The 144,179-nt window shown below is 43.1% G+C and overlaps 2 protein-coding genes across 2 annotated transcripts; both read left to right on the forward strand.

Annotated features, from left to right (window-relative positions):
* The first annotated feature begins 13,945 nt into the window (after positions 1 to 13,945).
* LOC106583179 (prostacyclin synthase) lies at positions 13,946 to 26,555 on the forward strand. Its single transcript, XM_014167075.2, has 10 exons — positions 13,946 to 14,122; positions 14,796 to 14,919; positions 15,107 to 15,282; positions 16,149 to 16,298; positions 19,414 to 19,541; positions 21,516 to 21,697; positions 24,220 to 24,373; positions 24,963 to 25,144; positions 25,674 to 25,825; positions 26,200 to 26,555. Exons 1-10 carry the CDS (start codon positions 14,052 to 14,054, stop codon positions 26,348 to 26,350), a joined length of 1,470 nt encoding a protein of 489 aa, XP_014022550.1. The 5' UTR covers positions 13,946 to 14,051; the 3' UTR covers positions 26,351 to 26,555.
* Positions 26,556 to 34,733: 8,178 nt separating this feature from the next.
* Positions 34,734 to 121,251, forward strand: LOC106583178 (potassium voltage-gated channel subfamily B member 1). Its single transcript, XM_014167072.2, has 3 exons — positions 34,734 to 35,036; positions 35,131 to 35,798; positions 116,791 to 121,251. The coding sequence occupies exons 2-3, from the start codon at positions 35,238 to 35,240 to the stop codon at positions 118,672 to 118,674; spliced, it is 2,445 nt and encodes an 814-aa protein (XP_014022547.1). The 5' UTR covers positions 34,734 to 35,036; positions 35,131 to 35,237; the 3' UTR covers positions 118,675 to 121,251.
* Positions 121,252 to 144,179: the final 22,928 nt, after the last annotated feature.

The following is a 144,179-nucleotide window of genomic DNA, read 5'->3' on the forward strand; positions in this document are numbered from 1 at the left end:
TTACAAGCAAAAACAAAAGCAGTACCAGTGACTCACTCAATACGGAAGTGGTACAACGCTACAGGACTGTTTTGCTAGCACAGACTGGAATGTGTTCTATGATTCATCCAATGGCATTGACGAGTATACCACCTCAGTCACCAGCTTCATCAATAAGTGCATTGAGGACGTCGTCCCCACAGTGACCGTACGTACATATCCCAACCAGAAGCCATGGATTACAGGCAACATCCACACCAAGCTAAAGGCTAGAGCTGCTGCTTTCAAGGAGTGGGAGACTAATCCGGATGCTTATAAGAAATCCCGCTATGCCCTCAGACGAACCATCAAACAGGCAAATCAATAGATGACTAAGATTGAATCCTATTTCACTGTGGCAAGGCTTGCAAACTATTACGGACTACAAAGGAAAACCCAGCCACGAGCCTATCAAACAAGCTAAATGCCTTTTTATGCTTGCTTCGAGGCAAGCAACACTAAAGCATGCATGAGAGCACCAGCTGTTCCGGATGACTGTGAACACTCTCTCCGTAGCCGATGTGAGCAAGACCTTTAAACAGGTCAATATTCAACATTCACAAGGCAGTAGGGCCAGACGAATTACCAGGGCGTGTTCTCAGAGCATGTGCAGACCAGGTGTCTTCACTTACATTTTCAACCTCTCCCCGACTGAGTCTGTAATACCCACATGGTTCAAGCAGACCACCATAGTCTCTATGCCCAAGAATGTGAAGGTGACCTGCCTAAATGAATACCACCACGTAGCACTCACGTCGGTAGCCATGAAGTGCTTTGAAAGGCTGGTCATGGCTCACATCAATACCATCATCCCGGAAACCCTAGACCCACTCCAATTCGCATACCGCCCAACAGATCCACAGATGACGCAATCTCAATCGCACTCCCTACTGCCCTTTCCCACCTGGACAAAAGGAACACCTATGTGAGAATGCTGTTCAGTTACTACAGCTCAGCGTTCAACACCATAGTGCCCACAAAGCTCATCACTAAGCTAAGGACCCTGGGACTAAACACCTCCCTCTGCAACTGGATACTGACGGGCCGCCCCCAGGTGGTAAGGGTAGGCAACAATACATCTGCCACGCTGATCCTCAACACCGGTTTCCCTCAGGGGTACGTGCTTAGTCCCCTCCTGTACTCCCTGTTCACCCACAACTGCGTGGCCAAGCACAACTCCAACACCATCATTATGTTTGCTGATGACACAACAGTGGTAAGCCAGATTACCGACAACGATAACACGGCCTATAGGGAGAAGGTCTTTGACCTATCAGTGTGGTGCCAAGCCAGCAACCTCTCCCTCAATGTGAGCAAGACAAAAGAGATGATCGTGGACTACAGGAAATTAAGGCCCGAACAGGCCCCCATTGACATCGACGGAGCTGGAGTGGAGCGGGTCGAGAGTTTCATGTTCCTTGGTGTCCACATCCCCAACAAACTGTCATGGTCTAAACACACTAAGACAGTTGTGAAGAGAGCACGACAACACCTTTTCATCCTCATGAGACTGAAACGATTTGGCATGGGTCCCCAGATCCTCAAAGGTTCTACAGCTGCACCATAGAGAGAATCCTGACGGGTTGCATCACTGCCTGGTATGGAAACTGCTTGGTATCTGACCGTATGGTGCTACAGAGGGTAGTGCATAAGGCCCAACTCATCACTGGGCCAAGCTTTCTACCATCCAGGACCTAATATACCAGGCGGTGTCAGAGGAAGGCCCAAAAAATTGTCAGACTCCAGTCATCCAAGTCAAAGACTGTTCTCTCTGCTACCGCACGGCAAGCGGTACCGGAGCGCCAAGTCTAGGTCCGAAAGTCTCCTTAACTGCTTCTATCCCCAAGCTATAAGACTGCCAAACAATTAATCAAATGGCCACCCATACTATTTACATTATCAGTGGTTGTGGCTGCAGACACACTGCAGACACACGTAGACACTTCAGAGGTATTCACCATATGTGTCTTCAACAGTTCCAAAAGGTTCCTTTACAGCTTCTACCCCCAAGCTATAAGACTGCTGAACAATCAAATGGCCATCCGCACTATTTCAATTGACCCCCCCCCCTTTGTTTTTACATTGCTGCTACTCGTTGTTTTATCATCAATGCATAGTCACGTTACAAACACTTTACATGTACAAATTACCTTGCCTAACCTGTGCCCCCGCACATTTACTCGGTACCCTGCCCCTGTATATAGCCTCGTTATTGTTATGTAATTCTACTGTTACTTTTTATTTTTCCTTTATTTATTACTTTTTTTTAACTGCACTGTTGGTTAAGGGCTTGTAAGTAAGCATTTCACGGTAAAGTCTACACCTGTTGTATTCGGCGCATGTGACAAATATAATTGGATTTGAAGTCTTGATAAAACCATGTGTATACAGAATTATACTTCAGAAACAACAGATGATACGGTTTCCCGTAAAGCGGAATAGGAACCTTCTAAAGGACACAATCCCAGGTCCCCTCACTTGTAATTGTAATCTTTTTTGACCTGTTGCATTGACATACAGTTCTGTACTAACTGTCCCTGAGACATAAAGTAGTCAAAATATGAAACCTGTGACATTACCTTACTTAAATAATTTGTGCTACCCAAACTAGAACTATAAAAGTATAAAACTATTACATTGAATAATAATTGGATCTTGTCAAAAATGTCTTATTCATACCTCTGTCCTAAATTTCCCCACTGTGTCCCTTACAGCCTGTTTGAGTTCAGTTAGTACTGGCTGCAATCTATTGTTCCACAGGAAACTTATCTCTAACCCAAACACCAAATGGTGGCCTCTAATTTAATATCAGTCCCAATGCTCAATCCCTCTGTTCATCATGTGACCTTATATTGAAACATATTAAATGTATATTATTTTAAGATTAACATGTAATGCGCTGAATTTATAAAATACATCCGCCAATTCAGAAGGAAAGAGAAACTTTGGAGGGAGCTTCCTTAAGGTAGCACTCGAGACTAGAGACTCTTTCTGGGATCAACTTTCACAATTCCCGAGCTGGCGCTGTCGATCAGTCCCCTATCGATGTCCCCTACTAAGTCTCTACCTAACTAGTTAAACTCTAGTAACCCATTATAATTTCATACATTGTTACTTTATCAAATCTAGTTAATCATTATACTATTCATTTATCTTAATGCTTTTTAAACCACTTAGGTACGTCTACGTGTGGGTGTGCAAGTTGTACATAATTATTACTATTTTTCTCCATTGTGACTTTATCAAATCTCTAGTAACCGAGTATACTTCACCAATTTCTCCTTTAGACTTTTTTTCACCTCTATTTAACCAGGTAGGCCAGTTGAGAACATGTTCTATTCATATAGGGTTTAGATATTTACACTAGTTGTTATATTTAACAGCATATTTGGGAATAGTACTTTCTCCTTTCATATCTCTCACATTCACATACACAGATTCCCTACATAACGTTACAGATCATGAATGCCTACAGACATCCACACCACTCATGTGCATCAACAACTCGAAATGCCTACAATAACACCTCTTGCTATTATCAGTGGTTTTCAGACCATGTAGACTATCATTACACATGTGAGTAGTGACTGCAGACACATGTAGACACTTCTGAGGTATTCACCATATGTATCTTCAACAGTTCCAGTGGTTCTCCGACCACGTAGACACTTCTCACTTCTCTTATAAATCTCTACAGACAATTGTCAGTGGGGCCTCCTGCCCTCACTCTAGCCTTCTCCTAAGACTAGCTTACCGCTACTTCCTAAACATATATAATAACCATAGTTAAAACATTATGAATTGAAAAACTCTGCTCATAGAACTGGTTGGGGTATCCATTCAGACACACACTCAGTAATCTCCCATATTACCTCTTTCACACCGGAGCATGTCCCCTGACAGCTCTCATTCACTCAGTACTTAATAGTAACAATATATGTGATTGTTCTACATCTCTATTATCCAAATTTCAATCAGCTTAATATCCATATTTCTATCAGCTTAACACATCCTTTTCACACTCACACAACTCACATCCAAATTCACTATTCGCAAACACACTCAGCAATCTCCCTTATTACCCCATGTGCATCTCTGCACCATATATATCTTTCACAAACATATATAATAACACTGTGCTATTAGTAGTGGCTGCAGGCCACATAGACACATCCCTTATAAATGCCTATAGACAGCTGTCTGCGGGGCTTTCCATGGTACCGTTACTTGCTCTAGTCTTTTCTATAAGACTAGCTCTAGCCTTCTTACGTCATATGTATCACTACCATGGTTCCAATAAAGTCTAAAGTTAACCATAGTCTCTACAGTAGCTATAGTCTGAGCATCCGTAGTCCCTATAGCATCACAGTCCCTATAGCATCCATTGTATCTATGGTCCCTATAGTATCATATTCCCTACAGCATATATAGTCCCTGAGCATCCATAATATCAATAGTTTATATAGTCATAAATGCTATGGTCTCTATAGACTCTATAGTCTTGCCGCATACATATAGAATAATACACATACTTTCATACATTCACTCAGTACCTATTATCCACATTTCAATCAGCTTAATAGCCAAATTGAAATCCTGTTATTATCCCAATTTCAATCAGCTTAACCTCTCTGGGCTAGCTTGCGTCCCACCTTCTCAACAGCCAGTGTAATCCCGTGGCGCGATATTCAAATACCTCAAAAATGCAAAAACTTCAATTTTTCAAACATATGACTATTTTACGCCATTTTAAAGACAAGACTCTCGTTAATCTAACCACACTGTCCGATTTCAAAAAGGCTTTACAACGAAAGCAAAACATTAGATTATGTCAGCAGAGTACCCAGCCAGAAATAATCAGACACCCATTTTTCAAGCTAGCATATAATGTCACATAAACCCAAACCACAGCTAAATGCAGCACTAACCTTTGATCTTCATCAGATGACAACCCTAGGACATTATGTTATACAATACATGCATGTTTTGTTCAATCAAGTTCATATTTATATCAAAAACCAGCTTTTTACATTAGCATGTGACTAGCATGTGACTAGCATTCCCACCGAACACTGCCGGTGAATTTACTAAATTACTCACGATAAACGTTCACAAAAAACATAACAATTATTTTAAGAATTATAGATACAGAACTCCTCTATGCACTCGCTATGTCCGATTTTTAAAATAGCTTTCGGTGAAAGCACATTTTGCAATATTCTCAGTAGATAGCCCGGCATCACAGGGCTAGCTATTTAGACACCCAGCAAGTTTAGCACTCACCAAAGTCAGATTTACTATAAGAAAAATGTTATTACCTTTGCTGTTCTTCGTCAGAATGCACTCCCAGGTCTTCTACTTCAATAACAAATGTTGGTTTGGTCCCAAATAATCCATTGTTATATCCAAATAGCGCCGTTTTGTTCGTGCGTTCAAGACACTATCCGAAAGGGTAAATAAGGGTGACGAGCACGGCGCATTTCGTGACAAAAAATGTCTTAAAAATATTAAAAATATTCCATTACCGTACTTCGAAGCATGTCAACCGCTGTTTAAAATCTATTTTTATGCCATTTTTCTCGTAAAAAAGCGATAATGTTCCGACCGAGAAAGTGTGTATACGTACAAAGAGAGAAAATAAAAACATCTCGTGCACGAGCCTGAGTCTGAGTACTCTGACCGGCCACTATCCAAACGCGATAATGTGTTTCAGCCTGGGGCTGCCTCGATATCATTCAGCTTTTTCCCGGGCTCTGAGAGCCTATGGAGCCGTAGGAAGTGTCACGTTACAGCAAAGATCCTCAGTCTTCAATAAACAGAGACAAGAAGAACAAGATCTTGTCAGAGAGGGCACTTCCTGTAAGGAATCTTCTCAGGTTTTTGCCTGCCATATGAGTTCTGTTATACTCACAGACACCATTCAAACAGTTTTAGAAACTTTAGGGTATTTTCTATCCAAAGCCAATAATTATATGGATATTCTAGTTACTGGGCAGGAGTAGTAACCAGATTAAATCGGGTACGTTTTTTTATCCGGCCGTGTCAATACTGCCCCCTAGCCCTAACAGGTTAATACTTTCCACACTCACACAACTCACATCCACATTCACTTGCTATTACTTGACTTAGGACTAGTGGTAGCCTCCTCCATTTTTATGTTTAGTTTAATTGATTTTTTTTTATTATAATTTTTTTATTCAAATTCATTTAAATTGACTTACTCAAATCAGAAGACGTCCCTCAATTGTTTGCAAATGTTGTCTCCTCATGAGCAGCTCACAGTAAGGGTCTGGTCTTTTGGTCAGATGGGAATTTCCCTCACGTTTCATTTTATGTGCCACCGGTCATAAAATGTGCCACCGGTTTTCCTCGCATCATCCTGTTCGTTGATGCCAAATTGTCGGGGAAATTCTACACATGGGACACTCAAAGTCAATCTTAAATGAATCATTGTTTATTATCAGCGCGCTGGAGAGGTTCCAACCAACTCAATGCTCCAAGTACACATCAAATCGAATTTATTTATATAGCCCTTCTTACATCAGCTGATATTACAAAGTGCTGTACAGAAACACAGCCTAAAACCCCAAACAGCAAGCAATGCAGGTGTAGAAGCACGGTGGCTAGGAAAAACTCCCTAGAAAGGCCAAAACCTAGGAAGAAACCTAGAGAGGAACCAGGCTATGAGGGGTGGCCAGTCCTCTTCTGGCTGTGCCGGGTGGAGATTATAACAGCACATGGCATAGATGTTCAAATGTTCATAAATGACCAGTATTGTCAAATAAAGATAATCATAGTAGTTGTCGAGGGTGCAACAAGTCAGTAACACAAGAGTAAGTGTCAGTTGGCTTTTTATAGCCGATCTTTGAGAGTATCTCTACCGCTCCTGCTGTCTCTAGAGAGTTGAAAACAGCAGGTCTGGGACAGGTAGCACGTCCGGTGAATAGGTCAGGGTTCCAGCAGGTCTGGGACAACAGGTCTGGGACAGGTAGCACGTCCGGTGAACAGGTCAGGGTTCCATAGCTGCAGGCAGAACAGTTGGAACTGGAGCAGCAGCACGGCCAGGTGAACTGGGGACAGCAAGGAGTCATCAACCCAGGTAGTCCGGAGGCATGGTCCTAGGGCTCAGGTCCTCCGAGAGAGAGAAAGAAAAAAAGAGAAAGAGAATTAGAGAGAGCATACTTAAATTCACACAGGACACCGGAAAAGACAAGAGAAATACTCCAGATGTGACAGACTGACCCTAGCCCCCCAACACATAAACTACTGCAGCATAAATACTGGAGGCTGAGACAGGAGGGGTCAGGAGACACTGTGGCCCCATCCGATGAAACCCCCGGACAGGGCCAAACAGGTAGGATATAACCCCACCCACTTTGCCAAAGCACAGCCTCCGCACCACTGGAGGGATATCTCCAACCACCAACATACCATCCCGGGACAAGGCCGAGTATAGCCCACAAAGATCTCCGGCACAGCCCAAGGGGGGGGGGGGCGACAACCCAGACAGGAAGACCACGTCAGTGACTCAACCCACTCAAGTGACGCACCCCTCCCAGGGACGGCATGGAAGAACACCAGAAAGCCAGTGACTCAGCCCCCGTAATAGGGGTAGAGGCAGAGAATCCCAGTGGAAAGAGGGGAAACCGGCCAGGCAGAGACAGCAAGGGCGGTTCGTTGCTCCAGCCTTTCCGTTCACCTTCACACCCCTGGGCCAGACTACACTTAATCATAGGACCTACTGAATAGATGTCTTCAGTAAAGACTTAAAGGTTGAGACTGTGTCTGCGTCTCTCACATGGGTAGGCAGACTATTCCATAAAAATGGAGCTCTATAGGAGAAAGCCCTGCCTCCAGCTGTTTGCTTAGAAATTCTAGGAACAATTAGGAGGCCCGCGTCTTGTGACCAGGTATGTACGGCAGGACCAAATCGGAAAGATAGGTAGGAGAAAGCCCATGTAATGCTTTGTAGGTTAGCAGTAAAACCTTGAAATCAGCCCTTGCCTTAACAGGAAGCCAGTGTAGGGAGGCTAGCACTGGAGTAATATGATCACATTTTTTGGTTCTAGTCAGGATTCTAGCAGCCGTATTTAGCACTAACTGAAGTTTATTTAGTGCTTTATCTGGGTAGCCAGAAAGTAGAGCATTGCAGTAGTCCAACCTAGAAGTAACAAAGGCATGGATTAATTTTTCTGCGTCATTTTTGGACAGAACATTTCTGATTTTTGCAATGTTACGTAGATGTAAAAAAGCTGTCCTTGAAACAGTCTTGATATGTTCTTCAAAAGAGAGATCAGGGTCCAGAGTAACGCCGAGGTCCTTCACAGTTTTATTTGAGACGACTGTACAACCATCCAGATTAATTGTCAGATTCAACAGAAGATCTTTTTTTTTTTGGGGCCATAGAACATGCATCTCTGTTTTGTCCGAGTTTAAGAGTAGAAAGTTTGCAGCCATCCACTTCCTTATGTCTGAGACACAGGCTTCTAGCGAGGGCAATTTTGGGGCTTCACCATGTTTCATTGAAATGTACAGCTGTGTGTCATCCGCATAGCAGTGACATTTAACATTATGTTTTCAAATGACATCCCCAAGAGGTAAAATATATAGTGAAAACAATAGTGGTCCTAAAACGGAACCTTGGGGAACACCGAAATTTACAGTTGATTTGTCAGAGGACAAACCATTCACAGAGACAAACTGATATCTTTCTGACAGATAAGACCTAAACCAGGCCAGAACTTGTCCACGTAGACCAATTTGGATTTCCAATCTCTCCAAAAGAATGTGGTGATCGATGGTATCAAAAGCAGCACTAAGATCTAGGAGCACGAGGACAGACGCAGAACCTCGGTCTGACGTCATTAAAAGGTCATTTACCACCTTCACAAGTGCAGTCTCAGTGCTATGATGGGGTCTAAAACCAGACTGAAGCGTTTCGTGTACATTGTTTGTCTTCAGGAAGGCAGTGAGTTGCTGCGCAACAGCTTTTTCAATTTTTTTTGAGAGGAATGGAAGATTCGATATAGGCCGATAGTTTTTTATAATTTCTGTGTCAAGATTTGGCTTTTTCAAGAGAGGCTTTATTACTGCCACTTTTAGTGAGTTTGGTACACATCCGGTGGATAGAGAGCCGTTTATTATGTTCAACATAGGAGGGCCAAGCACAGAAAGCAGCTCTTTCAGTAGTTTCGTTGGAATAGGGTCCAGTATGCAGCTTGAAGTATGCAGCATGTCGATCAGTCCCATTACATCTCTTATATACTGGTTACAGACACGTTACATAGGCATAGTTCATTGGGTTGGTTCTGTCATGTGTCTGGAACCGTCTCCTATTTTTATAGAACATATTCTTAGATAGTCCTAAGGAGGGGGTCATGTCGCCCCCCCACCCACATATCTTTACCAAGCACAGGTAGAAACCAAGGATTATTTATGACACTAAAACGAGATTACCATCATTTTCAAGGCTGTCTCTTCACAAGATAACATTTCTATCACAGACCTCTCCAGCTTGCTGTTAATAGTGTCCCATGTGTAGAATTTCCACGACACTAGCTAGGTAGGTAGTTACCAAATGTAGCTTCACACAGTAATACCAAAAAGACAATATCCGCATGTAAAGTAGCTAGTTGGCTGTAAAATCTCCTAAACAATCTGCACTATCAATTTTGGAGTCTACAATCTCACCATGTTCAACCTATAGATCGATGGACCTCACAGAGTTGAGTCTGACATTCGCAACGGTAAATATACTTTTGAGGAGATGGTAAACGTTTCCCATGCTACGTGGGCCGCGCGGTGCATTCTGGGCGATTCTGGGACAAGGAACGCTCTCTTTCAAGGACCAAAGAGGCAGACATATAGGAAAGATTGCTAGACCCTCCATTAAATTACACATTTTCTTGAGGTAGGAATATTACAAAATTTTTATCAATGGCTCATTCCAGAGAAGATATCCTCTGAAGTTATGACATCTGCCAGTGTTGAAATTTGACATGTATGATAGACATTTTCGTGATCTAAAAGTCTTATTCCTATTAGCTTCCAGTGTGGTGAGTCTTTATCACGGTGCTACATCATATCCAAGCCAGATTTCCGCCTGCTTGAATTCCAATAACTCAGAAACACGTGAAAACATTTACATTTGAGTCATTTAGTAGATGCTCTTATCCAGAGCGACTTACAGTAGTGAATGCATACATTTCATTTCATGCATTTTTTTGCGACCAAGCTTTAACTTCCTGACTGATGTCTTGAGATGTTGCTTCAATATATACACATAATTTTCCTTCCACTTGATGCCATCTATTTTGTGAAGCACCCCCACAACATGATGCTGCCACCCCCGTGCTTCACAGTTGGGATGGTGTTCTTTGGCCTCCCCCTTTTTCCTCTAAACATAACGATGGTCATTATGGCCAAACAGTTCTATTTTTTTTTCATCAGACCAGAGGACATTTCTCCAAAAAGTATGATCTTTGTACCCATGTGCAGTTGCAAACCATAGTCTGGCTTTTTTATGGCGGTTTTGGAGCAGTGGCTTCTTCCTTGCTGAGCGGCCTTTCAGGTTATGTCGATATAGGACTTGTTTTACTGTGGCTATAGATACTTTTGTACCTGTTTCCTCCAGCATCTTCACAAGGTCCTTTGCTGTGTTCTGGGATTGATTTGCACATTTCGCACCAAAGTATGTTCTCTAGGACTCCTTCCTGAGCGGTATGACGGCTGCGTGGTCCCATGGTGTTTATACTTGAGTACTATTGTTTGTACAGATGAACGTGGTACCTTCACGCGTTTTGAAATTGCTCCCAAGGATGAACCAGACTTGTGGAGATCTACAAATTTTTTTCTGATGTCTTGGCTGATTTCTTTTGATTTTCCCATGATGTCAAGCAAAGAGGCACTGAGTTTGAAGGTAGGCCTTGAAATACATCCACAGGTACACCTCCACTTGACTCAAATTATGTAAATCAGCCTATCAGAAGCTTCTAATGCCATGACATAATTTTCTGGAATTTTCCAAGCTGTTTAAAGGCACAGTCAACTTAGTGTATGTAAACTTCTGGCCCACTGGAATTGTGATTAAGTGAATTATATGTGAAATAATCTGTCTGTAAACAGTTGTTGGAAAAGTGACTTGTGTCATGCACAAAGTAGATGGCCTAACCGACTTGCCAAAACTATAGTTTGTTAACAAGAAATGTATTTGTGGAGTGGTTGAAAAACGAGTTTTAATGACTCCAACCTAAGTGTATGTAAACTTCTGACTTCAACTGTAAGTGGGATATTTATGTTTTTCATTTTTTTATTAATTTGCAAAAATGTCTAAACCTGTTTTTGCTATGTCATTATGGGGTATTGTGTGTAGGTTGAAGAAGGAGAAAAAAACTATTAAACCCATTTTAGTATAAGTCTGTAACCAAACAAAATGTGAAAAAAGTCAAGGGGTCTGAATACTTTCCGAATTCACTGTATATACTCCCCACCTCTGCAGTACACCAGGGCTGCCCATAGACACGGTGCAGTGGGAGACCTGTGTCATCTAACCATGAGAACCAGCTCAGTGGACATCATTATCACTGACATGCCCTTTGGGAAGAGGTAGATACCACTGTACTGTTTCAATTAGGTCACTCAACATTGACAGAACCTACCAACAAGTCTTCAATGGAGTAATTTATTAATTGAATGTATTCATATTGTTTACATGGCTGATGTGTATGTTGTGTGGTTTTCTTATAGAATGGGCTCCAGAAAGAAGAACTGGGACCTGTATCCGTCCCGTGTAAGAGAGATGGCCCAGGTGTCCAGACCAGGCTCAGGGAAGGCTGTCATCCTGACCCAGGATAAGAAATGCTTTCAAAAGGTAATGTACCACACATACATACAGTAAGACTGTGTAATTCATGGTGGAGTGGGGTGGACAGACAAGTCCTAACCTGTCTGTTCTGAAAGGCATCTGGAAAATTCCAGGGTTTCCAAAAAATGAGTAGTTGAGGAAGTTGGATCATATTGATTTCATTAATCCACAACAATATTATCTGTGTGAACAAACCTCTATTGTGAGAGTATAGTATGGACTGAGTCTACTCTGTTTCTGGTGTCGATGGGCCCTTGGCCAGATGGCTTTTCTTCAAGCAATACTGTGGTGTTTTAGCGTTAATGATTTGTGCAATGAGTGTTTTGTGACGGGGTGTATCTGTCTTCCTCATGCCATATTGAGGATGGGAGGACACTGGCGGAAGCATCACACTGTCTGGGTCAATGTAGGTGGCCTACACGCAGGGGCGTTCCTCCTCAAACAGACAGCAGGGATCTTTGGCCAAACCCCAGAAAACGTCCGGGTCCCACTAGAAGAAAAAGCAGCAAAGGAAAAGGAGGATAAGTGGCCAAGTTAACCTGTCTGGGCTAGGGGGCAGTATTTTCACGGCCGGATGAAAAACGTACTCAATTTAAACAGGTTACTACTCTGGCCCAGAAACTAGAATATGCATATTATTAGTAGATTTGGATAGAAAACAGTCTGAGGTTTCTAAAACTGTTTGAATGGTGTCTGTGAATATAACAGAACTCATATGGCAGGCAAAAACCAGCTGTCTAAAGGCTTCAGAAAGTGGTTTGAGCATTCTCCTGTCACTGGGCAGATAATAGGAGCTCAGTTTCTGAGTGGACTGCCTGGCAACAAAGGGATTGGATATGCTCAATCCTGCGATATGCTCAATTGACGACTTGTAGGTAGGCAGGTAGGTTCTGTACGATGACTCTTATGGTCACTAAAACTTGTATCCAAACATGCCTAGATCAGTTGATGTTGATGTAATGGACTTTTTTATGACACTTAGACTGTACACTCATTCTCATGCATCACCCAGCTGCATATTCAATGACAACAGTGTCTCATTCAATGACAACAGTGTCTCATCCTTACATCAGTTATGTCTGATGCTGTTGTGAAACAGATACACCATTGATGTGACCTCCATCGACCTCTTTTTACATTTGTGAGTTTGACACATTACCATAATCACCACATCATCAACTGAAATAGAAGTGGCTATGCAAGCTTTGTTTAAATATGACAGACTAGGTACATTTCAGCTTATTTTATTGAAATATCCGTTTTAAAATGTTGACCTGAATAACATGTAAGTAAGTGTGTAATTTATTGAGGTAGGCAACCCATGATGTAGCCAAGTAAATACACACCTTTGTTTTCTGAAATCCATACTTTTTCAATAAAACGTCAATCAAATATAACCACTGACTGTTTCCTCATTGTTGTTGCTTTAAGATGGCAACTCAGCGCAAATGTGAATGTGCCAGTTGAATATCAATGAGGAAACAGTCGGTGTTTGTTTTTGATTAACGTTTTATTAAAAAGTAGGATTTTAGTAAACAAAGAAAAAGGCACGCAACAACGGGACAAACTTAGGTACATGGTAAGAGTTTAAGAATTTACATTTTTGAAGTATCGACTGCATAGTGAGTCAAAGGTACATTTCTTTCAAATAGTCTGCGCTCAACTCTATGGAGGCCACCATGAAGACACGATATCAGTGGAATATCATTATTTGGGATATTATCAAATCTAATCTGATTTAAATTCAGACACATGGGTGGGTTTGTTTTGTTTAGCCTTGGATGTATCTGGAAATGGATCTACGGCTACATTAAATTCCTAGCCCTGAGTATCAGCTTTATAGCACCGTTGACAATTAAAGGCAATGTTCCCGCGGTCGCGGAGACTACATTCACGGTAAACGCTGCATATGTTGGTGAAATTACCTTGACCTTTTAACACGGATCTCCCGCGAGACGGATGAATCCACTCCCTAGTCGTAGGTACTACGTGAACTCGTGCAAATAGGAAGATGGATGAGGTAATATGACGTCAGGGAACACCCTGCAACGCCGTCATCGGATGACAAAATAAATAGCACTACAACTGATCAAGCCTGCAGTCTTAAATTATTCACATATATTCACTGCTGCGCACCAACGTGCAGGTACATCTTTCTACAAATTGCGCTATGATTTGGACGATACTTTTGCTTGTCCAGGGCATGCTTCTCTTATTCGTACTTGTTTCGAAACGCTCCAGGTGAGTGCCCTTTTCTAAAATGAATGTTCTATTGGGCTAATTTCTATGCTTGCACTGCATACATTGAATAAGGCATGCTTGCGTTCTGTATTATATTGTGGACATTTCGAACTTGTTTTTACCTGTGCACATATTTGTTTAGCCTACTTATCTAATAGGTGTATTGCCTACCTAGTATAAACAAACCCAGCATAAAGTTGTATTTACCATAAACCTAAAGTAATCCAAATACATCTTAATAATATCATAGTTGTATTGAGCAGTAGATGAGTTACATGAGTTGTCACCTGTCAATCCTTTTTGAGAGGGAAGGTTGAAATAATCCAGAGATTAACTATAAAACCAAGTGCTATTAAGGACTATTTTCGCTGGCCAGTCTTAAATGTAAACTTGTGTGTCTCAAAGATCATAAAGTCACATCTGTTTTCATCCTTGCTTACTGCTATATCGCTGGATAAATTGATGGGCTCATTCTATTATAAATGTTATTGGGAGAGTTTCTGCTTTAAAACTTGATTAGAGCCAGGCATGTGAATATTGAATAGTCAATTGATTTCGGATACAGTTACTACATCAACAGACAACATCTGTGTAATCAGTAACTTTGGTATGAACAAATATATAGGTTTGAATATTAGCTGTTCAAAATTACATGGGTTTTCTTTCTATACAGGTCAGAGAAAGAGCCCCCTTTAGACAAAGGAGTTATTCCATGGTTAGGCCACGCCCTTGAGTTTGGAAGAGATGCTGCCAAGTTTCTAAACCGTATGAAGGTGAAGCATGGCGATATCTTCACGGTAAGAATGGTGATATGAAACACTCCTCAACATCATCTACCTAATATGTATGTACCTGAACCTGGTCATCTGTTCTTGCCTAAATCCCTGAATACACCTATAGCAGATGTAAATTCCTCACCATTCATGATGAGTGTGAGTGTGTTGGTGTGTTCCACTTTTTGATTTTGTGTGTGTGTGTGTGTAGGTGCGTGTGGCTGGGCGCTATGTGACAGTGCTACTGGACCCCAGCTCTTATGATGCTGTGATAGAGGACTCTGTGTCCCTAGACTTCACACGCTACGCACAGGTTCTCATGGACAGAATATTCAGCCTGCGGATCCCCCATCACAACCCTGCTGTAGAGAAGGCCCTAACAAAACAGTACGTCCCTATCCTTATCACACACTTCTTTCTGTGTGGTCAGCCCAAAAACAGCTGTACATGCCCATTGATACGGTCAGAGAATGACAAATTAAACTTTTGACATATAAACGATTAAGGACAGCATTGTCCAGCCAATAACTGGATCCTTACACAGGTATAATATGCTACTCTGTGTGTGTGTGATTTTGCTTCCTGGCTCCACCGTAGTCTAGCTCAAAAGTTTCACTTCCTGAGACAGAGAGGTGCCTGGGACCAGGGATTACCACATCAACCATCACAGATATCACTACCATCACCATGGCCTGATTAGCCTCATGTTATGGTTTATAAATGCATACTGTGTCAGAGTGCGGAGCAAATGCACTCACCTCCCACCATTCTGTTGATTGGCACTCTTGTGGAACGATCTCAATCTCTCACAGTCATATTGTCTTGCAGAATATCTAGGCCATTGTGTAGGTCACAGTGCTATAGTGCTTTTCTTCTGGCTTTATAGAGCATAGATGTCAACTTCTCTGTAATGGATGTTGAATCTACAGAGCAGCATTTTGTACCCTGCCACACAGGTGTACTGCATTGACATATCCTCCAGCCCCCAGTTTATAGTTCAAACTGATCAGTTACAGTATTTCCACCTATGTTTTATGGTGTTATTCCATAGAGGCTTGATACTACACCTGTCTTCACAGTGCCATTACTTAAGTAAATAAGCATTGTCCGAGCCAAAGCGACCCATAGTAAACCCCTGGACAGAATGCTAGTCTAGGACACAATTAGGTAAAAGTGAATTACAGGTTTGGCCTTGGTGACATCATATATGACGAGCATTCCTTTCTCTTGACCTTAAACCTTTGTACCCTCAGGCACTTCGAGGGCGGGAGCCTATCCTGCCTGAGTAGCACCATGCACCGCCACCTCCAGTCCCTGCTGCTGCAAGCCCAGAGGCCCTGTCACAACCAGACCGACTGGAACACGGACGGGCTCTTCAGCTTCTGTTACAGTCTTCTCTTCAGGTACGAACGGAAGAGTTCCTATACCTCCTTCCCTCACTCATTCACCCACGCTTCCCCAAGGGCCTACATCAAACGCCTGGGATAAACAGCTTACTTACCAGCCCGTTCCACAAGCCACTTGTTTGTAAATACACCAGTAAGTGTCACGTTCTTGAAAATGAGTGGACCAAGGCGCAGTGTGAGTATAGTTCCACATATTTATTTAAGTGAAACAAAACAAAATAACAAAACTTACAAAGACCGTGAGGACGTAGTGCCTAACAAACAATCAATATCCCACAAAACACAGGTGGGGAAATAGCTACCTAAATATGATCCCCAATGAGAGGCAACGATAAACAGCTGCCTTCAATTGGGAACCATTTTAGCACCAACATAGAAATAGACATACTAGATCACCCCCTAGTCACGTCCTGACCTACTACACCATAGAGAACCAAGGGCTCGCTATGGTCAGGGCGTGACAGTACCCCCTCCCCCCCAAAGGGGCGGACTCCGGCCGCAAAACCTGAAACCAAATGGGGAGGGTAGGGGGGGTGATTAGTGTCGGTGGCGGCTCCGGTGCAGGTCGTAGCCCCCGCCCAGACCCCAGATCCGGCCTGAACGCCGTGCCTGGACTGGGCACCAGCGCAAAGGAGGACTCCGGCCCTGGAGCTGGGTTGGACGCCATGGGTACCGGCACAGAGGAAGGCTCCCGCCCTGGAGCTGGACTGGACGCCGTGCCTGGACTGAGCACCGGCGCAGAAGAAGGCTCCGGCCATGGAGCAGGACTGGACACCGTGCATGGACTAGGCATCGGCGCAGAGGAAGGCTCCGGCCTTGGAGCTGGACTGGACACCGTGCCTGGAAGGTTCGGACCCATGGACCGTGGCCGGAGGTTCCGGGGCCCGGGGCCCGTGGCCGGAGGTTCCCAGACCGTCGCCGGAAGCTCTGGACTGGGAATGCGCACTGGAGGCCTAGTGCGTGGAGCCGGTACAGGTGGCACCGGACTGGTGACACGCACTTCAGGGCGAGTGCGGGGAGCAGGCACAGGACGTACCAAACTGGGGAGGCGCACTGGAGGCCTGATGCGTGGAGCCGGCACAGGTTTCACCAGACTGCCGGATCTTCTGGTCGAATGTTGAGCAGAACACACTTGCACAACATCTCTCTCCCAACTTCTCCATTGCCTCCCTGACGGTCTCTGGCTCTCTCCTCGGCTCGACCGGCCACCCCTTGTGCCCCCCCCCCCCCAAAAAAAAAAACCTTGGGGTTGTCCTTGGGCTTACTGTGGCCGCGAACCCTGGCGTTGTCGCTGTCCTCCATTATTACCTTCCGTCTGCCGCCATGGAAGGGTTTCGCATCGACCCATAACTTCTTCCCATGTCCAAAACTCCTTTACCTGGTGAACACGCTGCTTGGTCCTGGTTTGGTGGGATATTCTGTCACGTTCTTGAAAATGAGCGGACCAAGGCGTAGCGTGAGTATAGTTCCACATATTTATTTAAGTGAAACTAACAAAACAAAATAACAAAACTTACAAAGACCGTGAGGATGTAGTGCCGAAACACACTAACAAACAATCAATATCCCACAAAACGCAGGTGGGGAAATAGCTACCTAAATATGATCCCCAATCAGAGGCAACGATAAACAGCTGCCTCTAATTGGGAACCATATTAGCACCAACATAGAAATAGACATACTAGATCACCCCCTAGTCACGCCCTGACCTACTACAGGTCGTGACAGTAAGAATGTTTAGTGACACATAAGAGGCATCTAATGAAAAGAAAGAGCAGTGCCACTCATGAAATTCCTCTTTCATGCTGTCCTTCCTGTAGAACTCCCCTAGCTACACACTTTAAAAGGGTTTTTATTTATAGTGTTGCCAGAGATGTTTGAGATGGTCATTTAAACATTCAGCATCCTAATGGGGACCAGATGATTTAGTCATTACTTCTGTTAGCATTAGTCAACATCATTGCTTAATAGGTCAGACACCGTGAAGCAGGGGTTCTCAAAGTGGGGTCTGCGGCCGTACTGCATGGGGTCCACAGGCAGATCTCAAAGTATAACATGAATTAAGTTGTATTTTTTATTAATATTACTAACAACAACAGATTAATATATCCCTTGGCCAAAATAATTGTAATCTACAAGTTATAGTATGTTCTTATGCCTGGGCAACATGGGCCTGTGAGGCTCACAGGGATATTGGTATTCACAGTACTCCACCAATTATACATTTTTCAACTGGATACTTCTTGTATTTCCCCCAAAAAAATTGTTAACATAAATGCACTGTAATGTAAGCTTTAAAAAAATGGCATTCTGTGTATAATTGCAGAATATTACCTTGAAAACTGCTTCATTTTCTCTCCAATGCCAAGAGGCGTGCCTTTATAATGTTCCTTCCCAGGGACCGAGACTTGGTAGAAGTCCTTGTATGCTATTATTATGTCACTCGAGCTGTGTTCTAATTATGTCGGGGTCCCTGATGAATTTACTAACACAAAAGGGGTCCCTGGCCCCAAAACATTTGAAAACCCCTGCTGTGAAGTAATCTAGGATGAAGAAGATTTATACTAAATAGGAAGTTTATACTAGTAGTACCCCACACAGTTTAGGTGGGTGGGCAGTGGCCGGTGTGACACAGGAAGTGTTCCTGTTGACCTTCAGTGGGAGGATGCCACTGTGGGTAAGGTATTCCTCCATCGATTGGAAACGGTTCTTAACAATCACTTAAAACTGAAATGCTTAATGGTGAAACTGCCATGCCTGTTTTAAATACAAAGAACAAAGAAGTTACTGCAAACAACGAACACAGTTTTTTCCCCTCGGACATAATTGCACGCGAGATAGATGAGCACACTATTATGTACTGCAATTTTTTCTACCATGCTACGCGACATCTCCTCAGATGGGCAACAAAAAACAATAACAACGGTGGTGGCAGAGCCATGGCGCTGTTTCCGCCTACTGCGGATTCCATCTTTAAGGCAACATCTTCAATCAATTTAATGATCACTCAATGACATGTTTTCCTAAGCTTAACTGCTACTAGCAACCAAATGTTTTTTTCAACATGCCACTCTACAACCACATACTCACCATCCCACTCTCTCTCTCTCAGGGCAGGGTACCTCACACTTTTTGGAGGGGAGCTGAACAACAACAGAACAGACCCCACTAACGTCTATGAGGAGTACCGGAAGTTTGACAACCTCCTGACCAAAATGGCCAGGACCACACTGAAACCAGGTGACTACATGAAACATGGTCTCTGAAAGAAACATTATGAGCCGCAAGGATTTACATTTGTGGAAAGGTACAGTGGTAGCTGGGTGTGGGAGTTGATTAACAAAATTGGTGTGTCCGATCTTAGGGCTTAATTCAGTTTGGATGTGGTATTATAGTTTGATTGTTTTACCCTAATGTAAACTCAGCAAAAAAAGAAATGTCCCTTTTTCAGGACCCTGTCTTTCAAAGATAATTCGTAAAAATTCAAATAACTTCACAGATCTTCATTGTAAAGGGTTTAAACACTGTTTCCCATGCTTGTTCAATGAACCATAAACAATGAATGAACATGCACCTGTGGAACGGTCGTTAAGACACTAACAGCTTACAGACGATAGGCAATTAAGGTCACAGTTATGAAAACTTAAGACACTAAAGAGGCCTTTCTACTGACTCTGGAAAAACACCAAAAGAAAGATGCCTAGGGTCCCTGCTCATCTGCGTGAACGTGCCTTAGTCATGCTGCAAGGAGGCATGAGGACTGCAGATGTGGCCAGGGCAATAAATTGCGATGTCCATGCTGTAAGATGCCTAAGACAGCGTTACAGGGAGACAGGATGGACAGCTGATCATCCTCGCAGTGGCAGACCACGTGTAACAACACCTGCACAGGATCGGTACATCCGAACATCACACCTGCGGGACAGGTACAGGATGGCAACAACAACTGCCCGAGTTAAACCAGGAACGCACAATCCCTCCATCAGTGCTCAGACTGTCCGCAATAGGCTGAGAGAGGCTGGACTAAGGGCTTGTTGGCCTGTTGTAAGGCAGGTCCTCACCAGGCATCACCGGCATCAACGTCGCTTATGGGCACAAGCACACCGTCGCTGGACCAGACAGGACTGGCAAAAAGTGCTCTTCACTGACGAGTCGCGGTTTCGTCTCACCAGGGGTGATGGTCGGATTTGCGTATATCGTCGAAGGAATGAGCATTACACCAAGGCCTATACTCTGGAGCGGGATCGATTTTGGAGGTGGAGGGTCCGTCATTAATCTGTCTTAATCCCCCTTTGTTCAGGGACACATTATTACATTTCTGTTAGTCACATGTCAGTGGAACTTGTTCAGTTTATGTCTCAGTTGTTGAATCTTGTTATGCTCATACAAATATTTACACATGTTGAGTTTGCTGAAAATAAACGCAGTTGACAGTGAGAGGACGTTTCATTTTTTGCTGAGTTTATTATAAAGACTGAATAGAGGAATAATTCAATCTGTGTTATCTCCGATCACTTTATGACTCAGATTTTTATTCATATCATTGAGTCGGCTGGCTGTTTGTGATTTGTCATATTTGTCATTGTACTGTGGTGACCTCATCAGTAAAAGGGTTTTAGTTTGTTTCTTGCTTGCCATGGTGCGGTCACTGCAGTGAATGACTTTATCTAAGCGGGTCATATGTTTGAATCTCATTTCCGACTCCAATTGGCTTAATTACTCATGGTCCCTATGTCATTTCTTCTCAGTCATACACCTGCTTCATCTACAGGCTCTATCTGATGTCACCTGACACACCTGTCTGTCCTCTCACCCTCTCACTGTCACCTGTCCTTTTCACCTCCTTATATCTGATCTTACTGTTCTCTAACTATACATACTATATTTGTTTGTACCTCCTGGCTTACTCCCACATATCTCCTGTTTCTGCCCCACCCGTGTCACTGTCACTCACCTCTTTCTATTCAAATGGCATATTTGTTAATCTGTCTTATCTTGCATGTCACACCTATAACTCACTCTTCATGTTTCCCATGTTCATGTTACACACCTCTCCCACCCGTCTCTGTTTTCAGGATTATGTCACCTGTATCTCTCTATCGACACTTGACTCACTAATCAAATTAGCTCAGTCTGATCTCATCTGTTTTACCAATGTGTGTCTGTGTTTACTCTTGACTCACCTGCCTGCGTGTTCTTGTCTGTGTGTGTCAGAGGAGAAGCGGACCGCCCAGAGTGTGAGGGGGCGTCTGTGGGAGTTGTTGGCCCCGGCGGGGCTGGGAGAGGGCTCCGGGTCCAGCCCCTGGCTGAGAGACTACAGGCACCTTCTGCAGGAAGAGGGAGTTGACGAGGAAACTCAGAGGAAAGCCCTGCTGCTGCAGCTGTGGGCCACACAGGTGAGTCATAGACACTCCCCCATCTCACCTCACCTCTCTAAGAGGAGTAGTGGCCTGTCATTGTCACAAAGCAACGGCTGCCCAGCTATTTAAAGCTGTTCTGAATAGGTCTTGTGAACGATTGGTGAAAATCCCTGTTGTTCCATTGCACCCATAGAAAAATTCCTTTCTATTCAATAGCTTTTTGGAGGTGGGCCAACAATGATACCTAGTAATACAGCAGCATGCTAGCAGCCATCTTAAACATGAACATTTTCCAATACAAAGACACTCGCATGCCAATGTCAGATGCTAGACTCGACTGATTAAGGATGTTACCCTTTGTGAAATTCAGCTACCCACGCGGTGTGCCTCTCAAATTCTGATTATACTGTACCTGTTTGTCAACCACACCTTACGCTTTGTCCAACCACTGTAGAATACTTTTGTGATTAGTGATTATTTTTGAAAGACTAGAAATAAATACTAGCACATTCAGTTCTTTAAGATGAATACTAATGCTGTATTCTCAACCACTGGAGTGTATGGAAAAACCCTAGAACTGTTAGACCTTATTTTAGTGTTATTTACATTTACATTTTAGTCATTTAGCAGACGCTCTTATCCAGAGCGACTTACAGTAGTGAATGCATAAATTTCATACATTTTTTTCCATACTGGTCCCCTGTGGGAATCGAACCCACAACCCTGGTGTTGCAAACACCATGCTCTACCAACTGAGCCACACGGGAGGGGACAGACATCCTGTCCCTATGTTAGACTACTGCAAGTCCCAGTGGGCTCCAACTTAACATGGCCTCAGTGGGATGTTCTCAAGCTCTCTTTGCTGCTAGAATTGTTGTTACAGAGCTACTGTTGTCTGCTCCTCCTGCTCTGACAAGGACTTCCCTAATTAAAGATGGTAATGAGTGTAATACGCATCTTTACCACAAGAGTGCACTAGTAGCCTGTTTATGTCCTTTAGATAAAAGGGTCTGATGCCAGCTAAACAGATACTTTTTGGGGGAATCCCAAGATGGCAAAAGTACACACTATGATACCAAAAACATTCTGAGTACACTCTGAGTACTCAGCTCCTGCTTAGCATGGTTTGGGTTAATTCCATTTAAATTTAAATTCCAATCAGTTCAAAAGGTACACTGAAATTCCAATTGTCTTCAATGCTTTTCAATGAAGAACATTCAGAATTGGAATTTGGTTTACTTTCTGAATTGATTGGAATTCAAATGGAATTACCCCAACCCTGCTGCTTAGACGTATTACTTCACCCATTGAGCACTGATAACTGCATCTACAATGTCACACAGCCACATGATCTACCATCATCATGCAACTCTTGATTGTAATTTTTCAGTTCCCCTAAGAATGTAGTGAAGAACATAAGGTGTTACCACAAAAAATTATGTGTGTATTATATTGTATGTAATTCCTGGATAGTGTATAGTGCAGCATATTACATGGCTAATGCTGAGAGATTAACCAAAATTTATTTTCTAAATATTGTTTTTTACAAATAATTGACCGACGTCGGTTCAATTATTTGAATTCCATTTCCTTCGTTTTTTTCTGTGAGCTCGATGTACAGTTTCTGTAGGGATAAATCAGATCAAGCTTGGACTGTGCGATGGAGTTGTAGTGGTAAAAAACTACATTGACCATAATCCATTACGCACCTGCTTAAACTTGTCCGGTCTGTGCAGAGCAAGACACAGAGACTGAGAATGTACTATCTAGAGGGATAGCAAGTGGAGTGCTAAGTGATTGATAGTTGGCATTCAGCAGTCCTAAAAGTATGCCTTATTTCCTTTTGAAGAATTACAAAAATAGTGATTTTGTCAGACCGCGTAGGCAGCCGCTCTATATGAGAAGATGACGTGGAATGAAATAATCAAATAAAAAATGATAGTTAATTAGTGATAAGCAATAATGGGCAGTCACCACCATCATGGGACTTTTATTATTTCATTCTGTGTTACAGCTTTCAACCCACATAATGCATAGTGCATGTAATGTCAAAACAAAATAGCGAAAAAAATACGATTTTTTTTTTCATGATCGAACCGACCTCAAAAAGCACTAATCGCTCAACACCATACATGGCAAACATTGTTTAATCTGGAGTCGATGTAAATTCAGTGGTCTTTCCACTCATGTACAAACACAGACAGATGGCCAGGACAGCCCAGTGTGCCCTCGAACACTCCATATTTAGTCTCTTTGGTATCTAATGGCTTTGCTTTTATAGTAACCATTACAGCACTTACTCTCTGACAGTAGCCATAACATGGTTCTCTGTCATAGACACAGGAAAGGAACCAGTCTAATTCATTAGGCCTTGTGATTTAACTATATTAACAAGTGATGGTTTCCCCTATGAGAGAAAATAGTAAGAGCTGACATGTGGTGTGTAATGCTCTCTTCTCCGGTTATATAATTGCTACCTGCACAGTCTCACTGTGAGAACCATCGGAAAGGGAACTCGCTGTGTCATTGCCTTCATGTCAACCTTCATTTGTTGCCAGGGTAACGTTGGACCTGCTGCATTCTGGCTGTTAGGTTTCCTGTTGACAAACCCTGAGGCCATGAGGGCGGTGAGAAGAGAGTTCAGCAGCATCTCCGAGCAGGACTCGGCACAGTGTCCCCTACTGGACAGGCTGCAGCACACACCTGTGTTTGGTGAGTGTTTCTTGTTTACTGGGTATAAGCACAAAGACAAGGAGCTTCATCCCTATGGGCAAATGTACCCAAATGAACAGAGTAGAGAGAAAAGAGGGTGGGGGGGAGAGGTGAGAGGGCAGTTGAAGAGAAAAACACATATATATATATATATATATATATATATATACACACACTGTTCCCAGGCGAGTGGCCACACATACAGTAGTCTCTGCCTGAGACCCTAATGAGCTCAATGACTAAAGGACCAGGGCAGATCCACCTGCTCAGGCCCTGAAAGTTGCTCTCAATGATCCAATGGCTCCCATGTCACCATCAACAGGTGCTCTAACCTCTGGTGCAAATAATGAGCACATAAGGAAAGTGCCACCTACCTGAAGATAGAAACCTGCCTTTAGCCCTTTTTAAAGTTTAAAAATGTATTTAACCTTTATTTAACTAGGCAAGTCTATTCATAACTATTCTTAAGGGACTCCTTAAATGAGAATGACCTTAGCGAATCTATTACGAGGACATAACATCTCTATGCTTAATGAGTCTGTGTACATTAGTGTTCATCGTCTTCTTTTCTTTGTCTACTCTATCCCAGACAGTGCCTTAGAGGAGACTCTGAGGCTCAGTGCTGCCCCGTTCATCACCAGAGAGGTAGTGCAGGAAAAGACCCTGCAAATGGCCAATGGGCATAAGTACCAGCTCAGGAGGGGGGACAGAGTGTGTCTGTTCCCCTTCATTAGCCCTCAGATGGATCCTGAGATCCACCAGGAACCACAGGTATGGATGTTAGTTGCCTCTCACACATGAACAAATAATAGCTCCCTAATAATGGACAATAAAGTTTAGTTTCAAATCCATCTGCGCATGTTCTGTCTATCCAACAACCCTAGTTGTATTAATTGTGTAACACAGGTTAAAGATAAGTTACAGTAATAAGCATTGACGTTTGTTTACGTAAGGAGGAAGCACACCTACACAGTTTCTAAAGTGCCCCTGGCTTACCCAAGATACAGAGAGAGGGGTTAAACCTAGGACATTGTAAGGCACTTGAACACAAACAGAAATAGGAGTGGGAAGGTTGTTACACAGCTGAATCATTGCTTTGTCCTTCACCCTACAGTACCAGCCAGTTAGTGGAATACACACGGAAATTGTAGTAAATGATTAGGTAGTAACAGGCTATTATTGCCATCTGATATGATATGGTTGTGTGCAGCAGGAAGCGTGGGAGAACAGTCATGTGTGATCATCATTTGTCAGTATGAGCTGGGTTCACTGCTTTACCTCCCTGCGTTTCCTGTCATAGAGATTCAAGTATGAACGCTTCCTCAACCAGGACGGATCTGTGAAGAATGACTTCTTTAAAGGAGGGAGACGGCTCAAATACTACACCATGCCATGGGGTGCAGGCACCAACGGCTGTGTGGGCAAACGCTTTGCCATCAGCTCCATCAGACAGTGAGTATCTCTGAGTGTTCCTTGTGGGTCTTAGGGGGAGGGCAGAGGTCAGAGAGAGTCAGAGGTCCCCATTTCACCAGAATCAAGGACAGACTTCATTCTGGGATTGATTAGCTCACCTCACAGCAAATGCCATTATAGGAAGAGGGAAGGCTTAGCAGCTGTCTTTTACTGCGCAGGCTTCTCCAGGTGTCTATGCAAGATTGGGTTACAGTGACATGAATTTCACTGCTATGCAAATAGAACATGCCAAAATAAAATACAAAAGGATTCTGCAAAAACTGGTGTGTGCAATGGTCAATGTTACAGTTTAGGCACATTTATAATGTATTATGCCAACAACTCACCTGCTGTGTCTTTATCTGTGTGTTCAGGTTTGTGTACCTGGTCCTGTCTCATCTGGAACTGGAGCTGTGTGACTCAGAGGCTCAGATGCCAGAGGTGAACACCAGTCGCTTTGGGTTTGGAATGTTGCAGCCTGAAGGAGACCTGGCCATCAGATATAAACCTAGACATTCACATTGAAGACATGGTGTTGAGATCTCTCAAACCAGACTTCACTTTAGGCTAATTTCAAAAAATGTATGACATATGTCAATATAATGTATTGTATCTATTTTTGTATCAGCACAAATGTACAGTGTAATGTGTTATTTATCTTTAATTATAATGTATATATTTCACTTTAAAATAGTCACTTCATAACAATAAAATAGTTTTTTGTTCTAGACTATTTTGTTTGTAAAATAAGTTGTATCAATGATTAACCTGGCTCCATAAAACCAGCTTCAAGTGTTTAAAGTGCGTTATGTATAAACTATTGCACCACCCTAATTAGAATTATTTGTAAAAACATTTTCACAACAAAACACCAATTTGGAGCTTATCCCAGTGATGAAAGTATCCTAAATCCCCTTTAGTCCCATGATGGTTGTGTCCATTGCATCAGGGAACTCACTGTTCCCGGGGCACCGAAGACGTGGATGTCAATTAAGGCAGCCCCTGCACCTCTCTGATTCAGATGCAGAAGATACATTTCAGTTGAAGGCATTCAGTTGTACAACTGACTAAGTATCCCCCTTTCCCTTTATTTATTTGGTGGAGTAATTGGGCGGCTGGCGCTCTTTAAACAGATCAAACCATACATTTGTCACACTAACCATATTTCCATACGCAGAGAGTAAAATCATACATTTTAAAACAAATCTAATTATCGGTTTTAAAATGCAAACGGATAATTTGTTCGTTTGACATGGTGGGATCTTTTTGTGACAAATTATGCGATAAATGGCGGTGGTAACGCCTTTATGCTTCAAATATTGATAGAACTGTCATATCGAAGTAAACTTGGAGTCGCACGATAGGGTGTGTGGTCCTCCCACTACGACCCGGGAAAACATACAGTTTATTAGGCTACGGATTGAATAACTTGAACTTCACAGGGTGATGGGAGTGCATGGTGATATTGATGCTGCTTTTCAATAAATATCAAGGGTCTTATTCTAGTGACATGATAATAGATGCTTGACTGCCATTTGACAAATACAAATATTCTTGCTTTTAGACTATCCATAATAATCTCATGTAGACTAGCCTACCTGCACTGTATCTGCAAACTGTTGGCTAGAGCGCATGTGCCAAGACCATATTAGGCACACATTTACTATTTAGCACAACAGTTTTTGTGACCAAATGATCCGTAAAGATGAAAATGCGATGGAAACGCATTTAACTTTAGGTTTTTCTTCGCTACGTGAAAACTTAAGCGAAGAAGTACATTTTGTGTGCACTACATCACCACGCAGTGATTTTTATCAAGTCCATTTGGTGGAAGTACACCACTTGTAGGGGAAATGTGCATATTTTCTTTATGCAGTTTTTTTAATATTCCCATGAAAATTGGCCGCCAAAAAATGTAATAAGGGAGTGAACGTTATTTATAATAAGGGTTACATGGAGAAAATCAGACCTCTGAAATGAAAATGGCTGGCCATCCCTTCAGCAAAATACACAGTGTTCAAACATTAAACACCTTCCTACTGTAATATTGAGTTGCAACGAAACTGTCCCTGTTTGCAAATAATTACATCTAAGATGTCATTAGGAATCTAAGCATGGTACTTTCAAAAGCTAGGCCTACCTTTCCACCCCAGGCAGAGTAGGCCTACCGACACAGAATGTAAGCTTTAACTGCTGGTTACATGGCTTAACCCAATGAGAGGTCACACGTGTTTCCCTAAAATCTGTCTGGGTTTAACATCTTTTATTGTACAGAAAGTGAATATCTTAATTAATAGATAGGGACAGAATTAGATTACTTCCCAAGCAAAGTCTATTTTTTGTCTAGCCTTTGATATCCCCATATCGGAGTCACGTCTTTCCTGGGTATTTTACTGTTTGTTTCTAGCGTAAAGCATCTCGGACCAAAGCGCTTTATGTAATCGGATCCGTTTTATCTTATTCAAAATCATAAACTAACAAGGGGTACGCCTGTGCTTTTTGCCATTTTCTTTAATAAAAGGTAGGCCTATAGTACAATTATACTGTAGTAGTAGAAAGCTAGGCCTATAGTACAATTATACTGTAGTAGTAGAAAGCTATCAAAGTTGACCTCTGGTCTTCCTCATCTCCACACTCTCCTTCTAAAACTGAACATAACATAGGCTATTGGCTGGTCTGTGCGCAAGATAGGCTTAGTCCAAAAAACGCGCTAATAAACAAAACATTTTCTGAAAAAGCCTTTGACTCTCCTGAACTGCCACCATAGCCCTACACAGCACAGCCATTGGTTAGACAGGACACACTTTTTTACCATCAGCAAGAGCAGAGCAGGCCGGGTCACAGGGTTGGAATATCCATTGCTGTGTGTAATGCAGCCTGGTTTTATGTAAACTGTTGGGATAGTGATCTTAGAAATATAACTTTGCTCTGTGCTTCGCCTATATGCAGTTCGTAGACTATAAGCTATGGATCATTTGATTGAGACCACACTAAATGGCTTATAGGCCAACTTGATATTGCGCGCACATAGGAGAATCAGAGATGAGGGGCAGCATCAGGCACACATCGATATATAGCCCAGTGGCGACCCGTCATTAAAGGCAGGTGGGTCAGGGCCCCACCGTTTTTGAGCCCCACCTGTTGAGTAAAAAAAAAAAAATGCAGTACCAGTCAAAAGTTTGGACAAACCTACTCATTCAAGGGTTTTTCTTTATTTTTACCATTTTCTACATTGTAGAATAATAGTAAAGACATCAACGCTATGAAATAACACATTCATATATTCATGTAAAAAACAAAAAGTATTAGATTCTTCAATGTAGCTGTCATTGTCGTGTGTGTAGGTGGCAGGGAAGTCGGGCGCAGGAGAAACCAACTTGGTATAACTGGAGTTGTTTAATAAATAATAAACAACACAAACTCCAAAACCAATGTACATAAAAAAATAACATGGGGAAAAAATACCCCGTCGCCCACCAATACAAAAATACACTAAAACAATAACAACCAAACAATCTCGGACAAGGACATGAGGGGAAACAGAGGGTTAAATACACAACTATTAATGAATGGGATTGGAACCAGGTGTGTAGGAAAACAAGACAAAACCAATGGAAAATGAAAAATGGATCAATGATGGCTAAAAGACCGGTGACGTCGACCGCCGAGCACCACCCGAACAAGGAGGGGCATCGACTTCGGCAGAAGTCTTGACAGTAGCCACCCTTTGCCTTGACAGCTTTGGACAATCTTGGCATTCTCTCAACCAGCTTCATTAGGTAGTCACCTTGAATGTATTTCTATTAACAGATGTGCCTTGTTAAAAGTACATTTGTGGAATTTCTTTCCTTTTAAAAATGGGTTTGAGCCTATCAGTTGTGTTGTGACAAGGTAGGGTGGTATACAGAAGATAGCCCTATTTGGTAAAAGACCAAGTCCATATTATGGCAAGAACAGCTCAAATAAGCAAAGAGAAACGACAGTCCATCATTACTTTAAGACATGAAGGTTAGTCAATCCAGAAAATTTCAGGAACTTCAAAAGTTTCTTCAAGTGCAGTCGCAAAAACCATCAAGCACTATGATGAAACTGGCTCTCATGAGGACCGCCACGGGAAAGGAAGTCCCAGAGTTACCTCTGCCACAGAGGATAAGTTCTTTAGAGTTACCAGCCTCAGAAATTGCAGCCCAAATAAATGCTTCACAGAATTCAAGTAAGAGACACATCTCAACATCAACTGTTCAGAGGAGACCTCATGAATCAGGCCTTCATGGTCAAATTGCTGGAAAGAAACCACTACTAAAGGACACCAATAAGATGAAGAGACTTGCTTGGGCCAAGAAACACAAGCAATGGACTAGACCCGTTGAAATCTGTCCTTTGGTCTGATGAGTCCAAATTTGAGATTTTTGGTTCCAACCGCTGTGTCTTTGTGAAACGCGGAGTAGGTGAACGGATGATCTCTGCATGTGTGGTTCCCACCGTGAAGCATGGAGGAGGAGGTGGGATGGTGTCGGCATGCTTTGCTGGTGACACTGTGTGTGATTTTTTTTCTCGAATTTAACGAAACACTTAACCAGCATGGCAACCACAGCATTCTGCAGCGATACGCCATCCCATCTGGTTTGTGCTTACCTCAGGCAATGTAAGGGCTATTTGACCACGAAGGAGAGTGATGGAATGCTGCATCAGATGACTTGGCCTCCACAATCACTCGACATCAACCCAATCAGTTTGCAAACAATGTAAAAAAAATAATTGTTGAGTTAATAAAGCTGCATACAAACATGGTCTCTTTTTTGCTTTCTTGAGTAAGGCAAGCTCCAAAATGCAGGTGTTTGGACCTAGCTCAGTGTTTTCTATGGTGGTTGGGCAGCCAGCGGAATATACGGAGTGTAGGGGTTGGTAATGTTGTCTAGTTGTGCTGTGATTGGCTCAGTGTTCTGTCACTCATGGCGACACTACGTCACCGCAAAATCTACGGGGAGAGCTCAGAAATTCAAGCCCCTTGGGTGCTGCCATAGAGTTACATTAGAAGTGCCCATCCTGGCCTCCCGAGTGGCGCAGAGGTCTAAGGCACTGCATCGCAGTGCTTGAGGCATCACTACAGACCCGGGTCCCATCCCAAGCTGTGTCACAATTGGCCAGGGGTCCCATAGGGTGGCGCACAATTGGCCCAGTATCGTCTGGGTTAGGGGAAGGTTTGGTCGGGGGGGTCTTTACTTGGCTCATTGCACTCTAGCGACTCCTTGTGGCAGGCTGGGCGCCTGCAGGCTGACTTCAGTCGTCAGTTGAACAGTGTTTCCTCTGACACATTGGTGCAGCTGACTTCCAGGTTAAGCGGGCGGGTGTTAAGAAGCGTGGTTTGGCGGGTCATGTTTTGGAGGACGCATGACTCGACCTTCGCCTCTCCCGAGCCCATTGTGGAGTTGCAGCGATGAAACAAGATCGAAATTGGGGAGAAAAATAAAGAAGTGCCCATCCAAGAAGGCTCAAGATCATTGGCCACACATAAAATGATCAAATCATGTTATATCTACCGTAGCTTTGATTGGACTGATCATGTCAACATCATACTTTCAAAATCTTAGCTAGCAGTCATCATCATGAATCAAGTCGACAATCTACTGGCAAATCCTTTTCGATCCTTGTCATATGAAGAAAAATTATAGATAAAACATATTGGTGATGATCGGCCATTGGACATAAACATTACACAACAAGTCGGAAATTTCAAATTCCAAAATGAGTGGCTTGGAAGGAATCAGTGGCTAACTGCAAGCATTTCAAAGCAATGCAAACCAATGCTACTCAGTGGAGTGGGTGTGTGGTCCAAGTCTGGGTTTAAGGGTCTCTTTTCCAAGCTTAAAAGGATAAACATTCAACATTGGCCATGCTGTCAATCCAGCATGACTTCTGCCACGTTCAAAACAACTGGAAATTCAGAGCTGGGAAATCTCAGACTTCAGTGAGTTCAAGCAAGCTGGAACTCGTAAAAAAACGAGCTCCGACTGGGAAAATACATTTTGAATGGTCATCCCAACTCGAAATACCAAGTCAGGAACTCAGGCCTCTTTCTAGAGCTCTGACCTGAAGATTACTGACGTCATGATTCAACCTTGTTTTTTTTCAGAGTTCCCAGTTGTCTTGAAAGCACCATAAATCCAGAGAATGCCAGACTTTGATGACAAAATGTGCCCACCACATCACATCAAGGTGAGTCCAAAAATGTATTGTATGCTGCTGCATAAATTATGTAATATGCCAGGGAGATATGTATACTGTAGCTAGGAAAGTAATACTATGTGTATGTTGTGTAGTAAATTGTTAGAAGCCCATGCGCCTCACCCTCATAATTTAGGCTGCTGTTCTGACTTAGTGGTGCACATTTAGCCTATAGCCCTGTTTTAGAGAAATGTCATCATTGAATATTGAGCTTTCATTGTCTGCTTATATGCCCCCTTTATTTATCCTATGGTTCTGTTTTGGTGTACAGGGAGAATACTGTAAGAAGTGTCCATGTTCTGAATTCTATCCTGTACATTTCAAAAGTGCTAAACAAACAGTTATATTGACTAGTCTGTCCTAGCTCGCTCATTAATGTCTTAATCAAAATTAAGGATGGCCTCTTATTCGCTTGTCTTCCCCTTATGCCATAGTTTGTACATCTCAATTGTCAGTAGAAACCACATTTGTTGAAGCAAGTCAGCCATATCAGCTGTGTTTTTTTAAGGCAGTAAATGAGGCTGAATGAACTGTTTCACTGCCAGACAAGGCTCTGCTGATAGCCAGGTGTAGCAGTGGTAAGGTGTTGGGACTCTGATGTTGGGACAGATTTATATAAGCTCTAACAGTTTGTGGGCCTCCGTTATAGTGCAATTAATGTTGTGTTGTGTAGTGGCTTTGCTGGCGTGCATCTAAAACAAATGTTTTATGTTTGCGCCACCAATATTCAAATGCTAAAATCGCCACTGATATAGCCTAATTAAACAACTAATTCTAAAACATTAAGAAATATTGAAATTTCATCAATTACAAGTTATATGACCCTCCCCTGGACTAGATTTTAAAAATACGAAACCATCCCCTTGACTGAAAATCAAAAAGCATGACACTCCCCCATTTTCTTCCATGTGACCATTCTGTAAATTTCGATCCATCCTGAATAATCTCATCATGTAGGTTATATCCGCAATGTATCTGCAAGATGTGGGCTAGAGCGCACTTTCCAATACCAGAGTGGGTACATATAACGCAACCTTTTTTTTGTGGCAAAACCATCAGTAGAGTTGAAAGTGCGATCGAAACAGACTTAACTTGTATTATTTATTCGGTACATGGGACTGTAACCACAAAAAAATTAAAATATTCGGAACAAGTGAATTTGAAGGAAACACACCTTTGGTGAAAAAAGCGCATACTGTTTTTATGCGCATTTTAGAATATTAGCATGAAAATCATTTGTCAATTGGATGGAAACTTACAAACACCTGTCCTCTATTGCGCACAATAGTGCTGAACCCAGTGATTGCTGCTTGATTTGTAGTCTTTATGGTTTTGTGTCATTGTGTATATGTTGGCCATTGATCATGCCCACTGCAGGGGAGACCAAAACAACTGTGCCCTGTCAAGACTGTAAACATCTTTTTTTTTTTATTATACTCTAGTGCACACTGTTGCTCCATGTCGCAAAGAGTCGGGCACAAAGAGAGAGCAACTGCGTAATTTCTCATCACCCTATAGCCCTAGCTGCGCTTTACAAGAAATCATTGCAGCTGAAGCCTGAAGGTTACCTATTTATGTAGTAAATTTATTACCTCATGATTGTTTTGTGTTTACTGGCTTTTGGAAGACTCTGGGTTGTAGATGGTGTGCAAGCGCAGCCCCTTTGATACCGAATGGGTTAAAGCTGTATCCCCCGGCAGTACATCTTCTGGTTGGAGGAGCGCAGCCTCGGCGAAATTAGCCCCTGCAGAACCCCGCTGGACCGTAGCCCGTCACGCACTGTACAGGCACACAACTCAGCAACCAGGTATAGAGGAATCGGTGCATTCACATCATACTTGTTGATCCGTTCCGTAAGGGAAGAGCAGGACATTGGTTCGACCTGAGATTTTACAGCGCGTGTAACCCCATTTTAAACATGTCTGTTGCGGGGGTGATGTCTCTAAAAACAGCCTCCAATAGACAGGCGGTGAGCAGAGCAACAATTCAGCGCAATGTTTTTTTAAGATGTTGAAATGTTTCTTCTTACATTCTCAGGCTAAACGTAACATGTGTAAGTATCATGACAATAATATCTGACATTATTTTCGTCTTCATCTGTTGCACTTTGACTACCATAATGTTGTAGCTAACCCATCTATAGGCCTATCATGGTTATGATCAGACCATCGATTGGAGGAATTCAAATTGTGATTGGAAATTGTGTAATTTCTTTCGCTTTTGTGAACCATTTTACTTTTTAGAATTGCATGCACTTTTGGGCACACTATTTGACTGGTCCAAATGTTTTAGCCAAAGCCTAACCGAGCAATGCTTAGAATACTCTTCATTAAAACTCAGATATTTTCTCACAAATCACTGGTTAATTATCACACTAATGTCGAGTCTGTTTTGTGCCAATTATTGTAGGTTATGTAAGCTACATGGAAGTTGCGCTAAATACATTTCAAAACTTTGGTGTGATTTAAATGGTGTGAAATTTACAAAATATACATCATGTATTATTTGTTTATGATAACCTTCGTTATTTGCTCAAATTAAATAGAAAACTTGGTCAAGATAATAATTTGCATTGTTTGCAAAGAGTAGGCCTAATTTAGTTTTCGCTGAGTCTGAACTCCCCTGCTTATCTGTGTTAGTAGGGCTAATACTGTATCTATTTAGTGAGATGAGTTCAAGAACACCTTCAAATGTCAGGTCGCAGCTTCCTCGCTCTCGTGAAACCCCGCTCTTTTATGTGGTGCTGAAGATAAATGATTTCAGCGCCGAAGTTTAGGGACAGCGCACAGCGGGGAAATTTGATGGTTTTCTGTATTGACAGTTTTAGGTGTTTTCAGCACTAGACAGCGCTCGCGAGTAGAGCCGATTTAATCATTGCCTTCCCTCACTCTGCTCACTCATCAGCGAGGAAATCGGCTGTGCATCTTAAAGCTGATTACATTGTCTGTTTGGTTCTCTAATGAATGGATAAACCACCTGACATTGTGTGAGAAACGTTCTCTATCAGGTCTGTAGGTTATCATATTCGATGGTAATTTGATATAGTGACCACTGATTTTCCTCTTTTCCTCTTTTCGCAGCCACAGGAATGGGGGAGAACAGACCTTAATGTAGGATCGTGTCTTCTGGACCTGTCTGACCCTATAGTTTTGGACATTATTCAATTTCAAGTGGCCGAACGTCTTGAATGAGAATGAATAAAGGGGGCTCTCGGTCGACCACATCGCTTCCACCGGAGCCGGTGGAAATCATCCGTAGCAAGTCGCACTCCCGCCGGGTGACACTCAATGTTGGTGGTCTTCTCCACGAAGTTCTATGGAGAACGCTGGACAGGTTGCCCCGAACAAGGCTGGGCAAACTACGAGACTGTAACACCCACGAGTCTCTCATGGAGATATGCGATGACTACAGGTTGGATGATAATGAGTATTTTTTCGACAGACACCCTGGGGCTTTCACGTCCATTCTGAATTTCTCCCGCACGGGAAAGTTGCACATGATGGAGGAGATGTGTGCTCTGTCGTTCAGTCAGGAGCTGGACTACTGGGGTATAGATGAGATCTACCTGGAGTCCTGCTGCCAGGCCAGGTACCACCAGAAGAAGGAACAGATGAATGAGGAGCTCAAACGAGAGGCTGAGTCTATGAAGACCAGGGAAGGCGAGGATTTTGATACCACATGTTGTTCTGAGAAGCAAAAGAAACTTTGGGATCTCCTGGAGAAGCCTAGCTCATCGTTAGCTGCTAAGGTAAGCACTAAGACAGGTAGGCTACCTCTTCAAGTTTATCTGAACGTTGTCCTGCATGGGCTTATTGCTCTGCTATGCATTGCGTGTCATCTCACTTTAAGTGGATCAGCAATGAATAAGCGAATGTAACTTGACCTAGGTCCTCCTAGGTAAACATTATTGGTGGCTTACTGCCAGTCTACACAATTCAATTTAGTATTTTGTATTACATTCAACATTTTGTTGACAAATAATTTGCTTATTACATTGTTAATCTTTCAACAATGACATGGCCTGTCCTTGAGGGTGAGAGTTGTTCTGAAGAGGAAAGTCATAACTAACAAATGTTGACTTTGATTTATCTATTTAATCAACAAGCAATAAGAACAGTGTTGCATTGAATACTTTAAGTTTCTAGACTTGTAAGTGCTACAGTAGGCATCATACTATGAGTGTGTTTGTGAGGTAGCAGGTCATTGCAGGTTGACTTCATGAGGTTGACATAAAGCCTTTTGTGGTCTCTGATGCATGGGTGGCTCCCATCACCTCGAAGCCACCAATCAATACCAATTAAACGGAGCATTAGGTCCATCATGACAGACTGATCTGATGTTATGCATATAGCTGATGTTGCCCTCATATTTAAAACTTAGAATACTGATTTTTGTCTGGAGACAAGTGGGCAGTAGCCTACTAGGAAGTGGGAAGCACAGGTACAAGGACCAGTTGGTGATCAGTGTGTGATTGAATGCATGCAGTTCTAATGATCTTGTCCCTCTCTGTCGGTTTCAGACTCCAACGGTCTCTTTGATTTCAAACCCAGTGTGATTCTTATAAAGGTCTCTTGAACTGAAGAGGCAACCTGTTTCAGGATGTTAGTTCATATTTTTATTGGCAAATTGAAAGAGGAAGGAGAGAGAAATATATCTTATTACTGCATCTCAGGGGACAGGAGAAAATCGATGCATGATTCAAAACCAATACATAAATGAAACTCTTCAACGGATTATCGTCAGTTTAATCGAGTATACAAACTTATTCTTGTTTTTGGATGTCATAATGAATGTATGTAGTTGGGAAATTATTCCTGGTAAAATTATCCTTGATGAAATTTATCGGCTCATAGCTCACGCTGCAGCCGTAAAGCAAAGCAACACATTTACTGGGCTGGACCAATGGACACAGTCGTGTTAAGATAACTACTGTTTTATTATATCAATATTCAGTTTACATTAATAATAATAATGCAATAACATGTTCTGAACACAACAACTGTAAATAGATTAATAATTTGGAAAGTGGGGATCAATATTGTACAGGTATCATTATATAGCTGGCGTGGCAAATGTGAGTGTTGCTTTGTTTTTCTATACCTTTTTCCGCTTACTTGTTACCAATGCAGCATTAACTTTTTATGAAGACTTTGTAGAGTTTATGGATCATTCCCTTCCTGATTTGTACTGGCAATGGACTTCACCTGCTCTGCCTGTGTATTAGATGTTATTTTAGTTTCTGAGAAGACCCTCCCAAGGGACTTATACACACATACAATAGGGCTGAAAAAAGAAGCTAAGGGCCATGTCCTCTGTCAGGTATTTGCCCATCCTGGTCTCATAGACTAGACATAACATGGTAAATGTACATCTGGAAAGTATGGTGGGGTTGATGGGTAAGCGTATAACGCAAATGTCCAGAAACCCAAAGGTTGCGTGTTTGAATCTCATCACGGACAACTTCAGCATTTTAGCTTATCAGCAACTTTGCAACTACTTACTACTGTTTATCTACTTTGCAACTACTTAGCATGTTTCCCTAACCTCAACACTTTAATCTAACTCTTAACCCTAACCTTAACTCCTAACCCCTAGCCTAGCTAATGTTAGCCACCTAGCTAACGTTAGCCACAACAAATTGGAATTCGTAACGTATCATTCGTTTTGCAAATTTGTAACATATATTGTACAAATTGCAATTTGTAACATACACTACATGACAGACCATTATTACTCCACCATCAAACTTTACAGTTGGCACTATGCATTGGGGCAGGTAGCGTTCTCCTGGCATCCGCCAAATCCAGATTTGTCTGTCGGACTGCCAGATGGTGAAGCGTGATTCATCACTCCAGAGTCCAATGGTGGCGAACTTCACACCACTCCAGTCGATGCTTGGCATTGCGCATGGTGATCTTAGGCTTGTGTGCTACTGCTCGGCCATGGAAACCCATTTCATGAAGCTCCCGATGAACAGTTCTTGTGCTGACGTTACTTCCAGAGCCAGTTTGGGCCCCTGCCCTAGCAGATCTATTCAACTTGTCTTTACTGACTTGTGAAATACTTTTTGTGTGTAAATGTGCCTGAGTGACCCCTCTTCATAAAGCTGGAAACTCCTTAGACTCAAATAACTATAGTCCTATATCAGTAATATGTTGAATTGCAATAATCTTTGAGAAATTAATTCATTCCCAAATGTGTCAGTACCTAGATAGATTTCATTTAATTTCACCCTTTCAGTCTGGATTTAGACCCAACCATTATACCACTACAGCATTAGTGAAACTTACTAATGATATACATTCTTCATCTGACCAAGGCAAACTAACTGGTACCATCTTTATTGATTTATCAAAAGGATCATTCTATCTTACTAGCAAAACTTCAAAACATTGGTTTCACTAACAGATCACTAAACTGGTTTCATGCATATCTTAGCAATCGAAAACAATGTGTTTACATAGAAGGACACAAATCACATCTTCTTGGACTCAGTAGAGAAGTACCTCAAGGTTCAGTATTGGCCCCCCCTCTTTTCTCTATAATCAGAAATGAATTGCCTCTAATTTGTCAGAATACACATAATCCCTTATATGCTGATGATCGTGCGCTATATATCAGGTTCAAATATTTTGTAGATACAAGCAACTCTCCATGATGATTTTAACACTTTGCAAAAATGGTTTCTAGCAAATAATTTGGTTTTAAATCAAACAAAGTCCTATATCATGCAGTAGCGATGCATGGGTAAAATCACTGGGGAAGCCAAGCCAGGGGAAAAAAGCCATATTACAACTAATGTGTTGTGATAATTGTGTTGTTTGCTCTATAACCTCTTAATTCATATGCCTTAACACAGTGATACATAGAACTAAGGCCAAGACAATAAGAAGACACAGTGGCAGAATACCACACCTTTGTTTCATCACAAAACCGTAGAGCAACATCTGTCTGGTGTCAGAGTCCACAAAGCATATTGCATGTCAAAAACATTTACATGACTTACAGCATGGTCAATCAAGTTAATATTACCGACATTTTCGGACAACTAAACAACTATTGATTTAGAACACAGAATAATATGCAAATATTGTAAACTCCAGGTGTGCAAAGCTCTACCCAGAAACTATTGCAGTTTGGACCCAGAATGGGACTTGAGCTATGAAAAAGGATGCTCAGTGTTTTTGCCCAGCCAGTACTGACTCAGTAGGACTAATTACATAACAGCCTCCTCTCCCTTCAGCTGTAGACAGCCTGCATCATGTCACATTCATTTAGCAAATGCTCATATCCAGAGTGTCTAGGGTTAAGGGCCTTGCTCAAGGGCACAACAACGCGTTTTTCACCTGGTCAGTTCATGGATTTGAACCAGCGACCTTTCGGTTACTGGCCCAAAGCTCTTAACCGCTAGGTTAACTGCCGTCCACAGGAAGACCTGGCTGGTGCTGCACTAAAGCATGTCTCAGCATGTTTCTGCCTTATAGACCACAGTTCACGCTCTGGTGCATAAGAACCTTGGCTATGCAATAAGACAGGCTTACGGTGTATCAGATGGTTGTAGCCTGTACATCTTACCTTACATTAGAACCCCTGACCTGCTCACATCTGACCATAAACCTCACTTTGAGACGATATTGCTTCATGGTGAGCAGCCAGCTTGTGAGTGAGGAGTTAACTGAGCATCCGTCTGGGCTGAGGTTGACAGCTCTATGTGCCCTGTCAGGGTGAAGCCATCAACAGTGTTCTTCAGCTCCCGCCAGGTCCCATATATTTTCATCCAGTATGGGCTGACAAACTAATTGTTTTAAGCCGGGGAAGGAAATCAATGACAATTGCATTAAGATAAAAGGTAAGTCGGGTTGGGTGAGGACAGGACACACCCTGGACAGGCAGGCAGGGGAGAGAGAGGCTCAGAGGCAGAGTAGCGTGTGTGGACCGCTGGACCGCTGGCCGAGGAGATTTCTTTCTCTGCAGGAGGGCGTGTGGCTTCACATGCTAACTTCCAGGCCAACCTGTCTCTCTCTCACACTGAGCCCAGCATGACTTGAGGATGGATGGTCACACTACAAGAGTAGTACAGTAGCATGGTGGGGTTTATGTTATTTAAGTGATTCATGTCGCAGTAGCTTTATGACTACTAGGACCTAAGATTAGACTAGGGATGGATGGTTTTGGATGTGTGTGTGTGTGCGTGTACGTGTGTGAGAGAGAGAGTAAAAGTGTGTTTGCTGTGTGCTGACAGGATGTGTGAGAGACTGTCCTATGAAGTGTGTTGAAGGGGATGTTTTTGAGGGTTCGATGGTGTCTGGTAGTCTTACTGTGCTTTCTGAATGCCTATAAATCCATGGCACACAACCTTTCTGTTGCCTGACTGATTCAATCACCATATATCTCTTACCAGCCTGACGCAGGGGGCCGGTTGGCACACAGACAGACAGACAGAGAGCACTGAGGGCCAAGCTACATTCCCCAGGCTCTCTCTCTCTATCTCACCTCTCTGCCTCGTCTCTCCATCTCACCCCTTTCTCCTCTTCACTCTCCATCACTCGTTTCTTTCCTCTCTCTTAAAAGCTTACTCTTGTCTCTCGTGCAGTCCCTATTTCTCATTCTCTCCTCTCTGCTCTGATTATTCAGATCAGAATAACTTCATCAGCATTTCAGCACTCTTTAGCAGAGATAGTGATATAACATATCAACTAGCAACTAACAGAGATGAAAGGATACAATAAATACAATACAGTAATTAATACAAACCCTTACACAGATATGAGGTAAACATACAAACATGCCTAATCATGTAAAATCACCATAACACTGGATCTATTAAGAGTCTTCTTCGTCAGTCGTTTTGTTTTGCTCCGATGTCGATGTCACGTTTAATTATTCATGTAATTTCTTATGTCTCACTTTCAGTGCTCTCCCTGAACAGAATTTGGGTACAGATTTATAATTCACCTTCTCATGCAACACCATTCCCCACACTTAAAGCCAAGCCTCCTGCACCTGGGTATGCTTCATAGATGAGGTCTGAGACATGACTTTCATATTGACCCACCATAGCATTTGAGCTTTATTTGTGATGGTTGCCCCTGAGATCATTCCCTTGCAATGTACATGTAAGAACAAGTGTGCATTGATTATTGATGCAGCCTAACCTCGCAAATGTTTTCTCCAGGTAGCAAAGATGGTGTTGGAAGAATTTGAATGAATCTCTTTTCTGACGGCTGAAAGCCAAAGCAAATCAATTTACATATTTTGTCTGCTATTAGACCTGTCCCAAATTCCTAGAGGAATGTGCAGCCTTGGTGAAAATGCTTTGTGGTTCTCGTAGGTTACTCTCATTGTGTCAATAAATCCCTATGTGCCCCTAAAGCATAGCTTAATCTTTGAGATTCTTAACCTTTCGATTCTGCTTGTTACTGACATATCTTTAACCTGTGTCTTTTTATTGTTTACATTTTAAATCCATGACCACAAGGGCACAGCCTTCAGAGATGCTCCTCTTCACCACGACTTGTACACAAACCAACATTTACATTATAGATTTTTGACATGTCTTTGATAGCATTTGATCAATGTGTAGCAGCACATGGATGGAGGAGATAGGCCAAAGAAACTAAAAAGCCCTAGCAGAGGAGAAAATCTCTCCCATCAGTAAGCTGCTGAGAAGGGGATTTAATTGTTTGTGTTGTTGCCAATGTCTGTTTCGTATGTCTCATTTTCAAATCAATTCAAATGTTATCTTTGAAGATCTTCTTCTGTTGGCACTCCAAAAAGTCCCAGCTACATCACAAATGGTCCTTTTGTTCGATAAAGTCCTTATTTATAACCCCAAAAACTCAATTTAGCTGGTGCGCTTCATTCAATAATCCACCGGTTTCCCTCCTTCAAAATGCATACAAAATGAATCCCAAATGTTACCAATAAACTTCTCCAAACAAGTCAAACAACATTTATAATCAAACCTCAGCTACCCTAATATGTAAATAAACGATAAAATTTAAGACGGAGAATCGTTATTGTCTTTACCGGAGATAAACAACAAAGAACGCGTTCTCATCCACGCGCATAAAAACACTACAGCCAAAATGGGAGCCACTTAGAAAAACTACAAATTCTAGCTAATTTTTCCAGAAACAAGCCTGAAACTCTTTCTAAAGACTGTTGACATCTAGTGGAAGCCCTAGGAACTGCAATCTGGGAGGATTTTGCCTCATAATAAACATGACAGCCATTGGAAACAGTGGTAGGCTGAACATTGTTTTGGGGGGATGGTTTGTCCTCGGGGTTTTGCCTGCCATATCAGTTCTGTTATACTCACAGACATTATTTTAACAGTTTTAGAAACTTTACAGTGTTTTCTATCCAACTCTGCCAATTATATGCATATCCTAGCTTCTGGGCCTGAGTAACAGGCAGTTTACTTTGGGCACGCTTTTCATCCGGACGTCAAAATACTGCCCCCTAGCCCAAAGAGGTTAACAAAGAGTTGCAGTCAGTTTTGGAATGGGTGGCCAGTAATAAACTGGTCCTGAACATCTCTAAAACTAAGAGCATTGTATTTGGTACAAATCATTCCTTAAGTGCTAGACCTCAGCTGAATCTGGTAATGAATGGCTGTTGAACAAGTTGAGGAGACTAAATTACTTGGCGTTACCTTAGATTGTAAACTGTCATGGTCAAAACATATAGATTCAATGGTGGTAAAGATGGGGAGAGGTCTGGCCGTAATAAAGAGACGCTCTGCTTTTTGACACCACACTCCAAAAAGCAAGTTATGCAGACTCTAGTTTTGTCTAATCTTGATTATTGTCCAGTCGTGTGGTCCAGTGCTGCAAGGAAAGACCTAGTTAAGCTGCAGCTGGCCCAGAAAACAGCAGAACATTTTGCTCTTCATTGTAATCAGAGGGCTGATATAAATACTATGCATGCCAGTTTCTCTTGGCTAAGAGTTGAGGAGAGACTGACTGCATCACTTCTTCTTTTTATAAGAAACATTAACCTCTCTAGGGTCGGCGGGACGAAATCGTCCCACCTACTCAACAGCCAGATGAATCCCGTGGCGCGTTATTCAAATACCTTAGAAATGCTATTACTTCAATTTCTCAAACATATGACTATTTTACACCATTTTAACCTCTATGGGCTAGGTGGGACGCAAGCGTCCCACCCGTGGTGCACTCCATCAACAGCAGGTGCATTTCAAGAGCGGCAAATTTGAATCCAAATAAATGTCAAAATTCAAATTTTTCAAACATACAACTATTTTACACCCTTTGAAAGATAAACATCTCCTTAATCTAACCACGTTTTACGATTTCAAAAAGGTTTTACGGCGAAAGCATAAATTTAGAGTATGTTAGGACAGTACATTTACAAGAGTTGTGTGTAATGTTTTGTCAATTCAAAGACAGGGTCACCAAAACCATAAAACCAGCTAAAATGATGCACTAACCTTTTACAATCTCCATCAGATGACACTCCTAGGACATTATGTTAGACAATGCATGCATTTTTAGTTCTATCAAGTTCATATTTATATCCAAAAACAGCGTTTTACTATGGCATTGATGTTGAGGAAATCGTTTCCCTCCAATAACCGGCAGTCAAGTCAGCACCACAAATTAAATAATTAAAATTAGAAAACATTGGTAAAATATTATATTGTCATTTAAAGAATTATAGATTTACATCTCTTGAACGCAATCAACTTGCCAGATTTAAAAATAACCTTACTGGGAAATCACACTTTGCAATAATCTGAGCACTGCGCCCAGAAAAATACGCGTTGCGATACAGACTAGCCGTAATGTTGGGGAGATCTAAAATCGAAAATACTATGTAAATAATCCATTACCTTTGATTCTCTTCATCAGATGTCACTTCCAGGTATCACAGGTCCATAACGAATGTAGTTTTGTTCAAAAAAGCTCATCATTTATGTCCGAAAATCTCCGTCTTGTTAGCACATGATCTAAGCCCGCCGGACTTCACTTCATGAACGAGGGGAAAAAATATATTTACGTTCGTTCAAACATGTCAAACGTTGTATAGCATAAATCATTAGGGCCTTTTTTAACCAGAACATGAATAATATTCAAGGTGGACGAATGCATTCTCTTTTATAACGTATTGGAACGAGGGTACCCAACATGAACTTGCGCGCCAGGTGTCTAATGGGCCATCATCGTTCCATAGCTCTTGTTCGGTCAGATCTCCCTCCAGAAGACTCAAAACACTTTGTAAAGGCTGGTGACATCTAGTGGAAGCAATAGGAAGTGCCAAAATATTCCTCAGCCCCTGTGTTTTTCAATGGCATGGGTTTAAAGGTAATACAACACATCAGGTATCCACTTCCTGTCAGAAAATGTCTCAGGGTTTTGCCTGCCAAATGAGTTCTGTTATACTCACAGACACCATTCAAACAGTTTTAGAAACTTTAGAGTGTTTTCTATCCATATATAATAAGTATATGCATATTCTAGTTACTGGGTAGGATTAGTAACCAGATTAAATCGGGTACATTTTTTTATCCAGCCATGCAAATACTGCCCCCTAGCCCTAACAGGTTAAAGACAAGACTCTCGTTAATCTAACCACACTGTCCGATTTCAAAAAGGCTTTACAACGAAAGCAAAACATTAGATTATGTCAGCAGAGTACCCAGCCAGAAATAATCAGACACCCATTTTTCAAGCTAGCATATAATGTCACATAAACCCAAACCACAGCTAAATGCAGCACTAACCTTTGATGATCTTCATCAGATGACAACCCTAGGACATTATGTTATACAATACATGCATGTTTTGTTCAATCAAGTTCATATTTATATCAAAAAACAGCTTTTTACATTAGCATGTGACGTTCAGAACTAGCATACCCCCCGCAAACTTCCGGTGAATTTACTAAATTACTCACGATAAACGTTCACAAAAAACATAACAATTATTTTAAGAATTATAGATACAGAACTCCTCTATGCACTCGCTATGTCCGATTTTAAAATAGCTTTTCGGTGAAAGCACATTTTGCAATATTCTAAGTAGATAGCCCGGCATCACATGGCTAGCTATTTAGACACCCACCAAGTTTAGCCCTCACCAAAGTCAGATTTACTATAAGAAAAATGTTATTACCTTTGTTGTTCTTCGTCAGAATGCACTCCCAGGACTTCTACTTCAATAACAAATGTTGGTTTGGTTCAAAATAATCCATAGTTATGTTCAAATATCCTCTGTTTTGTTCGTGCGTTCAAGACACTATCCGAATGGTAAAGAAGGGTGACGCGCACGACACATTTCGTGACAAATAAATTCTAAATATTCCATTACCGTACTTCGAAGCATGTCAACCGCTGTTTAAAATCAATTTTTATGCAATTTTTCTTGTAAAAAAGCGATAATATTCCGACCCAGGAAAGCGTGTTTAGGTTCAAAGAGAGAGAAAATAAAAACATGGGGTCGACTCGTGCACGCGCCTCAGTCCCATTGTCCTCTGATAGAGCACTTACCAAAACCGCTAATGTTTTTCAGCCAGTGGCTGGAATTACATCATTCAGCTTTTTCCCGCCTTCTGAGAGCCTATGGGAGCCGTAGGAAGTGTCATGTTACAGCAAAGATCCTCAGTTTTCATTAAAGAGAGCCAAGAAGAACAAGAACTTGTCAGACAGGTCACTTCCTGTAAGGAATCTTCTCAGGTTTTTGCCTGCCATATGAGTTCTGTTATACTCACAGACACCATTCAAACAGTTTTAGAAACTTTAGGGTGTTTTCTATCCAAAGCCAATCATTATATGCATATTCTAGTTTCTGGGCAGTAGTAATAACCAGATTAAATTGGGTACGTTTTTTATCCGGCCGTGCAAATACTGCCCCCTACCCCCAACAGGTTAAAGTGTTGAAAATCCCAAATTGTTTGCATAGTCAACTTACACACAACTCTGACACACACACTTATCCCACCAGACATGCCACCAGGGGTCTTTTCACAGTCCCCAAATCCAGAACAAATTCAAGAAAGTGTACAGTATTATACAGAGCCCTTACTGCATGGAACTTCCTTCCATCTCATATGGCTCAAATAAACAGCAAACCTGGTTTCAAAAAACAGATGCAGCAACACCTCACGGCACAACGCCTCTCCCCTATTTGACCTAGATAGTTTGTGTGTATGCATTGATATGTAGGCTACGTGTGCCTTTTCAAAAATGTATGTAGTTCTGTCCTTGAGCTGTTCTTGTCTATTGATGTTCTGTATTATGTCATTCTGTATTATGTTTAATGTTTTGTGTGGACCCCAGGAAGAGTAGCTGCTGCTTTTGCAACAGCTAGTGGGGATCCTAATAAAATACCAAATACCAAACTTTGAAGAATCTCAAATATAAAATATATTTAGATTTGTTTAAAACTTTTTTGGTTACTACATGATTCCATATTGTCACGTCCTGACCAGCAGATGGAGCTGTTGTTGTAGTTTTGGGGTCAGGACGTGGCAGTCTTGTGTGTGTGATTGTTCTGTGTTGGTCTTGTGACTCCTGATCAGGAACAGCTGGGGATCGTTGTTCCTGATTGGGAGTCATATATGTAGGAGTATGTTTGTCACTTGGTTTTGTGGGTAGTTGTTTTTGCACTGCGTGTTGTGTGCCTGCAAAACTGTTCCTGTCTTATATATTGTTTGAATTGTTAAGTGGATGCTCTACTCCTTTATTTTAATTAAAGATGAGTATTCACATACCTGCTGCGCCTTGGTCCATTTTTACAGAAGACAGCCGTTACAGAACTACCCACCAAAGGACCAAGCAGCAGAAGAGGAGGAAGCCACAGGAGAAGAAAATGGAAGAATGGACCTGGCAGGACGAAAGAAAATTCTGGGCGGACAAGTTAAGGGAGCTAAGGGAACCCGAGAGGCAGCCCCAAGATTTTTTTGGGGGGGGGCACACGGGTAGTTTGGCCAGGCCAGGGAAGAGCCGTAAGCCAGCTACCCGTGACTACAGGGAGGTGCGTACGAGGTGGAGGGCGTCATGTTACGCTGAGGTGCGCACCATCTCGCCTATACGGACGCACAGCCCACTTCGCCCAGTACCAGCGCCCGCAGGTGCCAGGGCAAGGGGAGCATCGAGCCGGAGGCGGTGATGCCAACCCTTCACTCAAGACCGCCAGTGCGCCCTTTCGGTCCGGTGTTTCCCGCTAGACACACTAGCATGGAGGTGCGTGTCTCCAGGCTGGTACGTCCAATACCTGCCCCACGCATCAGGAGTCAACAGTCGTCATCAGAGCTGCCCGCCAGTCAACAGTCACCAGAGCTGCCCGCCAGTCAACAGTCACCAGAGTTGCCCGCCAGTCAACAGTCGTCAGAGCTGCCCGCCAGTCAACAGTCGTCGGAGCTGCCCGCCAGTCAACAGTCGTCGGAGCTGCCCGCCAGTCAACAGTCGTCGGAGCTGCCCGCCAGTCAACAGTCGTCGGAGCTGCCCGGACTGCGCTGAACTGCCGGAGTGGCCGGACTGCGCTGAACTGCCGGAGTGGCCGGACTGCGCTGAACTGCCGGAGTGGCCGGACTGCGCTGAACTGCCGGAGTGGCCGGACTGCGCTGAACTGCCGGAGTGGCCGGACTGCCCTGAACTGCCGGAGTGGCCGGACTGCCCTGAACTGCCGGAGTGGCCGGACTGCCCTGAACTGCCGGAGTGGCCGGACTGCCCTGAACTGCCGGAGTGGCCGGACTGCCCTGAACTGCCGGAGTGGCCGGACTGCCCTGTTCTGCCGGAGTGGCCGGACTGCCCTGTTCTGCCGGAGTGGCCGGACTGCCCTGTTCTGCCGGAGTGGCCGGACTGCCCTGTTCTGCCAGAGTGGCCGGACTGCCCTGTTCTGCCAGAGTGGCCGGACTGCCCTGTTCTGCCAGAGTGGCCGGACTGCCCTGTTCTGCCAGAGTGGCCGGACTGCCCTGTTCTGCCAGAGTGGCCGGACTGCCCGGTTCTGCCAGAGGTGCCCGCCTGCCCTGATCTGCCAGGGTGCCCGGCCTGTCAGGATCAGCCCGAGTGGTCCTCCTGCCCTCCGGTCCAGCCCGAGTGGTCCTCCTGCCCTCCGGTCCAGCCCGAGTGGTCCTCCTGCCCTCCGGTCCAGCCCGAGTGGCCCGCATGCCTTCCGGCCCAGCCCGAGTGGCCCGCATGCCTTCCGGCCCAGCCCGAGTGGCCCGCATGCCTTCCGGCCCAGCCCGAGTGGCCCGCATGCCTTCCGGCCCAGCCCGAGTGGCCCGCATGCCTTCCGGCCCAGCCCGAGTGGCCCGCATGCCTTCCGGCCCAGCCCGAGTGGCCCGCATGCCTTCCGGCCCAGCCCGAGTGGCCCGCATGCCTTCCGGCCCAGCCCGAGGGGCCCGCATGCTCTCCGGCCCAGCCCGAGGGGCCCTCCTGTCCCCCGGCCCAGCCCGAGGGGCCTTCCTGTCCCCCGGCCCAGCCCGAGGGGCCTTCCTGTCCCCCGGCCCAGCCCGAGGGGCCCTCCTGTCCCCCGGCCCAGCCCGAGGGGCCCTCCTGTCCTCCGGCCCGGCTCGAGGGGTCCGTCTGCCTGGCGCAGCTATCGGCTCCACCGAAGTGGGCGACGCCGAGGGTGGAGCAGGGTCCACGTCCTGCACCGGAGCCACCTCCAGGATAGGTGGGTTGGGGAGGGAGGGTGTAGCACAGTGCCGTCGTTGACGGCAGCCACCCTCCCTTCCCTCCCTTATTGTTTAGGGGTTATTGTTTATGGGTTTTGTTGGGGATTTTGTTTGTTGGTGTTTTTTTCGTTGTTAGGTGCATTCCGGGGTCTGCACCTTGAGGGGGGGTACTGTCACGTCCTGACCAGCAGATGGAGCTGTTGTTGTAGTTTTGGGGTCAGGACGTGGCAGTCTTGTGTGTGTGATTGTTCTGTGTTGGTCTTGTGACTCCTGATCAGGAACAGCTGGGGATCGTTGTTCCTGATTGGGAGTCATATATGTAGGAGTATGTTTGTCACTTGGTTTTGTGGGTAGTTGTTTTTGCACTGCGTGTTGTGTGCCTGCAAAACTGTTCCTGTCTTATATATTGTTTGAATTGTTAAGTGGATGCTCTACTCCTTTATTTTAATTAAAGATGAGTATTCACATACCTGCTGCGCCTTGGTCCATTTTTACAGAAGACAGCCGTTACACATATGTGTTATTTCATAGTTTTGATGTCTTCACTATTATTCTACAAAGTAGAAAATAGTAAAAATAAAGAAAAACCCTTGAATGAGTAGGTGTGTCCAAACTTTTGACTAGTACTGTCGCTGGTAAATTCGCTTTGGCTATCTACTCCGATTTCAGACCACTCTCATCTGAGTTTACCTGAGCACAGAATAACTGACAAACCGCTCAACACCTGTTGAATATGGCCGGTGTCAGTAAATGGATTTGCAGAGAAGAATGGGAGAAACTACAGGTGTGCCAAGCTTGTTACAGACTCGAGGCTATAATCGCTGCCAAAGGTGCTTCAACAGAGTACATAGCAAAGGGTCTGAATACTTATGTAAATGTGATATTTCAGTTTTGTATTTTTTTATAAATTAGCAAACAGTTCTAAAAACCTGTTTTTGCTTTGTCATTATGGGGTAGTGTGTGTAGATAGATTGATGAGACATTTTTAAAAAATTTAATACATTTTAGAATAAGGCTATAACATAATTTTTTTGGGCAAAACTCAAGGGGTCTGAATACTTTCCAAATGCACTGTATAGCGTTTTGCTAAGCATCTAAAATATATTAATAAACAATCTGACAACTGTAATAGTTTACACACACATGAAGGTATCCACAGAAATAATTTCTGATGAAAAAACACAAAATGTGAAAAAATTGTGGATATAGCGTTTTGGAAATAATGTCATATTCTGCTGTACATTTGTCAAGCAGACATTCAGATGCATACAATATGAGATACTCCCTTATTTAAAAAAAAGCGTGTGGCTATTTGGCAGAGTGGGGTCCTGGAGAAATGTGTTGTTAATGTGTTGAAATTGAGGTCATACCTTTGGGCTACGGTTTCCTCTCCATCGAGATTATGAGTGGTGAAGAAAGCAGTTCCCTGGGACACGACTCAATGTCTGTAATCTATAAATTACTTCCTCTATTGATGGAGGTGCTCTATTACCAGTATGGACAGCAGCTACTGCATGGCTCACTGTGATCCTTAGGGCAGGCTTTGTGTTGTATGACTAATCACACAAAGATGTTTTATTTGTTTGTCCACCCTTTTGTGATGTATTGATTGGCTGTTGATTGATGTTATTTGAGATGGGGGTTTTTTTATCTCACAGACACTGTTGCCCGAGGACAATGTGGTTCTTGGTGGAAACAGACAAACATTTACATAGAGAACCATACAAACAACACACAGAGGAAAGAGATAACATGTATCTTATCACTATGGAAATGGGAATATAACTGCTCACTAGTATAGTTTATTATTAGTTAATTACATATAATTTATTACTATCCTAAATGCACTTTCTGATAATGACCCAAAAGTTATTCCTGATGTGGACTGAGATCAGAAGAGGAAAGGACTAATTGACAATTAGGCTAGAATGTACCTTGTATCCGCAGGATGTAGGCTGATGTTCTGATGGTAATACCTTTTGAATGGGAAGGCTTTCCTTACAAATGTGGAGGTCCACCTTCTAATTAGGACATCAGGATTGGCCTTCAACAGCTGACTGACTGTAGATACCTGCCATCACGGCTGGATTTAGTAGGCTAATCTTTGAGTTTGAACTGTGTTACTGTATTATACTGTATTATATGGAATGGAATTACGCACATCGTACAAACCATGATAAAGCAGAAGAGACGGTGCAATTCTAGTGCAGCACATGCGGCCTACAAAATTACAAGTATAGGCTAGCGAGTTTGATTTTGAAATATAATATGGCCTATTTATATAATTAGTAGGCTGACGCATATATATCTTTCATAATATTTCCCCTAATGTTATTGGCCGACTTCCTATTTCTCTCTATTGTTGCTTCATTCCTTCCTCGCTTTCAACAGTTAAATTAAATAAGTTCCATTGTCCTTATCTTCCTCATTCTGATGACATCCTTGAATAATATACTGTAGGACTAGAATTAGATGCAGAAGGCCTTAACTTCTCTTTATGAAGATTGAAGGGTTATGGGGCTGAGTTAACTGCTATAGCCTACCGCCATCACGCGTTTGCTCTTCTTTCAAACTACCCATTCCATTGATTGTTGCATTTAACATTCAGCAAAAAAGAGCTTGCGTCCCTCTTTGATATAAAAAATTATGTAAAAAAATATGTCCAGCAAGCTATTCTAGTCTAGCTTTTCCTGCATGGGACTCAAAACGCTAAGGAGGGTTTTCTAAGGAGAGGCCGGCGGTGCACAGGTGCATGCGTATTGCGCAAAAGACAGAGGCTATAAATTAGAAGCTTATTAGGCATAACCCATCATTAATTAGATAAATATATAAGGCTAATACTGTAATTAATTTATTACCTGTAAGAGATCGGCAAGGACATACATATACAGTAACAGTCAAAAGTTTGGTCACACGTACTCATTCAAGGTTAATCTTTATTTTTACTATTTTCTACGTTGTAGAATAATAGTGGACATTAAAACTATGAAATAACACGTATGGAATCATGGGGTAACCAAAAAAGTGTGAAACAAATCAAAATATATTTGAGATTTGAGATTCTTCAGTATCTTCAGTATCCACCCTTTGCCTTGATGAAATCTTTGCACACTCTTGGCATTCTCTCAACCAGCTTCATGAGGTAGTAACCTGGAATACATTTCAATTAACAGGTGTGCCTTGTTAAAAGTACATTTGTGGAATTTCTTTCCTTCTTAATGCGTTTGAGCCAATCAGTTGTGTTGTGACAAGGTAGGGGTGGTATACAGAAGATAGCCCTATTTGGTAAAAGACCAAGTCCATATTATGGCAAGAACAGCTCAAATAAGGAAAGAGAAATGACAGTCCATCATTATTTTAAGACATGAAGGTCAGTCAATCCGGAACATTTCAAGAACTTTGAAAGTATCTTCAGGTGCAGTCGCAAAAAAAAAAAAAAAAACGCTGCGATGAAACTGGCTCTCACGTGGACCTCCACAGGAAAAGAAGACCCAGAGTTACCTCTGCTGCAGAGGATAAGTTCATTAGAGTTACCAGCCTCAGAAATTGCAGCTCAAGTAAATGCTTCTTAGAATTCAAGTAAGAGACACATCTGAACATCAACTGTTCAGAGGAGACCTCATGAATCAGGCCTTCATGGTCGAATTGCTGGAAAGAAACCACTACTAAAGGACACCAATAAGATGAAGAGACTTGCTTGGGCCAAGAAACACAAGCAATGAACATTAGATCAGTTGCAATCTGTCCTTTGGTCTAATGAGTTCAAATGTGAGATTTTTGGTTCCAACTGCCATGTCTTTGTGAGACGCAGAGTAGGTGAACTGTCACGGGTGTCGTAGGGATTGGACCAAAACGCAGCGGGAACGTGTAAACTCATCTTCTTATTTTATTAAAGAAGGAAAACAAAAGAAACACGTATACAAAAACAACAAACAACACTAAACAGTCCCGTCAGGTGCACGAACACAAAACAGGAAACAACTACCCACAAATCCCATAGAAAAAACACCCCTACTAAATAGGACCTTCAATTAGAGGCAACGAGGAACAGCTGCCTCCAATTGAAGGTCAAAACAATAAACTAGACATAGAAATAGAAAAAATAGAAAATAGAAAATAGAACATAGAACACAACCCAAAAACCCAGACAACACAAAACAAACACCCCTGCCACGTCATGACCAAACTACAATAACAAATAACCTATTTTACTGGTCAGGACGTGACATGAACGAATGATCTCCACATGTGTGGTTCCCACCGTGAAGCATGGAGGAGGAGGTGTGATGGTGGGGGTGCTTTTCTGGTGACACTGTCTGCGATTTATTTAGAATTCAAGGCACACTTAACCAGCATTGCTACCACAGCATTCTGCAGCAATAGGCCATCCCATCTGGTTTGCATTTAGTGGGACTATCATTTGTTTTTCAACAGGACAATGACCCAACACACCTCCAGGCTGTGTAAGGGCTATTTTACCAAGAAGCAGAGTGATGGAGTGCTGCATCAGATGACCTGGCCTCCACAATCACCCGACATCAATCCAATTGAGATGGTTTGGGATGAGTTGAATCGCAGAGTGAAGGAAAAGCAGCCAACAAGTGCTCAGCATTTGTGGGAAGTCCTTCAAGGCTGTTGGAAAAGCATTCTAGGTGAAGCTGGTTGAGAGAATGTCAAGAATCTGCAAAGCTCTCATCAAGAAAAAGGGTGGCTACTTTGAAGAATCTAAAATATATTTTGATTTGTTTAACACTTTTTTGGTTACTACATGATTCCATATGTGTTATTTCATAGTTTTGATGTCTTCACTATTATTCTACAATGTACAATCATGGCCAAAAATATTGGTATCCTTGCAATTTTTTCAAGTAACTCGCAATTTTCCCTAAGAATAAGTTGAAATTGACCTAAGTATTTGGTCTCCACAATTCATTAATTCACTGTTAATATCACATAACCTTTGTTTTTGATTCACAACTTAATATACTGCTCAAAAAAATAAAGGGAACACTAAAATAACACATCCTAGATCTGAATGAATGAAATAATCTTATTAAATACGTTTTTTCTTTACATAGTTGAATGTGCTGACAACAAAATCACACAAAAATAATCTATGGAAATCCAATTTATCAACCCATGGAGGTCTGGATTTGGAGTCACACTCAAAATTAAAGTGGAAAACCACACTACAGGCTGATCCAACTTTGATGTAATGTCCTTAAAACAAGTCAAAATGAGGCTCAGTAGTGTGTGTGGCCTCCATGTGCCTGTATGACCTCCCTACAACGCCTGGGCATGCTCCTGATGAGGTGGCGGATGGTCTCCTGAGGGATCTCCTCCCAGACCTGGACTAAAGCATCCGCCGACTCCTGGACAGTCTGTGGTGCAACGTGGCGTTGGTGGATGGAGCGAGACATGATGTCCCAGATGTGCTCAATTGGATTCAGGTCTGGGGAACGGGCGGGCCAGTCCATAGCATCAATGCCTTCCTCTTGCAGGAACTGCTGACACACTCCAGCCACATGAGGTCTAGCATTGTCTTGCATTAGGAGGAACCAGGGCCAACCGCACCAGCATATGGTATCACAAGGGGTCTGAGGATCTCATCTCGGTACCTAATAGCAGTCAGGCTACCTCTGGCGAGCACATGGAGGGCTGTGCGGCCCCCCAAAGAAATGCCACCCCACACCATGACTGACCCACCGCCAAAACGGTCATGCTGGAGGATGTTGCAGGCACCAGAACGTTCTCCATGGCGTCTCCAGACTCTGTCACGTCTGTCACATGTGCTCAGTGTGAACCTGCTTCATCTGTGAAGAGCACAGGGCGCCAGTGGCGAATTTGACAATCTTGGATTTCTCTGGCAAATGCCAAACGTCCTGCACGGTGTAGGGCTGTAAGCACAACCCCCACCTGTGGACGTCGGGCCCTCATATCACCCTCATGGAGTCTGTTTCTGACCGTTTGAGCAGACACATGCACATTTTTGGCCTGCAGGAGGTCATTTTGCAGGGCTCTGGCAGTGCTCCTCCTGCTCCTCCTTGCACAAAGGCGGAGGTAGCGGTCCTGCTGCTGGGTTGTTGCCCTCCTACGGCCTCCTCCACGTCTCCTGATGTACTGGCCTGTCTCCTGGTAGCGCCTCCATGCTCTGGACACTACGCTGGCAGACACAGCAAACCTTCTTGCCACAGCTCGCATTGATGTGCCATCCTGGATGAGCTGCACTACCTGAGCCACTTGTGTGGGTTGTAGACTCCGTCTCATGCTACCACTAGAGTGAAAGCACCGCCAGCATTCAAAAGTGACTAAAACATCAGCCAGGAAGCATAGGAACTGAGAAGTGGTCTGTCGTCACCACTGCAGAACCACTCCTTTATTGGGGGTGTCTTGCTAATTGCCTATAATTTCCACCTGTTGTCTATTCCATTTGCACAACAGCATGTGACATTTATTGTCAATCAGTGTTGCTTCCTAAGTGGACAGTTTGATTTCACAGAAGTGTGATTGACTTGGAGTTACATTGTGTTGTTTAAGTGTTCCCTTTATTTTTTGAGCAGTGTATATTAATTTAAATCAGAAAATAAACAGAAACAGCATTGACAAAATTATGGACACCTTAGACTTAATATTTTGTAGCACAGTCTTTGGTCAAAATAACTGCAATCAAGTTCTTCCTATAGCCATTGATGAACATCCTGCACCTCTGTACTGGCAATTTGGCCCACTCCTGTTGTACAAACTGCTCCAGTTCTCCCAGATTTGAAGGGTGCCTTCTCCCAACTGCTGTTTTCAGATCTCTCCATAGTTTTCAATGGGATTTAGATCTGGACTCAGTGCTGGCCACTTCAGAACAGTCCAGCGATTTGTCTTGAACCATTCCTGGATGCTTTTTGAAGTGTGTTTGGGTCATTGTCCTGCTGGAAGACTCATGACCTTCAACGGAGACCCAGCTTTCTGACACTGGGTCCGACATTGCACTCTAAAATGCCTTGGTATTCTCCTGATTTCATGATGCCATGCGACACGTTCAAACCCCGTGTCAGAGGCAGCAAAGCAACCCCAAAACTGAACCACTGAACCACCTCCATGTTTGACTGTAGGGAAGGTTATTTTCTTTGAAGGCTTCATTTTGTTTTTTGTAAACATAGAGATGGTGTGCATTACCAAAAAGCTCTAATTTGGTCTCATCGGTCCACAGGGCATTCTCCCAGAAGGATTTTGGCATGTTCAGCATGTCTGGAAAATTGCAGTTAGGATTTCTTATATCTCTCTATCAGCAGTGGGGTCCTCCTGGGTCTCCTACCATATAACCCCCTTTCATTGATTTGGCGATGGTACAAGTTGAAACTATTGTACCTTGTGTTTGAAGGTCAGCTTGAATCTGTGTGGCAGTTGACTGAGATGCTTTCTCCACCATTCGAACAATCCTTCGCTGCAATCTTCCATCAAGTTTTCTCTTGCGGCCATTGTGGTACACACAGTGACACAAAACAGGATAATTTGTTATTTTCTCTATTCAAACTGATTGAATGAGTGATTTTTATATTGCAAGCACCTGCAACTTACCACAGGTGAGTTAAATTCCAAAGTAAATGAGAATCACCTGCTTGAAATGTAATTCTTTCAAACTATTTCTAGAAGGTGACATTAATATTGTCTGGGCCATTTTAGGATTTAGTAAATTATTGAGATGTTTTCGTTTTGTTCAACTGCAAACCAAAGACATACATATGTGGATACCAAAATAGTTTTTAATTTCAACAGTTTTCTGGAATAAATGGTGCATTATTTGACAAAAGTGCAAGGGTGCCAATACTTTTGGCCACGACTGTAGAAAATAGTAAAAATAAAGAAAAACCCTTGAATGAGTACGTGTGTCCAAACTTTTGGCTGGTACTGTATACAGTGCCTTGCAAAAGTATTTATCCCTGTAAGGGGTGCGTAACCGGTGGCAGGGAAGTCAGACGCAGTAGAGCAGAACTAAGTAATAGCCGAGCTTTACAGCTGGGCTTTACAGAAGTGTGTCCAGAAAAAAGCCATTGCTTAAAGAAAAAAATAAGCAAACATGTTTGGTGTTCACCAAAAGGTATGTGGGAGACTCGCCAAACATATGGAAGAAGGTACTCTGGTTAGATGAGACTAAACTTGAGCTTTTTGGCCATCAAGGAAAACGCTATGTCTGTCGCAAACCCAACACCTCCCATCACCCCGAGAACACCATCCCCACAGTGAAGCATGGTGGTGGCAGCATCATGCTGTGGGATGTTTTTATTGGCAGGGACTGGGAAACTGGTCAGAATTGAAGGAATGATGGATGATGCTAAATACAGGGAAATTCTTGAGGGAAACCTGTTTCAGTCTTCTAGAGATTTGAGACTTGGACAGAGGTTCACCTTCCAGCAGGACAATGACCCTAAGCATACTGCTAAAGCAACACTCGAGTGGTTTAAGGGGAAACCTTTAAATGTCTTGGAATGACCTAGTCAAAGCCCAGACCTCAATCCAATTGAGACTTAAAGATTTCTGTACACCAGCGGAACCCATCCAACTTGAAGGAGCTGGAGCAGTTTTGCATTGAAGAATGGGAAAAATTCCCAGTGGCTAGATGTGCCAAGCTTATAGCGACATACACCAAGAGATTTGCAACTGTAATTACTGCAAAAGTTGGCTCTACAAAGTATTGACTTTGGGGGGGTGAAAATTATGCACGCTCAAGTTTTTTTTTGTACGTTTTTTTTTTAGGGCTATATATCAATCTAGAACAGGATGATCTATTTTGGATGCAATTTGAAGGGAGTTGATGGAGAGATAGAAAGACTGCGAGAGAGTGGTCGCGCGTGCACTGATTTAAAGCAACGATATTCGAGTGATAGGCTGTGTAAAAAATCTGCAGCTGCAATAAAAGTAAAACATCTGTACAATTAAAAAACAAGGTGACCTGAAAAAGCCAGATGGACATGTGTAAATTAGAAGCTAATTCGGTCTTTATATCACTGTAACATATGCTATTCTGCATCAAATGTTGGCCTACCAGTCACAATAAAAAAAGTTACTATGGTGAGATGATAGGTCTACATGTATTGTATAGTGCGCTCCATACTGAGATGGGCTGTCTGTCCCCACCCTGAGAGTTGATTCATCATGCAGAGGCCGTAGAGATGCCAGATTTAGACATCAAATATATTTTAACAGTTCCATTTCACGCCATGCTGTTCATATGATGTATTATAATTTACCGGTTTCTCACAGTTATTTATCCCGGGAAAATTGAGTGGTTTTGGGCGGTAAATCCCGGTAAATCTCGGAAACTGGGTTCTTGCCATTCAACCGTAATACATACACACACACACTGACCAACCCACCTATTAATGCAGAGAGTGTATTCTAAGACTGCCTAAATACCTTACGGTATGTAGGGGCACCTAGCTGCTACTTACACACTGTGGGTAGAAGCATTATGTACTGCAGGTAAGTTCCAATGGTGACATAAGAAGGTGAGAGGTAAAACATGAGAAGATGTGAACATGGCTGCTGTATTGCAGGCTGCTGCAGCCCCTAATTCATTATTTACAGAGGTCCAGTCAACCTGGCAGTAATGTAGGCCTAATCATCACTCAACCAAAGACAGACACGGAGGTTGAGTAAAACAGAAGAATAGGAGAAAAATAGGAGATGGAACCTGAAGCAGGTTACTGTAACGAGCACAAAGGGTGACTGTAACTAGCACAAACCCATTTAGGAGTATAGCCAGGCGCTTACTGTGAGAGCCAAAGGGTAAGGGTTCCTCAGTATGCTCAGGAGGCCTCACGGTATGAGGTGATGTGGAAAGTCCCACAGAAATATACTGTGGTACTAAATCCATACATTAGCATTTAGTTATGAAATAATATAAACTAAATGGCTTTTTAACTACAGCTGACTGGTGCATTTAAAACACGATCAAGCACCACTCTACAGGAATCTGAATCACAGCTGTAAATAGCATGCACTCTGATTATATTGTTGTCTGACGGCTGATTTTTCCAATCTACAGTAAGCCAAAGAGCAACATGTAATTTAACCTACTTGTCATCAGCCTGTGATAGTGGAACGAAGAGTATTTTGAATTTGCTCACAACAACTACACACCACACAACACCCCCATTCAGGTTGACATGTACTATCAAGCACCAGCTCTAGTGTGAAATAGGAGCTACACCTCCACTAGATCAGTCTAGAAGAGTTTCCTTTGTCCAGCTCCAGAAGTAGGGTGTCATCACACACTGTCTGCTTCACATCTGAAGCCATGACATGCTGTGGTTGTGTGGTGTGGTTGTGTGGTGTGGGGTGGTTGCGTGGTGTGGCCGAGAGAAAGAAGGTTAAAGTAAAAATGTCAAAACCTTCAGAGTGTAGAGAGGTATCTGGGACTGGGTATGAAAGAAGAGCAGAGTTTGATATAAAGGTATTCCGGTCATTGTGAAGATCATGTCGAAGACTGTGCTGTTCTCTTAGAGGAAAAGGCAGCTACAGTTGAAGTCGGAAGTTTACATACACCTTAGCCAAATACATTTAAACTCAGTTTTTCACAATTCCTGACATTTAATCCTAGTAAGAATTCTCTGTCTTAGGTCAGTTAGGATCACAACTTAATTTAAATAATGTAAAATGTCAGAATAATAGCAGAGAGAATTATTTATTTCAGCTTTTATTTCTTTCATCACATGCCCAGTGGGTCAGAAGTTTACATACACTCAATTAGTATTTGGTAGCATTGCCTTTAAATTGTTTAACTTCATTCAAACATTTTGGGTAGCCTTCCACAAGCTTCCCACAATAAGTTGGGTGAATTTTGGCCCATTCCTCCTGACAGAGCTGGTGTAACTGAGTCAGGTTTGTAGGCCTCCTTGCTTGCACAAGCTTTTTCAGTTCTGCCCACAAATTTTCTATAGGATTGAGGTCAGGGTTTTGTGATGGCCACTCAAATACCTTGACTTTGTTGTCCTTAAGCCATTTTGCCACAACTTTGGAAGCATGCTCGGGGTCATTGTCCATTTGGAAGACCCATTTGCGACCAACCTTTAACTTCCTGACTGATGTCTTGAGATGTTGCTTCAATATATCCACATGATTTTCTTGCCTCATGATGCCATCTATTTTGTGAAGTGCACCAGTCCCTCCTACAGCAAAGCACCCCACAACATGATGCTACCACCCCCGTGCTTCACAGTTGGGGTGGTGTTCTTCGGCTTGCAAGCCTCCCCCTTTTTTCTCCAAACATAACGATGGTCATTATGGCCAAACAGCAAAGAGGAATTGAGTTTGAAGGTAGTTTGAAGGTAGGCCTTGAAATACACCCCCAGGTACTCAAATGATGTCAATTAGCCTATCAGAAGCTTCTAAAGCCATGACATCATTTTCTGGAATTTTCCAAGCTGTTTAAAGGCACAGTCAACTTAGTGTATGGAAACTTCTGACCCACTGGAATTGTGATACAGTGAATTATGAGTGAAATAATCTGTCTAAGCAATTGTTGGAAAAATTACTTGTGTCATGCAAATGTCCTAACCGACTTGCCAAAACTATAGTTTGTTAACAAGAAATTTGTGGAGTGGTTGAAAAATTTGTTTTAATGACTCCAAGTGTATGTAAACTTCCGACTTCAACTGTACATAGTGCCATATCCCTGCTGTTTGGCTATTGTGCTTCAGTGGATGAGTACTGAGCTGAATGTTGTTTTAGAATAACGGTACTCTGCTACTCTCTGTTTTGTTTTGTTCTTTACTGTGGATGGGGGAGATCACGTAGTGTGTTGTTTTTAAAATAACACAGTGTTTCTCCCATTCCTTTTCCCTCGGACCATTACCTGCTGTCCCTCCCTGCAGCTATGTTGGGGTTAGTGCTGTAGTGGTTGCCGGCCTGGCAACTGTAATTACCTGAAACTGACACACAACCCAACGCCGTTAAACTCCATGGAGGAACAATCAACAACATGGTTCAATTAACACAAGATCACCTGTAGACTTACAGTAAAGCTGTAGGGAATCATGTTTCTGGTGCAGAGAATTTAGATTAAATAAAGCTTTATTTTGGACTTGCCTGACATAGCAGGTGTAAAATAAATGCCTGAGCTGCGTTTCTTTCTTTCTGGTCCTGACAAGAAAAAAAAATGTTGGGGGAGGTTATTTTCTGCAGTGTTCAACCAATCCAGTAAATGTGGAGGAGGAGTTAAGATGCAGTGTTATTGTCCAAAAGCGGAAGTTGCATCACAGGCTCTTTCCGTTTCGCTGAGGGTGATGGTGGACTGATCTTATCATTATCCATTATGTTGTTCGTTTTTGGGGATATATAACAACTGAAATGTATGTTCAATCATTTGTCATACTCTCCTATCATCCCTATGTATAAGCTTAATATAAATGTTCAACAGAATTCTCCAGATTTTAGTTACATTCTGTCAAACTCAGTTGGCAGCAATATACAGTAGGATTTTTTTTTGCTTTTCCCCTTTCACTCACTAAGCAATGTTCCTAAAGTGCAAATGGAAAGCCAAACAGAGTTAGTTAGAGCATACAAATATTTCCAGCCACACCTGACTGGAAAATAGCGGAGTGGGTGAGAGAGCAGAACAGAGCAGGCGTAAAGACAGATGGGTGAGAGAGAAACCTGCTGCTATCCAAATGAGGCTCTCTCTATGGCCTCTGCTCTTAGACAAACACACGCATACAGAAGACAGAGCAGTCAGCAAACACACAAGCCCTGTCAACATCATCAAGCACAACTCATAAGCCAAAACACAGCCCAGCCCACACAGTCAAATTTGACAGAATTAATGTAGATTTGGAGGGAAATCTGCACACTGATTCCAGCGATACATTTCAATGCATTTCATGGTACTTGGACATACAAAATATTCCTTTATGAAAAGTGAAAATGGTTAATTAATGACAACATCAATGGAGCTGTTTATGGTTTGTTGCTAAGCACGGCTCCAGAAGGCTTTAGTGGGGTAATGGTGGTCTTCATGTTGGTTGTGTGTGAAGGGGAGTGGGGTCAGGGGACCTCACAGTGAGTCCCAGAACTATAGATCAGCTCTGATCCAGATTTAGGCCAGTATAGGCGATAATGCAGTCCAGGGGTGCCTGTGTAGGCCTCCATTGATCTACTGACTTTCCATTCACCTACACGGACTCGGGAAGAATATTGGTTGCCATAGAGACCGGCCTCTGTTTCGAAGGTGATGCTCGGCCTGCTGGTGAAAGGGAAACAGTCAGAGGGAGTTCAACTGGATTTCTCAATCAATGCCTCCTCCTCCTCCATCCACTCTTAACCTTTTACTGCAGTGGGCTAAATCAGGGACACACAGAGTTTCTTGTTAGTCTTAAACAAATCTCAATCAATGCCTCATCCTCCTCCAATCCCTCTTAAGCTAGTTAGATATAGAGTTGAAATGTATTCAACTTTGAGTTTGCATCCCAATATTACATTTTATAAACGGAAGACTGAAATAAGAAAACTGTTTGACATAGAAACACCGGATTTTCGTCCGTTTTTTTTAAATAATCTTTATTAATGATGAAATTATGAAAAATATTAATAACATTCCACCCATGAGGCCAAAGGGGGCGCTTTTGGTCATTGACTGCAGGAAAGAGCTACACTCTTCAGGGGAATTGCCCATTTAAACAAAGAAATACAATAATGATGGATAGAAAACAGGATGAAAAGTCAGTAAGAGAGAGGGAAACAGGAACAATTTGCCTGTGTTTGAATGTCTGATGACTTCTGTATTGACAGATGACACTCCAGATAGGGCACTCGCAAAACTCTGACCTGGAGGACATGGGAAGTGTCCGTGTGGCGATTTTAATTCCTATTCCCTGGTCCAGTAAATTATTCATGTGATGTGTGTTCAAGGAGATTCAGAAGAACCATGTAGGAGAGGAGAGCCCTGGTACACTCGTAGAGGTGACTCGAGGAACCCAGGAGATCCTCAAGGAACCATTGCAGCAGTGGGTTCACATTTGCACCTTTGACAAGTTCTTGGCGGAACCTTTAATGTTTCAATGTAGCCAAGAGGAACCCTGAACTGGAGGTGTGGCTTAGTAAGGGTGTGGCTTTCAGATATATCTTTTTAGGCCACCATTTGGAGTAAAAGTAATTCCTTTTCATCTGTTCTGTTGTATTGCCATCCCATGTTAAGGTTGAACACTGACGTGTTGTAGCTTCAATGAGGCTTACAGAGGTATACGAGTTCCTCAAGAGCCGATGCAAATCCCAATGTTGGAATAGTTACCACCTTATTACTATATGTAATCAGCTATTTTAAAATTATGAATATTATATTAGAATATGCAATGTGCATAAATATTAAAGACACATTTTGATTTGCATTTTACAAACTTAACATGATGAACAGGAATGACATTTACTCTAATGGGTAGCCAAAAATAACTATCTGAGAGCCACACCTCCAATATGCCACGCCTTTAATCTTCTGATAGGCTGCCACCTCTACAATATATTATTAAAAAGGTTCCAAATTTAACCCCTGCCATCACAAAAAGGTTCCGATTTAAACCTTTGGACAGGGGTTCCTAAAATACCCATTTCAGAGGGGTTCCACAAGGAACCTTTTTGAACTGGAAAGGATCCCCCTGTGTGGCAATTTTTAGAACCCCAAGAGTGCACTGTAAATATTCTACTGCTGTAGACTGCAGCCTCCCTGGTGTGACAGCTCTACACAGCAACACGCCTCTACCTGGGAGAGGCTTCAGTGTGTGTGGTTGTGGGTGTGTGTGTGTGTGTGTTTGTGTAACACACTCTCCCTCGGGGCTTCTATAAATACACAGTCGTAGACAGGCACACACACACACGTGGAGATCTAGCTAATATATTCCCCTTCATTACATACACACACGTATACAGACTCAGGTAAGCACACACACACACACACAAATAGACACATCCAGGTTATGACTTAACTAATTCATTGTGACAGGGATGGAAGCATTTGATCACGCTGCATCAAACTGTTTGGCAATCATCTGATTTCCCAAAGGTAGCACATCATATTCAACTAAATACCGTAAAAAGCCTGCTGTATTGGTCCCGAAGATGGGACAGCGTCTGTTTTAACATGACACCTGAACAAGCTCAATGGCAGAGCGAGAGAGATAGAGAGAGGCAGTCTAGTCAAACTGGATAGACAGACTGTACGTAGGTGTTAGTGGCTGAGACAGACTGGTGTCCATGGTGACAGAAGAGAGGCTCTGGCATTTCATAATGTCCTCTGACTCCACAGTAATGTCCATTGGTACTTAGGCTTTAGTCTAGACATGACAGACGATAACAGAATACGAAATCTACAGTCAAAATAGGGCCCTGAGTTTTGCCTAACGACAAGACTTAATCAGGAACTCTTACGAGGTAATTGAGGTAGCGATGTACTCCTGGTCTCAGAGCATTTCGTATTATTCTGTACGTAGAGCCAAGACACTCCATTTAGTATTATATGTTACGTTTCGTATGATATGTATTCATTTGTGGATGTCCATCACCCATTCCGTATGATATGTTACAAATTACATTTCGTATTGTATGTTATGGATTTCACAAAATATACCATATTTTACGAATTTGCAAAATGTATGATATGCTACGAATTCTAGCTAGGTGGCTAACGTTAGCCTGGCTAGGGGTTAGGGGAAGGGTTAGCTAAAAGGGTTAGGGTTTGGTGAAGGGTTAGTTAAAAGGGTTAATGTTAGGGTTCGGTGAAGGGTTAGCTAACATGCTAAGTACAGTGGCAAGAAAAAGTATGTGAATTATCTGGATTTCTGCATAAATTGGTAATGAAATAAAATCTGATCTTCATGTAAGTCACAACAACAAACACAGTCTGCTTAAACTAATAACACACAAATTATTGTATTTTTCTTCTCTATATTGAATACATCATTTAAACATTCACAGTGTAGATTGGAAAAAGTATGTGAACCCCTAGGCTAATGACTTCTCCAAAAGCTAATTGGAGTCAGGAGTCAGCTAACCTGGAGTACAATCATTGAGATGAGATTGGAGATGTTGGTTGGAGCTGCCCTATAAAAAACACTCACAAAATGTGAGTTTGCTATTCACAAGAAGCATTGCCTCGAACAAAAGAGATCTCAGAAGACCCAAGATTAAGAATTGTTGACTTGCATAAAGCTGGAAAGGGTTACAAAAGTATCTCTAAAAGCCTTGATGTTCATCAGTCCACGGTAAGACAAGTTGTCTGTAAATGAAGAATGTTCAGCACTGTTTCTACTCTCCCTAGGAGTGGCTGTCCTTCAAAGATGACTGCAGGAGCACAGCGCAGAATGCTCACTGAGGTTAAGAAGAATCCTAGAGTGTCAGCTAAAGACTTAAAGAAATCTCTGGAACATTCTAACATCTCTGTTGACGTGTCTACGATACGTAATACACTGTAATGCATTGTAGAATAATAGTGAAGGCATCAAAACTACAAAATAACACATATGGAATCATGTAGTAACCAAAAAAGTTTAACAAATTTAAATATATTTTATATTTGAGATTCTTGAAATTAGCAACCCTTTGCCTTGATGACAGCTTTGCATACTCTTTGCATTTTCTCAACCAGCTTCATGAGGTAGTCACCTGGAATGCATTTCAATTAACAGGTGTGCCTTGTTAATTTGTGGAATTTCTTTCCTTCTTAATGCGTTTGAGCCAATCAGTTGTGTTGTGACAAGGTAATGATATCCCCCACCATGAGGGGTGATTATTATTATACATTTTTTTTATTTAACTAGGCAAGTCAGTTAAGAACAAATTCTTATTTACAATGACGGCCTAGGAACAGTGGGTTAACTGCCTTGTTCCACAGATTTTTACCTTGTCAGCTCAGAGATTTGATCTAGCAACCTTTTGGTTACTGGCCCAACGCTCTAACCAATAGGCTACCTGCCGCCCCGTTATAGGTGGTGTCCTGATCCCTGACTGTGGCACCATATTGGACTGGCTGGCTACTGGGTACCTTGAGCCCAGCCTGGAGCCATTAAGCAAGGAGAAACAGACAGGCAGCAGAGACTGTCTGGAAACAGAGCTCAGTCCATACTGCAGGGGCTGGCTCACTGGCCAAAATTCAACACTGGGCTCACAATTAAGGGAAAAACTTCACAGCCTGACAATGCATGGATCATAAGATGAAGAATGGTGTGTGTGTGTGTGTGTGTGTGTGTGTGTGTGTGTGTGTGTGTGTGTGTGTGTGTGTGTGTGTGTGTGTGTGTGTGTGTGTGTGTGTGTGTGTGTGTGTGTGTGTGTGCACGCCTATGTGTGAGAGAGACGGGGTGAGAGAATGAGAGAGACTTTTCTAGGTCAGCACAGGGAAGCGTTGTATCTGGTTCCGTTTCTATTTAAAGATAAAATATCCAGAAACACTTTCCTGGTTGCTACAATTCTAATAGTTTGCCTAATTTCAGTTTATGTGACCTAACTAGTGTAGAGAAACATTGTACCATCATCTAAACTGCCTTAAAATATTGTATTTTCAGCTGTTTGAAGTTGTTGTACAAAACCTAAAGTAAAAGATACAAAAACAAAACTTAAGAACGGGAAGCATAGAAATAGTGTACATACAACAGATCCACAGTCCCACCGAAGACATTCTTTAAAAAAGAATACTCGGTCATAACAGACTTTATATGGGTAAATAAAATTCATAGTATAAAAAGGAAAGTTTTACATCTTCCTAAGCCTGAGGGTGAATTTAACCTCTGCATGCTCATCTCCAGAATATTTTTAAGTGTCTATTTTCAAAGAATAAAGCTAAGAACATGAACAACTTCACAGTTAGGAACACTATAATGACATGGAAGAAAATGTAACATTTTACAAGAACCTAGAAATACAACCTCATGGAACAATCGTTGGATAGCTTTTCAGAATTCCTCGATAAAATAGCCCACATGGAAAACTAAAGGCATAGTAACCATAAATAACTTGGTAATGGGAAATATATTTATTTCCATGACAGCTTTAAAAGCGATTTTGGGTTGACCAATGTAGATATAGTTTTATATCACAACATTATGATTATAAATCTTTCGGACAACAGAGCAGTTCTTGATGGAGTCAAAGAATATAAATCATTGCAACCAAGATTTAAAAATAACTGATATTGGCACAATTTATTATATATATATTTTTTCACCTTTATTTAACCAGGTAGGCCAGTTGAGAACAAGTTCTCATTTACAACTGCGACCTGGCCAAGATAAAGCAAAGCAGTGGTACTGTCACGGTTGTCGTACGATGAAGGAGCGGACCAAAGCGCAGCGTGATTATCGTTCCACATATTTTATTGAACTGTGAAACTATGCAATACATACAAAATAAACTGAAAAAACAAAAACAACAAACCGTGACAAAGAGTTAACATACACGTACTCAAAATCAATCTCCCACAAACCCAGGTGGGAAAAACACCTACTTAAGTATGATCTCCAATTAGAGACAACGATGACCAGCTGCCTCTAATTGGAGATCATCCCAAACAAAAACCCAACATAGAAATACAAAACTAGAACATCACAACATAGAAAATCGAAACTAGAAGAAAAAAAACTGTCACACCCTGACACTACTCTACCATAGAAAATAACAGCTTTCTATGGTCAGGACGTGACAGTGACACAGCCAACAACACAGAGTTACACAGGGAGTAAACAATAAACAAGCCAATAACACAATAAACAAGTCAATGACACAGTAAAAAAAAGAAAGTCTATATACAGTGTGTGCAAAAGGCATGAGGAGGTAGGCAATAAATAGGCCATAGGAGCGAATAATTACAAATCAGCAGATTAACACTGGAGTGATAAATGAGCATATGATGATGTGCAAGTGGAAATACTGGTGTGCAAAAGAGCAGAAAAGTAAATAAAATAAACACAGTATGGGGATGAGGTAGGTAGATTGGGTGGGCAATTTACAGATGGACTATGTACAGCTGCAGCGATCGGTTAGCAGCAGTAGCTGATGTTTAAAGTTGGTGAGGGAAATAAAAGTCTCCAACTTCAGCGATTTTTGCAATTCGTTCCAGTCACAGGCAGCAGAGAACTGAAAGGAAAGGCGGCCAAATGAGGTGTTGGCTTTGGGGATGATCAGTGAGATATACCTGCTGGAACGTGTGCTACGGTTGGGTGTTGTTATCGTGACCAGTGAGCTGAGATAAGGTGGAGCTTTACCAAGCATAGTCTTATAGATGACCTGGAGCCAGTGGGTCTGGCGACGAATATGTAGCGAGGGCCAGCCGACTAGAGCATACAGGTCGCAGTGGTGGGTGGTATAAGGTGATTTGGTAACAAAACGGATGGCACTGTGATAGACTGCATCCAGTTTGCTGAGTAGAGTAACTTACTAGGGTAAGTTTGGCGGCGTGAGTGAAGGAGGCTTTGTTGCGAAATAGAAAGCCAATTCAAGATTTGATTTTGTATTGGAGATGTTTAATATGAGTCTGGAACGAGAGTTTACAGTCTAACCAGACACCTAGGTATTTATAGTTGTCCACATATTCTAGGTCGGAACCGTCCAGGGTGGTGATGCTAGTCGGGCGGGCAGGTGCGGGCAGCGAACGGTTGAAAAAAATAAATACAAATAAAATAAAAAATAAAAATAGATATACATGTACTATTGTAAAGTGGTTGTTCCACTGGATATCATAAGGTGAATGCACCAATTTGTAAGTCGCTCTGGATAATAGCGTCTGCTAAATGACGTAAATGTAAATGTAAATGTAAAAGCATGCATTTGGTTTTACTAGCGTTTAAGAGCAGTTGGAGGCCACAGAAGAAGTGTTGTATGGCATTGAAGCTTTGTTAGCACAGTGTCCAAGGAAGGGCCAGAAGTATACAGAATGGTGTCGTCTGCGTAGAGGTGGATCAGGGAATCGCCCGCAGCAAGAGCGACATCATTGATATATACAGAGAAAAGAGTCGGCCCGAGAATTGAACCCTGTGGTACACCCATAGAGACTGCCAGAGGTCCGGACAACATGCCCTCCGATTTGACACACTGAACTCTGTCTGCAAAGTAGTTGGTGAACCAGGCGAGGCAGCCATTAGAAAAACCAAGGCTATTGAGTCTGCCGATTAGAATACGGTGATTGACAGAGTCGAAAGCCTTGGCCAGGTCGATGAAGACGGCTGCACAGTACTGTCTTTTATCGATGGCGGTTATGATATCATTTAGAACCTTGAGCATGGCTGAGGTGCACCCGTGACCGGCTCGGAAACCGGATTGCACAGCGAAGAAGGTACGGTGGGATTCAAAATGGTCAGTGATCTGTTTATTAACTTGGCTTTCAAAGACTTTAGATAGGCAAGGCAGGATGGAAATAGGTCTGTAACAGTTTGGGTCTAGGGTGTCAACCCCTTTGAAGAGGGGGATGACCGCAGCAGCTTTCCAATGTTTAGGGATCTCAGACGATACGAAAGAGAGTTTGAACAGGCTGGTAATAGGGGTTGCAACAATGGAGGTGGATAGTTTTAGAAAGAGAGGGTCCAGATTGTCTAGCCTAGCTGATTTCTACGGGTCCAGGTTTTGCAGCTCTTTCAGAACATCTGCTATCTGGATTTGGGTGAAGGAGAAGCTGGGGAGGCTTGGGCGAGTAGCTGCGGTGGGGGGGGGGGGCGGGGGGCAGAGCTGTTGGCCGTGGTTGGAGTAGCCAGGAGGAAGGCATAGCCAGCCGTTGAGAAATGCTTTTTGAAATGTTCTATTATCATGGATTTATCGGTGGTGACCGTGTTACCTAGCCTCAGTGCAGTGGGCAGCTGGGAGGAAGTGCTCTTGTTCTCCATGGACTTTACAGGGTCCAAACCTTTTTGGAGTTAGAGCTACAGGATGCAAATTTCTGCTTGAAAAAGCTAGCCTTTGCTTTCCTGACTGACTGCGTGTATTGGTTCCTGACTTCCCTGAACAGTTGCATATCGCGGGGACTTTTCGATGCTATTGCAGTCCGCCACAGGATGTTTTTGTGCTGGTCGAGGGCAGTCAGGTCTGGAGTGAACCAAGGGCTATATCTGTTCTTAGTTCTACATTTTTTGAACGGGGCATGCTTATCTAAGATGGTGAGGAAATTACTTTTAAAGAATGACCAGGCATCCTCGACTGACAGGATGAGATCAATATCCTTCCAGGATACCCGGGCCAGGTCGATTAGAAAGGCTTGCTCGCAGAAGTGTTTTAGGGAGAGTTTGACAGTGATAACCCAAGATGGAGGGAATGTTAGAACATAACTAACGAGATTACAGTTAACATTTTTTTACTCTTAATCCAATATAAATTAATGTATAGAATCTATTAACAAGAAACAAATTTCACAAATTCAACAGCACATTGGCGGTCATGTCTGAAGTGTAAAACTACTAATGACTCAATAATTCATGCCTTCTGGGAATGTTACAAAATTCTAAAGTTATGGGTAGAGTTGGAAAGATGGATGTCTGAGGTAATGCAATGTAAATTAACTTCTAATACATCTGTCTGTATATTTCAAGACATGACATATGAGGGTGCAGTGAGATTCCCGATGGGCTGGACAATACTCTTCTCATCAATCATCTTAAAAAAACGCATACTCAAAAACTGGAAATCAGCCAATCCTCTGCCATTCACGCAATGGGAAGGTCAAATGCTTTATTATTACAAAATTGAAAGAGCGTGGGCGACAGAGAGAAACAAAATTATGCCGTTTTTAGGCCATGTGGCAGAAAGTGATGTGGGCACAGGAGATAGGGGTGGGGGCTAGTGGGACTGGGCAGGTGGGATGTTGTGATGTTCTTATGATGTTGTTGTTTGTGTGTATGTTTTGTATTGTTTATAAAAATATATATATATAAACAAATCTACAGCTTCTTAGACTTGCTTTCAATTAGAATGACACACAATGCATTCGGAAAGTATTCAGACCCCTTGACTTTTTCCTAATTTTGTTACGTTAAAGTCTTATTCAAAAATGGATTCAGTTAAAATGTCCTAATCAATCTACACACAATACTCCATAATGACAAAGCAAAAACAGTTTAGAAAGGTTTGCAAATGTATTAAAAAAATATATATATACACCTTATTTACATAAGTATTCAGACCCTTTGCTATGAGACTCGAAATTGAGCTCCATGCAATGTTTCTACAACTTGATTGGAGTCCATCTGTGGAAAAATAATTTTGAAAGTCACACACCTGTCTATATAAGGTCCCACAGTTGACAGTGCATGTCAGAGCAAAAACCAAGCCATGAGGTCGAAGGAATTGTCCGTAAAGCTCAGAGACAGGATTGTGTCACGGCACAGATCTGGGGAAGGGTACCAAAACATTTCTGCGGCATTGAAGGTCCCCAAGAATACAGTGACCTCCATCATTTTTAAAAAGAAGACATTTGGAACCACCAAGACTCTTCTATAGCTGGCCGCCAGACCAAACTGAGCAATCGGAGGAGAAGGCCCTTGGTCAGGGATCTGACCAAGAACCCGATGGTCACTCTGACAAAGCTTCAGAGTTCCTCTGTGGAAATGGGAGAACCTTCCAGAAGGACAACCATCTCTGCAGCACTCCACCAATCAGGCTTTTATGGTAGAGTGGCCAGACGGAAGCCACTCCTCAGTAAAAGGCACATGACAGCCCGCTTGCAGTTTGCCAAAAGGCACCTAAAGGACTCAGACCATGAGAAACCAAGATTGAACTCTTTGGCCTGAGTGCCAAGCATCACGTCTGGAGGACATCTGGCACCATCTCTACGGTGAAGCATGGTGGTGGCAGCATCATGCTGTGGGGATGTTTTTCAGCGGCAGGGACTGGGAAACTAGTCAGGATTGAGGGAAAGATGAACGGAGCAAAGTACGGAGAGATCCATGATGAAAACCTGCTGCAGAGCGCTCAGGACCTTAGCCTGAGGCTAAGGTTCACCTTCCAACAGGACAATGACCATAAGCACACAGCCAAGACAATGCAGGGGTGGCTTCGGGACAAGTCTCTGAATGTCCTTGAGTGGCCCAGCTAGATCCCGGACTTGAAACCGATCGAACATCTCTGGAGAGACCTGAAAATAACTGTGCAGTGACGCTCCCCATCCAACCTGACAGAGCTTGAGAGGATCTGCAGAGAAGAATGGGAGAAACTCCCCAAATACAGGTGTTCCAAGCGTGTAGCGTCATACCCTAGAAGACTCGAGGCTGTAATCGCTGCCAAAGGTGTTTCAACAAAGTACTGAGTAAAGGGTCTGAATACTTATGTAAATGTTATTTTTCTGTTTTTTATATTTAATACATTTGCAAAAATTTCAAATAACTGTTTTTGCTTTTTCATTATGGGGTATTGTGTGTAGATTGATGAGGGGGAAAAAATTATTTAATCAATTTCAGAATAAGGCTGTAACGTAACAAAGTGTGGAAATGTCAAGGGGTCTGAATACTTTCCGAATCCACTGTATCTATAACTCACATTTCTATGTGAATTGGGTTGCCCAAAAAGTTACACATTGCAGCTTTAAACCTGAGCAGATAAGGAAACAATTTTCCTTTGTTTTAAATTGGTTCTGTGGCAGGATGAGTTTGCAATACAAAAGTCCTTACATTGTCTGACACTTTGGTTGTAATTCAGCCAAAAGCAAGCTGATGTTCATTTGACATATACAGTTAACTGCCAAAATAAAGGAAACACTTGAGTTAATGAGGGATGCAAAGTATATTGAAAGCAGGTGCTTCCACACAGGTGTGGTTCCTGAGTTAATTAAGCAATAACATGCCATCATACTTAGGGTGTAAAAATGCCCAGTTGCCCGTTATTGTGGCTACCATGGCTAGAAGAAGATATCTCAGTGACTGAAAGAGGGGTCTCAAAGGAGCATAGGGTGTTTAAAGGGTGTGTGTGTGTGTGGTCTCAGTCACCTAATTGAACACTTATGGGAGATTCTGGAGCAGTGCCTGAGACAGTGTTCACCCCAACATCAACAAAACACCAAATGATGGAATTTATTGTGTAAACATTGTGTCACATCCCTCTAATAGTGTTCCAGACACTTGTAGAATCCATGCCAAGGCACGTGGAAGCTGTGCTAGCAACTCGTGGTGGCCCAACGCCCTATTAAGACACTTTATGTTGTTTCCTTTATTTTGGCAGTTACCTGTAGTATGTATGTTAAAGAGAGGTGTGTGTGTGGTATATCAGTCGTTGTCACTGCTGTGATAGACCTGCTTTGGAGCAGATAGAGAAATACCTGGAGAAATACACTAGGAATTTAAAGGAAGGGCCTATATGAACGTGAGTGAGGAGCATAGGTCATGTCTCTGGGGTCACTCTATGCTAATATTTTTGGTACTACTGACATCAGTGGCATGTTGTTTAACAAGGATCCTCTGCTTTCTTTACAGTGCTGGCTACATGAGAGTTAATGCTAATGTATGGTGTTAGTGGTGGTGACCTGAAACACTGTCATATCACTGGTGGGTGGCCTGTGTGAGGCTCATCCATCCCAACACAATTAAAGATGATTAAGTCTACTCTATTCCTTTCTAATGACTTTACTAAGGCAATCTCCAGGGAGGAGTATCCTGTAGTTACAGTAAAGTAGGCTACTACCCACCTGGAACCCTATGGCAACTCTGCACAGGGAATGATTGACATCTGAAGGCGTGACTCATTAAATTATATGCTCTCAGAGGTCGCACTCAATTATCTTTCTGATTGAATAGTACTCTTAAAGCCAAGAAAAGTCAATGCCTATTAGAAACATTGGTAAAGGTGTTGTTACTATAGTGTACTATATGTGAGAGTCAGTGTAGTGTGTCTGTATGACTCTATTACAGTGTAGTGTCGGTGGACGGTATAGTGTCGGTATGAGACTCAATCACAATCCCATTACTCTGAAGGCAGGCAGGAGTCCCAGTGACTTCCCTCCCCAGGCAGACAGCTGGAGCCTCCATCCCACTCAGGCTTTGCTCTACCCCCCCCCCATCTCCAGCCCCCGCCAACCCCTCTCCCCTAGTCACCATGGAGCAGCCAGGACACAGGGATATTTCTGCCTGTTTCTTTGAGCATGTCTAGAGCTAAGTGGGCCATGCCATGCCAGCTCCTGTCACTGTGCTATGTACTGCTGGGCCTGTAGCCAGTGGAAGATTAGGGGCTGGCCGGAGATAGGATGCTTCTCTAGAGAAAGAAAGGAAAGAGAGACAGTGAAGGTGGAGGGAAGGGGAAATGGGGAAGGACAGTGAAGGAGAAAGTAAAGGAGTGTGAAGAACAATGGAAGTAGGATAAAGGGAAGGAGTGGGATGTGTAGGAGGTGAATGAATAAAGGTGAAAAGAAAAATGGAAATGTGATGAATGGTTAGGAAGAGAGAGGGAGGCAAGGTGGTGGAGGTTGGGGATGAGGGAAGGAGAGTGGGTGTAAAGAGAGACAGAGACAGTGAGAGAGAGAGAGAGACAGAGAGAGAAACAGAAACAGAGAGAGAGAGACAGAGAGACAGACAGAAACAGAGACAGAGAGAGAAACAGAGACAGACAGACAGACAGACAGACAGACAGACAGACAGACAGACAGACAGACAGACAGACAGACAGACAGACAGACAGACAGACAGACAGACAGACAGACAGACAGACAGACAGACAGACAGACAGACAGACAGACAGACAGACAGAGAGAGAGAAACAGAGAGACAGGGAGAGAGAGAAACAGAGAGACAGGGAGAGACAGAAACAGAGAGAGAGAGAGAGAACCAGAGAGACAGAGAGACAGAGAGAGAGAGAGAGAGAGAGAGAGAGAGAGAGAGAGGGCAGAAACAGAGAGACAGAGAGAGAGACAGAACCAGAGAAACAGAGAGACAGAGAGAGAGAGAGAGAACCAGAGAGACAGAGAGACAGAGAGAGAGACAGAAACAGAGACAGCGAGAGACAGAAACAGAGAGAGAGAGAGAGACAGAGGAAAGCAGAAGAAAGGGGAAATGCAACGCCGCGGGCAGAGGCACTTGACCAATGAGTGACCCTGAACTGTGGGCACGATCCTCACTCTGCTGTCTTTCTGTCCTCCTTCACCCCTTTATTTTCTCCATATATTTCTCCCCTCTCTTCTTCATGTACATTCCTCAATCTCTTTGTTCTTCCAACCATCGCCCTGTCTTTATCAAATGTCTTATACCTCTTTTTTCTGTCCCTTTTCCCTCTCATCCCTGCATCTCTCCCTCCCCTTCCACTCTCTACCCCCAGCCTCCCTTATGCCTACGTCTCTTTCCTCTGCTTTTTCTTCCCAGCCTATCCTCCACCTCGACAGTTGTGTAGTGAAGATTACACAGCCACACATTGCTGACTCAAAACATGCATTGAATATCGCTGCTCTGCAGATCTCTCATATGGCATGTGTTTACAGATATTGATTTGGTGTTCTTATTATTTGTCCTCGTAAATGACCAGAAGTCATTGTCTGGCAGTCTATTGTGAGTGGAGCTTGGTTTCCCAGGCTATCGGTAGCTGTGTATTGTAGCCCAGGAGAATGAGACCTCTGAGTGGATGGGCCTTAGGTAAACTGAGCAGTGTGATTTCAATAGAAAGGGTTGGTGATCTGTGGGAACTTGACTCCCTTACCAACCATTACATTAGCACACTTGTGGTTCCTGAGGTAGCCCAAAGAGCAAGCAATCTAGCTAGATGGAGAGCTGAGGGACTGCTCAACTGGGATATAAATGACCAATTCGATTTTTCAGTATTTGTTGATTTATCTGATGATTAGAACGTGTCTGAATAAACAGTCACATACAATACATGCGTAAGCCAGGGATCAATCTCTCTCATTTTGTCTCACTAACAGCCTACCATTTCTATAAAGATCCCAGAGCCATCCCAATAATTACATTGGTGAATGCCTCCTCCTAGTTTGCTGCTACAAAATGTCTCTGCATAGTGGCCTATCAATCAAATGTATTTTTAAAGCTTTTTACATCAGCTGATCCAACCCTGTTCCTGGAGACTCACCCTCCTGTAGGCTTTTGCGCCAACCCCAGTTGTAACTAACCTGATTCATCTTATCAACCAGCTAATTATTAGAATCAGACGCGCTAGATTAGGGTTGGAATGGAAACCTACAGGATTATAGCTCTCCAGGAACAGGGTTGGAGAGCCCTGTCCTATACTATCTATAGCTTTATCAGGACACCATAGAGGTGTACAGACAGAGCCCATAGTAACCAAATGGAGACTAGAGACTGGTGAGCTACCTCTTAATCAAAGCCATGATTGTGAGAGGACACTCCACTGTCATCTTGTCACCCACGAGAGGACAAAAATACCTGCATCAAACATTCACGTCAATCTCCCTCTTCGTATCTATTATCTATCATCCTCAATACTGAATAGCCACCTCAAAGGGAATATTTACTTGAGACTGAAAGGTCAACTTTAACTGAGGACTTTGCATAATAATGCTATTATGTAATGCTGTGTACTGTAGTCTTTGCCCACTGGCGCTGAGTTTCCCTTAGGACAGGACAGGGGTCTGAGGAAATAAGAGGACAAGGCTGGTGATTAGATAGTGTTCATCACCCCTCAGCCCAGATCACACTCAGTATTTACAGGGAAATCCCCCGGGTCTATTCCATGAAAACTTTGGGCGCGTGGATTATGTCTGCCACAGTGTAACAAAATATCCAAGGATTTGCACTCGAATCTTAGTCTGATCTCGTATTCTCTGAGTCTAATGCCAAAAAGTGATTAGAGAAATGCCTGCAATGACTCATGTTTTGGCATAATATCTTACTTGGAAAGAAATGTAATGACGGCTTTGAATAAAAGCCTACACGATATGTAGTTGTTACTAATGAGAACTAGAAAGCAATAGGCAGGAAATTAAGATCACAGAGTGAATAAATAGCATGTTGATTGTGTAAGTAGAGAGAAGCCACGCAGACGGACTGTGAGGAGAAACAGATGTAGCTAGAGGATCAGGGATTACAGTAACAGTATCAACAGCTTCTCAGCATCTCACACTAAGAAGACATGTCAATGTTAATGGTCTCTAGTCAGGAAGTCAAGGCCAAGAAAGAGGGCTCAGAGGAGTGGCTTGATTTCAGAACAGGACAGGGTTCTTGAGCATGACCAATGTAGGGTTCTAGCATGAGGGACGGAATCATTCTGAGGAGCTAACATCACAATTTTGACAAGGCAAGTCACTTCAAGTCAGGTAGTTGGAGTTTTCTGTCAAAATCTAACGTTCTCTGCAAGTAAGACAAATGTCCAATAATGCAGTGAGTTGATGGGTTCATGTAGTGAGAACACTGCTGTGTGCAGTAAGTCAAGGTAAGTTCAGAGCTGGAGGCGTCAAGATACCAGTCGCAGTTGCAGAATGACAAATTCTATCTGATAGATACAGAAACAGACAAACATAAGCAGGCTAACAGGTAGACCAGCTGACAGACAGACCCAAATACCAAACAGACACAGTAACATACATATTATCAGACAGACTATCAGACAAGCAGGCAGGCAGGCTGGCAGGCAGGCAGTGGTCTGTGCCACAGCAGCTCAGCAGGGAGAAGGCAGATGAGTAGGAGTTTGTGGGGAAGGGGTGGGAGAGGAGGATGACAGCCGCAAATTAAAAGTCTCAGCGCGGCTCCGATTGATTCACTTTATAAAGTGAAGCGTTGCGGTCTCGACTGCTTGGGGCTGTGATTGCTTCCTCATTAGGAAGAGGCAGTAAAGTATTGTTGACTGGATTGGGGGGGGGGGGGGGGCTTGTCGGGGTCTCCATCTATGGCAGGGGCTGTCTGGGCAAGCATGCCGGAGTGACAAGCTGTTTACTTGCTGCTGGATGGATGTGACCAGTGTGCTGTGTGTCACCCTCAGTCTAACGTCTGTTCAACCTTCCCTCTGACGGAGTGTGGCGACCCCACTTAGCGAACCATGTCTGGGAGACTGGAGAGCTACAGTTAGGACTAGAGAACAGAACTCTCTCCTTGCCTTTCTATACCCCTGTGTCTTGTATCCCTATTTTTAGGGACGCGTATCTTTCTCTCTCTTAAACAGATACGTTCTCCCTCTCCCTTTTCTCCTCCATCCCATCCTCTGTCTCAGCAGCTCCAGGATCCTTGCGATGACAACTGCATTACACACATCCTGTTGTAATTTAGTGTTCCGTTCCGCTTGCAAATCACCCTGCCTGTTTCTCACTCTTTATACAAGCGGGATGTGCTGGCCGTTCAGACTGGAGACGGGATGCCTGCCATGGTCTCCGCTGGCCCCTTGCTAGTCTGGGGGCCACTACGACCACTTCTCACTCTCACAACCATATGACACAGCCGGATTTAGATTGGCAACGGGGAGTAGAAAACTTTAACCTCTAAAAGTCTAAGCCATTGGTGGAGGGGGTATGTTACACAGATTGACACACGAGTGCGTCAATAGACTCTTAAGGATTAAATGACTCCGTTTAAACATCCATTTATCCGTTTGTGTGTGTGTGTGTGTGTGTGTGTGTGTGTGTGTGTGTGTGTGTGTGTGTGTGTCGTCACATTCTCAACGAGGCAACAGAAGCTTTAGGTTTAATCATTCAATCGAGGGCACTAATTGAGTGGCGGAATCAAAACCCTCCCTCGTTTCCTTTTTCTAGGATTGAGATTGAGGTTTGGGAGAGGTGATCAGAAAGTCACTCTGACACACAGTCTCTGCAGGGTGTATGGGCCACTTAGGTACTACTGATCTTACTTACCAGCTCCCATTCATCAGAGCGCTATACTAGCTCCCCGGAGCCAGAGTTATCACAGTAATCACTCCTCCACTAAAAAGAAAGAGAGTTTCTTTCCACTCCTTTTCGCCATCGTTTTTCTGTAGAGATTGAGAGGTGTTCTCCTGCTGCTATATCCCACCACCCTCTCTCAATTTCAATTCAATACAATTACATTTTTAAGGGCTTTATTGGCATGGGAAACATATGTTAACATTGCCAAAGCAAGTGAAGTAGATAAACAAAAGTGAAATAAACAATAAAAATTAACAGTAAACATTACACTCACAGAAGATCCAAAAGAATAAAGACATTTCAAATTATACCTATATACAGTGTTGTAACGATGTGCAAATAGTTAAAGTACAAAAGCGAAAATAAATAAAGATAAATATGGGCTGTATTTACAATGGTGTTTGTTCTTCACTGGTTGCTCTTTTCTTGTGGCAGCAGGTCACAAATCTTTCTGCTGTGATGGCACACTGTGGTATTTCACCCAGTAGATCAAATCAAATTTATTTATATAGCCCTTCTTACATCAGTTGATATCTCAAAGTGCTGTACAGAAACCCAGCCTAAAACCCCAAACAGCAAGCAATGCAGGTGTAGAAGCACGGTGGCTAGGAAAAACTCCCTAGAAATGCCAGAACCTAGGAAGAAACCTAGAGAGGAACCAGGCTATGACGGGTGGCCAGTCCTCTTCTGGCTGTGCCGGGTGGAGATTATAACAGCACATGGCCTAGATGTTCAAATGTTCATAAATGACCAGCATTGTCAAATAATAATAATCATAGTAGTTGTCAAGGGTGCAACAAGTCAGTAACACAAGAGTAAGTGTCAGTTGGCTTTTTCATAGCCAATCTTTGAGAGTATCTCTACCGCTCCTGCTGTCTCTAGAGAGTTGAAAACAGCAGGTCTGGGACAGGTAGCACGTCCGGTGAATAGGTCAGGGTTCCAGCAGGTCTGGGACAACAGGTCTGTTTGCAGATATAGGAGTTTATCAAAATTGAGTTTGTTTTCAAATTCTATGTGGAGTTCTCTCTCTCTCTCTGCCTCTCTCTGCCTCTCTCTGCCAAGTTTTGATGTCATCCCTCTAGGCCAGGGATGGGCAACTTTGATCGGGGTGGGGGCCACAAAAAAACGAGGAGCCGCAGTGGTTTGTGGGTCTGAGTATCCATATCCCCCCCCCCCCCTTTCAAGCAAAACATTTTAGCACCCTCCTTGTGACAGCGAAGAGAAAAAAATTCACATTTTAAAGTTAATTCCCTGCAATTCTACATATTTTGCCATGGGACAGAGAGAAGATTTTGCAATGTTATAACTCATTTCCTGCAATTCTACACATGTTTGCAGTTTTTAATGTGATAACTGATGATCAATAACTGATTAACGACCCTGGTCGTTAATTCGACCATGATTACTACAGGTTTAGATAGCTGGCAGCTGACTAACTTACCCATCTAAAAACAATTGCTGACATGAGCTAATTAAGTGACTGCTGATGCACAACCAAATTTTGAAAATGCACCTTGTGTATTCTATTATTCTAACTCTCAACAGTAAGTTGAGAACCCGACTGAGTTCCCCCCCAGTTGCCCATCCCTGCTCGAGGCCGTCCTCTTCCCTCTGTGTTTTGTTTTGTTCTGTCCTGTTTTTGTGAATGCCTTTCCTATGCAAAAAAAAGCCTCACATCACCATGGCAACTATTACTTAAATTCTAGCCAAGATACGGCAGTCTCACTGAAGGCCTCGCTCCAAATTGGAGCACGTGGGGTGTGCATGTGGTTGTTTTGTTTTCCCTACTCTAAACAATAGCCACCCAAAAAGCCTCTTTATTCCATTGTAATTCATTAGATTAGACCCTACCCTTTTATTCAGAGGGCAAACACAGCTTGATTTCACAGTAAAAGACAACAAACCCACCCCATGTTGACCCCATGCCCATCACATGCTCATCCCATCGAGTGGCTGGGCATTACTTAAGAGATGAAATAAAGACTGTGACAGCCAGCTGGCCACACTCCCCAGTCCTATTACAGCCCTGTCCAGGCTGATCACAGTATGACCAAGGCCCACTGGACTGGCTGTCTGTCCTGATCTGCTACAACTGGAGAGTTCCCCTCGACAGACAGACAGACAGACAGACAGACAGACAGACAGACATCCAACTCAGCCTCTATATTTCAAGAAGTTTGGACTTGCAAAGAATGCAGACTCCCTGTCATGGATTTAAAAGCATAGGATTGGTGTAAGCCTTGGCTGGAGGGAGCCTTAAATCCATGCAAAAAAAGTGTGCACATTTCATGAGAAAAGTGGATAATCTGGATGCATCCCTATAACCTATGGGTTGTAGGGATGACCCCTCATAGGAGGGGTCAAGTGCAAAGGTCAGGGGAAGTTATGAGCAGCAGGTGTACTGATAGCAGTATCTGTATAAGGGTGTGGTGGTTACTCTCAGACGTGCTTGACACTAAAAAGCACAGTATACCCCAGATTTACTCCTGGTAATATAATGCAACGCTGTAATGACAGACAGTCTTATCTCAAGTAGGGCCTCTAGAAGAGGTGATGTACTGTAGAGATTGGACCCAGTCTATTTACCTGGACACAGGCCATATTAGCTGTGTTCCTCCCAGCAGCATCTGGCCTAGTGTCTGTTAACACACCTCCAGCTGCTGATTCAGCCTCCTGCCAAACATTCCGGATCACCTTGAAAACATAGACAGTCATCCATTAAACCAGTGGAGGCTGCTGAGGGGAGGACGGCTCATAATAATGGCTGGAACGGAGCAAATGTAATGGCATCAAACACATGGAAACCATGTATTTGATACCATTCCACAACAGCCATTACCACAAGCCTGTCCTCCCCAATTAAGGTACCACTAAACTCCTGTGTTAAACTGGAGCAACAGTGGAAACATGGTGTATAAGAGGTGTATGTGTATGTTCTGTATGGCATCCCATATATATATATATATATATATATATATATATATATGGGATGCCATACAGAACATACACAGCATATATAACATGCTAACTAGCTAACTAGCTACCAGCGATCAGCTAACCACTGCTAGCGGTCATCAGCTAACCTTTAGCTCGGAAAGCTCTCGCCAGTTCGTACAACGCGTTTCAAACCAGAGCATACTGGACCTATTTTTCTCTCCATATCCCCGGATTCCTACCACAAACTCTGAACCTTTTCATCTGGATCATCACAGCTAGCTAACCGCAACCCGGGTTGACTACTCCTGGCTAACGTTTCCGTCCCAGAGCAAGCACCAACTAGCCTGGAGCTAGCCCATGCTAGACCCATCTCCCGGCAAGGGCTCCTGGGCTACTCCTGAAGCCCACTCCTCGGTTACAATATCCGGACCTCTTCTACTGCCGGTACGGGGCACGGAACCGCGCCGATCCTTCACGACTAGAATACCGACATAATCTGCCCGAGGAGCCCAACAGGCCCCTCAGGCGCGACGTCCCCTGAAGGCCCATTCTGCTAACCGCGGCCTGCTAGCTATTTAGAGCATTTTGGACTGTTCGCTGATCCATCGGCCAGTTTCTTAGACCACTATACCCATTTTACCAATTGGACTTGGACCCCTCTGCTACTTGAAACCCTACTAATTCCACGACTGGTCTATCGACGTCACCACACGAGGAGGCAAAAACAGACTTTCCCCCATCGCGACGTCCCTCTAAGGCCCTTATGCTAGCTTGCTAGCCCCGGCTTGCTAACTGCTAGCTTGCTAGCCCCGGCCTGCTAACTGTCTGAATCGCCGTGTCCCCAGGCAGCCCAACCACTCACTGGACCCATACAATCACATGCCTCTCCCTAATATCAATATGCCTTGTCCATTACTGTCCTGGTTAGGGATTACTGTCATATTTCACTGTAGAGCCTCTAGCCCTGCTCAATATGCCTTAACCAACCATGTTGTTCCACCTCCCACATATGCGACGACATCACCTGGTTTAAACATCTCTAGAGAATATATCTCTCCCATCATTACTCATTGCCTAGGTTTACCTCATTTTACCTCCAATGTACTCTCTTCCTTACCTTTGTCTGTACATTATGCCTTGAATCTATGATATCATGCCCAGAAACCTGCTCCCTTTACTCTCTGTTCCGAACGTGCTAGACGGCCAGTTCTTATAGCCTTTAGCCGTACCCTTAACCTACTTCTCCTCTGTTCCTGTGGTGATGTAGAGCTTAATCCAGGACCTGCAGTGCCTAGCTCCACTCCTACTCTACAGGTTCTCTCATTTGTTGACTTCTGTAACCGTAAAAGTCTTGGTTTCATGCATGTTAACATTAGAAGCCTCCTCCCTAAGTTTGCTTTATTTACTGCTTTAGCACATTCTACCAACCCGGATGTCTTAGCCGTGTCTGAATCCTGGCTTAGGAAAACCACCAAGATAGAACTTCCAAAGGGGGTAGTGTTGCAATCTACTGCAGAGAGAGTAAGATAGAACTCTGCAGGCTATCCAGGTCTGTACCAAAACAATTCGAGCTTCTACTTCTAAAAATTCACCTTTCCAGAAACAAGTCTCTCACCGTTGCTGCTTGCTATAGACCACCCTCTGCCCCCAGCTGTGCCCTGGACACCATATGTGAATTGATTGCCCCCTATCTATCTTCTGAGCTCGTGCTGCTAGGTGACCTAAACTGGGACATGCTTAACACCCCGGCCATCCTACAATCTAAGCTTGATGCCCTCAATCTCACACAAATGATCAATGAACCTACCAGATACAACCCCAAATCCATAAACATGGGCACCCTCATAAATATCATCCTAACTAACTCGCCCTCCAAATACACCTATGCTGTTTTCAACCAAGATCTCAGCGATCACTGCCTTATTGCCTGCATCCGTCATGGGTCTGCGACCAAACGATCACCCCTCATCACAGTCAAACGCTCCCTAAAACACTTCAGCAAACAGGCCTTTCTAATCGACCTGGCCTGGGTATCCTGGAATGACATTGACCTCCTCCCGTCAGTAGATGATGCCTGGTTATTCTTTAAAAGTGCCTTCTTCACCATCTTAAATAAGCATGCTCCATTCAAAAATTTTTTTAACCAGGAATAGATATAGCCTTTGGTTCACTCCAGACCTGTCTGCCCTTGACCAGCACAAAAGCATCCTGTGGCGTTCTGCATTAGCATCGAATAGCCCCCGTGATATGGAACTTTTCAGGGAAGTTAGGAACCAATATACACAGGCAGTTAGGAAGGCTAGCTTTTTCAAACAGAAATTTGCATCCTGTAGTACAAACTCAAAAAAGTTCTGGGACACTAAAGTCCATGGAGAATAAGAGCACCTCCTCCCAGCTGCCCACTGCACTGAGGCTAGGTAACACTGTCACTACCAATAAATCCACAATAATCAAGAATTTAAATAAGCATTTTTCTACGGCTGGCCATGCTTTCCACCTGGCTACCTCTACCCTAGTCAACAGCCCTGCGCTCCCCACAGCAACTCGCCCAAACCTCCCCCACTTCTCCTTCATCCAAATCCAGATAGCTGATGTTCTGAAAGAGCTGCAAAATCTGGACCCCTACAAATCAGCCGGGCTAGACAATCTGGACCCTCTCTTTCTAAAATGATCTGCCAAAATTGTTGGAACCCCCATTACTAGCCTGTTCAACCTCTCTTTCGAATCGTCTGAGATTCCCATAGATTGGAAAGCTGCTGCGGTCATCCCCCTCTCCAAAGGGGGAGATACTCTAGACCCTAACTGCTACAGACCGATATCAATTCTACCCTGCCTTTCTAAGGTCTTTGAAAGCCAAGTTAACAAACAGATTACCGACCATTTCGAATCTCACCGTACCTTCTCCGCTGTGCAATCTGGTTTCAGAGCTGGTCATGGATTCACCTCAGCCACGCTCAAGGTCCTAAACAACATCATAAACGCCATTGATAAGAGACATTACTGTGCAGCCGTATTCATCGACCTGGTTAAGGCTTTCGACTCTGTCAATCACAACATTCTTATTGCCAGACTTAACAGCCTTAGTCTCTCAAATTATTGCCTCACTTGGTTCACCAACTACTTCTCCGATAGAGTTCAGTATGTCAAATCGGAGGGCCTGTTGTCCGGACCTCTGGCAGTCTCTATGGGGGTACCACAGGGTTCAATTCTTGGGCAGACTCTCTTCTCTGTATACATCAATGATGTCGCTCTCGCTGCTGGTGATTCTTTGATCCACCTCTACGCAGACGACACCATTCTGTATACCTCTGGCCCTTCTTTGGACACTGTGTTAACTAACCTCCAGACGAGCTTCAATGCCATACAACTCTCCTTCTGTGGCCTCCAACTGCTCTTAAATGCAACTAAAACTAAATGCATACTCTTCAACCGATCGCTGCCCGCACCTGCCCGCCCATCCAGTATCACTACTCTGGACGGTTCTGACTTAGAATATGTGGACAACTACAAATACCTAGTTGTCTGGTTAGACTGTAAACTCTCCTTCCAGACTCACATTTAACATCTCCAATCCAAAATTAAATCTAGAATCGGCTTCCTATTTTGCAACAAAGCATCCTTCACGCATGCTGCCAAACATACCCTTGTAAAACTGACCATCCTACCAATCCTCGACTTCAGCGATGTCATTTAGAAAATAGCTTCCAACACTCTACTCAACAAATTGGATGCAGTCTATCACAGTGCCATCCGTTTTGTCACCAAAGTCCCATATACTACCCACCACTGCGACCTGTATGCTCTCTTTGGCTGGCCCTCGCTTCATACTCGTCGCCAGACCCACTGCCTCCAGGTCATCTACAAGTCTCTGCTAGGTAAAGCCCCGCCTTATCTCAACTCACTGGTCACCATAGCAGCACCCACCTGTAGCACGCGCTCCAGCAAGTATATCTCACTGGTCACCCCCAAAGCCAATTCTTCCTTTGGCCGCCTCTCCTTTCAGTTCTCTACTGCCAATGACTGGAACGAACTGCAAAAATCTCTGAACCTCACTAGCTTTAAGCACCAGCTGTCAGAGCAGCTCACAGATCACTGCTCCTGTACAAAGCTCATCTGTAAACAGCCCATCCAATCTACCTCATCCCATACTGTATTTATTTATCTTGCTCTTTTGCACCCCAGTATCTCTACTTGCACATTCATCTTCTGCACATCCTACCATTCCAGTGTTTAATTGCTATATTGTAATTACGTCGCCACCATGGCCTATTTATTGCCTTACCTCTCTTATCCTACCTCATTTGCACATGCTGTATATAGATTTTTCTACTGTATTATTGATTGTATGTTTATTAATTCCATGTGTAACTCTGTGTTGTATGTGTCGAACTGCTTTGCTTTATCTTGGCCAGGTTGCAGTTGCAAATGATAACTTGTTCTCAACTAGCCTACCTGGTAAAATAAAGGTGAAAAAAAAAATTGGCCTTGTTTCCACGTCGGAGGTATGGCTTTGGGCCGTAAGTCTTCCATGAAGGCCCCTTCTGACCAGACTTCTCCGGACAGTAGATGGGTGTACCAGGGTCCCACTGTTCTCTGCCAATTCTGAGCTGATGGCACTGCTGGACATCTTCCGATTGTGAAGGGAAGTAAGCATGATGTGTCTTTCATCTGCTGCAGTAAGTTTCTTTGGCCGACCACTGCGTCTACGGTCCTCAACGTTGCCCGTTTCTTTGTGCTTCTTCAAAAGAGCTTGGACCGCACATCTGGAAACCCCTGTCTGCCTTGACATTTCTGCCTTGGAGAGACCTTGCTGATGCAGTATAACTACCTTGTGTCTTGTTGCTGTGCTCAGTCTTGCTATGGTGTATGACTTTGACAGTAAACGGTCTTCAACAACCTCACCTTGTAAGCTACATTTTGCTGATCCTCGCCCAGTTTTGTTCCTCCTACACAGCTGTTTCTGTTTCAGTTAATGATTGTGTTTCAACCTACATATTTAATTGATGATCATCAGCACCTGTGTGGTATAATTGTTTAATCATACACCTGACTATAGGCCTACAAAATCCCTGACTCTGTGCAAGTGTACCTAGAAGAGTTGATGCTGTTTTGAAGGCAAAGGGTGGTCACACCAAATATGGATTTGATTTTTCTACTGTTCACACACTTTGAATTTAGTTAATTGATAAATATAATCTATTAACATGTCTATTTTTGAAAGCATTCTTACTTTACAGCATTTTTCACACCTGCCTAAAACCTTTGCACAGTACATATACAGTTGAAGTTAGAAGGTTACATACACCTTATCCAAATACATTTAAACTCAGTTTTTCACAATTCCTGACATTTAATCCTAGTAAACATTCCCAGTCTTAGGTCAGTTAGGATCACCACTTTATTTGAAGAATGTGAAATGTCAGAATAATAGTAGAGAGAATGATTTAGTTCAGCTTTTATTTCTTTCATCACATTCCCAGTGGGTCAATACCTTGACTTTGTTGTCCTTAAGCCATTTTGCCACAACTTTGGAAGTATGCTTGGGGTCATTGTCCATTTGGAAGACCCATTTGTGACCAACCTTTAACTTCCTGACTGATGTCTTGAGATGTTGCTTCAATATATCCACATAATCTTCACAAGGTCCTTTGCTGTTGTTCTGGGATTGATTTGCAGTTTTCGCACCAAAGTACGTTCATCTCTAGTGGTATGACGGCTGCATGGTCCCATGGTGTTTATACTTGTGGACAATTGTTTGTACAGATGAACGTGGTACCTTCAGGTGTTTGGAAATTGCTCCCAAGGATGAAGCAGACTTGTGGAGGTCTACAATTATTTTTGAGGTCTTGGCTGATTTCTTTAGATTTTCCCATGATGTCAAGCAAAGAGGCACTGAGTTTGAAGGTAGGCCTTGAAATACATCCACAGGTACACCTCCAATTGACTCAAATGATGTCAATTAGCCTATCAGAAGCTTCTAAAGCTATGACATCATTTTCTGGAATTTTCTAAGCTGTTTAAAGGCACAGTCAACTTAGTGTATGTAAACTTCTGACCCACTGGAATTGTGAATTATATGTGAAATAATCTGTCTGTAAACAATTGTTGGAACAATGACTTGTGTCATGCACAAAGTAGATGTGCTAACTGACTTGCCAAAATGATAGTTTGTTATCAACAGGAAATTTGTGGAGTGGTTGAAAAATGAGTTTTAATGACTCTAACCTAAGTGTATGTAAACTTCTGACTTCAACTGTGTGTGTGTGTGTGTGTGTGTGTGTGTGTGTGTGTGTGTGTGTGTGTGTGTGTATATGTGTATATGTATGTGTATATGTGTATATGTATGTATATATGTATGTATATATGTGTATATGTATGTATATATATATATATATATATACACACACACACACACACACACACACACGTCAATAGTTTGGAAACACCTACTCATACTCAAGGGTTTTTCTTTATGTGTGCTATTTTTTACATTGTAGAAAAGTAGTGAAGACATCAACACTATGAAATAACACATATGGAATCAGGTAGTAACCAAAAAAGTGTTTATCAAATCAAAATCTATTTTACATTTGAGGTTCTTCAAAGTAGCCACCCTTTGCCTTGATGACAGCTTTGCACAGTCTTGGCATTCTCTCAACCAGCTTCATGAGGTACTCATCTGGAATGCATTTCAATTAACAGGTATGCCTTGTTAAAAGTTAATTTGTGGAATTTCTTTCCTTCTTAATGCGTTTGAGCCAATCAGTTGTGTTGTGACAAGGTGGGGGTGGTATACAGAAGATAGCCCTATTTGGTAAAAGACTAAGTCCATATTATGGCAAGAACAGCTCAAATAAGCAAAGAGAAACTACAGTCCATTCTGACTTTAAGACATGAAGGTCAGTCAATGCGGAACATTTCAAGAACTTTGAAAATGTATTCACATGCAGTCGCAAATACCAGCACTATGAAGAAACTGGCTCTCAGGAGGACCCGCCACTGGAAAGGAAGACCCAGAGTTACCTCTGCTGCAGAGGATAAGTTCATTAGAGTTAACTGCACCTCAGAATGCAGCCCAAATAAATGCTTTACAGTCTTCAAGTAACAGACACATCTCAACATCAACTGTTCAGAGGAGACTGCGTGAATCAGGCCTTGGTTGAATTTCTGCAAAGAAACCATTACTAAAGGACACCACTTAGAAGAAGAGACTTGCTTGGCCCAAGAAACACAAGCAATGGACATTAGACCGGTGGAAATCTGTCTATTGGTCTGATGATTCCAAATTTGAGATTTTTGGTTCCAACCGTAGATGAACGGATGATCTCTGCATGTGTGGTTCCCACTGTGAAGCATGAAGGAGGTGGTGTGATGAGTGGGGTGCTTTGCTTGTGACACTGTCATTGATTTATTTAGAATTCAAGCCACACTTAACCAGCATGGCTACCACAGCATTCTGTAGTGATATGCCATCCTATCTGGTTTGCACAAAGCGGGACTATCATTTGTTTTTCAACAGGACAAGGATCCAAAACACACCCAAAACACACCTCCAGGTTGTGTAAGGGCTATTTGACCAAGAAGAGAGTGATGGAGTGGTGCATCAGACGACTTGGCCTCCACAATCACCTGACCTCAACCCAATTGAGATGGTTTGGGATGAGTTGGACCGCAGAGTGAAGGAAAAGCAGCCAACAAGTGCTCAGCATACTGTATGTGGGAACTCCTTCAAGACTGTTGGAAAAGCATTCCAGGTGAAGCTGGTTGAGAGAATGCCAAGAGTGTGCAAAGCTGTCATCAAGGCAAAGGTTGGCTACTTTGAAGAATCTCAAATATAAAATATATTTTGATTTGTTTAACACTTTTTTGGTTACTACATGATTCCATACATGATTCCAATGTAGAAAATAGTGAAACTAAAGAAAAACCCTGAGTTGTAGGTGTGTCCAAACTTTTGACTGGTATATAATACCATTTAGCAGACGCTTTTATCCAATGCGACTGTACTCAAATTCTTTGAATTACTGTATTTGACAGAGCGGGGACTGACTTCACAGTCACTGCCTATGTGGAATAAATCCATTTTAATGTCTAATTTGTAATGAATGACTACATTTCTCTCAGCTGCTCTCCAAGCCAAGAAGGAGTGTTCATGTTTAAAGGTTTTATCCCTCTAAACTGCTCCCATTGTAAATGTCAGACTAACACTCTTTCCTTCCTTTTTAGGCCATACACTTCCCTGATTGCACAGGCCATAAGCTCAGAAAATACTTGAAAAAGCATGTTTTGTTTTCGTTATAAAACTCTCTGGGTCTGTAATTGGGGAAAAGCACTGCATTGACACTCTTGCTTCTCTACATCAGCTGGTGGGATAGTAATTATTTAAAAAGTTGCTTTTCAAATTTTCATTGTCACTTCCAAAAGTTTTCTCACCTGCCTGAAGAGAGCTTCTATGAAGTACAACTGGGATGATGGCTAACATTATCACACATGTACACACACACACACACACACACACACACACACACACACACACACACACACACACACACACACACACACACACACACACACACACACACACACACACACACACACACACACACATTAACGCGCACACACATATACACACCAAGGTTGTCACTGCAGTCCTTGTTATTCTTACAGTACTTACAGTACTGTAAAGGTGATAGTCTGACTGTATAACAGAGGCTGTAGCCCAGTGTAAGTTTGTGTGTGCACTTGTAACTGCAGGATTCCTTCTAGAGACGAACTAGAGAGCATCTGAGCTCAATCTCTTGTCTAGCTGGTGGAGCTGAATGAGGCAGTGGTCTCAGACTGACCCATGAGAGAGAGAGAGACATCCCCTTTCTATTTATGACCATTTACTAGGACAGGAGGGTTCAAATATAGACCCAGTTATCCTCTCTATAGTTCTCTCCCACTGAATTATTCAACCACAGACTGACTGCTACACGAATGAGGTGTGTCTCTTCTAGACAATGTAATATTCACTTTGTGTGGAGAGAGAGAGGCGTCGATGTAAAGGGCTGTTGTAGCTCACATGTCATGACTCGTGGTACATTAATGTCATGGATATGCGGGGTGGGTGGGGACAGATAGCATTGTATATCAATATTCAATGTGTGAATAATATTCAATAAGTGAATAATAACAGGATGTGAATAATAACAGGATGTGAATAATAACAGGATGTGAATAATAACAGGATGTGAATAATAACAGGATGTGAATAATAACAGGATGTGAATAATAACAGGATGTGAATAATATACATGTGTGAATAATAGGGATAGAGTAATGTAAGAGTGAGACTTGGTAAGAGACAAATGGAACAATTGATCTGCAGGTAACAGGAGATTGCATGGTAAAATGTGTCTTTAGTTCAGAAGTATTACCGGTAGAAAAGTTTTCTGCTGTGTCGGATTAATAGACAATACTCCAACGGAGAAGGTATTCAGTGCACTTACATGTCAGAACGAGACTGAAGGTTATTTGTATGTCTGCTCATGTTTACTTCCCATTACAGATGTTATAAAGGGCTGACAAACTGACACTTAGAGTAAAGTGCCATCATGGCTTCAATACCAACCATTACAGACAATGGCTTTGAAAAGGAAAATGTATCTGAGACAGAATGGATACACTGGAAAAGATGGTCATCAGGATAGGAAAGCAATAAAAGTGGTGAGAAAAAGATAGAAAGAGCAGAGTGATGTTGTCAGACTAGTAACAATCCAGTAACTCCACTTGGTGAGCCATGAGTAGGTTGTCAAGACTACAATGAGAGACCGGCCCGGTGCGGCACCGAGAACAGTTTGATCATTTTCTGCTGATGTGCCCATAGTTACAGACCACTGTGGGAGCTCTACACCAGTGTTAACGAAAGAGTGGGTCTCAGTTGGACCCTAAGGCTGCTATAGAGACACTGCCTTTAGTGAATTGGAGGATCTGAAATAAACTCTAAAAGGCTTTAAGTGGGTAAACTGACACTGTCCTGAATGGGCCTTCCACAGGCTACAGCTCACTGGACAGGAGAACACTTCTCCACCTCTCATCAGGGCCGTTGATTGTCAGAGATCTAAAGGAAAAAATCCAACCATGACCCTCTCCCTGTCTCACATACTGTATAGCTAGTCACCCTGGGGCACAAAGCTCTCTCCATTTTCAGGAAAAACTCTGAGTCCATCCATCCTACGTTTTGCTGCAACAACCTGCTGTGGTATCGAGTGACAACTCCCTTTATGAAAAACATCAAACAGGACAGAACAGGTTGCTAGGGTCACCGAAGAGGAACATATTGGTGACTGTTAATTAGCTGTCAACGGGCACATGATCAGCGGAGGCATCTTATCACTTGATGTTGTTTCCAGCTTGGCACAGTGGCCGATATCGAGCTTCAGGATGCAGATGCTGCCAAGCGATAGCCTGCAGGCTGTGATCGGTAACCTTGGAGGTGACCAATCAAACAACAGGATTTAGTCACAGGAACTCTAAGATTTACATTTGATACAGAATGGCAAGCATCTAGTGGTCACCAAGTTTCTGTGTTGTATCTCAAGTGATGTTGGCCCAATGTTTCCGGCTCATCTCAGTCTGAACCTTCGGCACTGACATCCACGTCATTCCAAGAAATGTGCCTTATCTTAAGCTATCGCAAAACAAATTCGAACATGGGTCATGACCCTTTCCCTTAGCCCTGTGTAGTTTAATCTCTAACTTGTATGTGAATCAACGTTGTTTCCACGTAATTTGTACTGAATTATGTTAAACCAACTTGGAATAGACGTTGAATTGACGTCTGTGCCCAGTGGGTGTTTTGATAGCCCTTCTGTCACTCCAGATATTTCCACATGCCTTAGTCACTCTAATCATGATCAAATCCTTACATTGTCAGTTATCTAAACCCCATGTTATACACGGCCTCCAAGAACTGATGGCCCACACTGGGTGTTGTTTAAGTATGTTTACTGGGTGGCAATCTCAAATCTCATAGTCCCACTTAATTCACTACTTCTGGCTAGAGAAACACTGGCAATAAACACTACTGCCAGCCCTGGTGTACCGTATGTGTGTCAAAACCATAACAAGACAGCTGCACTTTCTGCATGAAATTAGAAAAAAAGAACAGTCTGAGCACAGTCTCAGCGGTGTGAGATATCTTTTTCAGCAGGAAGAGTGTGAGTGCTGTCAGCCTCCTGGTGTTGTGTGTTCCTGGCCTACTCAGACACACGCCCATCACACGTAGATCAGGATCACAGCCACATTACTTCTTCCATTAGAGGGAGACTGGGCCTCAAAATCTATCGGTTTTTCCACCGCCCTGAGGAAAGCCTCACTCACAGTCTACTGAGGGTTCCCACTGCAAAGGCAGCCAAACAGGCACTTACTGAGAAAAGAGGCACCTCCTCCACACCTGATACAGCACAAAGAGAGGGAGGGGGGACGGGACGGGACGGGGACAGGAGGGTCATAAATCCTTTACCAGTCATACAGCTGATCTAGTGCAGGCCAGTGACATGCAGTGAGGCCTACTGTACAAACCACCCACAGGGGTGCATGCTCATTAATTCACAAACACATACTTTCTCTCTCTTACCTGCCTACACCCGCTAATGAGCTTTAGCACAGCTGAGAGGCAGAGGCATGCACTCAGAGTTACACCCACCCACCCACCCACCAAACCTACACACACACAAATACACACACCTTTTTCCCGGCGACAGCACCACCATGTCACAGCTTCAGAGGACACTGCCTGGGAGCCAAACCATCCATCTCTCTGTCTCCCCCTGTGTATGGGGCTGCTCAGCTGCAACCCATTGGTCAGGACAGAGATGGGAAGGAAAGGTTGGGGTGGTTCATACGTGCTCGTTGGGGGTCACATCTGTGCATGAGGTCGGGGTTCTTGTTGATTTAGGCGATGTTCGTTGTCATTGCCCAGTGATTGCATAATCACAGTTAGCCCTTCAATGTGACAAGGGAGGCGATGAGGGAGGAAGAGAGAAAGAGGGGAGAATAGTTTGGGGGAGTTTGAGGGTAGACTTGCAAACACCTGGGTCACTCCCAAAATGGAACTTTCCTAACAGACTGTGTCCCCCATGGGTGTAAATGTTTTTGTCTACACTGTACTCTAACCCATGGTATTCTCACATCGGCCGTAGAAAAATTCAGTGTTTACTGGCAGTAGCTGGGTAATTCCATCCTTTCCATTACGTTGTCATTCATAAAAAAAAAGGGTTTTACTATGTGCACCCATTCTGCCCAGACTCAATTGCGTGAGATGATGTGAGTGTGTGAGAGAGAGAGAGAGAGAGACAGACAGAGAGAGGGGGGGGGAGAAAGTACGAGAGAGAGAGAGAGTTTGTTTAAAAAAATATATATATATTAGGTCTGGGAACCTGCCAACATCCCCTCCAGCATTCCCACCACATCCACAGACCCCTGTCCCCTGTCCCCGAATACTGTTATTTAGTGTCTTCCAAATTGCTAATGTAGCTGCCCAATGACACAAAGTTAAGTAAGAGAACTACACCTCTTCGACTAGACCTATACTTAATATAAACAGTTGGGAAGAGAAAACTGAGAACCAACTAGTGACCAGGTAAATCATCACGACCTGCCTGGGACAATGTAAGACAGATGTGCCAGAGTTTCAGACTCAGTACAGAATTGAAACCCTTCCACAACAGTAGGATCCATGTGTGCCAGATGCATATTGGTGGCTATAGCTCCATGTATTATCCTCCACTGGAGGTCAGCTGTCCTCTTATCAATAAGCAGTTTATATAAAGACCGCCAACAGCCTTTTGGGGAGACACCTGGACCGAACACACCCGCCCACCTCATAGATTTGACCCCTGCCAAGAAGCACGGGACACTTTTACATATATTATGTACATGGCCTTCTTTCCCACCGCCTTGAATTCCCCTCCGGGGTATCGAAGGAAAGCAGCATCCCCACGTCCTCCTCTAATGCCCCCGCAGCAGCACAAAAATTCAGCGCAGGGAACACATAATCCAAACACTCGTCAACCGATCAGAATTGGAAGTATCAGTCACATATTGCCGTTGAAGTACTGGCAAGGACTCGCAGACTTCAGCTACGAGCTTCCTCAGTAGGCAAGATGATTGGATCCCCGCTCTTTCTCCCAGCTCCTCCAACGATCTGCTCCTGCTCCGCATCAGATGACCCAGCTTGGTGCTTGGACCATGTTAGTTTGTTGGTGATGTGAACACCAAGGAACTTGAAGCTCTCAACCTGCTCCACTGCAGCCCCGTCGATGAGAATTGGAGCGTGCTCGGTCCTCTTTTTCCTGTAGTCCACAATCCTCTCCTTTGTCTTGATCATGTTGAGGGAGAGGTTGTTGTCCTGGCACCAAACGGCCAGGTCTCTGACCTCCCTATAGGCTGTCTCGTCGTTGTCGGTGATCAGGCCTACCACTGTTGTGTCATCGGCAAACTTAATGATGGTGTTGGGGTCATGCCTGGCCGTGCAGTCATGAGTGAACAGGGAGTACAGGAGGGGGCTGAACATGCACCCCTGAGGGGCCCCTGTGTTGAGGATTAGCGTGGCAGATGTGTTGTTAAATACCCTCACCACCTGGGGGCGGCCCGTCAGGAAGTCCAGGATCCAGTTGCAGAGGGAGGTGTTTAGTCCCAGGGTCCTTAGCTTATCAAGAGCTTTGAGGCCACTATGGTGTTGAACGCTGAGCTGTAGTCAATGAATAGCATTCTCACATAGGTGTTCCTTTTGGCCAGGTGGGAAAGGGTAGTGTGGAGTGCAATAGAGATTGCATCATCTGTGGATCTGTTGGGGCGGTATGCAAATTGGAGTGGGTCTACGGTTTCTGGGATAATGGTGTTGAAGTGAGCCATGACCAGCCTTTCAAAGCACTTCATGGCTACAGACGTGAGTGCTACGGGTCGGTAGTCATTTAGGCAGGATACCTTAGTGTTCTTGGGCACAGGCACTATGATCTTAGATCTTAGTCCTATATTGATGCTTTGCATGTTTGATGGTTCATCGGAGGGCATAGCGGGATTTCTTATAAGCTTCCGGGTTAGAGTCCCGCTCATTGAAAGCAGCAGCTCTAGCCTTTAGCTCAGTGAGTATGTTGCCTGTAATCCATGGCTTCTGGTTGGGGTATGTACGTACGGTCACTGTGGGGACTACATCATCGATGCACTTATTGATGAAGCCAATGACTGATGTAGTGTACTCCTTAATGCTATCGGAGGAATCCCGGAACATATAGCAAAACAGTCCTGTAGCTTAGCATCTGCTTCATCTGACCACTTTTTTATTGATCTAGTCACTGGGGCTTCCTGCTTTAATTTTTGCTTGTAAGCAGGAATCAGGAGGATACAATAATGGTCATATTTGCCAAATAGAGGGAGAGCTTTGTATGCGTCTCTGTGTGTTGAGTAAAGGTGGTCCAGAGTTTTTTCCCCCTCTGGTTTCACATTTACATGCTGATAGAAATTTGGTAAAACGGATTTAAATTTTCCTGCATTAAAGTCCCCGGCTACTAGGAGCGCCACCTCTGGGTGAGCGTTTTCTTGTTTGCCTATGGAGGAATACAGCTCATTCAATGCGGTCTTAGTGCCAGCCTCTGACTGTGGTGGTATGTAAACAGCTACGAAAAATACAGATGAAAACTCTCTAGGTAGATAGTGTGGTCTACAGCTTATCATGAGATACTCTACCTCAGGCGAGCAATAGTTGGAGACTTCCTTAGATGTCGTACGCCAGCTGTTATTTACAAAAATACATAGCCCGCTGCCCCTTGTCTTACCAGACGCCGCTGTTCTATCCTGCCAGTACAGCGTATAATCAGCCAGCTGTATGTTGATAGTGTCGTCGTTCAGACACGACTCCGGGAAGCATAAGATATTACAGTTTTGAATGTCCCGTTGGTAGTTGCGCGTAGGTCATCTATTTTATTCTCCAAAGATTGCACATTTTCTGACAGAATGGAAGGAAGTGGGGGTTTATTCGATCGCCTACGAATTCTCAGAAGTCAGCCCACCCTTTTGCCCATTTTTTCTTGATGCAAATCACGGGGATCTGGGCCTGTTCCCGAGAAAGCAGTATATCATTCGTGTCTGGCTCGTCAGACTCGTTAAAGGAAAAAAAGGATTCTAGTCCGTGGTGAGTAATCACAGTCCTGATGTCCAGAAGTTATTTTCGGTCATAAGAGACGGTAGCAGCAACATTACGTACAAAATAAGTAAAAAAACAAGTTACAAAAAGCGCAAATAAATGAACAAAAAAAAACAATCGGTTGGGGACACGTAAAACGTCTGCCTTCTTCTCCGGCGCCATTTTGAGGGAAACTTGGACATCAGAAATGTCCATATCCTTCTCCTGATCCTCAGACCCCTGACTCCCCTCTGTAACATCCCTCTCAACACTCCCCACTTGCACGCCATCACTCGTACCGGGCATCTCCTCCACTGCCTGGGTGACTAGCCCCACCTGAACCCCCTCCTGTACCCCAATACTCATAATGGACATCTCCTCAACTACCTGGGAGACTAGCTCTACCTGAACCCCCTCCTGTACCACCAATACTCATAATGGACATCTCAACTACCTGGGAGACTAGCTCTACCTGAACCCCCTCCTGTAGCCCATTACTCATACAGGGCATCTCCTCACCAGTCTGGGGAAATTGCTCCCCAGATCCATCCTTATCTCCTACAACAATATTTTTCTTCTGCACATCAGACGCTATGTTCCCTTCTGGTACAAGCTGTAACTCAGTACCCTCAACACAAACAACTTGTTCCTCAGCAACAGGTGCTTGTGGCTGCTCTGCCTCTGTCGGCCTACCTCTCCCTACATTAGTGGGCCCAGGCGTTACGAGGACCACCTGTGTCCCTCCCTCCGCCTTCTCCCTTTTCGGGCAAGCATGTCACTTTTGGCCAACATCCCCACACTCAAAACACCATTGACTACCGTACTAGCATAAGCCATATATAGTCTGTTGTCATACTTGACTTTAAACGATCAAAGTCTGCTCTGGTGAGTCCACAAACACCTGTCGCCAAAACGACATAACCTGTTTCAGAGCCGGGTGTTTGCAACCCAACTGGACAATTTTAATTAAACTTGCAAACTTCCCAAACCACAATAACTCGCACTCCAATAGCTCATTAGGAAAAAACGGCCATACATTCGAAATCGTTACCCTTGTTGACGGAGATAAAAGCATCTTTACTTGAATAAACATACCTTAAAGTACACCATGCTCAACCATCCGATCGATAAGACGCTCTACTTTAAGATAAACCACCACTGCTTTATTCATCCACTACGCATAAGCAACATTTTCATATCCTACCTTCTCTCCTACGGTGACCAGAATCTCCTCCACAGTGACAGTAGCTTCAGTAACACACCTGAAGCCGTGCCGAAGTGACAGGGACGGCGTCCCCATGTGGGTCGCCATCCCCGCCAAAACCAGGACAATTCCAACAAGAAATACGAGAGAGAGAGAGAGAGAGAGAGAGAGAGAGAGAGAGAGAGAGAGAGAGAGAGAGAGAGAGAGAGAGAGAAAAAAAAAAAAATCAGGTGGTGAAATGGACGAGCCATGATAATACGCAGTGCAACTGAATTCTTACTCTCTGTGGCCCAGAGACAGGCCCGTAAAAAAGAGAAATAGAAAACATCCCATCCTATAGCAGGAGGATGGTTCTGCTCACACTTCAGGGCGTTAAATATTCACTCTGCCTCCAAGGAGACGGGGAAGGGGCCGCTGGCGCTTTGGTCTCATAAAGTGGGGAGGAGGAGGAGTCTACCGTGTCCAGAAGTGACTCCACCATTAATTTTCTGGATTCAGGTTACACTCAAACGTCATTTTAAACTTTGTTTTAATATTGACAGTCACAGCTGATATCTGGGTTTGTATATCTATTCGCTCTCAGATATGTCATTTGATGTATTCGTTTCAGTCTCTGAATTTTTTTAACAAACTTTTTGTAGCCAGCTCCTAATATCAGGACATAAAAAACGTATATCATTCTCCTGAATTACCTTAGTGTGCATGTGCACTCAGTTATATCCTGTCCTGAGCTCCATTTCCCTGGTTTTCCCTGGCTATACCAGAATCTATCCACGCAAAGAAGATCATAAATTATTAAGCAAGTGAAGAGTTTTTGTATGGAGGGCAATGCGAGAGTGTCGAATTTAGTCAAGATAAAAAATGTGTAGAAGTTTCGTAATGCTTAGGTTGTTACGGGTGTACTGATATAAGTGTGATGCAACTTTGAGAGAAAAAAAACGATATCAGAGTTGTCGCTGTTGAAATTCGAAACGGCTATGCATATTCATGAGGCTAGCATAGCATCTTACTCTCCATTGAATACATGCAGTTGACGTTTCCCATTGTTAGGGTGGAGACACAAGAATCTCGTCATTGTATCCAGTATCTCTGGCTAAACTAGCTGGCTAGCTGAACTATGCTAGTTGTCGTCCTCATTGTCAAACTTCATAAATACTGCACCTTCAACATCAAAACTCCTTTGATAGTTATACAGTCATGTAACTAAGAAATTCAATGAAAGAAACTTGACAATTATTAATTGTCTGGCGTAAGACAACGGTGGTGAAGGTTATCATTGCTACTTAGTGCGGATCCAAGTTAAGTTTTGAGATACACCGGCGTCAACTGCTTAGGGTCAGCTGGACATTTCTAACTGGTCTTGGAACTGTGACAATGGGCAGCCTCTACCCGCTTGGCTCGATGGGATATACAATGCATTCGGAAAGTATTCAGACCCCTTCCCTTTTTTCCACATTTTGTTATGTTACATCCTTATTCCAAAATTGATTAAATAAATACAAATCCTCATCAATCTACACACAATACCATAATGACAAAGCAAAAACAGGTTTTTAGAAATGTTTGCAAATGTATTAAAAATAAAAAACATAAATAATTTATAAGTATTCAGACCATTTACTATGAGACTTGAAATTGAGCTCAGGGGCGTCCTGTTTCCATTGATAATCTTTGAGATGTTTTTACAACTTGATTAGAGTGCACCTGTGGTAAATTCAATTGATTAGACATGATTTGGAAAGGCACACACACCTGTCTATATAAGGTCCCACAGTTGACAGTGCATGTCAGAGCACAGATATGGGGAAGGGTACCAAAAATGTCTGCAGCATTGAAGGTCCCCAAGAACACAGTGGCCTCCATCATTCTTAAATGGAAGACGTTTGTAACCACCAATACTCTTCCTAGAGCTGTCCACCTGGCCAAACTGAACAATCGGGGAAGAAGGGCCTTGGTCAGGGACGTGACCAAGAATTACACATTTTGTTATGTTACAGCCTTAATCTAAAATCGATTAAATGGTTGTTTTCCCCTCATCAATCTACACACAATACCCAGGAGAACATTCCAGAGTGACAACCATCTCTGCAGCACTCCACCAATCAGGCCTTTATGGTAGAGTGGCCAGACAGAAGTCACTCCTCAGTAAAAGGCACATGACAGCCTGCTTGGAGTTTACCGAAAGGCACCTTAAGACTCTCAGACCATGAGAAACAAGATTCTCTGGTCTAATGAAACCAAGATTGAACTCTTTGGCCTGAATGCCAAGTGTCAAGTCTGGAAGAAACCTGGCACCATCCCTATGGTGAAGCATGGTGGTGGTAGCCTCATGCTATGGGAATGTTTTTCAGCGACAGGGGCTGGGCTGACAAGTCAGGATCGAGGGAAAAATTAATGGAGCAAAGTACAGAAAGATCCTTGATGAAAACCTGCTCCAGAGCACTCAGGACCTCAGACTGGGGAGAAGATTCACCTTCCAACAGGACAACAACTCTAAGCACACAGCCAAGACAATGCAGGAGTGGTTTTGGGACAAGTCTTTGAATGTCCTTGAGTGGCCTAGCCAGAGCCTGGACTTGAACCCGATCAAACATCTCTGGAGAGACCTGAAAATAGCTGTGCAGCGAGGCTCCCCATCCAACCTGACAGAGCATGAGAGGATCTGCAGAGAAGAATGGGAGAAACTCCCCAAATACAGGTGTTCCAAGCTTGTAGCGGCATACCCAATAAGACTTGAGTCTGTAATCGCTGCCAAAGGGGATTAAACAAAATGCTGAGTAAAGGGTCTGAAAACCTATGTAAATGTGATGATTCTGGTTTAAAAAAAAATATTTGCAAAAAATAATCTAAAATCCTGTTTTGCTTTGTCATTATGGGTATTGTGTGTAGATTGATGAGGGGAAAACAACCATTTAATCAATTTTAGAATAAGGCTGTAACATAACAAAATGTGTAAAAAGTCAAACAAAGGGTCTGAATACTTTCCGAATGCACTGACGGGCCGACCCAGGCATAGGATGAGGACGAGCCGGCCGAGATGTGGAAGCCCGAAGAGCCGGCTGAGGCGTGGGAGCCTGACGAGCCGGCTGAGGCATGATGTGGAATGGGAGCCTGCCAAGCCAACCGATGAAGAAAACCTCTGGCCAGTTAAGGCATGGAAGCCTGATGAGCCAGCAAAGGCATCCCCAATTCCTTCGGCAGCGGACCCGATGTCACCAACCAAAACAAAAAACTCCCTGATGCTTCCAATATTAGTGTCAGCATTCTGTGAGGACAGATGCTGGGAGACGAGAAGCAAGTAGAGGGAGTGAATATTTAATAAATAACAGACATGAAACAAGACACGGACAGCGTCTGGACAAGGGAAACATAACAGCATTAATGCTGACACGGGGATCAAACTGAGGAATAGACAGATAAAGAGGAGGCAATCAATAAAGTGATGGAGTCCAGGTGAGTCCAATGAAGCACTGATGTGCATAACAATAGTGAAAGGTGTGCGTAATGATGGGCAGCCTGGCACCCTCAAGCGCCAGAGAGGGGGAGAGGGAGCAGGTGTGATAATTTGGGCTGAAAAATTATATTTAGGGGAATTTTATAAGGGGAAATATTTGCTTTTGGAATCTTCTAAATATTTTCTATATTATTAATTTCCATGTTTGCTCTATGCCCAGGAAATGCCCTTGCCTGGAGCAAAGGATCGCAATTTCAAACCTTCCAAAACAAACATAAATAAATAAATAAAGTATTTAAAAATTTGACAAATTGCAATAATGAATATTAACTGAAAAATGATCTTGTGTAGTTTCTTGAAATAGCCCTTTCTGACTTCAAATAATATTTAGCTCCAAACTGTGATTCCCAAAAAGATTATGTCCAGAGATTTTGTGAACTCCGTCAGATTTGTCTAAAATCCAAAATGACTCAAGAGTGAGTAGGGACTGCTACACCTTAAGCACCCTTATTTCATATAGTCATAACATGTAGTGCAACAAGACCACTCATGGTCTGTAAAGTTTTCTACTTTTGATAGAATAAAAAAATTAAATATTGAAATCCCCATTGTCACAACCATAAACTGTCAACTCCATCTCCCTGATAGGATATACATTTTGTGTTTTAGAGTCATGGAGCAATTACGGAAAAAGAAATGTATATTTTTTTATACCACTTGAATGAAGAAGAAAAATGCAATTTATGTCAACTCTGTAAAACATCAACTCAAATCAAATTTTATTCGTCACATACTTCGTAAACTAACAGTGAAATGCTTGTCAACTCTGTCAGAGTGCTGAAAAATCTAATAGAATGGTTTTGTTTTTATTGGGGATTTTCAATCTAATAATTTTCTATATTTTACAAATGTTTGTAATTAACTTTTATTTTTAAAGGCAAAAATATGTCTGTTTTGAGTATTTGTTGTCAACTCCATCAGTGGCTTGTCAACTCCATCACTGATGGCTAACCCTGTTAAAACCCCTTAAGATATATTTTTCAATATTCTGAGATTTTTTTTATCACTGTTCTGAAACATGCTTAAACTATTGACGTATTTGCTGTGCTAGATCTAAGGGATAATGTTTGCTTTATAAATGTTGTTTTATTTCTAAATCTAGAAAATAAATGTCAAAATGCTAACGAAATTAGCCCTGGAGCATTATATCGTGCTATAAAATAAAACAAGAAGAAGTTTGGAGATTTGTATTACATATTTGAATAATGTTAGAATTCAACAATCAAGGTCTTTAAACACTTTTTGGACAATACATGTAAAAATGAAATGTCTTTTATGGTGTCTGACAGAGTTGACATAAATCCAGTTAGTTGCATGGTGTAATAGCTGATACTTTGGTCTGTCATATATTTCAAATGTTATTAATATTAAGAAAAAGTTGAGATTGTCCCATTTTTCAAGAATCACTGATTTGTTGATTATGTTAGACTTTATTAATATAATAAATAATCCACGAATGTCACAAGTTAATTGACATGAGAAAACTCAAGAAAGTAGCAACTCTACAGAGCGCCAAGGACTACATTGAACGGCTAAATTACTTCCAGACACGGAAACTCCTTACCACTCTATTACTGAAACAGGAGTATGTGTAGTCAAAGTGGGGGAGATTGCATGTGTGTGTATGTATTGTACTGAATTTATAGACATGTGTGTGGTATGCACACAAGTGTACAGGAATGAATGTGTCTATACCTCACTTGAATGAATGTGTGTCGTGTATTGTATGTGAATATAGGCCAGATGTGTTAGCACAGTGGTTCCCAAACTTTTTATAGTCCCGTATCCCTTCAAACATTCAACCTCCAGCTGCGTATCCCCTCTAGCACCACGGTCAGCATACTCTCAAATTTTGTTTTTTTGCCATCATTGTGAGCCTGCCACACACATACTATACAATACATTTATTAAACATAAGTGTGAGTTTTTGTCACAACCTGGCTCATGGGAAGTGACAAAGAGCTCTTATAGGACCAGTGCACAAATAATAATATAATAATCAATAATTTTGCTCTTTATTTAGCCAGCTTACATATAAAACCTTATTTGTTCAGTCTTAAATAAATGTTCAGTCTCAGTCTTAAATAATTTCCCACACACAGTCTGTGCCTGTATTTAGTGTTCATACTAGTTAGGGCCAAGAATCCACTCTCACATATGTACATGGTTGCAAAGGGCATCAGTGTCTTAACAGCCGATTTGCCAAGACAGGATACTCTGAGCGCAGCCCTATCCAGAAATCTGGCAGTGGCTTCTGATTAAATTAAATTTTCACAGAACCGCTTGTTGCAACTTCAATGAGTCTCTCTTGTTCAGATATCGGTAAGTGGACTGGAGGCAGGGCGTGAAATGGATAACGAATCCAGTTGTTTGTGTCGTCCATTTCGGGAAAGTACCTGCGTAATTACGCCAGGATCTGATGAGCGTGAGTTCCCCTCAAAGGCAGTAGGGTCTGTAACACTGAGGAAGACGGACACTAGAGCACATGGACGTCCTCCACTAGAGCACGGGGGATTGCTGAAGTGGATGTTGAGATGGGATGCGGAAGTAAAACAAGCCATAAGGCATAGTGACCTGGACGTCTTGTGGAGAGCATCCAGTATCCAGCTCAGAGTTGTGTTACATCCAGCATCCAGCTCAGAGTAGAGTTACATCCAGCATCCAGCTCAGAGTAGTGTTACATCCAGCTCAGAGTAGTGTTACATCCAGCATCCAGCTCAGAGTAGTGTTACATCCAGCTCAGAGTAGAGTTACATCCAGCATCCAGCTCAGAGTAGTGTTACATCCAGCTCAGAGTAGTGTTACATCCAGCATCCAGCTCAGAGTTATATCTAGCATCAAGCTCAGAGTAGAGTTACATCCAGCATCCAGCTCAGAGTAGTGTTACATCCAGCATCCAGCTCAGAGTAGTGTTACATCCAGCATCCAGCTCAGAGTTATATCTAGCATTCAGCTCAGTTGTGTTACATCCAGCTCAGAGTTACATATAGCATCCAGCTCAGAGTAGTGTTACATCCAGCATCCAGCTCAGAGTAGTGTTACATCCAGCATCCAGCTCAGAGTTATATCTAGCATCAAGCTCAGAGTAGTGTTACATCAAGCATCCAGCTCAGAGTAGTGTTACATCCAGCTCAGAGTAGTGTTACATCCAGCATCCAGCTCAGAGTAGTGTTATATCTAGCATCAAGCGCAGAGTAGAGTTACATCCAGCATCAAGCGCAGAGTAGAGTTACATCTAGCATCCAGCTCAGTTGTGTTACATCCAGCATCCAGCTCAGAGTTATATCTAGCATCCAGCTCAGAATAGTGTTACATCAAGCATCCAGCTCAGAGTTACATCCAGCATCCAGCTCAGAATAGTGTTACATCCAGCATCCAGCTCAGAGTAGTGTTACATCAAGCATCCAGCTCAGAGTAGTGTTACATCAAGCATCCAGCTCAGAGTTACATCCAGCATCCAGCTCAGAGTTGTATCTAGCATCCAGCTCAGAGTTGTATCTAGCATCCAGCTCAGAGTTGTATCTAGCATCCAGCATCCAGCTCAGAGTAGTGTTACATCCAGCATCCAGCTCAGAGTAGTGTTACATCCAGCATCCAGCTCAGAGTTATATCTAGCATCCAGCTCAGAATAGTGTTACATCCAGCATCCAGCTCAGAGTTATATCTAGCATCAAGCGCAGAGTAGTGTTACATCCAGTATCCAGCTCAGAGTAGTGTTACATCCAGCATCCAGCTCAGAGTAGTGTTACATCCAGTATCTAGCTCAGGGTAGTGTTACATCCAGCATCCAGCTCAGAATAGTGTTACATCCAGCATCCAGCTCAGAGTAGTGTTACATCCAGCTCAGAGTAGTGTTACATCCAGCATCCAGCTCAGAGTTATATCTAGCATCAAGCTCAGAGTAGAGTTACATCCAGTATCCAGCTCAGAGTAGTGTTACATCCAGTATCCAGCTCAGAGTAGTGTTACATCCAGCATCAAGCTCAGAGTAGTGTTACATCCAGTATCCAGCTCAGGGTAGTGTTACATCCAGCATCCAGCTCAGAGTAGTGTTACATCCAGTATCCAGCTCAGAGTAGTGTTACATCCAGCATCCAGCTCAGAGTAGTGTTACATCCAGTATCCAGCTCAGGGTAGTGTTACATCCAGCATCCAGCTCAGAGTAGTGTTACATCCAGCATCCAGCTCAGAGTTATATCTAGCATCCAGCTCAGAGTTACACTGTGGCGTGTATTCATGGCTGCCAAGGGAAGCCAGGCTTCCCCCCAAAAATTACCAAGACATTTTTTTTTTAAAACAAAATAATTTTTCCTTTGTCTCTCTGTATTTCATAAATGTCCTTCAATTCGAAAAAGGCTAAATGTATCTCACCAGAGAAAGCATGCGAAATAAACGCTCCCCTGTCTCTGTATGTGTAGCCCATCTATCTGATGCTATCTGGTCAAAAAGAGTATGATATTGATGTGAATCGTTGCATTGAATGTAAGGGAAGCCAGTGAGCATGTGGCCTCCCTTGATAAAATAATATGCAACAATAGCCAATCAGCGTTGAGCTAAAAAAAATTACAAAAATAAAAGTGTCAAGTGATGTGATTTGGCTTCACACCAATCGCATCCCATCAAAAGCTAAACATCATTGACAAATGTAATGGAATCGTTGCATCTCGTTGTGTTGTTGTCCACCGGCGGCTAGCTAGCTAAAATTTTTCCTTTCCTAAATTAGCCATGGATGGAGATAGGGTTATGAACTTGTGGTTTTACTTAATTCTCTGTACTGGCCAATGATTATAACAATGATTCTGATCGAACCATAAATTCATACATTGTGCCCCTGGCCTGAGAGGATGGAAGTTCAATATGTAGCTAGATGTAGTAGGCTAATGTTAACTAGCTGGCCTGGTATTTTAGCCAGGTAGCGTAGGACAACAAAAGGACAACTGTCTGTACCATTCTTGATACACACAGGAAACTGTTGAGCATACCTCGTTCAAAGGCACTTAAATCTTTTGTCTTGCCCATTTTCCCTCTGAATGGCACACATACACAATCATGTCTCAAGGCTTAAAAATCCTTCTTTAACCTGTCTCCTCCCCTTCATCTACACTGATTGAAGTGGATTTAACAAGTGACATCAATAAGGGATCATACCTTTCACCTGGATTCACCTGGTCAGTCTATGTCATGGAAAGAGTAGGTGTTCTTAATGTTTTGTATACTCAGTGTAGACCGTTTCGGCATAATGAAAGAGAGAGAGGAGAAGAGGCTGGCATTGGTGTTTCTCTACAACTAGGGTGAGTCAACATGTTTTCTACTTATGCACGCAGACACACACACACATACACACACACAAATCAGTACCATGGACAGCCACATGATATTTAGTTTACGTTGATTGGACTAAATAATTTACAAATATTGTTTTTGGAATATTTTAGTTGTCACTGAATTAAACTAAGCATAAGTGATTTGATGATATATTTATGAATCATATGAATTGAAATAATAAAAAAATGTATGTAAAAAAAAATGATGTTGAAATGGTGCTGGAATAGTGAAGGTAGGTCCTGTTTTCTTTGCAACTTGCAGTAACTCTCCTGTGTTCTAAATCAATAGTTGTTTAGTGGTCTGAAAATGTCTGAAACAGTAACTTCATTGACCATGCTGTAGGTCATGGCTCTCCAACCCTGTTCCTGGAGAGTAGGTTTTCATTCCAACCCTAATCTAGCATACCTGATTCTAATAATTAGCCGGTTGATTACCTGAACCAGGTTAGTTACAACTGGGGTTGGAGCGAAAACCTGCAGGCGGGTAGCTCTCCAGGAACAGGGTTGGCTCTGAGATTTAACGATGCTCCTACGAAGGTTTTAATGATCAACTTAACAAGAATAAGACAAAGCCTTTCAGATGCTTTTGGGTAACTGGGCCCTGTTGTCTTTGGTACTTGTTGTGTTAATGGATGCATTTTAATAATTGTTGCACTACTATTCTTAGATTTTTTTAAATCTTTAATTTAAAATCTGTAGAAACTATGAGACTAGAAAGGTTCAGAACAGAATCATCACAGCACAGTTGAAAAATATATGGCAAATAGCGTTCAGAGATAGATGGGAGTGGTTGAGTAGAGCTAAAGGGTGGGACTAAAAATAACAAGATAGCTAATGTAAAAAATACTGTGTCCGTAAAATGTATATAGGTTCAGAACTTTTGTGAAACAGCACAGTTGGAAAATATATGGCAAATAGAAATGATAACAGGATGGTGTTCAGAGATAGATGGGAGGGATTGAGGGTAGCTGAACGATGGGACTAAAAACAAACAAAAGAGAACTATTGTAAAATATACCGTGTCTGTAAAATGTATTTAGTATGTATAAGCTGGAAGTAGAAGCCTAAGTGTTGTTGTCCATTATTTTACTCTAATAGGGGAGGGGTGGTAGGGTTAGGGGAAAATAATAAAATATATACATGTTTTTTGCACTTTTTGTGCAATGCCTTTGTTATGTTACTAGGCCTGCTATTTTTGTTAGCATGGCAAGCAAACAAACAATATAAGCTATGCTATGAAGCCATTGATAAATAAAATATCTGGCTTCTGCCTACCATGCTGCATGCTTCTGCACACCCTTTCAGGCCATTCATTGTTAACTGCTGCTATGTTTATGCATAGCTTTACCCATGTTATATGCTTATTGCATTGATATAGTGTCATTTATTATTGCCATTAACAACCCATTAATGATGTATGTTCACTGATGTTATTGCCCTTTATTATTTGCACCTTTCTGTGCCTCCTTTTAGATAAGCCATACTCCATACAAAGCCAATCAAGTCTCAATTCAAGACGAATCACGTCAACAACTGTCAATCATTCCTTGCCATGTATCATCTCCATTACCTGAATCTATAAAGACTCTTAAACTGAACAGCATCTCTGCCTCTGCCTGCTCTTTAACTGAAGTCCTACAGTAGAGGGGCATCACCATAACCCTCCCCTAAACGTCAATCAGTTAGTCTTGTAACTGAAGAATATTGTGTGACAAGCTAGGAAGCAAAGTTTTGGTCAGTGTTTCCCTGGGCACCCTTATTAGGGGAGGACATGCAGGAAATGTATAAAAGCACCCATTGTACATGTTCAGGTGAGAGCTTTGTACTGGGAAGGTCCTTTGTGTGTATAGGCTGCATGGGGTTGTTGCTGTTGGTTTATTTCTGTGAGCCATTTTGTGACCATGCTGTCTTGAATAAATATTGTGGGTGTGGTCGATGTTCATTATGTTAAGCCACTGCTATAATGTACTTTTGTTTTCAGTGGGTTTGTTTGGAGAGACTTTGCTGGTTTGATGTCCAGGCAGTTTATGGCAGCGCCCTCCAATAAGGTGACTGTCTTTAAGTAAAGTCAGTTGTATTTCAAAAATATGTATTGTTTATGTAAATGCAGTGGTTAACTGTTTATTTTGTACATTCAGAAGTGCAGTATTGTTTGTCACTGTTTTTGGTCATCTTATGAACTTGGTCAGCTGAATCTCTTTGAAACCTTATACACTGCTCAAAAAAATTAAGGGAACACTTAAACAACACAATGTAACTCCAAGTCAATCACACTTCTGTGAAATCAAACTGTCCACTTAGGAAGCAACACTGATTGACAATACATTTCACATGCTGTTGTGCAAATGGAATAGAGAACAGGTGGAAATTACAGGCAATTAGCAAGACACCTCCAATAAAGGAGTGGTTCTGCAGGTGGGGACCACAGACCACTTCTCAGTTCCTATGCTTCCTGGCTGATGTTTTGGTCAGTTTTGAATGCTGGCGGTGCTTTCACTCTAGTGGTAGCATGAGACGGAGTCTACAACCCACACAAGTGGCTCAGGTAGTGCAGCTCATCCAGGATGGCACATCAATGCGAGCTGTGGCAAGAAGGTTTGCTGTGTCTGTCAGCGTAGTGTCCAGAGCATGGAGGTGCTACCAGGAGACAGGCCAGTACATTTACATTTACATTTAAGTCATTTAGCAGACGCTCTTATCCAGAGCGACTTACAAATTGGTGCATACACCTTATGATATCCAGTGGAACAACCACTTTACAATAGTGCATCTAAATCTTTTAGGGGGGGAATAGAAGGATTACTTTATCCTATCCTAGGTATTCCTTAAAGAGGTGGGGTTTCAGGTATTTCCGGAAGGTGGTGATTGACTCCGCTGTCCTGACGTCGTGAGGGAGCTTGTTCCACCATAGGGGTGCCAGAGCAGCGAACATCAGGAGACGTGGAGGAGGCCGTAGGAGGGCAACAACCCAGCAGCAGGACCACTACCTCCGCCTTTGTGCAAGGAGGAGCAGGAGAAGCACTGCCAGAGCCCTGCAAAATGACCTCCAGCAGGCCACAAATGTGCATGTGTCTGCTCAAACGGTCAGAAACAAACTCCATGAGGGTGGTATGAGGGCCCGACATCCACAGGTGGGGGTTGTGCTTACAGCCCAACACCGTGCAGGACGTTTGGCATTTGCCAGAGAACACCAAGATTGGCAAATTCGCCACTGGCGCCCTGTGCTCTTCACAGATGAAAGCAGGTTCACACTGAGCACGTGACAGACGTGACAGAGTCTGGAGACGCCGTGAAGAACGTTCTGCTGCCTGCAACATCCTCCAGCATGACCGGTTTGGCGGTGGGTCAGTCATGGTGTGGGGTGGCATTTCTTTGGGGGGCCGCACAGCCCTCCATGTGCTCGCCAGAGGTAGCCTGACTGCCATTAGGTACCGAGATGAGCTCCTCAGACCCCTTGTGAGACCATATGCTGGTGCGGTTGGCCCTGGGTTCCTCCTAATGCAAGACAATGCTAGACCTCATGTGGCTGGAGTGTGTCAGCAGTTCCTGCAAGAGGAAGGCATTGATGCTATGGACTGGCCCGCCCGTTCCCCAGACCTGAATCCAATTGAGCACATCTGGGACATCATGTCTCGCTCCATCCACCAACGCCACGTTGCACCACAGACTGTCCAGGAGTTGGAGGATGCTTTAGTCCAGGTCTGGGAGGAGATCCCTCAGGAGACCATCCACCACCTCATCAGGAGCATGCCCAGGCGTTGTAGGGAGGTCATACAGGCACATGGAGGCCACACACACTACTGAGCCTCATTTTGACTTGTTTTAAGGACATTACATCAAAGTTGGATCAGTCTGTAGTGTGGTTTTCCACTTTAATTTTGAGTGTGACTCCAAATCCAGACCTCCATGGGTTGATAAATTGGATTTCCATTGATTATTTTTGTGTGATTTTGTTGTCAGCACATTCAACTATGTAAAGAAAAAAGTATTTAATAAGATTATTTCTTTCATTCAGATCTAGGATGTGTTGTTTAAGTGTTCCCTTTATTTTTTTGAGCAGTATATTTCAAAAAGCTATCTAGTGGAAGTAATATCTAAGAAGGCATTATGGTCTACTCTTGTTAATGTGTGTTATTTATCTATCTGTGTCAAACAAGCAAACCTAATCCTCTAAGATTTAATAAACGTTGCTTGTTCTTTCTCTGCCTCTGTACTGTTTCCCTGTAATGGGCCTAGAACCTCTAATGTTTAGATGTTGCAATTGTAATACAAATGTTATATTTTTGCTAAGGTGTTTTATGGTCCGTTGCATTGCTCAGAACTGTTAACCGAACTCAATAGGTGGCCTGTTACTAACCTGTGTCTTATGTTCTGGTTGAGGTGTTCACCTCAATAAACACTAACTGCCGTAGTCTAGTAGTTGTACCCTTTTAGCTAACCCTAGTAGACAGGTGTTACTACAACATACTATAGTCATGTCTGCAAAAACACTACAGTACATATTACAGAATAGTACAGTCATGTCCCCAAATAAACTACAGTAAACCCTTTAGTGCACTACAGTCATGTCTGTAAAACACTATAGTGAATACTATAGAATTCTACAGGCATTTCTGCTAAAACACTACAGTATACTAGTCATGTCTGCAAAAACACTACAGTGAATACTATAATATACTACAATCATGTCTGCAAAAACACTACTGTGAATACTGTAGTGTACTACAGTCATGTCTGCAAAAAACTATAGTGAATACTACAGTAAAGTCTGCAAAAACACCACAGTGAATACTATAGTATACTACAGTCATGTCTGCTAAAACAGTACAGTCCGCAAAAACAGTATAGTATACTACAGCCATGTCCGCAAAAACACTACAGTAAATATTACAGTATACTACAGTCATGTCCGCAAATAAACTACAGTAAACACTGCAGTACACTACAGTCATGTCTGCAGAACACTACAGTCATGTCCACAAAAACACTACAGTATACTAGTCATGTCTGCAAAAACACTACAGTGAATACTATAGTGTACTACAGTCATGTCTGCAAAAACATTACAGTGAATACTATAGTGTACTACAGTCATGTCTGCAAAAACATTACAGTGAATACTATAGTGTACTACAGTCATGTCTGCAAAAACATTACAGTGAATACTACAGTAAAGACTGCAGAAACACTACAGTGAATACCATAGTACACTACAGCCATGTCCGCATAAACACTACAGTGAAAACTACAGTAAAGTCTGCAAAAACACTACAGTGAATACTATAGCATATAAATATTTAGACCATAGTATTTCTTCATGTGGGTGGTCCTCTGTGTGAGCGAGAGAGAGTGTGAGGATCATTGATCATCAGCCCCCCAGACGGGGGTTTGTATACATTCGTAGAGTATGCCAATTGTCGTAACAATAGTTGTGTTCACAATTGAAGAGTATAGCCTACGTCTGCCTTTCAATGAGCAGGAAAAGATGCTGGTGAAGCATATCCATACCTATAAAAGGCTAATTTTAACTTACTGTATTGGTCATGTAATTACATGAAGTTCATGATGATCAGCACAGATACCTTACTGTGCCCTTCTCCTTTCATCTCTTCCATTATTAGGTAGAGGGAAGGACCAGCTATAGGTCAGGAGCCTGCTGGTTTTATGTTCTACCTGATAACTAATTGCACCCACCTGGTGTCCGAGGTCTAAATCAGTCCCCGATTAGAGGGGAACAATGAAAAAAAGCAGTGGAACTGGCTTCGAGGTCCAGAGTTGCATTTGAGGGCGCTATAGCTACCTACACCATATAGAACAGGGATGGACAACTCCAGTCCTTGGGGGCCTGATTAGTGACACACCCGACTCCAATAATCAACTAATCATGGTTTTCTGTTTAGAATGCAATTAGTTTAATCAGGTGTGTTAGCTATATGGCTGCGGGAAAAGTATGACACCAATCAGGCCCCCGAGGAATGGAGTTGCCCCTCCCTGATATAGACAATTGCTGATAATTACTTCATACTCACCTGATGGCAGAGAGAGGGTGAAGGTCAAAACTTGGTATGTCAAGCCGTGTTAGCTGGGTCTGGCTAGTTTTTATCGATTTTTGCACAGTGTGTACACACACACACACAGACAGAAACACGCAGGTGTGCACGTGTACACACATCTTTGATATGATAGCTAGCTATCTGTAGCCTTAAGCTCAATACTTGGTGACTTATAATATAAGCGCCCTGTCTTGTCTGTCAGTAAAGCCACCAAAGCATTGAAGGAAGGCAGCTAGCTAGCTAACTTACTAACTTGACTTATTGGTGGCCCTTGTTACTAACCTGTCAAATCAAATCAAATTTATTTATATAGCCCTTCGTACATCAGCTGATATCTCAAAGTGCTGTACAGAAACCCAGCCTAAAACCCCAAACAGCAAGCAATGCATGTGAAAGAAGCACGGTGGCTAGGAAAAACTCCCTAGGAAAAACTCCCTAGAAAGGCCAAAAACCTAGGAAGAAACCTAGAGAGGAACCAGGCTATGAGGGGTGGCCAGTCCTCTTCTGGCTGTGCCGGGTGGATATTATAACAGAACATGGTCAAGATGTTAAAATGTTCATAAATGACCAGCATGGTCAAATAATAATAATCATAGTAGTTGTCGAGGGTGCAACAAGCACGTCCGGTGAACAGGTCAGGGTTCCATAGGCGCAGGCAGAACAGTTGAAACTGGAGCAGCCCAGGTGGACTGGGGACAGCAAGGAGTCATCTCCAGGTAGTCCTGAGGCTTCTACATCCTTAAAGCTATTTTAAAATCTCAGCCCATAAACTACTGCAGCATAAATACTGGAGGCTGAGACAGGAGGGATCAGAAGACACTGTGGCCCCATCCGATGATACCCCCGGACAGGGCCAAACAGGCAGGATGTAACCCCACCCACTTTGCCAAAACACAGCCCCCACACCACTAGAGGGATGTCTCCAACCACCAACTTACCATCCTAAAGCTAGTTAGCTGTCGAAAGCTAGTTAGCTGGAGCGATGGTCAGGTAACATTAGTTAGAGTCTCACAGCTTTTACTAGCACATGTATTCTGTTGCAGACCCTCATATCCATGCCCACACTGTCTTTGTTCATTACAATAATATCTATCTGCAGACTACATTAACTACCCGCCGCGCCTACTACAGGCCACGCCAACTGCCATTGAGGGTACTTATAACAGTATGATGTCCATTAGCATTACGTCACCACAAGCATTGTGTCACTACAAGCATTACGTCACAACACACTAGCTAGCTAGCTACTACACACTAGCTAGCTAGTACAATACTAGCTAGCTAGCACACACTGGATGTAACTCTGAGCTGGATGCTGGATGTAACTCTGAGCTGGATTCTGAATGCAACTCTGAGCTGGATGCTGGCAGGTAGCCTAGCGGTTAAGAGTGTTGGAATCCCCAAGCCAGAAAGTTGGAAAAATCTGCCGTTCTGCCCTTGAGCAAGGCAGTCAAGCCCCAACAACAACTGCTCCCTGGACGCTGATAACGTCCGCACCTCTCTGATTCAGAGTGGTTGGTTTAAATGTGGAAGATAGATTTCGGTTGAATGCATTCAGTTGTGCAACTGACTATGTATCCCCTTTCCCTGGATGCAACTCTGAGCTGGATGCAACTCTGTGCTGGATGGTGGATGAAACTCTGAGCTGGATGCTGAATGTATCTCTGAGCTGGATGCTGGATGCAACTCTGAGCTGGATGATGGATGTAACTCAGCTGGTTGCTGAGCTGGATGATGGATGTAACTCTGAGATGGATGCTCTCCCCAAGACGTCCAGGTTGCACTGATGTCCTTCCTGCTAATTTTACATCCGCATCTAGTTCAACATCCAGTCGCAGACTCCCGTCCAGGTGAGACTCCACCATCCGTGCACATATTCCTGAGTGTTACAGCTGCCTCTCCTCAAAGGCCCATTTTGGAACCTCCTCAAAGGCCCATTTTGGAACTCGGGAGCCCAGAGCTCTGTGTTTCCTAGTCCGCTACTCTACCCACACACACTAGCCAGAGAGATGAGCATGTGAGTGCATGCAGTTCCCATTCACATCACACTGTTCTGCTCGGATTGTAGTTGATATAATTTATCTGGATTCTCAGTGTGTGGGGAGCAGCGCTGGAGCTGGCTCTGTGCCTTTACATGGTCCATGGTCTGTTTTAACCCATCGTTGAGCTCTCCCCATCCCTGCTTTGTAACCCAACACTGAGTATGTTTGTGTGAGAGATAAACATCTAGACTAGACACAGCGAGCAGGTTAGATTAATATTTCAGTAGGACAAGCAGATATCCCTGTTTTATTTCATGGTAGTAGTGTAACACCTTTAAAGGTGTTACCGTTCACGTGATATTGTGTGTAGTGTGTGAAATTGTGTGGAAAGTTTTGGAAAGTCATTGTGAAAAGTCGTTTATGTTTGTCCCACTGGCAGAGTTACAGTATTGCATGTCTGGATGTCAGGCGTAATGTGCACTTAGTCATGTATGAGGTATAGTATGCCTAACAACCAATGTGTGTACGTTTAGGTGTGTCAGTTCAATACACAAGAACCACAAACACTACACAGTATCCTTATAAACACAATGGAAATATAAGGATACGGTGACATACCGCATATTCAAAAGTTATTTGTCCTTGCAAATATGTAATGTGCAGTTTACACTTGAAACTTGAGTCATTAATGGTGATTGGTTGAGTGAATCTTTCATGGGAGCAAATCCACTTTGGATCTAATGTGTTTGTAGATTTTCATCCATCACTCTGGTCCCTCAGGATCCTGACTAGACGAAGGACATGTTAGGGGGGGCCCTGATTGAGTTTAAACTCTTGTCTGGCCTTTAATTCACTCTCTTTTAACTTGGGCATCAAAATGATGCTGAAACGCTTTAGTCTAGTTTGTCTCTACCTCTGTCTTTCTTTGCCTCTTTGTCTCTCATTGTCTCTCTTTGTCTCTCTCTCGCTCTCTCTCTCAGACTCTCCCTATCTCTCTCTCTCTCTTTCTCAGCCTCTCCCTCAAGGCCAGGGTGGGTTTGCAGGCACCTCACCTGCCAGGATTAATTAAAGTTAATGAATGCTGAGCACTGCCAGGGAGTAATCCTGCACTGCACTGACCTGGGACATGGATAGGGACACAGCCTCCACTGTGACCTTGTGTTGGATTGACACACACTGGCTGGTAGAGGAATAATAGTTGTGCCACAAGCAGGGTGCACACGGCCCTGAATGCACTCTGTTAATCCACAATACATTATCCAGATCCTGATGTACTCAGCATGTAGTACTCATCATCCCGTTCCCTGTGACCTTCTTACAGGTCCAAATGCTCTCATCATGCAGTGGAGTCGCAGACTGCTGTGAATCTATGTCTCTAGTAGTCTGCTAGTAGTATACTCACTTTGCAAGGTGCTTTGTAGAAGAACTAGGACAATAAGTCTGAGGGAGTCAGTCTGAAGGAGAGAGGCAGATGAGGAGGGACTGAGAGGAGGCATAAAGCAGGATAGGAACAAGGGCACACATTTTGGCAGGGATATAACACACCACAACTCATAGCTGAAGAGATAGCAGCTGACAGCCAGCTGACAGCCATCACACCCTCCTACTGTGATAGGGAATGCTGGTAATACACACACACTATCTGAGGATCAATGTGCACCTTCATCTCATGGTGTGTGTTCTGTCAATCACAATCCACAGAAAATACAACATTTGGTGGCAAAGAAAGTGGGTTACCAGGGAAACTAGTATTTTGGTTCACGTTTTTAAAAGGAATGGCACTGACATTCTAAACATTATTTTGGTCCGACTTGAATGACCAGGCCATCTAGATGATATTTATCTTTGAAATTTTTTTCTCTTTAAAAATCCGCTAGTCCTGATAGGACAGTAGCCTTTTCATAATGTTCAGGAGAAATTAGTCAGAGAGCTAAGTGGGTCATGAATTAATCATATTTTTCAGGCGTCAGCTTTACATAATGACTGTTATTATTTGCTGCAGCCGTACTTAGGATATTTAAAGCATCTTTGAAAGTTGTTTTATCGCGTAGTTGGATCCAGACTAAAAAGCCTTGAAATGCTCTGGCATTAATGTTCAATATGTCACTGCACTGAAGTTTGACTGATGCGTGTTGTCTTGGTTGTGTTTCAACAGGTCCTGGCCATCATCTCCATCCTCTTTATCGTGCTGTCAACTATTGCCTTGTCTCTGAACACCCTCCCGGAGCTGCAGGACATAGACGAGTTTGGCCAGGTGACAGACAACCCTCAGCTGGCTCACGTGGAGGCGGTGTGCATCGCCTGGTTCACAATGGAGTATTTGCTCCGCTTCATCTCCTCGCCAAGCAAGTGGAAGTTCTTCAAGGGTCCGCTGAACATCATTGACCTGCTGGCCATCCTGCCCTACTACGTCACCATCTTCCTGACTGAGTCCAATAAGAGTGTTCTACAGTTCCAGAACGTCCGGAGGGTGGTGCAGATCTTCCGAATAATGCGTATTCTGCGTATTCTGAAGCTAGCCAGACATTCCACAGGGCTCCAGTCTCTGGGCTTCACCCTGAGGAGGAGTTACAACGAGCTGGGCCTGCTCATCCTCTTCTTGGCCATGGGCATCATGATCTTCTCCAGTCTTGTCTTCTTCGCTGAGAAGGACGAAGAGGACACTAAGTTTAAAAGCATCCCGGCCTCCTTCTGGTGGGCCACCATTACTATGACTACGGTGGGGTATGGCGACATATACCCAAAGACTTTATTGGGCAAGATTATTGGGGGTCTGTGCTGCATAGCTGGAGTGTTGGTGATAGCCTTGCCCATCCCTATCATCGTCAACAACTTCTCAGAGTTCTACAAGGAGCAGAAGAGGCAGGAAAAGGCCATCAAGAGGCGGGAGGCCCTGGAGAAAGCCAAGAGAAACGGTAGCATCGTTTCCATGAACATGAAGGAGGCGTTCGCACGCAGCGTCGAGCTCATGGACGTAGTGGTAGAAAATAATGGAGAGAACATTGGGAAGTTGCAGGGCAACCACCTGTCTCCCAGCTACAGAAAAGGGACTCCCAAGCGGACTACCTCAGAGATGGGTTCCGCCAAGTCCCTGGAGCCCGGCTCACCAGACAAAGCCCGTCCTGGAAGCCCTCAGCACCTCAACGCTCAGAAACTGGAGGAGATGTACAACAAGATGGCCAAGACCCAATCTCAACCTAACCTTAACAACAAGGACAAGGGACCTTTATCTAAAGCAGCCAAGAAGAGAGATGAGATAGAGATGGGAAGCATCCCCACGGAGCCTGCCCCAACCACAGACATGAGGAGCATGTCCAGTATTGACAGCTTCATGAGCTGCGCTGCCGACTTCACCGAAAGCGCCCGCTTCTCCCACAGCCCCAGCACCAGTGTACCAGGGAGGGTTAGCGCCAACCCCGTACTTGAGACCACCCTGGAGGATGAGGCCATGGACGGCCCTCACACTGCTACCAAGCTCCCTGAAAGACGAGGCTCCAAGTGCGGCCTCCCTGACAGCCCCCGTGGCCTGCGCTTCAGTAACCCTCTCAAGAACCGCTCACTCAAGGTCAACTTCAAAGGTGGCGGCGTGGGCCCCTCCTCCTCCTTCTCAGGACAGGGTCCAGGGGGTGGGGCCCTCTCAGATAGCTCTGCCCTGTCTGACCACTCCTTCATGAGTCCTGAGGTGTCTGTCTACACCACCACCAGCAGCAGGACCCCACCCCATGAGACCCTGATCCCCACAGTCTTCACATTCCACGACGCTTCCATTAGTAAGTTCATCGACGCTGACACAGACGAGGAGGAGCACCTCCATGACGGCTCAGGCACCAACCCCTCCCAGAGGCTCCTGGGAAAAGCCAGCCCCAAGCTCAGCTCCCATAGCAGCCACCACATTGCAGCCAACCACCTGGAGGGCTCCCAGAAGATGCTGGCTAATAGTGTGTTCCCCTTGGAGGGCAGGCCAGGGGGGGGACAGGAGAACCATGTGTTCTCCCGGGGAGAGAGGAGTTGTTCAAACACCAGTAATGAGAGAAAGTGAGGCACAAAGGAAGGGAAAAGGTAGTATAGAGAGCACCCAAACAGAAGGACATGGTGCAAATACTACAGAGAAATAAAAGAAAACATGAACTCTAACCCATACCAGGAGCTGCACCTCTACTCACTTGAGTAAAAGGCACTGAAAACACATTTGCCATTTTTTTTTTGTAACAAATGCCCAATAAGTAGAACTTTTGGGACACAGGAAGGAGCTCACTCTTCCTTCCTTTTCCTGCTACTTGAGTGCATAGACCGTCAGGATGGCAGCAAAATTACTGAAGGCATTGGGAGGTGCTACTGTGGGACTGAGAAAGAGAGGGTTCATTGCTGTGTCCAAAGGGGATACACATAACTCTGCAGAATCAGGTCATGCACTGTAGATTTAGCCATTACTGAATCAACATTGTGGTAAGAGAAATTTAGTTTGATTTCTTCCTCAAAATTGGCCTTAGTTATATGCGACTGTGTGTATACATAGCATGTATGCGTGTGCTTGTATGTCTGTGAGTGTATGTTTATGCATGATGATAGGCAGATAAACATACACATACACACACAGGCATACATCATTTTATGTATATTATTTTTCCGTTCTTAAAAAAAAAAGTAAATAGCATAATTTCTTTGGTCTGTTATTTTGTGATGCTGTCTAAGAGGTGAACTTTCATCCCTGTTTCACAACAGTTTGGGTCAGCCATTACAGAGGACACAGCCACTGTCATATCCTGTCTGTTTCCTCATTCCCATCATGCCCCATTCCTGGCATGAGATAGTGAATATTGTGATGAGTGATAAATATTTTCAATTCTGTACAGTGTATTCTTTGTTGTTTTGTTTGTTTACTTATGTGTTTGTTTTTGATTATTTGGTTTTTATGCAGACAGGTGATATTTACACATAGAAAACAGGATAAACCGGGTTCCTTTATGTTTTAATACTCTCTCAGATGTGTGGTTGTGGTTGGTTGTCATGAATCATATCCAATCACAGTTGCTACTGGGGAGGGGATAAACAGCATCAGCCCATTATCAGCCTGAAAACGTCATCCTGGCACATTTTTGCAAAAAGGTAAAATGTCATAGTACCTGATGTTTTTCTCAATACATTGCAGTCAATGAGAAAAGATGAGTGTCACAGGGTTGTCGTCTTTCTCAATACATTTCAGTCAATGGGGAAAAGTTTGTGTCACAGGGTTGACGTTTAATTTAATATTGCAGTCAATGGGAAAAGATGAGTGTCACAGGGTTGACGTTTTTCTCAATACATTGCAGTCAATGGGAAAAGATGAGTGTCATAGGGTTGACGTTTTTCTCAATACATTGCAGTCAATGGGAAAAGATGACTGTCACTCCAGAGTGGCGCAGTGGTCTAAGGGACTGCATCTCAGTGCTAGAGGCGTCACTACAGACCCTGGTTCGATTCCAGGCTGTATCACAACCGGCCGTGATTGGGAGTCCCATAGGGTGGTACACAATTTGCCCAGTGTCGTCATTAGGTAGGCCGTCATTGTAAATAAGAATTTGTTCTTAACTGACTTGCCTAGATCAATAAATAAACAGTGTTGAAGCTTATATAAATACATTGTGGTCAATGGGAAAATATGAGTGTCACAGGGTTGATGCCCAAGTGGATACATTGCATTCAATGGGCAAAGATAAGCATCACAATATGGATGCATAGAGAAAGGTTTCACAGACATGACTCTCTCTTCTATCTATTTTTCCATCATCTCTCTTTATCTCAGACAGAAAGACATCTCCACTCACATGCAGGAAGAGAGGCAGGCAGGAAAGCAGACAGATATATAAAATCACAGACAGGCAGGCAGGCAAACTCTAAACCAAACCCTAACCCTAGCATCATGTCCACATCCCAGCTCAACTCTAACCCTAACTCTAGCTTCCTGTCCACATCCCACCTCAACCCTAAACCGAGCCTTAACCCTAACCCTAGCTTTCATGTCCACTTGCAGCTCAACCCTAACCCTAACCCTTGCTGCATCTCTACATCTTGGCTCAACCCTAACACTAACCCTTGCTTCATCTCTACATCTTGGCTCAACCCTATCCCTAGCCATAACCCTAACACTAACTTCTTGTTCACATGTCCGCTCAACCCAAACTCCAAGAGCTGAGCGAAGATGTGGCGGGTTAGAGTTATGGTTAGGGTTAGGGTTGAGCTGCAAGTGGACATGAACCTAGGGCCTTAATCCTAGACATAACCTTAACCATAATCCAATTAACAATTGAATGAATGAAACAATGCAATGAATGAAATTTTATTTTCGTGTCAAATTGCCAATTACCAACCCATCCCTTATGAGATTAATTGACACATAAACAAACATTACAATGATTCACTATGGTAATTAAATGATAATTATGCTTCCGGTGTTCTCTGCATTGCATAAATAGTAAAAAAATAAAATAATTAAAGATACAAAAAAAGAAAGAAAGAAAGAGAGTAAGGTAAAAATCAATACATAATAGTAAATTACATCCCTACAGCAGTAAATAATACACATATATACATACAGTTGAAGTCTGAAGTTTACATACACCTTAGCCAAATACATTTAAACTCAGTTTTTCACAATTCCTGACATTTAATCACAGTAAAAATTCCCTGTCTTAGGTCAGTTAGGATCACCACTTTATTTTAAGAATGTGAAATGTCAGAATAATAGTAGAGAACATGATTTATTTCAGGTTTAATTTCTTTCATCACATTCCCTGTGGGTCAGAAGTTTACATACACTCAATTAGTATTTGGTAGCTACGATCTTGTCCCCATGTGCAGTTCAAACCGTAGTCTGGCTTTTTTATGGCAGTTTTGGAGCAGTGGCTTCTTCCTTGCTGAGTGGCCTTTCAGGTTATGTCGATATAGGACTTGTTTTTGTGTGGATACAGATACTTTTGTACCTGTTTCCTCCAGCTTCTTCACAAGGTCCTTTGCTTTTGTTCTGGGATTGATTTGCACTTTTCGCACCAAAGTACATTCATCTCTAGGAAACAGAACGTGTCTCCTTCCTGAGCGGTATGATGGCTGCGTGGTCCCATGGTGTTTATACTTGCGTACTATTGTTCGTACATGGTCCCTTCAGGCATTTGGAAATTGCTCCCAAGGATGAACCAGACTTGTGAAGATCACCATTTTTTTTCTGCGGTCTTGGCTGAATTCTTTCGATTTTCCCATCAAGCAAAGAAGTACTGAGTTTGAAGGTAGGCCTTGAAATACATCCACAGGTACACTTCCAATGGACTCAAATTATGTCAGAAGCTTCTAAAGCCCTGACATCATTTTCAGTAATTTTCTAAGCTTTTTAAAGTCACAGTCAACTTAGTGTATGTAAACTTCTGACTGTGAATTATAAATGAAATAATCTGTCTGTAAACAATTGTTGGAAAAATGATTTGTGTCATGCACAAAGTAGATGTCGTAACCGACTTGCCAAAACTATAGTTTGTTAACAAGACATTTGTGGAGTGGTTGTTTTTTTAATGACTCCAACCTAAGTGTATGTAAACTTCTGACTTCAACTGTACATACAGTACATACATAATATATAAATAAATACAGAAAAAAAAAGAAACAGAAGTCACTTGAACCCAGTGTGGCAGAAAGAGAAGCTTCATATGGGAGACAAGCCTACACACAATCTATATACACACACATTAACCACATAGAAGCAATTTTAGAAGCATTTTTTTTTTTTACAATGAATTTAATTTTATTCCAGGCTTTATTTAAATATTCTTCAAACGGAAATACACAATGGACAAAAAAACATTCCAATTTCTCCTCATCACTCAGCCACATAATGCCAGGGTGTATCTGGTGTGCTTTCTGAAATAAGAGCAAGCGTATATCGTGGTAGAAAGGGCAACAGAGGATAAAATGAGTTTCATTCTCTATTTCTTCGCGGTCACAATAGTTACATAGTCTTTCCTCTTCCATTTCACCACAATACCGACCTGTTTCAATACGCAGACGCAATATCCCTGATCTTACCTGCTTCAATACGCAGAGGCAATATCCCTGATCTTACCTGTGCACATCTCTTGCTTTTAGGTAGGTTATACATCATTTATCTCTCACACATGAATTCACCCTTAATCAAACAAAAGGTTCTCAATTTGGGTTTATAGTTCATCTCCTCCACCCAATTTTTTATATATTGCGTCAACAGTTGTTTTTTAATCATATCTATGTCTCCCTTAATTGTGTTTTCGCACAGATGTTCACAGTCAGACTCTTGAAAAACGTCAGACATTTCAGTTGCCCAGGCTCCCCTTATGGATAGATCCCATTGAACAACTTTACTAGCTATTCTGGCAGTTGGCATATCCAACAGTCTATTCTATAGTCTCACCATACACGCCTTCCATCTCACCTCACAGGGTTCCCAGCCCATATCCAACAGTCTATTCTATAGTCTCACCATACACGCCTTCCATCTCACCTCACAGGGTTCCCAGCCCATATCCAACAGTCTATTCTATAGTCTCACCATACACGCCTTCCATCTCACCTCACAGGGTTCCCAGCCCATATCCAACAGTCTATTCTATAGTCTCACCATACACGCCTTCCATCTCACCTCACAGGGTTCCCAGCCCATATCCCCAGTTATTGCAAGTATAGGTGCAAACTTGTGGACACCTAAAAAGTAATGTACTGCTCTGTTATGGACATGTGGCTGGTTTCTCATATGTTTGAAAAATGGAAGTTTTCGGATTTTAGAGGAATTTGTATTTCGCGCCACGCCCATCATTGGATATTGGAGCAGGTGTTCCGCTAGCGGAACGTCTAGATGTAAGAGGTTTTAACCTCTCTAACCAAATTCCTCTAAAATCCGAAAACTTCAATTTTTCAAACATATGATTATTTTACAGCTTTTTAAAGACAAGACTCTCGTTAATCTAACCACACTGTCCGATTTCAAAAAGGCTTTACAGCGAAAGCAAAACATTACATTATGTCAGCAGAGTACCCAGCCAGAAATAATCAGACACCCATTTTTCAAGCTAGCATATAATGTCACAAAAAACAAAACCACAGCTAAATGCAGCACTAACCTTTGATGATCTTCATCAGATGACAACCCTAGGACATTATGTTATACAATGCATGCATGTTTTGTTCAATCAAGTTCATATTTATATCAAAAAACAGCTTTTTACATTAGCATGTGACGTTCAGAACTAGCATACCCCCCGCAAACATCCGGTGAATTTACTAAATTACTCACGATAAACGTTCACAAAAAACATAACAATTATTTTAAGAATTATAGATACAGAACTCCTCTATGCACTCGATATGTCCGATTTTAAAATAGCTTTTCGGTGAAAGCACATTTTGCAATATTCTCAGTAGATAGCCCAGCCATCACGGCTAGCTATTTAGACACCGACCAAGTTTAGCCCTGACCAAACTCCGATTTACTATTACAAAAGTTTGATTACCTTTGTTGTCTTCGTCAGAATGCACTCCCAGGACTGCTACTTCAATAACAAATGTTGGTTTGGTCCAAAATAATCCATCGTTATATCCAAATAGCGGCGTTTTGTTCGTGCGTTCTAGACACTATCCGAAGTGTAAATAAGGGTTACGAGCATGGCGCAATTCGTGACAAAGGATTTCTAAATATTCCATTACCGTACTTCGAAGCATGTCAACCGCTGTTTAAAATCAATTTTTATGCAATTTTTCTCGTAAAAAAGCGATAATATTCCGACCGGGAATCTGCATTTACGCGGGCACGCGCCTGAGTCTCACAGTACTGTAACCAGCCACTACCCAAACGCGCTACTTTGTTTCAACCAGAGCCTGCAAAGCCACGATTCAGCTTTTTGCCGCCTTCTGAGAGACCATGTGAGCCGTAGGAAGTGTCACGTAACAGCAGAGATCCTTTGTAATGGATAGAGATGGCAAAGAAGGCCAAGAAATGGTCAGACAGGGTACTTCCTGTACAGAATCTTCTCAGATTTTGGCCTGCCAAATGAGTTCTGTTATACTCACAGACACCATTCAAACAGTTTTAGAAACTTTGGAGTGTTTTCTATCCAAAGCTAATAATTATATGCATATTCTAGTTTCTGGGCAGGAGTAATAATCAGATTAATTCGGGTACGTTTTTTATCCGGCTGTGAAAATACTGCCCCCTATCCATAACAGGTTAAAGAGGCCGTACATTGAATTTCAGCTTCCTTAGATTATAGGAAGTGGGGGTCATAGGGGAGGTTTCGAAGGGTTGAAAAGGTTTAATCTTCCCAAATTTTACATATTTGTGAACACGGGACATTTTAAGTAAATCAACCCAAAAGCATTTTTGACATCCATTGGACACAATGGCCTTACAGTTCTAGAAACTAAGAGCCTTGTTATGAATTCTTGAATGAATTCTGAAGAGGATATTAGTAAAAAAAATGGTATTGACTTGAAACTGTCTGTGTTTGTCTGTCTGTCTGTCTGTCTACCTGTCGGCCTAACTTCCAGTCTGCCTGCCTGCCTGTCTGCCTGTCTGTCTCTATGGCTGTCTCTATGGCTGTCTGCCTGCCTGCCTGCCTGCCTGCCTGCCTGCCTGCCTGCCTCTGTCTGCCTGTCTGTCTGTCTGTCTGTCTGTCTGTCTGTCTGTCTGTCTGTCGGCCTGTCTGTGGGAGAGAGGAGGGAGAGAGAGGAAGAAGAGGGAGAGATGAGAGGATAGGGAGGCATGGAAGGGAGGGAGGCAGGGAGGGAGGGAAAGAAGGACTGAGAGAATGGAGGGGAAGGGAGAGAGGAGGAAGAAGGAGACATGAGAAGAGGGTGAGGGAGGGACCTGCCATCCAGGACCTCTATACCTGGCGGCGTCAGAGGAAGGCCCTAAAAATTGCCAAAGACTCCAGCCACCCTAGTCATAGATTGTTCTTTCTGCTACCGCACGGCAAGCGGTACCGGAGCGCCAAGTCTAGATCCCCAAGCCATAAGACTCCTGAACAGGTAACCAAATGGCTACACTGACTATTTGCATTGACACCCCCCACATATTTTCTTCTTTTTGTTCTTTTGTTTTAGTAAATATTTTCTTAACACTTATTTTTTCTTAAAACTGCATTGTTTGTTAAGGGCTTGTAAGTAAGTATTTCACTGTAAGGTCATAGACTGTTCTAGTCATAGACTGTTCTCTCTGTTACCGCACGGCACGCGGTATTCGGCACATGTGACAAATTAAATTTGATTTGATTTGAGCCTGCAGCACTTGAACTTAGGTCTAGAACTGCAGGTCTACAATGTAGGGAATGATTTGTACCAAATACAATGCTCTTAGTTTTAGAGATGTTCAGGGCCATTTTATTACTGGCCAGCCATTCCAAAACTGACTGCAACTCTTTGTGAATGTAAGGGAGTGCGTAACTGGCGGCAGGGAAGTCAGGTGCAGGAGAGCAAAACTTGGTAATCAACGAAGCAGTTTTATTCATAAAACCACTGGTAACCAGAACCACAAACAAATGGGTACAAAACCTGTCGTGCACCAGAGAAAACGTGCACATGCACTTACAAAAAACAATTCCGCCAAAAGACATGGGGGAACAGAGGGTTAAATACATAACATGTAATGAGGGAAATTGAGACCAGGTGTGTGAGAAGACAAGACAAAACAAATGGAAAATGAAAAGTGGATCGATGATGGCTAGAAGACTGGCGACGCCGACCGCCGAGCGCCGCCTGAACAAGGAGAGGAACCGACTTCAGCGGAAGTCGTGACAGTACCCCCCCTTAACGAGCGGCTCCAGCAGCGCGCCGACACCGGCCTCGGGGACAACCCGGAGGGCGATCCGGACGGAGACGGTGGAACTCCTGCAGCATTGAAGGGTCCAACACGTCCTCGACCGGAACCCAGCCCCTCTCCTCCGGACCGTACCCTTCCCACTCCACAAGGTACTGAAGGCCCCTCGCCCGACGCCTCGAATCCAGTATGGAGCGAACGGAGTACGCCGGGGCCCCCTCGATGTCCAGAGGGGGCGGAGGAACCTCCCGCACCTCAGGCTCCTGGAGCGGGCCAGACACCACCGGCCTGAGGAAAGACACATGGAATGAGGTGTTAATACGGTAATCGGGGGGAAGCTGTAACCTATAGCAAACCTCGTTCACTCTCCCCAGGACTTTAAATGGCCCCACAAACCACGGGCCCAGCTTCCAGCAGGGCAGGTGGAGGGGCAGATTTCGGGTCGAGAGCCAGACCCGGTTCCCCGGTGCAAACACCGGGGCTTCACTGCAGTGACGGTCTGCGCTGTTTTTCTGGGGCAGCACGGCCCGCTGAAGGGGAACACGGGCAGCTTCTCATGTCTCCTCCACGTGCCTGAACCAGTCGTCCACCGCAGGAGCCTCGGTCTGACTCTGATGCCAAGTCGCCAGAACAGGCTGGGACCTCAGTACGCACTGGAAGGGGGAGAGGTTAGTGGAGGAGTGGTGGAGCGAGTTCTGTGCCATCTCGGCCCAGGGCACGAACGCCGCCCACTCCCTCGAACGGTCCTGGCAATAAGACCACAGAAACCTGCCCACATCCTGGTTTACTCTCTCCACCTGCCCATTACTCTCGGGGTGAAACTGGCTGATCGAGACCCCCAGACGTTCCATGAACGCCTTCCAGACCCTCGACGTGAACTGGGGACCTCGATCAGACACTATAGCCTCAGGCACCCCGTAGTGCCGGAAGACGTGCGTAAACAAGGCCTCCGCAGTCTGTAGGGCCAAAGGGAGACCGGGCAGAGGGAGGAGACGGCAGGACTTAGAGAACCAATCCACAATGACCAGGATCGCGGTGTTACCCTGTGAGGGGAGGGATCGGTAAGGAAATCCACCGACAGGTGCAACCACGGCCGTTGTGGAACGGGTAAGGGGTGTAGCTTCCCTCTGAGCAGGTGCCTAGGAGCCTTACACTGGACGCACACCGAGCAGGAGGAAACATAAACCCTCACATCCTTAGCCAAGATAGGCCACCAGTACCTCCCGCTCAAACAGTGCACTGTCCGACCAATCCCAGGATGACCAGAGGAGGGTGATGTGTGGACCCAATAGATCAACTGGTCACGGACAGCAGAAGGGACGTACAGATGCCCAGTGGGACACTGGATGGGAGCGGGCTCTGCACGCAACGCCAGCTCAATGTCCGCGTCCAACTCCCACACCACCGGCGCTACGAGACAGGAGGCCGGAAGTATGGGAGCATGATCCATGGCCGCTCCTCTGTGTCATACAGCCGGGACAGTGCGTCTGCCTTCACGTTCTGGGAGCCTGGTCTGTAGGACAGGGTGAAAACAAAACGGGTGAAAAACATGGCCCACCTTGCTAGGCGAGGGTTCAGTCTCCTCACTGCCCGGATGTACTCCAGATTGCAGTGGTCAGTCCAGATGAGAAAAAGGTTTTTAGCCCCCTCAAGCCAATATCTCCACACCTTCAAGGCCTTGATGACAGCCAACAGCTCTCGGTCCCCCACGTCATAATTTCGCTCCGCCGGGCTGAGCTTCTTCGAGAAGAAGGCACAGGGGCGGAGCTTCGGTGGCGTACCCGAGCGCTGAGAGAGCACAGCTCCTATCCCAGCCTCGGACGCGTCCACCTCCACCATGAACGCCGAAGAGGGATCCAGATGGGCCAGCATGGGAGCCGAGGTAAACAGAGTCCTCAGGTGACCAAAAGCCCTGTCCGCCTCAGCAAACATAAACGTACCGGGCCCCCCACTGCAAACGTACCGGGCCCCCCTTCAGCAGTGAGGTAATGGGAGCCGCTACCTGACCAAAACCCCGGATAAACCTCCGGTAGTAGTTGGCAAACCCTAAGAACCGCTGCACCTCCTTTACCGTGGTGGGAGTCGGCCAATTACGCACGGCTGAAATGCGGTCACTCTTCATCTCCACCCCTGAGGTGGAAATGCGGTACCCTAGGAAGGAGACTGCTGGAAGAACAGGCATGCTCGGCGCGTGTAGCGGAGTATATCAGAATGTCATCAATATACACCATTACACCCTGCCCGTGCAGGTCCCTGAAAATCTTGTCTACAAAGGCTTGGAAGACTGATGGCGCATTCATCAACCTGTACGGCATGACGAGGTACTCATAGTGCCCTGAGTTGGTACTGAAAGCCGTCTTCCACTCGTGTCCCTCCCGGATAGGCACCAGGTTGTAAGCGCTCCTGAGATCTAGTTTGGTGAAGAAGCGCGCCCCATGCATTGGCGACGCCGACTGCCGAGCGACGCCGACCGCCGAGCGCCGCCCGAACAAGGAGAGTAACTGACTTCGGCGGAAGTTGTGACATTTAAGGGTTTCAGTGACGTCATTAGCTGTGGTTGCTTATGCGGATATGGTTGAATCATCAGCATACATGGACACACATGCCTTCTTTAATGCCAGTGGCAGGTCATTGTTAAAAATAGAAAAGAGTAGAGGGCCTAGAGAACTGCCCTACGGTACACCACACTTTACATGTTTGACATAAGAGAAGCTTCAATTAACCTCTGGACGGGCTCCGTCCCGTATGCGGGACGGAGAAATCCTATCGACGAAAAATCCTATCGCCATTTGCATAACAAAATGTAATATATATTTTTTCAAATATAGGACTATTTTATATCGTTTTATAGATACACCTATCCTGAATCGAACCACGTTGTCCGATTTCAAAAAGGCTTTACAGCAAAAGCAAAACATTAGATTATGTTAGAGGAGTATATCGTAAAAGTAGCCACATAGCAATTTTCCGACCAACCACATGCATCACAAATAACCAAAAAACAGCTAAATGCAGCACTAACCTTTGACAATCTTCATCAGATGACACTCCTAGGACATCATGTTACACAATACATGCATTCTTTTGTTCGATAAAGTTCATATTTATATATAAAAACAGCGTTTTACATCGGCGCGTGACGTTGACTAACTATTTTCCCTCAAATGCGTCCGGTGAAACAGCGCTACAATTTACTAAATTACTATTCGAAAACATTTTTAAAATGTGATATTGTCATTCTAAGATTTATAGATTAGCATCTCTTGAAAGCACCTGCAATGCCAGATTTAAAAATAACTTTACTGGGTAATCACACTTTGTGATAAAAGGGGATGCGATACTCAGAAAAATAGGCTACCGTTACAGGTCAGCGCCATCTTGGAACAATCGCATATCAAATCTAGTCTTGTATACTATTGTCAATAATCCCTTACCTTTGATTATCTTCATCAGAAGGCACTTCCAGGAATCCCAGGTCCACAACAAATGTATTTTCGTTCGAAAAAGTTAATCCTTTATGTCCCAATAGCTTGTTGTTGTTAACGCGTTCTGAAGGCTGCTCCAAAAGTACCGGCGTTCGCGGGACTTCTCTCTCAACAAAATGCATTATTTTTTTATTTAGGTTTGTTCAAACATGTCAAACATTGTACAACATAAATCTTTAGGGCCTTTTTCAACCAGAGCTCCAATAAGATTCAAGGGGGACGGTTGCATTGTCTTTCTAAACGTTTCGAAAGGGGAGGGTAGCCAGGGGCGCCGGCGTCATAATGGTGATGGCCCTCTCCATGTGACCACTTTCCACAGACTCTCATTCTGTCAGTTTTCACAGTAGAAGGCTCAAACCACCTTGTAAAGACTGGGGACATCTAGTGGAAGCAATAGGAAGTGCTCAATAAACCATTGCTCACGGTGTGATTTATAGGCAAAGTGATGAAGTTGAGTCCGCAATTCAGAATTCCACATCCTGTTACGATCTGTCTCGGGGTTGACTGCCATATGAGTTCTGTTATACTCACAGACACCATTCAAACAGTTTTAGAAACTTTAGGGTGTTTTCTATCCACAAGTATTAATTATATGCATATCCTAGCTTCTGAGTTTGAGTAGAAGGCCGTTTAAAATGGGCACGAATTGTTTTCAAAAATTGCTGTAGCGCCCCCTATCCTAGGCGACCGTCAAGAGGTTAAATAAAACCCTCTGAGTTCTTTCAATAGATTGCTCTGAATCCACAATATGGCAGAGGTTGAAAAGCAATAATACATTCGTTTTCTAAACAACAGGTTATGGTCAGTAATATCAAAGGCTGCACTGAAATCTAACAATAAAACTCCCACAATCTTATTTTATCAATTTCTTTCAACCAATCATCAGTGTCAGTGCAGGGAACTGTTCCACATGTTGAGTGCCCTTCTCTATAAGCATGCTGAAAGTCTGTTGTTATTTTGTTTGCAGAGAAATTGCATTGTATTTGCTCAAATTTTTTCCAACAGTTTGCTAAGAGCTGACAGCAAGCTGATAGGTCCTCTTTACCTCTCTTGAGTAGCGGAATTTATTTGGGTTCCTTCCAGGCATGAGGACAAACACTTTCTTCTAGGCTCAGATTAAAGATATGACAGATAGGAGTGGCCATAGTTGGCTACCATCCTTGGTAGCTTTCCATCTGTTGTTAATGCCAGGAGGTTTGTCATTATTGAGCAATAACAATAATGTTTCCACCTCTCCCAAACTAACTTAGCAAAATTCAAACATACAATGCATTTTTTTTCTCTTCTTTAACATTTTTAAGCATGAACACGATGGCTCACTGTTCGTTGTTGGCATTCCCTGCCTAAGTTAGCCCACTTTGTCGATGAAGTAATAATTTCAATAATTGCCAACAAATGGTTTTGTGATGAACAATTCAGCTAATTCGGTGAGTTGAATTTGTCTTTCTGCCCATAATATAATTGAATGTACTCCAAAGTTTTTTTCCATCATTATTTATATAATTGATCATGGCATCATAATACAGCTTCTTCTTATTTTCGTTGAGTTTAGTCACATAATTTCTCAGTTTGCAGTAAGTCAACTAGTCATATGTGAAGCCAGACTTATTAGCCACTCCTTTTGCTCCATCTTTTTCAACTATACAGGTTTTCAATTCCTTGTCAATCCATGGAGCTGTCAGTTTCTTAACAGGTGCATATTTATCAATAATTGGAAGAAGCAATTTCATAAATTCATCAAGTACAGTATCTGGATGCTCCTTATTAATCACATCAGACCAACAAATATTTTGAACATCATCCACATAAGAGTCACAGCTAAATCTGAGGGAGGGGGAGAGAGAGAGGGAGAAAGTGAAAGAGGTAGGGAGGAGGGAGAGGAGAAGAGGAGGACGAGAGAGGGAGAGAGAGTCAACAGACAGAGGTGGGAGAGAGAAGAGAGAATGGAGGGGGAGGAGGAAGGGAGAGAGAGAAGGGGGAGTGTGAGGGAAGGGGAGGGACGGAGAGGGGGAAGAAGGGACAGGGGGAGAGAGAGGAGGGAGAGGGAGAGAAATGAGAGGGGGAGGAGGGAGAGAGAGAGAAGGGGGAGAGTGAGGAAGAAAGTGGAGAGAGGGGAGATGGTGGAGGGGGTGAAAGAAGGGGGAGGGAGAGAGAACAGAATGGGGGGATAAAGAGGAAGAAAGTGAGAGAGAGACAGACATGAGATTAACAAGAAAAATGTTAGCCCTGTGACACTCATCTTTTCCCATTGACTGCAATGTATTGAGAAAAACGTCAACCTTGTGACTCTCATATTTTCCCATTGACTGCAATGTATTGTAAAAAACTTCAACCCTGTGACACTCATCTTATCCCATTGACAGCAATGTATTGACAAAAACGTCAACCCTGTTCTCATTGACTACAATCTAGCTACTGTGATATTGTACCTTTTCGCAAAAACGTGCCAGGATGACATTTTCCCATGATATGCTGTTGGCAGCATCCACTTAGATTTTTTATGATGGTGAATAATGCAAGAGCATATAATTCAAGTAGAACATGAACAAATAACAGTTATTGTACAAGGTAAATGAAAATGAATATGTACATTTATATTTTTAAGATATTTTCTAAATAATGGAATATTAGAAAAATGAATTATGCTATTCTCATAGTTTTGCATTTCTATGCATAGTTTGATTTTAGAGGGGTTGTATTTACCAGAGAATATTGCAAGATAAATAATTTGTGTTGTTGCTACTGTCTGTCTCCAAGTTGGTGTAAATGTTTATCCTTCAAACCTTTGTACAGGAGACAGAGTTTTTCTTTCTGATGGCAGGAGAAAGACAAGGGAGACTGAGCTATAAACAGACCACTAATATGTAATGCCCTGTTAAAGCCAGGGCATCATTAATCATATAATGGACCCAGACAATGTTATGAATTCATTTAAACAACAAAGGTTTAAAAACAACAGAATATCAGTGATTTTTCAGCCAGGACAAACTGAAACACAGCAGATATGAAGGGAGGAGTTGAATGCTGAAGGTGTGAGAAAACAGTGAGATAGCACACAAGAAGAAAGGACAGGGAGAAGGAAGAGGGAAGTTTTATATTACAGATTTATAATAATCTCAATGAAGGAATCACGATCTCATTGGATGACTTCACAACAAGCATCATTTGGCTACATTTGTATTTATTTAACCCTAATTTTACCAGGTAAGTTGACTGAGAACACATTCTCATTTACAGCAACGACCTGGGGAATAGTTACAGGGGAGAGAAGACGAATGAGCCAATTGTAAACTGGGGATGATTAGGTGACCGTGATGATATGAGGGACAGAATGGGAATTTAGCCAGGACACCGGGGTTAGCACCCCTATGGTAAGTGCCATGGGATCTTTAGTGACCACAGAGAGACAGGACACCCGTTTACCGTCCCATCCGAAAGACGGCACCCTACACAGGGCAGTGTCCCCTGGGGCATTGGGATATATATATATATATATATATATTTATTATTTTAGACCAGAGGAAAGGGATGCATCCTACTGGACCTCCAACACCATTTCCAGCAGCATCTGGTCTCCCATCCAGGGACATACCAGGATCAATCCTGCTTAGCTTCAGATGCAAGCCAGCAGTACACAGACAGGACAAACACTGAGCCACTCACATGCTCATACCCATGCAGTCCACACCACATACTCATAGGCACATGTATCATGTGTTATGTGGGTTCAACCTAAACTTAATCTATCCCAGTACATCTCAGAGGTAGCATCTGATACAGACAACATATCAAATCAAACTTTATTTGCCACATGCGCTGAATACAAGTGTAGACTTTATCGTGAAATGCTTACTTACAAGCCCTTAACCAACAGTGCAGTTCAAGAAGAATAAAATATTCACCAAGTAGGCTAAAATAAAAAGTAATAATAAAAAGCAACACAATAAGAATCTAGCTTGCCATTCTACATGAAAAGATAGGCCTATATATTTCTGTGCTTTAGCTGGTAGCTAAGAAACTTGTTTCCCTCCCCATATCCACTCTGGAAAGCCTGTCACTGTAGCCTTAGTTTAATAGAGCTCACATGACAATTTAATAAAGTGGACAGCAAATAAACACATAGAACTGGGTCGTGCACACGTGCACACATGCGTACTCCAACTCACTGCAATCGACAACACAGTTTCCATGGTGATAAGCAGTCCAGTACAAAATGGCTTACACGGACATGGCAAACGGCCCTTTATGAGGGGAGAGGAATCTTAAATACTAAAAGTGTCACATAAAGGCATGTAGGCCAACGTATCCCCAATAAACACTCACAGCTAGTCGGGCTCAACTAAACACACACACAGCCGTAGTATGTTGACCCAGTAACTAAAATACAAACACACTACTGCTTTTGAATAACCAGAGCCAAACACGATCACATGAGGGCAAAAGAAATACACTGTAAAATAAACTCTGTATGGCACAGTAAAGAATGCCATGCATGGGCGTGACACCCCACACTAAAGTGATGTTGCAGTGTGTATTGTCACCTTGGTGGGGTTAGTGGGGTGGATCTGTGGTGTCAATGGAATAGAAATGAGTGGTAGGCTATCCCTGTGGACCTGAGGCCATAGTCCAGCCCCCCTCTATATCCATGACCAGTCTACTATCATAATCACCTTTATTCACCATGTACATTTTCATTTACGCAGAACTTGTCTCAGATGATTTGATCCCTAACAATGGAACATTGGGCCATTTTGTCTGTAGGTGAACTAATTGAATAAGCAGTACAGAGCATTGTAGGACACCTGACTCCTGAACCCACACCCGGTAGAGACACCATAACCCCCTGACTCTCCGGAGCAGCATTACTTCCATAAGGACTTATATTAAATATAGTTTATCAACTATGATGCTCATTCTTTCATTTTCAAGGAAATATGGTGCCTATTTAGTTAATAGGATTACTGTGCTGAGTCAGAGGCTAATGCCTGTCTGGGATATTTTGAGTGTATTCCTTTCTTCGGTTCTACAATAAACACAACAGTGTTTGTGTATACCTTTTAAGTATTTCTACTGAAAGGGTTGACCTCTTTAGCTTTTCTGTGTAGAATGACAATGTGCAAATGATGGTTGGTTTGAGGAGGGTTTTTGGATGTGTCCATTTCTCTGGTTCTTATGAACACCATTCTGGGCAGGGCAGAGGAAAGATCAGGCCACCAATAGCGAGGCTCAGTTACACCTGTGGTTTTGGCAGCTTGAGTCAGAGTTTTTTTTAACTAAACTTTTTAAAGATGAATGTGTCAAGGAAAGGTGGGGAAGGAATTGGCATTAACAAGAAAACAACAGGCCAGGTTTACGTATGAGAGTGTTCCATTTTAGGAACCACACCTCCGTGGAACAGTAGCATTTTAGAGGCAGGGGAAAGAGGGTAGGCCTACATTTTTCTCTTATCGCATTTTTTGTCATTATATCTTGTCCATTGAACATTGGAAACTTTGTAATTTCATGAACCTTATTCTTCAAACATCTATTAGGATGAATTATTCGTTTTCCTGTCTCAGTAGTCTTCTAGGTCTAGGATATGGATATTGATGTATAACAATGCATAAACACGTTGTAACAAAGTTGGAGATGGGAAAATGGGAGGATAGCCAGTGCATTCGGAAAGTATTCAGAACCCTTGACTTTTTCCACATTTTGTTACATTACAGCCTTATTCTAAAATGGATTAAAAATTAAAAATAAATCCTCATCAATCTACACACAACAACCCATAATGACAAAGCGAAATCAGTTTGATTTTTTATGCAAAAGTATTAAAAATTTAAAACAGAAATACCTTATTTACGTAAGTATTCAGACCCTTTGCTATAAGACTCGAAATTGAGCTCAGGTGCATCCTGTTTCCATTGATCATTCTTGAGATGTTTGTACTTGATTGGAGACCACCTGGGCTAAATTCAATTGATTGGACATGATTTGGAAAGTCACACACCTGTCTATATAAGGTCCCACAGTTGGCATTGCATGTCAGAGCAAAAACCAAGCCATGAGGTCAAAGGAATTGTCCGTAGAGCTTTGAGACAGGATTCGAGACAGGATTCTGAGGCACAGACCTGGGGAAGGGTACCAAAGCATTTATGCAGCATTGAAGGTCCCCAAGAACACAGTGGCCTCTATCATTCTTAAATGAAAGAAGTTTGGAACTACCAAGACTCTTCCTATAGCTGGCCGCCTGGCCAAACTGGGCCATTGGGTGAGAAGGACCTTTGTCAGGGAGGTGACCAAGAACCCGATGGTTACTCTGACAGAACTCCAGAGTTCCTCTGTGGAGATGGAATAACCTTCCAGAAGGACAACCATCTCTGCAGCACTCCACCAATCAGGACTTTATGGTATAGTGGCCAGATGGAAGCCACTCCTCAGTAAAAGGCACATGACAGCCCACTTGGACTTTGCCAAAAGTCACCTAAAGGACTCTCAGACTATGAGAAACAAGTTTCTCTTGTCTGATGAAACCAAGATTGAACTCTTTGGCCTGAATGACAAGCGCCAGGTCTGGAGGAAACCTGGCACCATCCCTATGGTGAAGCATTGTGGTGGCAGCATCATGCTGTGGGTATGCTTTCAGTGGCAGGGCCTGGGAGACTATTCAGGATCGAGGGAAAGATGAACGGAGCAAAGTACAGATCCTTGATGAAAACCTGCTGCAGAGCGCTCAGGACCTCAGACTGGGGCAAAGGTCCACCTTCCAACAGAACAACAACCCTAAGCACACAGCCAAGACAATGCAGGAGTGGCTTTGGAACAAGCCTCTGAATGTCCTTCAAAGTAAGGATTTCCATATACAATACTACAGCAGAGCTCATTCACACGTGGTACAGTCAAATTGAACACAGATTCCAAACCACACATAACAGTGATCATGATTCCTGGGTCTCTTTCACTTTTATCACAAATACGTGGCTCTTATTTGTTTTTGTTTCCAAGCTTATTTTTTTCTTACAGTGCCTTCAGAAAGTATTCACACCCCTTGACTTTTTCCACATTTTGTTGTGTTACAGCCTGAATTTAAAATTGATTAAATTGAGAAGTTTTTGTTACTGGCCTACACACAATACCCCATAATTTCAAAGTGGAATTATGTTGTTCAATTATCTTTTCAACAAATGAATTAAAAATTAAAAGTTGAAATGTCTTGAGTCAATAGGTATTCAACCCCTTTGCTATGGCAAGCCTAAATAAGTTCAGGATTAAACATGTGCTTAATAAGTCGCATAAGTTGCATGGACTTACTCTGTTTGCAATAATTCATGTTTAAAATAATTAATGTTTAACATAATTTTTGAATGACTACCTCATCTCTGTAACCCACACATACAATTATCAGACATTTAATATCCCTTTGAGGATGGTGATGTTATTAATAACACTTTGGATGTTGTATCAATACACCCAGTCACTACAAAGATACAGGCGTCCTTCCTAACTCAGTTGCCAGATAGGAAGGAAACTGCTCAGGAATTTCACCATGAGGCCAATGGTAACTAAAACATTTACTGAGTTTAATGGCTGTGATAGGAGAAAACATTGTGGATTGTCACAGTTTTCGTCGGTTATGGAGGACCAAAACGCAGCAGGTATGTGTAAGCTCATCTTGACGTTTATTAACTTCCAAAATGAACGTACAAAAATAACAAAACAAGAGAACAAACGATTAATAGACAGTCTGGCAAGGCACACAGCTAAACACAGAACAATCTCCCACAAACACACAGACAAACACACCCAACTAATATAGGACTTCCAATCAAAGGCAACACCACACAGCTGCCTTCAATTGGAAGTCCACCCCAATTAACTCTACATAGAAACAGACTACCTAGACTAAACATAGAATTACATAAACATAGATCATAACCCAAAAACCCGGAAATACTAAATCAAACACCCTTTTACCAAAACACCACCCCGAACCACATAAAACAAATACCCTCTGCCACGTCCTGACCAAACTACAATAACAATTAACCCTTATACTGGCCAGGACGTGACATGGATGGATCAAAAACATTGTTGTTACCCTACAATACTAACCTAAATGACAGTGAAAAGAAGGAAACCTGTACATATTAAAAATGTTCAAGAAAACATGCATCCTGTTTGCAACAAGGCACTAAAGTAATACTGGAATTAACTTTTTGTCCTGAATACAAAGATTTATGTTTTGGAAAATCCAATACAACACATTACTGAGTACCACTCTTCATATTTTCAAGCATAGTGGTGGCTGCATCATGTCATGGGTATGCGTGTAATTGTTAAGGACTGGGGAGTTTATAACGATAAAAAATCTACGGAATGGAGCTAAGCATAGAAAAAGTCCTAGGGGAAAACCTGGTTCAGTCTGCTTTTCACAAGACACTGGGAGATGAATTCACATTCCAGCAGGATAATAACCTAAAACACAAGGCCAAATCTACACTGGAGTTGCTTACCAAGAAGACAGTGAATGTTTCTGAGTTGCTGACGAGTTACACTTGTTTTCATTTAAATTTCCTTGAAAATCTATGGCACAACCTGAAAATTGTTGTTTAGCAATGATCAACAACCAATTTGACAGAGCTTGAAGAATTTTTTTAAAGAATAATAGGCAAATGTTGCACAATCCAGGTGTGGAAAGCTCTTAGAGACTAACCCAGAAAGACTCACAGCTGTAATCACTGCCGAAGGTAGCTCTACAAAGTATTGACTCAGGGGTGTGCATACTTATGTATATGAGATATTTCTGTATTTCATTTTCAATACATTTGCAAACATTTCTGAAAACATGTTTTCACTTTGTCAACATGAGGTATTGTGTGTAGATGGGTGAAATGAAATATTTTTAATCAATTTTGAAATCAGGCTGTAACACAACAAAAAGTGGAATAAGTCAAGGGGTATGAAAACTTTCTGAAGGCACTCTATAAATGCACTATATTGTACTATGAGACATATCTATTTGAAATGAGGCCTCTTCTATGAGGCCAAAGCAAAACACACTGTCTCCAGACAGACTCTTTAATTACATTTTTACTCAAGGTTGCAGATATGTAACAACACAATTTAACATTCATCATTGTCTTTTATCATAAACTGCCATACAAACAGATGCAGCCAACTGCTAATGCTCCACAAGCTCAACAGAATTATTCCCCTTTTTCAGGGAATTCATCCTCTCCTCCGCTCTCTCACACAGCCCTCTATGCTGTCCTTCGTCTCTGGGGTTGTTTGTTTTGTAAAGTTTCATACTTTGTTTGTCCCGGCAGACTTTCTCAGCTCTTGTCCCTGTGGTGTTCTGTTCATTGGTGCATCTAGCACTACCAAGCTGTGACACACAGAGCCTGTACATTTCTTGTAAATAGCAAAAACAAAATGTACATGTTCTTTCTGAAGCAATGTTCTCCCTTTAGTGACTGAAAACTAAATAAAAGACAATAATTAAATAGCAACCTCTGTCTGTTCTTGTGTGTGTGCATAAATCTATCAAAGCATTTCAAACAGTGCCCAGTTATGCTACAAATGTGAGGAACATCTAAAAGCTGAAGGATATTTGCATTAGATAGCAAATCTCTCTCTCGCTCTCATAAAACAATGAGGGAATTCTACAGACTTCACTCTTTTTTTTCATAATTTTATGAAGCAAAGCCCCTGTCCGGGGAATCTCTGAGTTTCAGTCATGCCTGTGAATCGAGTATTCTAACCTAACTATTCATACGTATTACTACTCTAAACATCTTCACAGAAGTTCTCTAGTGAACTGAATGACATCTCAAAGACAAAAAATGTACTTCCTTATCTCAACACAGTTTTGCCAATGGAGTTGGACATGGCTCAGGTCATTAGCTAATTGACATGAATGAACAAATAGCTCTTTCTAACAACACAACTCCTGGGACTGGGAGTGAAAAAAACAACTTGTTAACGATTTGTTAACAGGATATTAACATGTTACCGGCCAGCTTGTTGGCAGTATGCATCAGAGCTCTAGGACCCCTCTTGCTCTTGTTTTGTAAACACAACACTTACTTTTTCCACATTTTGTTGCGTTACAGCCTGAATTAAACATTTATTAAAATTACATTTTGTGTCACTGATCTTTCACACAATACTCCATAATGTCAATGAAACATTTTGTTTGCAGAACATTTTTTTAATTTATAAAAAATTGAAAGCTAAAATGTCTTGAGTGAATAAGTATTCAACCCCTTTGTTACGGCAAGCCTAAGTAAGTTCAGTAGCAAAAATGTGCTTAACAAATCACATTAAAAAGTTGCATGAACTCATTCCGTGAGTTCATACTACAAATTACATGACCATCCCCTGGACTAGACTTCTTTTTTTAAATGGCAAAAGCGGGGAGCCCAGCCAACAGTGAGCTGCAGTAACCCAGACAGGAGCTTTCTGATGCTCTGCCTGATGCTCTATAACACTCAGCCTCCCCGGTGCGCGGGCTTCTGAATCAGGTGCGCCTACCTGGAACAGCGCAACACAAATATAAAAAAAGGAGCGCAGGCCTTTATCACAGCCTTTATCTTTGGCTTTTCTACAGAAATGTTTGGTGATCAACGAGGAAAGCCTTGATGATCGACCAGTTATCACGATAGCACGGTTGGTGATCACTGTTCTATGGTGTGGAGCAGCCGAGGGAGTTTCTTTCTTCAAAAACATAGACTACATGACAAATTGTGTGATCATTGGGGTGGGGGGACGACAATGCAAATAGCCTGGATAGCCATTTGATTAGTTGTTCAAGAGTCTTATTGCTTGGGGGTAGAAGCTGTTAAGAAGCCTTTTGGACCTAGATTTGGCGCTCCGGGTACCGCTTGCCATGCGGTAACAGAGAGAACAGTCTATGACCAGGGTGACTGGAGTCTCTGAAAATTTTTAGGGCCTTCCTCTGACACGGCCTGGTATTGAGGTCCTGGATGGCAAGAAGCTTGGCCACAGTGATGTACTGGGCTGTACACACTACCCTCTGTAGTGCCTTGTGGTCGGAGGCCGAGCAGTTGCCATACCAGGCAGGGATGCAACCGGTCAAGATGCTCTCGATGGTGCAGCTGTAGAAGTTTTTGAGGATCTGAGAATCCATGCCAAATCTTTTCAGTCTCCTGAGGGGGAATAGGCATTGTCGTGCCCTCTTCACGGCTGTCTTGGTGTGTTTGGACCATGATCATGTGTTGGTGATGTGGACACCAAGGAACTTGAAGCTCTCAACCAGCTCCACTACAGCCCCATCGATAAGAATGGGGTGTGCTCGGTCCTCCTTTTCCTGTAGTTCACAATCATCTCCTTTGTCTTGATCACGTTGAGGGAGAGGTTGTTATCCTTGCACCACACGGTCAGGTCTCTGACCTCCTCCCTATAGGCTGTCTCGTCATTGTCGGTGATCAGGCCTACCACTGTTGTGTCATCAGCAAACCTAATGATGGTGTTGGAGTTGTGCAGTCATGAGTGAACAGGGAGTACAGGAGGGGACTGAGCACGCACCCCTGAGGGGCCCTCGTGTTGAGGATCAGAGTGGCCGATGTGTTGTTACCTACCCTTACCACCTGGGGGGGAAAGTACTGACATGTTTTTTTGAATGGAGAGACAAGCTTAAAGTTTTCTTTACTGACCATCATTTTCACTTGTCTGACCGCTTGCATGATGACGAGTTTCTCACACGACTGGCCTATCTGGGTGATATTTTTTCTTGCCTGAATGATCTGAATCTAGGATTACAGGGACTCTCCTCAAATTGTCCATAAGCTTGAGTTCATTTGCACACAAAAAATATACAATGATGGAAAGACCTGTGTGTTGTCCTTGTTAATGCAGACAGAGAAGAACTCCAACTTCTTAATCATAGCCTCAATTTTGTCCCGCACATTGAATATAGTTAAGGAGAGTCCCTGCAATCCTGGATTCAGATCAGAAAAATATCCTCTCCTGTTGTCCTGGTTTCCAGAAGAGCATGTCTTTCTTAATTGACCACCCATAAATGTAACGGACAAATACCAAGAGCTGTGCCAGGCCCTGCCATGTCACTTATGCGTCGTGAAACACTGTTGTTTAATGAAGGCATTGTCTGTCTAGTTTCTTTGGGCTTTCCCCCCCAGTATTGTCCCAGCCATATCCACGGCAGCAGGAAGAATTAAGTCCTCTACAATAGTATGAGGCTTGCCTGTCCTAGCCACTCGGTAGCTCACCATATAAGATGCTTCTAGCCCCTTCTTGTTAATGGTATCTGTTTATTTTATACATGTCTTACTACTGGAAAGTAGTCTTAATTCCGTGGCTTATTTTTCAAATTGGAATGTTTAATTTCAAAATGTTTGCGCAAGAGTGAAGGTTTCCGGCGAGAAAGTAACTGTTAATGTGATAGGATGCTAATTGTTTGACTAGGCTACCTGTATTTGACATTGTGTTATTTCGCTGAACGCTAGATGGTTTCATTTTATTTTTGGCAGTGAAACGAGGCTACTCAGGCAAGAAAAACACATCACCCAAATGTATAGCCCCGTTGGAAAATCTAAATGACTGTTTGAAAATGTGAATCACATTTTTATTTGGCGTACCTCATTTTGAGAATAGCCGTATTAGTGGATGGCAGTGGATCAGCAGGCTCTGTTACCTCATCATTCACTCCTAATGACTGACAGTGAGGACAAGGAGATCTCCCATCTAATTTCCATAAGACAGACACCAGAGACGCAATCAACCCTGTGATTCTTTCACCACTGCCCCACATGTCCACCTTACAAAACACACACAGACATAAAATGATTCAGTCCCCACGGGAATACCTCCCACATCACTGCTCTGGCATCTGCCTGGCTATCAGACCCACACGAGTCACCATCCACATCACACACTTCCTCCTCCAGGAAACTCACGTTTCTGCCACACTGCCTGCCTCAGTCAGTCAAAAGTTTTAGAACTACTCATTCAAGCGTTTTTCTTTGTTTACTATTTTCTACATTGTAGAACAATAGTGAAGATTATGAAATAATGTAGAAAACTAAAAAAATGTAAATGACAAAATCCCAAAAGATTATATTTGTGATTCTTCAAAGTAGCCACCCTTTACCTTGACAGCTTTGAACACTCTTGGCATTCTCTCAACCAGCTTCTTGAGGTAGTCACCTGAAGCGCATTTCAATTAACAGGTGTGCCTTTTTCAAAGTTAATTTGTGGAATTTCTTTCCTTCTTAATGAGTTTGAGCCAATCAGTTGTGTTGTAACAAGGTAGGGGTGGTATATAGAAGATAGCCCTATTTGGTAAAAGACCGTCCATATTAAGGCAGGAACAGCTCAAATAAGCAAAGAGAAACGATAGTCCATCATAACTTCAAGACATGAAGTTCAATCAATTAGAAAAATGTCAAGAACTTTGAACATTTCAAGTGCAGTTGCAAAAATCATCATGCGCTATGATGAAACTGGCTCTCATGAGGACCTCCACTGGAAAGGAAGACAGAGTTACCTCTGCTGCAGAGGATAAGTTCAATAGTTACCAGCCTTAGAAAGTGCAGCCCCCCAAAAAATGCTTCTCAGAATTCAAGTAACAGACATCTCAAAAGCAACTGTTCAGAGGAGACTGCGTGAATCAGGCCTTCATGGATGAATTGCTGCAAAGAATCCACTACTAAAGGACACCAATAATAAGAAGAGACTTGCTTGGGCCAAGAAACATGAGCAATGGACATTAGACCAGTGGAAATCTGTCCTTTGGTCTGATGAGTCCAAATTGGTTCCAACTGCCGTGTCTTTGTGAGACAGTAGGTGAACAGATGATCTCCGCATGGGTGGTTCCCACCGTGAAGCATGGAGGTGGTGGTGTTATGGTGCTTTGCTGGTGATACTGTCAGTGACTTATTTAGAATTCAAAGCACACTTAACCAGCATGGTTACCACAGCATTCTGCCGCGACACACCATCCCATCTGATTTGCGCTTACTGGGATTATTTGTTTTTCAACAGGACAATGGCCCAAAACACACCACCAGGCTGTGTAAGGGCTATTTGACCAAGGAGCATCAGATGACCTGGCCCCCACAATCACCCGACCTCAACCCAATCGAGATGGTCTGGGATGAGTTGGTCAACAGAGTGAAGGAAAAGCAGCCAACAATTGCTTAGCATATGTGGGAACTCCTTCAAGACTTTTGGAAAAGCATTCCAGGTGAAGCTGGTTGAGAGTGTACAAAGCTGTCAAGGCAAATGGTGGCT

The sequence above is a fragment of the Salmo salar genome, chromosome ssa22 (genome assembly GCF_905237065.1).
Source record: "Salmo salar chromosome ssa22, Ssal_v3.1, whole genome shotgun sequence".
Lineage (NCBI taxonomy): Eukaryota > Metazoa > Chordata > Actinopteri > Salmoniformes > Salmonidae > Salmo > Salmo salar.

Excerpts from the sequence above, each read along its gene's own strand:
- LOC106583179 (XM_014167075.2), top strand. The coding sequence starts at position 14,052 with ATGATTTGGACGATACTTTTGCTTGTCCAGGGCATGCTTCTCTTATTC. Across the intron at positions 14,123-14,795 it reads CTTGTTTCGAAACGCTCCAG|GTCAGAGAAAGAGCCCCCTT; the intron begins GTGAGTGCCCTT and ends CTTTCTATACAG. Across the intron at positions 25,145-25,673 it reads AGATCCACCAGGAACCACAG|AGATTCAAGTATGAACGCTT; the intron begins GTATGGATGTTA and ends TTCCTGTCATAG.
- LOC106583178 (XM_014167072.2), top strand. The coding sequence starts at position 35,238 with ATGAGAATGAATAAAGGGGGCTCTCGGTCGACCACATCGCTTCCACCG. Across the intron at positions 35,799-116,790 it reads GCTCATCGTTAGCTGCTAAG|GTCCTGGCCATCATCTCCAT; the intron begins GTAAGCACTAAG and ends GTGTTTCAACAG.